The sequence below is a fragment of the Microchirus variegatus genome, assembly GCF_963457635.1.
Source record: "Microchirus variegatus genome assembly, chromosome: 1".
NCBI lineage: Eukaryota > Metazoa > Chordata > Actinopteri > Pleuronectiformes > Soleidae > Microchirus > Microchirus variegatus.
Genome location: NC_139802.1, coordinates 37887932 through 38032110, shown reverse-complemented (window position 1 = coordinate 38032110; position 144179 = coordinate 37887932). Strand labels below are relative to the sequence as shown.

The 144179-nt window shown below is 41.3% G+C and overlaps 4 protein-coding genes across 13 annotated transcripts in view; 2 read left to right on the top strand and 2 right to left on the bottom strand.

The window, feature by feature from the left end:
- Positions 1-1713, bottom strand: part of dtwd2 (DTW domain containing 2) — a gene marked incomplete at both ends in the record, with an annotated part of 2923 nt that extends 1210 nt beyond the window's left edge. The window contains 4 exons of the mRNA XM_083904645.1: positions 1-133; positions 221-315; positions 1273-1363; positions 1541-1713. The exon at positions 1-133 is cut by the window's left edge and continues 66 nt beyond it. Of these exons, the coding sequence (XP_083760771.1) occupies positions 1-133; positions 221-315; positions 1273-1363; positions 1541-1713 (492 nt within the window). The remainder of the gene's footprint in view (positions 134-220; positions 316-1272; positions 1364-1540) is intronic.
- Positions 1714-29538: 27825 nt separating this feature from the next.
- Positions 29539-45893, top strand: egfl7 (EGF-like-domain, multiple 7). The gene is made up of 9 exons (XM_083898348.1): positions 29539-29717; positions 34704-34919; positions 35710-35832; positions 36699-36811; positions 38104-38199; positions 39300-39542; positions 41364-41440; positions 42733-42895; positions 45406-45893. Exons 2-9 carry the CDS (start codon positions 34837-34839, stop codon positions 45423-45425), a joined length of 918 nt encoding a protein of 305 aa, XP_083754474.1. The 5' UTR covers positions 29539-29717; positions 34704-34836; the 3' UTR covers positions 45426-45893.
- Positions 45894-50025: 4132 nt separating this feature from the next.
- agpat2 (1-acylglycerol-3-phosphate O-acyltransferase 2 (lysophosphatidic acid acyltransferase, beta)) lies at positions 50026-63407 on the bottom strand (the record flags this gene model as incomplete). Its single annotated transcript, XM_083886798.1, has 6 exons — positions 50026-50194; positions 51341-51413; positions 53723-53818; positions 53923-54098; positions 58199-58332; positions 63232-63407. The coding sequence occupies 6 exons, from the start codon at positions 63405-63407 to the stop codon at positions 50037-50039; spliced, it is 813 nt and encodes a 270-aa protein (XP_083742924.1). The 3' UTR covers positions 50026-50036.
- Positions 63408-68140: 4733 nt separating this feature from the next.
- Positions 68141-129471, top strand: fnbp1b (formin binding protein 1b). Of its 10 annotated transcripts, none has more exons than XR_014592795.1 (19): positions 68141-68418; positions 89615-89730; positions 93755-93811; positions 94926-95073; positions 102725-102787; positions 104293-104397; positions 108574-108702; positions 109924-110070; positions 112269-112460; positions 113991-114179; positions 119793-119807; positions 120090-120125; positions 121818-121927; positions 122010-122142; positions 122535-122659; positions 122815-122975; positions 124063-124221; positions 124965-125026; positions 126359-129471. XR_014592795.1 is itself a non-coding variant. In XM_083887062.1 (19 exons), the coding sequence occupies exons 1-18, from the start codon at positions 68395-68397 to the stop codon at positions 124973-124975; spliced, it is 1920 nt and encodes a 639-aa protein (XP_083743188.1). In that variant the 5' UTR covers positions 68141-68394; the 3' UTR covers positions 124976-125019; positions 126359-129471. The 10 variants fall into 10 exon arrangements, 9 of the variants coding, with proteins under 9 accessions (XP_083743188.1, XP_083743189.1, XP_083743192.1 ...); XM_083887062.1 differs by having other exon boundaries at positions 124965-125019; XM_083887063.1 differs by lacking the exon at positions 124965-125026.
- Positions 129472-144179: the final 14708 nt, after the last annotated feature.

Sequence of the window (144179 nt, the reverse complement as noted above, 5' to 3'; positions counted from 1 at the left end):
TATGATGATTACATTATGATTTACGGTGTCTGCTTCTTCTTGTTTCACGATCTCCTCCAGGTTCTGGGATTTAGGGCCTGGGAACAAGATCAGTGTCCTGCTGTCCCGGCACACTGAAGCCAGCTCTGGGTGCCTGAGAGGAGAAGAGATATATTTGAGGATTAAATGACTGTGATGTGATATAAGCAGAAAAGTATGTTAAGAATAAAGTACTCCTTACTTTCCCTCACTAAATCTCCTTCCAACTATGACATTGCATTTTCCTTGAGGCAAACAAGCAGTAAGTAAAGGAACAGTGCGGAGTACTCTGCTCTCCTGAAAGAACAAGAAGGGTTTGAAAAGTTATTTACAGCCATTAGCATCTCATAAAGATATTGTAATGATTATCATAAACTAGCATGGTTAAGTGTAAAAAGCCCATGAGACGATATTTTGTCGCATCTCCTCACTTTTTTGTGTAATGTCTTGCAAGCCTGGGCATCTTCCCCAGTCAGTACCACCTGTCTGAGGACACATTTGAGTCATCTGAAAGTCAAAGGTCCAATACAGACCTGGTATTAACATCCATACGACTAGTGGATAGGGTTAAGTGCACGTGCTCACATCTGGCAGTAACAAGCCGTCACTGTGATTCGAGTGACAGGTTGCTGCTCATACCTAAAGAATTAATCTCATCAGTGTCAGTGAGCCAATTATCATGCATTATGCTGTTTGACTCAGATCTGACGATGTCTTCACATGTGCAGGAAGTCAGTCACAAACGGAGATGGAGATAATTCCCCCAACGGTGAAGTGAATGAGAGTGTGAGTATGTGATGTCATGTGTTATGAAAGACTGCCACTTGTTAAATGAATTACGTTACAGTATGTCAGGAAGGTGGTACATTTATTTTGTTAAAACCAATGTAATAAAGTTGGTATCAAAAACAATCTGTTTAATCAACACCCTGTCATACCTCAAACAACCTTGCTTGAGATCCATTCACTACACTTAATGCATGTGCGTGTCCTTATCCATAACTATGGTCATACGTTCGATTTGATTTACATTTTTGGGAGTAAATGTGTCAACAATTAATGCATACACTATAAGACCAGAAGAACAAACGCCCATTAAATAAACAAAATCAGTTTCTTAAATACTGAGTGTAAACACAGATTTAACATGAATGTTATAACACTGTGCTTTTTCTACTTTTACGTTTGTAAAGGGTCTGAGATCTTCCTCCACAGGCATAACTCACTCAACATCATTAACCAATGATAACTCACCTCTGCTGGATGCTGCACTATGTACAAAGACGTGGAGACCTCCAGAGGTTGTGATGGAAGAAAGGGACACAGACACACCTTCTCTGGACGACTATAGTCAGGAGAGGAGGAGGAGAGTTAAATACGTTTGTGGTGTGTAACATAACAGCACCATATACATTTAAATAAAACATGTCAGTAACACGAGGAGAAGATATTGTAAAGACTTGGCCAACGCCATCACATTAGCTCGGCTAGCTATGTAGCATGAGCTTCATGTACAGCTCACCAGCATCGTAAACACGTCGGTCTTCTCCCTCTCTCGTCGTCCTCCTCAAACGGGAGAGCGGCCAGCTCTCCAAAAGCATCGATCAGTCCGCTTTCCGTCGTGGAGTCGTCGAATGTTTCACATTCACTTTCGTCGGAAGCGGCCGAGGAGCCGGGACTGGGCTCATTTTCCATTGCGAAGTGGCCAGAATACTAATTTATCCAACAACTCAAACACACCGGCTTTATTTTCCTTCCACCGAAGTCGGCGTAAACCCGCCCCTGTCCTGCCTCTGATTGGCTCAGGACGGGACCGAGGCTCCATGATAGGTTCAGGCGAGAAGAAATATGATTGGTTAAAGGGTCGGAGCAGGACGGAGCGAACTTCCGGTTCCGTTTACGAGGCTGCAGATGTAAATCATGGATGTATAATGTAAATGGACCATGGATGTATAAAAACTGACTGAAGAACCAGAATATAGTGGTGATTAAAATGTAAATTGATTTAACACACACACGCATACAGACATGCATATGGTATGTTAGCGTTGCCCTTAAACTGGCAAATAAAATGAAATAAAAAACGAAATATTTCAACAACATTTTAGTTATTTCCCTCTAAAGACTGGGGTTGAACCGTTTTGTGTTCACAGTCTTTATGGCATCATGTTGGGAGGATTTCTAATTTCCCCTGCAAAACCATGCGTTACTCGCCTTAGGGATGCAGGGCTGTCCTGCATAGTTTATTTCATAAATGGGATTGTAGGTTGCAGGATTAAGAGCGCATTTAATTTCCTTAGGAGGACCCAAGTGTTGAGACTGTTGTACCCTCTTGTAGCAGGAGTGAGCAGCTGCAGCTTCTAAATTATTATTTTTTATTATTATTTGATTTATTTCTACTTGGTGTCTGGAGCTTTGTTGTTAACCCTGAGACTATGGCTTGCCCAACATGGGTGTTTTGATAGAGCATAGGGTTAACTACTTAACAAGTGTCTATATAGTCCGTTATTATCCGACATATACCACAGTTCCTCCTGATGATGGCACTGCAGGATAAGGAACAGGAAAAGCAGCTCTCTACTCAGAATTTCTCTTGTGACCAAATATGTGCACCACAGCTCCCTCCACAGGATAGAGGCGCCTCTCCACCTGCAGACCATAATCCCAGAGGCCTTGACCTCCAGCACAAAGCTCCTACCAGCTTGGCCGAGCAGAGCTCACACATCACCATCGATCCTGCTGGATTTTGTGGAAAACATCTTTTATGTCTCCTATGGGAGTTTCCAAATATGTGCTGCCACATTTGCTACACTGGAAGATGGCTGACACGGACAGGGTCTGAGCCTGTTGTCCAGGGAATTCTGTGTGGACAGAGTGTCTTTCAGCTGGGACTGAGTAACGTGAAGCCATGCACTAAATATACCATAGGAAACAGCAGCTGAAGCTAACATATGTATTCCCTTAAAATCTCAAAATCATGCTCTAGTTTAATTTAGACAGTGCTAGATGCATTTGGGTTTCAAAAAATGCTTTTTTGTCTGTCCCTAGTAGAGACAGATTACTGAGATTATTAGATGGTGTAATACTTTATGAACAATTCATAATAAAATAATAAAACAAATGAAACAGGGATTAGATAAAAATAATGGATGAAATATTCCTCCTTCTACTGACAAATAAATTGCATTAACCTGAACCTGAAGAGTGCAAGAGTCAAAAGTCCACATATGCATGTTTTGTGGAGTCAGGGTTAATACACAATTTATATTGTATTTCAAGTCCCATTGTCAAAAAAGGATCTGTCATTTGAAATGGATGGAGGTCACAGAGAGGTGCCGTGTTGCTGCTCACCAATCTGAAATTAGAGACAAATCCCCCCCAAAAAACATGGGGGAAAATCCCTCATCACAGAGAGAATTCAAACCAAATGTATGGGTTTTGACCACAGTGTCACATAGATAAAACCTTTATGGACAGGAAAGCAAAGCAGGTTTATCAGGCCAAAAATACAGCCCAGAAAGGAAGGAAGTGTCCATTTGACTCAGATAACCTGGAACAACTCAATACAATACATGTCTAGAGAGTCACTTAAAAATGTAATATTCCTCTTTTATTTCTGCTGTTGTGACCTGTGTCAATAATCTTTTTTAATCCAGCCACAGATGTGACACAATGACAAATGCAATGTTCATGCACCAAATGGTTTCCTGCAGCACTTTGCTCAGAATAGGGCCGCAGATATCCCAGCATGCAGCACAGAAATACTGAGCAACAAAGGAGGGCTAACTGCAGCTCTGCTTTGAGACTACAAGAGAGAGAGAGAGAGAGAGAGAGAGAGAGAACAATTCGACAGCACAATGCTCGCTCTTATCCGACAAACATGCCTCGAGCTGTGCCTATTGTGTCAGGAGCCCCTGCAGACCAGCATGTAAACATCCCCTCGGTACCCCCATCACGACTATATTCAGAGCCTGAACAGGAAGTGATTTCATACCCAACATCCAGCCCCAGTCCTCTTCCTCTCTCAGGTGGAGCGCTGCATTCCTGGCAACAGACCTCCCAGATCAAGGAACAGGATGATGGAGAGCGAACAGGGGCTGAGTTTTTTCTCTAAAGCATCAATAACTCTGTCATACAATGACTAAAGATTCATGACAGATGTGATGAAAAAGAAAACAAACACAAATGCTGTGATATCATGCTTACGCTATGTGACAGTGAGTTTTTAAAATGTCATTTGAAGCAAAATCCTAATTTGACGTGACCTCCTCATTCCTCATGGGAGGAGGCCTAACAGCCCTGGACTTCTTCAAACTTAAAGCCACAGTTGCACAATGGTCTGGCCAGAAAAGAATCTAAAAAGTAATAATTAAATTAAAAAAAAACCTTAGAAATATGATCTTTGTCTAGGTTTTTTTGTTGGACGTTTAACAACTGTTGCATAGAAGTGAGGAAAGAAAGGCATTAATCACGACCGAAAACGGGGTTGTTTTAGTGAACTCCCTTTTCAAAAAGCTATTTTTCATTCCTTTTTTTTATTATAATAATAATAATTCATTTCACTTCAATGTCCATTTAAAGCATTTAATGGTACAACATTCAAGTTGCATAGATGTAGGCCTATGTAATCAGGCAGAAATATGTCTAACACAAAAATAATATATGTTTAATCGCTTTATTCATAAAAAAAAAAGCAAAGCATACAACACTTCAAATCACTTCAAATCAGAGCCAGACTAAAGCATAAGCGAACTAAGTGCCGCTAAGGGCCTCATGACCACCAGGGGGCCCCCTCATTAGTCTTTTTGCACATTTTACATAGTTTTCCAACAAAGGTTTTTAACATATCTTTGTTCTTAAAATAAATAACTAATAAAGGGATGGAACTTTAACAAGAAAAAATTATTTATTTCATTTAATACTGTCTTAAGTGCATTCACGTGCAACTTTTACTGACCTTTTTAAAATTCTTTACTTTAATATGTAATGCTAACATAGTTTTTTATTCTAACTTCTTTTGTAGCTCTGTATTTGTCGTTGCACTTCATTGTCATGGTGACAATAAATGCATTGTCTGTTGTTTTATTTTCTTACTTTTTAGTCATCTGACACCATAGACATTTGTAAATGCACTCAAGCTGAACGATAGTGTAACTTATCATTTTTTTAAATGAACATGACAAATCTGACTGAAAATCACTGAGCTGTGACCACAATGAAAAAAACCCCCAACATATGAGTATGCATAGCTATACAATGATTAAAGGTTTATGGTTCCATGTTTGACTTCTTTCAGTGACTCCGGTCTGCGAGGAGCGAGACAGAGCAAACCTAACAAACCAAACGAAGACCGCTGAGCGTTTCAAGGTGACAGTGGAAACAAACAAAAAAAAAGGGGCTGTTTTTCCAAGAATGCACGGAAACACCTGCAGTGACCTTCAAGGTAACTGGGCCCTTTCACTCATGTTTGCTTGGGTGTGTGTGTGTGTGTGTGTGAGTGAGTGTAAACACACGCTGACCTGGGGTCAGACATTCTATAAACAGGTGGCATCTTGAGTCGAGGTTAACAGAATTTTACGTTGCAGTTCAATCAGATTACAGATTATACAATCATTGGGAAAAGTGAATATCAGAATCAGTGCTGGGACACATCCTCCATGGGTGAATCCCTGCTAAAGGGGGAAGGTACTTGAGAGCTACATCCTCTGTCAGAGGAGTGAAGGATGAAATGAGGAAACCCAAAATAAATAAAAGGAGGAAAATAAAACAGGAGGTGGGGCTGAAAAACAAATAAACACATGACTAGTTTTACAGCCACCTGCTCCACCGGCTGTCATTTAGCAGCTTCTGACAGAACCTCCGACTGCCACATGTGGTCCGACACACATCCTCCTCTTTGTTTGAGTATGAAAAGCAGTGTTTGAAACTATCATCCATACCATTGCATTTCTACAGATAGACTTTACTGCAGACTTAGCTCCATAATATACAAAAATAAATATACATGTTATATACCAGTGTTTCCAAACCTGTGACATGCTTAAAATAACTCAAATACATTTGTACAACCATCTGTAATGTGTTGACTCGAGCAGTAACAGTTCACTGGCACTAGTCCAAGAGTCTGAGAGCAATAACGTAAATTAATGCAATTATAATAATAAAACAAACTGAAGGATTGAATGTCAGAAAGAACAACAAGTAGAGCCCAAAACGGTAAAAGAGTAAAATGCTAATATCTGCTTCAGGTGTCAGGAGGCAGCTGGTTCCATAATTAAACCTGAAATATTATATCAGTGTTGTTTTAACAGCTTGGTAAATCAGTTAAATGCAGGTTTAAAGCTCCACTGTGGAACAACTATCGCCCCCCTGTGGACTTGTGAGTAATTACCCAAACACTGCTGTCTCTATGACCAAGTTTTTTTTCTCCACACACACACACACACACACACACACACACACACACACACACACACACACACACACACACACACACACACACACACACACACACACACACACACACACACACACTTAGCATCTTAGCATCTAAGAATGGTTTCAAAGTAACATATATTTTCTCATATTCAGAAGTTACATACTACAGCTTTAAACATAACTAGCAGTACTAAAAAAAAAAACTATTTGTTTTGCCCTAAATCAATAGACAGAGAATTTAAAATAGCCTTGGCCAAGTTTGGGCCGCCCCTGGCCATGTGGAAAGGGCTTGTAACCCATGGGTTGCCAGTTTGAGTCCCCATCAGATCAAAACAGGGCTGGTGTACCCTGGAGCAGGGTACCCAACCCCCATTTCTTCCCGGATGCAGGTCAGTGCTCCTAATTTAGAAGGTTTCCAGTAGAGGATGGGTTGAATGTGGGACTGATAAAGGACTAATTTAAATTAATAATTAAAAAAGAAGAAGTGTATTTTCCCCCCTGGAAGGTGGTTAAAAAAAACATATAATAGCATAATAATATTATATGAACATAAGTGTGCTGTTTGCAATTATTGTTAAACAACTGTTACTGTTACTGTTATCTTTAGAAATTAGTTAAATTATTAAAAGATTAGTCACATTGAGTTGCACATAATTGATAAATGGTGCCATTGTTGATAAGAATTTATTTTAAGAATGGATCTTGTAAAGAATACATTAAAGAGAAATTGTGCTCAGTTAAAAATAAAATATAAAGACAAAGAGGTTGTTTTTTTTCTGTCTTAAACAGATAAGTCGACTACTCCTACACACACTCACACACACACACTGTGCATTACTCTTCCACTTAAGACCAGTCAAGTGACACAGAATGATTCAGCGACGCTAACAAAAGGCTCAGCTGTGAGATAAGAATTAATTGCCGTACGTTTCCTGACGGAGATGAAGAGGGCGCGAGGTCGCTCGAGGAACCTTTATACCTCGGAACTCCACCAAAGAATCCTTCTAATTTACTCTCCCACCGTCATTCTTTGACCCCACGCCGTCACACTCTCACACACACTCTCTCTCTCACACACACACACACACACACACAAGCAGAGATAATAAGTGGAGAGGAGTAACAGGTTCAGTCTGTGAAAGTGCAAAGAGCCAAAAGACCGAGACACTGATAAGAGCTCAGAGTGAAGCTGGAGATCAATGGTTACAAACACCATCTCTGTAAGTGTGTGACATGATGTTTGTGCTCCTGTTTTAACTCACCGCACTGATTCACTGCCACACACACACACACACACACACACACAGTGTCCACATACACATCATATACCGTATATATATGTTGTCTGCATTGTTAGGAAATCATGTCACAGATCCACTGTCATTTGGCAAAAATGGAAGACAAATTAAATTGTACTTGATATTTTATTAGTGTACATCCACATGATTGTATTGTGGTTTTTACCCCCAAAATGAGCCTTTTGTATTAATATCAGGAGACAGAGGACTCCACGTTTGACCGCCATAGTCCACACTGGACGAATTACACATCCTTTTAGTTTTGAGGGCTTCATATCTTCTCTATCATACACTCTTAGAAATAAGGATCCTTCTCCAAAAGGCTGAGGTTCTACCTGGAACCATTTGCTTCTGAAAAACCCTTACTCCAAGGGTTTTTGGAAACACAAATGGTTCCAGTAAGAACCATTTTGATCCAGAGACCCCTTTAAAACCCTTTTCTTGGTGGAACCCTCCAAAAGGATTCCAGGTAGAACCTTTATAAAAAGGAGCCAAAAAGGGTTCTCCTATGAGGACAAGCCAAAATAACCTTATATGGTTCTACTTAGCACTTATCACGGTGCTGGATCTTTGAAGATCCTTAGCAGTTCCTGTTTGGACACCGTCATGAAGGCAAAATAGCAAGACACTAGGTAAGAACACAGGTCCTGTTCCTCACATATTCTCTGTCGTGATTTTATAACGTGGTTTCTTTGTGACCTAAATCTCTGAAAGTGTTCCAGTGGCAAAGAGAAAAACATACAGAACAAGGTTTATATAGGGAACCGATATCAACATTGTCATTTTTCTATCTCCATTACACTGTGTAATCGGGTTTGACATCATAATGATAAGGTTACGCCACAAACGTTTCTCGCCCTTAATGGATTTCACAGCGGTGTTATGATTCAGTAACTGTGTGATGACCCCGTTTTGAATTTACAGCGTGTTTTATGATGCATTACATTTTTTTTTAACAGCACATAAATCACAGTTAGAATGTCACGATGACATCGAAAAAACCAGCACTTAATACAGGAGACATCCACTGTGGGGTGTGATGTGTGACCGCAGGACTTGATAAGGCATGTTGAAAAAAAATAAAAAACATGATTTATGGTAAATGCTGCGTTGTGTTGTGGTTACTTAAGAAATGACTAAAAACAATCAGGCTAGATTTGCAGGAGTGGAAATAGTGGGGGGAAAAAAAGACAAATTAATCAATGTACTTTGTGCAGGAGTGTTTCAAGAGAATCATGGGGCCCCAAGCAAAAGGGGACCAGGGGGCCAATATCAAATTAAAAATAAGCAAACGATAGTGGCAATTGGCTACAAGTCAGAAAGTGTTCCAACCACGGTGTCTCCTAAACACTGCTAATCATGGCATTTAAAGAGACACCAGCTGATGTCATCAAGTGTTATCAAGGCCCCCCCTCAGCTTAGGGCCCCAGGCAGTTGCCTGCTTTGCCTAACCTGTTGCAACACCAGTCAGAACATTCACATGCACAGTTTAAACGAGCTAAGGTCATCAGACAATTTACAGAATCCAAGTATACATATACTGTATACTGACTCCACCTCCATAGGTGGCGCTGTATCTCTCTATAAGCTAGTACAGTGAACGGCAAGATGGACGGTGAGCTTGATATTGCTGTGGTTCCGTATGCTTCGTACCTGCTGTCCAGTCCAACTAAGCATAAAACGGAAAAAGGAGTAATCGGACTATGAATCGTATTATCCAGGTATATTAGTCGGACTAAGACTAGCTTGATTTTTGTCAGACGTGCATCTGTCTGCTCTGCATATATTTCACAATAAACCTTTGTTGGAATCTAAAAATATGAATGGATTCAAAGAGTGCTTTTACTTTGAAACGGAAACAGGACATGTTGAGATTGTAACTTATGCGAGAGATATACACTACAGTTCAAAAGTTTGGGGTCACCTATACAATTTTTTGTGTTTTCCATTAAAAGTCACTAATAATAATTATAATTTTGCCGTTCAAACCTTGCTTTCGTCAAAGCGATTTGTGATTAGCAAACACAATGTACCATTAGAACACTGGAAATGGGCCCCTATGTGCATATTCCATTAAAAACCAGGCGTTTGCAGCTAGAATAGTCGTTTACCACATTAACAATGTATAGAGTGTATTTCTGATTCATTTATTGTTATATTCACTGAAGAAAGTGTTTTTCCTTGAAAAATAAGGACTTTTCTAAGTGACCCCAAACTTTTGAATGGTAGACATAAAAATGGCCACAAGACACACAAATCCAGTGAGTAGTGTATTTAATTTACGCCTATAAATCAGACTAAATGTTACATATTGGGCCTTTAAGATGCTCATATAAATGACTGATGGCTTGTACCTCGATTTGTTTCCACATTAGTGGCACCAGGTTGTGGTTTACCTCCGAATTATCCAACAGCTGAGCACCGGCTCTGCGACCGCGACTTTCAAAAATCACGTTGGCCTCGCTCGTGCCCGGCAGCCTCTGATGGGCGCCTTTTCATGTGAGACCTGGTGTCATTTTTCAGCCTGATAAATCCCTGAGCACAGACTGACAGGCTCTCTGGGAAAGACGGATGGGCCTGCAGAGACTTGTTAAAAGGGAGCGAGGGGGGGTGCGGGGGGTGCAAACCTCACCGCACTCATCTGGACAGGAGCAGGAGGAGGCACAATCACACCGGGGGGGTCATCATCGCAGCCATTAAATGTAACCGCCGCAACATGTATTCATACATTGCGGCTTCTTGGAGGAAATACCTGAACTCATATTAGCTCGTGCGATTTGGGGGGCGGGGGAGGGGGGGGGGGGGTTTCAACTGCACGAGATGTCAGCACTTCATTACGTTCCTCAGCGGGACGTTTCGCGTCTTGAGAGATGTGTTTTTCAAAGTATACATTACATTTTTGCGGGAAACGGCGCAGATGGTGCACAGTGACGGAGACCCGAGAGCATGATTAAGAGGTGGAGAGACAAGAGACGTGAATGTCTGCGTTCACGGACCCAGTTTTGTGTCCCTGAATGCAACCCCGGGTATAGGGAACCCATACAGGGAGCTTTTTTACTTGTACTTCTTTTTCTTTTCTATACAGTGGCGGCTGCATTGAGCGGCACTCCTACAGTGGAGAATAGATGTCTGTCTTTCACTCAGCACGAGGCCTTTATGCTACGTTAGATTCACAAATCTGTGCGAAATTGAGCTCATGCCGCATACAAAAGGTGTCTATTTCACACCTTTCCGCTGTTATTCGCGCAGCTAGGGAACTGCAGTCCAAACAGACCACCGTCTTTTTGCGAATACATTGTGCTATATTATTTTTTTTTTTTTAAATTCCACTCCCGCTGCACGGTGGGGATTCGTACGTCTTTTATCCTCGTCTCAGTCGGCCGTCCCCTCCTGTTCATCTCCTCATCTATCAGCCCGTGTGTTGTGACTCATGTATTATTGTAGCGTTAACGCAGGGAAGCACCCGTTGACCGGAAGATCTGCTTCTGGAGATTGAGCCAGTAACTAAATGACGCTTCCTGTCTCCCACCCACCATCTATCCCCCCCCCCCTTCCTAATGTTACCTACAGAACCATTACATCAACATTAAAAAGTCACATGCCATCGCTTCGCTAAATGATTTCAGTCCAGAGATTAGAGCGCCGTGCTTTTACAGGCAAAACAATATTTCCATTCATGCTGTCGCAAATACATCACAGAGTCAACCAAGTGTACCTGCACACGGGGTTAGTACAACAGACACGGTGACATTTTCCGTTACGAGACCAGCGGAGGTTTGAATATTTTGCAAAAATTTGTCACATTTCAGTGAATCGTGAGAAAAATAAACATTTGGGGGTGGGAAAAGTATGGGAGTTGTGAGCAGCAAGGCCAATGTGAGACACCCTCATTCAGCTCTGTCATGAGACTTTTTTTTTGTTTTGCCCTCCGCGGTCCCTGCAGCAGAATGGCATATGAATCAGAGGTCGCAGGTCACAGCAGGTTTGCATTGAATCAAGCGCCAAATACACCCTGACACATGTTGCAGATGTATCCTCCACTTTTCACCACCGAACGCGTCTACGTTCAACGTCAAGAGGTCGGGGAGAAAATGGACGGACGTTTGAGCGGCGGATAATCACAACCAGGGCTGGTTTAGGCCGAGAGAACGAGGATGACGATCAAAATGAGGAGGAGGAGGGGTGGAGGGGGATTGGAAAGATCGTTGCTCGGCTTGATGTGAAATGGCGGGGGTTAACTTCGGCGATGTGTGTGTGTGGATAAAAAGGTCCGGGGGGGGGGGGGGGGGGTTTGGCGTTCGTCTGGGTGCGGCCGAAACAAGCGGGAGGCGCGGGAGAGTCTGCAGGATTGAGATAAATCCAGGAGGGGAGTCGATAGGAAGTGCTCTCGCATCACTTCCTCTCTTTGTTTTAGCCGCTATTTTCAAGGCTTGGAATGTAGTTCCTGCAAGAGGTGAAGGAATTCAAAACAAGTTCATTAACCTCCGCGGGGAGGGGAGTGACGAGGGGAGAGAGGACCGAATGAACGAGTCTATGAAAGTGCAACGATTTCACTATTTATTTTGCACTTTTTTTTCCTTGAACGGTTTTCTGTTGTCGGTGTGAAAAAAAAAACCCTGATCGTTAACGATAGTTTACGTTGCACTTAGTATGTCCTGTATGTGTCTCAGGGTCTGTGGGAGAATAAAAGACCTCGGGCACCACACCCTCATCACATCCTGTGGTGGTCCTGTCCATGTGTGTGTGTGTGTGTGTGTGTGTGTGTGTGTGTGTGTGTGTGTCAGCCTGGGGTCCAGAGACACACCACAATCCCACAGTCCCACAGCACACACTACTGTGACATAAACACTTGAAAGGAAGCCAGTGTGTACAGATAGATAGATGTATAGCATGTACATGTGTGTTTACACGACTATCAAGCACAGGGCTGAGCGTACGTATTGTTTTCAAGTCGCAAAAAAAAACTTCAAACAACGGAATCAGCCAATCAAAGTTTAGACTTCACTGTATGCGTTGGAGTCAATCCGTATATCTTTATACTACAATCTTTAAAAAAAAGCAACTAAAATGGAGTTAGAAGCAAATTGCAAAGGTATCATAAAAACCATGCTTCATATCTTGCAAGAAAAACCGCAATTTCATATTCTACCAAAATCACCCATTTGTCCACTTTGTTCCCATGGAACGGCTTCCAACACCTGACTCGTCCCCCTCTCTGCTGCATTGTTACAGACAGAATGTCAGTCGGTCAGTCATGTCTCACCATCCACCACCGCCAACGTCTACAGGCTTTTATTAGTAAGTGGGTTTGTCTCTCTTGGGGACTCCCATCGTCAGTGCCCACTTCTCTGCTCACAGACGAGCCCGGAAATCCACCACTTTTCTTCCCAGAAAAAGAAAAATCGGACAGAGGAGCTGTGATGACTCTCTAGGAAACTTTGGGAACAAAATCTAGTCAAGACCACGTGTCCTAGAAATTAGTTTCGAGCCCATTTTCTTTGAAAAAAATTATTTTATGTGAATAATTTTATACCCTGAGGAAATAAAACTGCCCAGTATTTACCACAAAAAACAATTGAGATTATCCAGAAATGCTTTGACGGATGTTGTGTGACCAATAGATGGGATATTTTTCTGCAAATTTCACTTCTGTCTTTCAGCTTGAATTATTATATTTTTGTGCTTTACACATTCATTTGTGTGTGTTTTTATGTATGTTTTACATCAGCTCCATTTTCTTTCATAGTTTTGTGTTACTCTATAACTCAATTGGTTCAGAAGTAAGGTTGAGAATTAAGAATTCAGAACCAAATTTGAATTTCCTTTCCTAGAAAAATTGTATATTGACATATAACAAGATCATATGTGGTATTAGGAAAGGCTGATATGCTGAACTGTTGAGTTATTGGTAAATTGGTAAATCTATAACATGGAATTACATTTTTACATTCGTTAAAGGTGCCATATGTAAGAATGTGGCCCAAAACGGTTACTACATTCAAATTCAAAATACAGAGGTTTTTTAGGTTTCGTTTTCTGCTGTAACTGGCAACCCGTGGTTGCGCGGCAGCTGAGACTCTACTGACAGCAATGATTGGTAGACGGCGGTAGGTGGCGCCACATGCCAAAACATGATTTCAAAACATAAACATGATTTGCAGTCTGCAAAATATTTTTTTTTTTAATTCAAATATTTTGGCTGTACTGTTGTTGTTGGTGAGTTCAGTTTGTTATATGAACATTATTCCTGAGTCTCTATGACATATTAGGAGGATTTTATGGCCAGTTGCTTTAGATTTATTACATAATGCACCTTTAACACATGCAGTATTTCCTTTATCTCTGCTCTGGTGGAATTTTAAAGAAAATCTTGACACAACACTAGAAGAATAGGATTTTTTTATTTGCTAAAATTTGACTCTTACTCATACTAGCGCCAAAAATCTGAATCAATAACAAGTGGAATTGATAACATTCAAAAAATGGCCAACCCATGATAGCACTTTTCTATGTTCGGTGAACATGCAGCTAATATTATCTTATATTTGTTATGGTTAGGATACATTTTGTTAGTTGTGTTCTTTTGTTATTGTCAAAAAAAGTGGTTTGTCCATATTTATGTACTGCAGATCAAGTTTGTAACATGGTAAAATGGTTTTATGAAACAATACACTTTTGTTGCATAGAAACTTCATTTTGCCCAAGAAAACAAAGACTTTAAAACATGTTTTAACTGATCTTTATGCCCGCCACACCTTATCTGATTTCCTTTGCTCCTCGTTATTCTGCTGCAAATGTCAGAAAGAGGCGTGAAGGTATCTCGAGCGTCCAAGTTTTCTCTTTATTCCAATTTCCAATGCGCGTGCGTGCACACAATGTCTTAGTAACTCTGGAAAACACGGGCCCGTCCAAGTTGCATGTGAATGCACCATTACACCCATGCATTTAAACACATCATTAAAGGAAAGTTTTCACATCTTGGCACGTTTGCTTCCACGCCAAGAGTTAGATGAGGAGATGGGATGTAGCATTTCATGAATGGCTGAAAATGAAATGCTGCTCAGGCAACATTTTGTTAACCTTTAAAACTTGTTCATAAATGGGCTTAAGATAAAAGAGCCAGGTTAGTGCTTGTGTGGTAAGTACAATACAGAAAAGATTTTGGAACCAATGTAGGGGGAAATGTTAAAAGCATCTCATTCGTACGGCTAATGCATAGCAGTGAAGTTTTGTGTATAGATTGATCAATGTACGGTGGCTAAATTCAAAATGGCTGACTTCCTGTTGGGTAAAGTTCATGCTTGTAGACGTGTTCGGGGTCGGTCACTTGCGTCACGTAGGAAGTTTCGAGCCGATCGGTCAATGTATGGCAAAGTTACAGGGCACTTCCTGTTTCGTAGCGAATGGTCAACATTTGTCAGAATTCCAATAGTTAGCCGTGGCCACGCCCTTTTGAGTCTGCGATAACTTTTGATAACTTTTCATCGTTGATGTGTTTAGTACAAATTTAGGTGTTTTTTTTTATGTTGGTACGGTTAACATGCTCAGAGTTGGTACATTTATCAAACCTGTAAGATGGATGCCAAATTCAAAATGGCCGACTTCCTGTTGATTTAAAGCCATGGTCCATATAGAATTTTTTTTTGTTCGTCTTGAGCTGTGACGTGCCTCTACCAAGTTTGGTTAAATTTGGTGCAACTTTTTCATTTCATCTTTGTCCTACAAGGTTTCACCTTTGGGGGGCTCCACTGAGCCATTTTACACCACTTTTACATATTTCCCTTTCATAAAAAGTTTTGATTTGCATGCTAACTTTTTCACCAACGTTTAGCAGATTAACAGGCAGACAGAACACTCTCAGCTTAAAATAAAACATATATTTCCCTCTTTATGTTTCCTGCTCCTTTAATAGAAATGATAAACCCAGCTCACCTCACCCTGTAGATGTTTTCAGTCTGGCATCGTTATCTACATTCAGTGTTTTTGCTGAGATGTTTTTATTACAGAGGAACCCTTTTTTAAAGAAGGACAAAAAACAAAAAAACCCTAACAATTGTTTTGCTGACGGCCCGTTTATCCAGAATGTGAGCTCAGCCTCCCTTCCCCTGTTTTATCACTTTCCTTTGTCCACAGTTATTTCTTTACACCGAGTCGTTCTTACTTTTCCCCTCCACGCAGTCTCCTTTACGACTTATTTTGATGATGGGGCAATGCCTCTCACACTTTGTGTGTGCACGTTAGGGCCCCGTTGCTAATGTATTTGACACAGTTATGAGAGCGCCTTGCCTCATAAAGCCTGTGTGCAGCAGCAGCATTAAGCTGTGTTTCCATCATTGGACAGTTCAGTTTGGTACAGCATGGCATGGAACGGTGGAGAGTAGCGTGTCGTTGTCATATTGGTGCGCGGACAACGAACGGCAACATTGAACGCGACACACCAGACAACAGCGAGGGAGTGACACCTTTCTGTCACCCAATCAACTGTCGTAGGTCTAGCTCCACCCAAACTGTACCATACCATTACCCTGGCACCTCAAGGAAAGGGAACCAAAAATACGTACCATACTGAACCAACTCACGTCTTTAGAGGCCTCACATTTCAGCATTTTGCTGCTGGGCTTCAAGGCCTTCATTTATATTGTGTATGTTTATATATATATATATATATATATATATATATATGTATATAAACATACACACACAAATATACATATATACACACACACACATATATATATATATACACATAAATATATATACATATATACACATATATACATACACATATATACACACATACATATACATACACACATATATACATACACATAAATATATATACATATATACACATATATACATACACATATATACACACATACATATACATACACACATATATACATACACATAAATATATATACATATATACACATATATACATACACACATATATGAATACATACAAGACCTTCATTTATGTTATGTTTATATATATACACACACAAATATATATATACACACATATATACATACAAACAAGACCTTCAATTATGTTGTGTATATATATATATACACACACATACACAAATATACATATATACACACACATATACATATATATATATATACACACATAAATAAATATATACATACATATATACACACATACATACACACACTTATATATACATACAAACATACATACATACATATATACATATACATACACACACACACACACATACATATATATTTATACACATATACATATATATATATACATATATGATTGATCTAATTTGATTGATACAATTAAGCAAGCAGAACAAAATCTCCATGTGCCGGTGTTGTTTTGATTGTTTCCCCTCTGTGGAGGTCCAGGATCCGATGCCCCGTGTGTGTGCGTTACCTCTCAGTTCACGAGGGGCTCTGACAAAAACACTGCACAAACTGTCACCGTCGATTTGCCTCGATTTGCTCCCATCGCAACGGTGAATAATCACATTTACACTAAACGGACGTCAAGGACAGTGCAACGTTTGGATCTCCTGTCCGACTGGAGACAGACAGGAGATCAAATAACTGTAACACTGAGACCGTTGCACTGTTGCTGAGGTTCAGCTGCGGTCGCCTCCAGACTCCGTCTGATATACCATGACTGCCTCTCGGCCATCTGCGCCTAGTTAGAGAGCAAGATACGTTTTTAATGAACCCATCATTACAATGTTAGGGGAAAGTGACGGCTTTGGGCTGGTATTGCTTCTCTGTGGTCCACTTATGGTTCTCCTATATACAACAATTCAAACAGAACTGTACTTCGTTACAGCGTTGCATTTCAGAAGTGGGATTCCCACACAAGCTCTGCTACTCCACACTCAAAAGAAATATAAATCTATTCACCACATCAATGAGACTGAAGTTATAACCTGACCGAACGAGCGGAGAAGGATTCTCATAAACATCATGTTGCTGGCAAACCTACTGTTTCTACATCATCATCCATCAAGTGTTACTTATAACACTGACCTTCCTACATGATACATCATGAACATGAACAAGAGGAAATGGAACAACAGCTGCTATCGGGTGAAGCCCGACTTTGGAATTAAACCTCATTTTGTGCAACCAAATCTTGTATTTCGATTATGAAATTTGTAGAAATAAGTGATGGAGGTTGTGATAATTAAACAAACAGAATGTCATTTCTGCCACAACTGAGCATTTGGCTGCAAATTGCACAGCAAACAGCAAAGAGTAGTTGTGATCCTTTAGTGACAAATAACCACAATATAATGAAAGTACTATTGGTTAGCCACTATTAGGCTACTATTATGAAATATGAATTTATGTGGATTTAAACAGTGCTGGAAAACACTTTGGATATCATAAGTATGCTGCTGAACAAAATATATAACTTAAATTTAAAAGGAAAAATGTTGCATAGTATATCTTTAAATGACTCAGAAGCTGTTTTGACGTTGCTTAGTGTCTCTTTGGTGTCATTTTGTGTCTGTGGTATTGTTGTATCTCATTATGTCTTTTCCTTAAGTCTCCATCACATCAAAAGCAAAATTTTTAGTCCTTTTATCACATATTTGTTACTTGAAATGTCACCTACACACGCTCGTATACGACCTAATGATATCAAAACAGCTGTTTTTCAAAGCCCTTTAAGATTTTTGATGCCTTATTTTCCATTTAAGGGTGCAAATTCTATTCCATTATGATCATGTTTGATAGTTTTAATGCCCTGCCTCAACTTAACATACCATCCTTCTTCAGCAACTTCACGTATCCATTCAAACATAATTTGCCTCACTCCAGAAATGACCATTAATAGAGAGTAGGCTGTTCATCCATGTTTGAACCAGAAATACATATGAATACAAACATTGCTACGTCATGAGGACATTAAAGGTCTGTTTTTTATCACTTGTTCTTCTTTGGTGGTTAACAACAATTAGCATCTGTAATTGTGCATTTACCGACACCTTCCTCTTTCCTTTGCGCACCTCATTTTTCATCTCTGTCCGCTCGTTTAATTTCATGTCTTTTAACTGAGCCTTAGGCTCTGACCTCCTGACCTCGTGCCCTGTAGGTCCAATCAATAATCCACTGCTGCCCCCCAGTAAAGATCAAAACAACTATTTATACGCTGGAGGAGGTCGTCTTTGGCTGCTGTCCACTACCTACAGACACAACTATCTGTGTAATGAAGACACGTGTGTATTTAAGGTTTTAATGTAGACAAACAAATAATAAATCTGTAGGGAGTGAACAGGGAGTGAACATTTACTACTCGGTTTTTGCTCCAGATTTGCCTGTCTCCCACACTACTCCAGTATTTTAGAGATTATTGTTTGGCCCCGTTTTTGTTTGTTCTGGGGTTTCATTTTCATATAGACGGGCAAAAATGAAAAAAAATATCAGCTGTGATCTCCTTTAAAACACTGACTCTCAGTATCAATTTCACTTCATCGTTGGTCTAAATTTCCATCGCTGTTTCTCATTTGTAAAGGAGGGAATCAACTTCCTGTTTGCATTGGCATGCATAATAATCCAGATGCAGATTATTTCTGAAACCGAGCTGGACACTTCGTTTTTTATGTTTTCAAATAAAAACCTAGTAGTATGGATGTAGCTATAGAGATGCATTTTCGCTGCTATACATTTGCGTTGGGTGGTCTTGGTCTTAATGAACCAGTACTTTCTCCCTTTCTCTCCCTCTCTCAGTCCCCGAGGACGGTTTAGAAACAGATGGCGTCCCGGGCTCCACAGAAACTTCCTTACGGCGCTCGGCTCCGCCCTGGTGTCACTCAGCCTCCTCTGATGTAGTGTGCGTGGGTCCCTCCATTCAGGAGTGTGGACGTGATATTTGTGACTGTCATCATGCCTCGTCTATAAAGTAAGTTGCGCCTGTGTGTCTGTAAGACTTTGGATATGGGTCGAGCATGGCCCAATGGTGTGCATCCTTGATTTTCAAATTTTTTGGAGTAATTTTAATTTTCGCTGATTCAGCAGAGAGCGGCTCATCAGCAGTAGTTGTGCTGTCTGGGCCGGGGGGGGGGGTGTCCATTCACTAGTACGTGAGCACATATTTTTTTTTGCATTAGCATGCTACTACTTTGCCGCGAACTTGGCAAACCTGTTTCCAAAGGTAAGCTAGCGAAGCTACTATTAGCATTAGCGTAGGGCTAACATAATACAAACACTGTGCAACCTCATTAGGCAATCTTCTTCAGCTCCCACTATAGGAATACATACTTCCTCTGTGCACTGCACTAGTTAAAGTGAATTTACAATAACATGTTTGTCGTCTATCATGTTTCATAAGCACTGATTGTATTTTTCAGAGGGATTTGCCTGGGGCCCCTAAGAGTCTAGGACCGCCTCTGCATACAGGCATCTATGTTCAGTGAAGAGTCCTTGTACTGACAAATGTGAGGAAAGGAAAACAGGATTGAGGGCATGTTATTATAATTAATGAGTGATTAAACATGAATGATTCCTATATGTTGACCTTGTTTTTAGAAAGAACGACCATTAAGCGGGCAGATCACAGTTGCTGGACAGATTTACTGTCTGATAAAAACAGTGTTTCCAGTGGAGCTTTGATAAACTGCTGAATGTAATTTGTATTTCTTCAAGGTTCTGGACTCTTTAATGGGAACAATAATAAAACACACTGTGCTTTTTTTTAAACCTACAGCGCACAGAATTTATTAAAACATACATGTTTTCACGTGATTGCAGCCCAGGACATCAACAAGAAGCCCAGGACATCAACAAGAATCTATGCCCGTGGTTGCTCGGCAGCTGAGACTCTACTGACTGCAATGATTGGTAGACGGCGGTAGGTGGCGCCACATGCCAAAACATGATTTGCAGTCTGCAAAATATTTTTTTTAATGCAAATATTATATTTTGGCTGTACTGTTGTTGTTAGTGAGTTCTGTATGTTATGTGAACATTATTCCCGAGTCTCTGTGACATATTAGGAGTATTTTTGGCCAGTTGCTTATTTATTACATATTGCACCTTTAAGTACTTGTAGTCGTGCAGAATCAATGTATGCCGTAAACTTAAAATTAATAATTATTGCACATTATTGCACACGGGGGAAGTAATAAATGAAATAAAAGTTATTGCACATGATTGATTTCATAGCAGTATTCTGTGTGTGTGGTCATGGCTTTCGGGTAAAAACTGTTCTGTTCTGTTGCTCCCTGTAGTCCAATTGGTGGCACACTCTTGTTGAGGTCAAAAGAGATAACAAAGAAGATGGTAACCATGAAAACTTCAGGGTGGTTTTAAGATTCACATGGACTGTAGTTTAAGTATAAACATCATGAGCATATTACCTTACGAGAAGCCAAAACTTGTAGTCAAGCTTGTGAGAGACTCCAAAAGTTTCTCCATGGTCACTGATTTCTCTCTTAAATGTAAGTGTTTCACTTACCACAGCTTTAAATATTACCCACTGATCGACAATATACTGTATATTAGCATGAGGCCTCAGCATTCATGGTTTCGAGATTACGTATTATGACTTTACGCCGATCCCTGTGATGTTTCCTCAGATTGAACCCTTCTAAAAACATTTACGAGCGCAGCTCTTTTATTTCAACCGCATTTAATTAGATCTCCGCAGATAGAATTTATTAAAACATACATGTTTCACGTCTCTTTAGCCTTGCTCAGAATTATTAATGTTTTCTGATATCTGGTATCGCTTTCCTGTTTAGTCTATACCTCTGCAAACGACGGATAATTATCCACAGAGGAAATCATCCAGGATAATCCAACATGCCAGAGATTTCACGTAGAAAAAGAGGGTAGAATGCTTGGTACTGACGCTGACAAGCCATAATAAAAACGTTTGGCAAATTTACAGGCTAGAAATATTATATTTGATCTTGTAAAAAAAAAAAAAGTGCTAAAAGAACATTTGATTATTCTGGAACCGACCGGAGAGTATATTTCTGGGTAATTGTGGCAGAGTTTTGACAGCGTCCACACTTTCACACTCTCGCCGCCTCAAAGAGGAAATCTTGGGAGACCGAGAACCGCAGATGACACGGCCACTATTTCAAACATTCTCCTCGGAGCGGGAGAGTTTAATTAGTGCGCTAAATCAGACACACAGACCGATGGAATGTGTTTTACGCCGTAATCTGTCCGCACGGTTGATGACAGACTGACAAGGAGCGCTGGCAGCAGGAGGGCGGAAATACTGCATGACGGGGTGGGGGTGGGGGGCCATTAAAGGGGGCATTACAACATGGATTTGCAAAGAAAACGTGCACATGAGACCTGAGAATAATACATTAGCTTTTGAATGATGTATTTTAAAACTACAAGTGACTGCTGAAGTAAAGCAGAGGAAGTTCTGAGGCCACCAGCGCAAAAAAAGAAAAGAAGTGCAGTGCGTGGTGGTTCAGCTTTGTGTAACGTTGAGGGTGACGGCACGATGGCAGGCCTTGGACAACAGGATGTCCTGTTTGGCCGCTCAGCGTGGAAATCCAACAGAGCATGGCCGCACGCTGCTCGTCTTGGTCCCTGCTCCCTTGAGAAGCAGCAAAGTCCATCAAATCAAAGTTCTGACTGAACTGGAGATGTTTTGTAAAGAAGAATGGCCCAAAAATACTTTCCGCCAGAATCCAGACTCTAATTGGAAGCTATAGGAAGTGTTTAGAGGCTGTTATTTCTGCAAAAGGAGGATGCACAGTTTTTTTTCTTTTTATGCACATGCCTAATTTTGTTTAAATGATTCTTGCACACTTTCCGTAAATCATATAAACTTTATTTCACTTCTCAAATATCACTGCGTTTGTCTCCTATATGATATATTTATCTGAAATTTCTTATCCAAACAACCAATGATTTATAAAGTAAAATCATGAACATTTACAGGGGGGCCCAAACTTTTGCATACCACTGTATATGTATATATATAGTTTTGCCTTTCACACATCTTTTTCAAGTGTCTTGCTCATAGGATGCATATAGACTAGCAGGGCCAGGAATTGAACCCACAGCTTTCCAGTTGGAAGACAACTCGCCACTGAGCCACCATGGCTCAAAAATCGCTCCTCACTTTTTTTTATACACATTTTATATCAGAATCTTACTTTTGATACTTAAGTACAGTAAATGTCTTATGCTTTAACACTGTTACTTAAAGGTGAAGTAAGTAGTTTATAGTGCCATCTAGAGGAGAGGCTGAAATTTACAACAAAGAACTGCTCCTCTGCTCACCCCCTCCCTTCCCTGAGCGATACGGTGTCCGCAGCCGGTCAAATGTCGTCATCGTCATCTACCTCCGTGTCAGCAGATGAGGTTCGTGAGGCGAGGGAGAGGGCGAGCTACCGCGGCCGAAGCAGACGAAGCGGAGAGAGAGGAGGCGGGACTTCCGCTACAAGTAAAGCGACGCTTGATTTGTTCTCTCGCGTTTGTCCTTACAGGCTCCGGTAGAAACATGGCGTCTCAGTGGCAATGCAACCACAGCCCGCGACCATGTTATTTTACATGACTTTTTGAAACACTACGAAAATGAAACAAAAACTATTATACAGCAACTAGACAATGCAGGAGCACATAATATGTATAAAAAAGTGGATTTTGGGTTATATAAACCCATATATACTACACATTGTCCCTTTAAGTAATATTATTTAAATAAAGTGACTTCAACTTCTACCAAAGTCATTTTCTAGTAACATACTTTAGCACAGGCAGGCGAGGAGACGTTTATTCAAAAGGGCTCAACAAATGTGAGGGAAGTTCTTGAAGTACACACAGGGATTAGCAAAAAACAACAAGCAGCGAGCATAAGCAGCACTATAGAGAGAACCAGAGTTTTTCAGGAGAGCCGTGACGTTACCACAGATCTGTTGGACCTGCAGCACCAGGAAGTATGTAGGCGAGGAGTTGATGAGTGAATTGGGAGCAGGCGTGCCCCTGATGCAGGTGAACTTGATTGCATGCTGGGAGAGAAAGGAGAAGGAGGCAAGGCAGGGCATGACATGTTAGGTAGTTTATACAAGACTGTTTAAAAGTGTGAGGAAAGGAAAGACTGTTATGGTCAACCACAAACACAATCACATAGCAGTAAAGCCGTGTTTCCATCTTGGGAAAGTACAGTATGGTTTGGAACGGTAAAGCCCTGGGTCGGGCTTGCATTTTCGACTGAAAACTGTACCTTTACTTGGTGGGCGAGGCGTGGGCTATCATGACGACGAACAAAGGATTTTAGTTCAAAGCTAAAAGATCGTAAAAAATGAAGTTCTACGATGGACAGAGGGATTCTTCTATTGGGTCAATCAGTAAAGTTTGTTACGTTGGTTCAGTCAGATGGGAACTTACGCGTGAACTCGTTTCAGGATTTTTTTTTGTCTTTGACCTAAAAATCACTTTTACAAGAACAGAGATTTACGTCAATGCACAACGACATTAAACGCAACACAACAGACAATAAAGGAGGACATCCAGCAGCTCTTATTTTTTTCCCCGCTCTTGGTTTGTGGCTGTTTCTCTCAACAAAACGTCGTCAAGCTTTGTATGAGAATAGACAAAGGCCGCGTTTACATGAAGGGAAAACTCTCATTTACACGAAAACCCCATTTTTCATTATCACAGAAAACGATTATTTCTTAAAAACTCCGGCCAAAGGGGTTATGTGTTGCCGTGTCAACTGGGAGAAACGGGTGTTTTAGGTTCTCAAGCTTCACTCGTGTTATTCGTTGTTGTTGATTCTGAGGATTCTGATTGGCTTGCATGGGTTTATCCTTCTCCCGACACTGCCGCACATAGGTTTGGCGCCGCTCGATGGTGTATTTATGCGGGCACAATGTTATTTTTGAAAACGGAGGGGGGTAAATATTCAATTCTCTAAATACCCTGCTATGTTTAAACGTGGCCTAAGGGCTAGCTCCTCCCGGACTGGACCGTACCATTTTACCCTGATACCCCAATGGAAAGGTAATAAAGCTAAAGTTGTATATATATAAAGGTAATAATAATGCAATTTAGCTGTTGCAATGATTATTTTGGTACTGTTCCTCATGGAAATGCAAAAAAATATGTACCATGGAAGCACGGCCTGTAAGTAATGCATGTTATAGGTATTACGTCTCTAAAAGCTGCCGTTATATAAAGCACTATTCCTTTTTCAAAAGAAACCCTTCAAAGTGTTTAAGATATCGATTGAGCGGCGTACAAACTCGGCAGCGCGACAGCTTAAGTCGACGGCGTTGTCAGAGAAAATCGTTTCATTTGTTCCTTGGGGGGGCGTAGCGACGCGACATGTTTGTTCTCCGTGTTTTAACAAGCGGCGACAAATTAGTTGTCAGCGGAAACCCCCCGAAATTGGGCAACGTTTCGCTCGGGGACGATGGATCCTCGTTAGCGTCGCCCTCCAAACGTTATGGATTTTTCACCGAGAGCAGCTTTGCGTGGTATCATCGCTGCACCTCTGCACACGCCGTGACCACCGTGCGTTTACACAGAAGGACGAGGCCGAGGCGTAACGCTGACACGAGCTGTCTCTGTGCGTCTGCCGGAATTACAGATGGGGCTAATCAATGGTTTAACCGCCTGTCCGCTATTATATTGATGGATTAAACTTCGATTTCTCCTCCACACAGATGTTGCACCTATCAAGTTTCCCTCACACTGTCAGTCGATAAGTGCAGCTGTTGGTAATTGTGCTATTATTATCTTTAGAAATAAAAGACTGTTGTTGTTTCTGTCTTGACATTTCTTGATACATTTAAAGAGGAAATGTGGATGTGGAATAACGAAGTTTCCTTTGAGTCATCGTTTCTTCCGCGAAACGTTCGCCAAGAGAATTACGTGTAGTGAAAGTTAGCGTTTGCCACGAGATCTAAATATATATATATATATATAAAGTGTCTTTTATAAAACCGACCAATGAAAATACCTGAAAGGGGGAAAACATGTAAAACAACATGCAAATGCCTCCTCCCTCCTGTGGTTTTTTATCATCCCTGGATCTCTGCGACTGGTTTGAATATCAGATCCGACCGTCGTCAGATTACCAAAGTCACAAAATGTGGAAAAATTAACACAACAGTCTGTTAAACATTGTTATTTCTATTGAGGATGCAGATAATACTGACATCATTTGTTGGGACTGAAGAGCAGCAATTTAAATTGTTGCTGTTTTTAACCCTTTACTTTTCAAGAATGTCCATTATCTCGACAGATATTATCCGTCTCGTCATAAAACAAGTGTTTGCTTTCAGGTTCGGTCATTACTTCCTTTAGTTACACAGGTGCATCCTTCACACACCTACCATATATATATGCACAGCCCTGACTGAAATCTGTGTGATAAAAAAAACAAAAAAAACAGTATTGTATGATCTTAAAGTGTTGTACTTTTTCAGCTTTATTGTTGTGTGCAGCTGCCCCCTTGTTCATGCCCCGTCCAGGGTCATTGCTACTGCCCTTTAGCAGAATCTGTCAGGCCCTCTTTGACGCAGATCCGCTTCCTGCCAAAGTGAGATTTTTATTGTTCCAAGGGTGCACGATCCGCAATCTCATTCCGGCAGCCTTTTCCCGTTTCCTCCCGGAGAGGAAGTGCTGCTGTGCCCCACTCCTACTCCTCCTCCTCCTCCTCCTCCTCCACCTCTTCCTCCTCCTCCTCCCCACATCTTCACTGGGACAAATCTGGAACAACGGCTGCAAATCTTTGCTTGTGTCAGCCAAGTCTTGATTTCAAAGAATGAGGGGTTCCTTAAAAAGACAAACATGCAAACCACTGATTTTGCATCCTATGGTCTAATGCAGCCCCTGGAGAAATTACCCTGTGTGTGTGTGTGTGTGTGTGTGTGTGTGTGTGTGTGTGTGTGTGTGTGTGTGTGTGTGTGTGTGTGTGTGTGTGTGTGTGTGTGTGTGTGTGTGTGTGTGGCCTTGTATTCACCTGCATCCTGAGATGAGAGTGTTCCCATGGTTGCTCAGCACGTAATGAGCGGCTCGTACAATATCTCTCTCTAGATGTGCAGGAAGGCTTGGATTGTTAAAAAAGGAGGATATATTTATATATAGCAAATAAAACCACATTTTAGTAAGTCTATCGCCGCATAACACGCAGTAATAAAGTCAAACTAAAAAAACATACAAGGAAGTAGCTCCAGCTGCTTTAAATAACTGACACATAGATGCCTGATTAGTGCTGCCTTGTGCTTTGTTCATCATCCATTCTATTCTTCAACGGCAAATAACTTGCTTGTTATGAATACATCCGTCCTGTTGCATGTACCGTATGAGTTATTCCAGTGTGACTTCCTAGTAAGAATAAAGGTAAATAAAACAAATACTACAAGTTGTTTCTTTGGTTTAACGTAGATTTAAAACCCCTAGTGCATATATTTTTTTAAATTGAAACATGTGATATGACCTTCTCTGTGTTTCTCTCTGGCAACAAACCCCGCGCCGCGAACAGGAAGTGCTTTGTTTGACGTCAAGACAGGACACGGAGGCAATAGAAAAATTGTGCGAGAATGACTGTAAACACAGAAAGAAACACCAGTGAAAAGTTTTAGAAGTTAATGCTACTGTTCCAAAAACATGGACGGGATAAACCCTTCTTGTTCACGCACACAAGCGCTCCCTCAATCAGGCCTTATGGCGCTTGAAGCACAGTTTGTCTCGGCACGTTTTTTCTTTTTCATTAGCGATAGCTAATATTAGTGCTGGGCACTATGTAAACGCAAGTCAATGCATGTTAGCGCATGGCACGTTTCCATGACGACTGACCGGAAAAAGACGCGCGTGACGCCATGTTTACACGCTGCGAAACCGGAATCCAGGCACCATTTACCAGTTAGCGCCGTTAGCTGCATTAGCTCCTTTACCGCCGGTTAGCGCGCCTACAGCCGAACTGGAGTACCTGTGCACTGCGTATGTGTGACTCTGTTTTTAAAGTTTAGTGTTACTTTAGAGACTCATTTTAACAATCCGGAGTCAACGCTGGCGCCGTTAACCGCCGCTATCTCGTTAGCACGCCCAGCGCTATTAAAAAGACTTACAAATCTGAAAAAAGGTGCATTAATCTCCAACATTTTGCAAAGGAAATGTAATCTATAATCTCATTATTTAACAGAGGAGTCTGGTGTATTTAGCGAAAGCACTGCATCACGACCGCTTGTGTGTGAAGTACTGAACAAATCTTTTTCATTAACTGATTCTAATGATTCAGTTACACCGAAAACAGCTGCTTTACAAGTCACTAGTTACTAGTTTGCGTGTCACGTATCAAAGTCACGGCAGTTTCATGCAGCCGTGAGGATGTATTCATCGTAATAGAAAACAATACCAAACTGTGGAAAAGTCGTGGAAATGCGTCACTGTAGTTATACTTGACGGAGCCCATTTTCGGATGAAGGACGGAGCACACGAGTACAAATGATTTTTGTGACAACAACAACAACAACAACAACAAACATCACCAAAAGTTACGCAGTGAAGCTTTAAATTGTCAAAAAAAATCTCTGAAGTGAAGAAGTCCATATCTCGGTTCACGCTCTCCGATTCCCAGCCACTGATCCCTGACCACACACTAACACACAAAAAACTTTCTGTGAGTTATGTGTGCACGCATTTCACACTGTGTGTGTGTGTGTGTGTGTGTGTGTGTGTGTGTGTGTGTGTGTGTGTGTGTGTGTGTGTGTGTGTGTGTGTGTGTGTGTGTGTGTGTGTGTGCGTTGCTTCTGCACACACTTAGAATGACAAATGAGTCCTGGTTGTCAGACTAATCTCAGTCAAGCTTGGCTTCAAGGCAGAGGAGGAGCAGCCTGTCTGACTTTGATACACATCAGCTCACTACTGAAAGCTTTTTAGGCTCACATTAGCAACCCGGTGGCATGACCTCATCAGCGCAAACTACACAACTCTTAACCAAACTGGGGTGGAAAGAAAGAAATAAAGAAAGAAAAGAAAGAAAAAATCACCTTGAGACTCAGTGACCCTGCTCCCCTGCAAAGGTTCTGACAAAAGCATCATAAATAAAGTTCAAATCATGAGTGCGGAGGATATTTTTGCGGTTAAATCACTGAACTGTTGAACGTCTCTAACATCGATACCGTGCCAAAGAATTCAGTCCGTTGAGCAGAGAAAACAATCGCAGCGCACGGTTCTTTCAGCAGCTGAAACTGCTGCTGAAACACACGTCACTGAGACTGTTGAAACTATCAAAGCTGACTTATTATTGTGTTTTTTACGGAGACGGAGGAAGAGTTTGAGCCGCAGCAGAAAAGAGACGCACGAGGAGGGAAGAGAAGACTCCTTATCTGCAACGGTTTGGTCTTTAACAAGCTGGCAATTTCACAGATTTTGATCTTAACCACTGTAAACATGAGCCTATGTGAGCAGCCAACGGTGCCACCAGCTCCAGGACCGGTGGCGTCCCATAAAGATGAGTTTAATGCTCAGTGAATACATGATTCACACGTGCAGAGCGCGAAGGCCCAGAGGTGAGAAGCCTGTCGGCCATCACTGCCCCCCTCCGGGCACGTCTGCTCTGCTCTGCTCCGCCACGACGAGGCCAGAAAAATGCTTCAAAATCAGATTTTCGCGAAGCGGTTTCGAGGCAGGATGGAGAGTGTTTGTGCAGGAGAGGGGGGGTTTTTATCAGCGGCGAACACTCACAGGAAGTCCTGTTTGGGATTGTCCGTCCAATTCCTGCGTTCCACAGGAAGCCGCTGCATAAAAAGCAACTGAAAAACGCCCAAAGACATTTCATTTGTCGCCAGTCGACTCTCGGGGAGCAACGAGCGGATCGACCATGAAGGGCTTTCGGTTCAAACCAGCGGCTCGAGCTTTAAAAGAAACTGGCGCCGTGGAAGAACCCTCTTATCCGCCGGTGCGGCCGCTGGTGCCTCTGGCGGCCGCTCAGCCTGTGCACGCACATGCACCTGATGACCTCATACTGCGAGGGTAAGACTTTTTATTTATTTATTTTGACTTTTTATTGAATTGTTTCATTCTCCACCTTTTTTTTTTTTTTTTTTTTTTAAATCAGGCACCTATAATTTGGGTTTTTCTTTAAAAAAAAACAAGTGAAAATTGTATTTATATCAAATAATCTTAACAAAGTCAAAGCGTTACAGGTTGTGCAAAAGAGTTTATGTATAGTATAGGTTAATGTAAGACATAGACGGGATCATTATGTGCCTTTTGCGCAACACTGTGTGTTACACTAACATACATAGCAGTACATTTACTCCCATACTTTTAATTTTTACAATAAAAGTCATGTCAGGTTGACTCTATTTGACATTTCTGTGTCTCTAAAAGTGTGTAAATGGACTCTAAAAGCAGCCTCGGTGAAGAATAATGAGTCACTAATGTCACTAAAGGGCATTAGTGAGTAATAGCTTGGACTTGTGAACTAAGGAAATCAATTAAATTCAAAATAATTGGTGTTGAGCATAAATTAGTGATGCACCATATATACAAAAAAAAAAAAAAAGGCTCTTATTTCAATTTGACATCACTAAATCAGCATTAACTTAACCTCTGCATTTACTCCATCTATCAGTAGTGAACACACACAAAAGCAGGGGTTTTTGATGCCTTGCTCAAGGGCACCACAGCCCTTCCCAGGACTGAACTGGCAACCCTCCAGTTGCAAGTCCAATTCCTTTTCCTCTTTGGTCATGTGCCGCCTTTGCACATTTCCCACTTTTATTTGGTTTTGCGATTTAAAGGAGAAGTTCACACAATTGTTTTTATTTTATTTTTGGAGAGATCTGGTGCACATGTGAGCCAAACAACCAGTGCCTTTGATCTGTCCGAACTGTTTATGAGCTTCGAGCAAATCCACAATTATTATGCCGTTCAACAAAAAAAAAGTTTATTTACAGTTAGCTTAGTCAGAAAGAGCAGCAGCAGTTGTTTTATTTCACGGTCCCCTCCGGCGAGAACGACTGTTGGAAGATTTGGACTTGATAGAAGTGACATAATGGAGAACAGTGATATCAATATCCTCAGTGTGTGTCACACAGCTTACAGTATGTGAGTCATTTAAACACACAAACGTCTCCTTTAATCACACCAGTCGCTCTGTCACAACATAAACCCAGATAAAGAAATGGAATTAGACTCTTTTTTTGTCTTTATTGACAATTTACACAGAAAGTAGGTCAAATAAAATGTAAAAAAAAAAAAATACCTGTAGAACAAACATAATTTTCTTTATCATAATATTAAATAAAAAATAAAAATAACAATAACAATAAAAATAAAAATAAAAAACAAATTCAGCCTCTAAATAAAAATAGAAACTATTAAAAGTGAGGTGATGACGTCACGGACGCCAGTGTGAGGTGCAGGACACCCAGCTGGAGGAGCAGCAGCAGCAGCAGGAGGAGGAGGAGGAGGTGCTTCTCTCCATCACCCCCCATGTTCTCTGACACTGTGAGTTCCAGGAGAAACCTGACTGTAGAAGCGGACTTTGTTTTCTGTCTTTTTCCTTCCATCACTGGACTCACTGGGTTCACTCCTGCAGCGCGCGGACATTTCTCCTCCTCCTCCTCCTCCTCCTCCTCTTCCTCCTCCTCCTGCTGCTGCTGCTGCTGCTGCTCCTCCACAACTGTCTGTGATCTGTCTGTGGAGGCTGATTGATCCATTTGCACGGTTTGTGATTCATCCTGTATCCATTGCATGCGTCCTTTCCTCGGTACTGGCCCGCTTTGGTCTGGTCTGTGTGTGTGCGCGCGCGTGTGTGTCCATCACATGATCATCTTAGATTCATTTTAGGAAAATTAGTTGTTTTTTTCTTCTTATTATTCCTTTTACAAAAAAAAGACATGTTCACTTCATGTGTGAAACTTTTTGCCTGCGCGTACGCACGGGGGACGTGAGAGAAGCATGTTGCTCTTCTCAATCACTGGAGCTGTGCTGTGAAACAGCGCCCTCTGGTGGCGAGTGTGAGACATACTCTGCAGAACTTCCACTGTATGTGTGTAGTACCATATATATATATATACATAATATGTGTATATATATATATATATACACATATATATATATAAAAAAAATTATGTTTGTAACATGGCATTTATAAATGAATTCCCATGATTGATATCATGTTTGATTTATAACATAATAATAATAATAATAATAATAATAAATATAATCCAATCACATTCATTTGCCATTTATTACATCATAAGATGACTTCATTAAAAAAGCAGCAGAGACACTTTAATGTGCACCTGCACCAGGTCACATGATGGTGGGATAAAGTTGGTTGCAATATACCGTTTTACCCCTAGATGTCACTAAATCCCACACACGGGTGCTTTGAGGTTCTGATTGTGTTGTGTAGTATTATTTCAGTGTTGTCATGTAACAAAGTACAAATACTTTGGTTACTGTATTTGAGTACAAAATGTATGTATGTGTACTTTACTATTTATACTTCGAGCGGCTTTTACTTTACAACCACTACATTGTCGTACAGTTTCTACTACTTCTTATGAAAGTACATTTCATATCAGAAAATGACTTTTGACACTCAAGTACAGTAAATGTCTTAAACTTTAAGACTTTTACTGAAGTAATATATATATATTTTTTTTTAAAGTGACTTCAACTTCTACTAAAGTCATTTTCTGGTAAGATATTTGTACTTTTTACTCAAGTATTTCTTACCCTTTTGTTTTCAGTCAGTGCCAGTTGTTAAAAAATGTGCTCACACATGTTTCCAAACAGGCCCCGCCCACTCCTCAGAGTCTCACACACACACACACAAACACACACACACACACTCAGTGCTGCAGTGACTGGTGAATGAACACTCAGTCTTCAGATGTGGGCGTCCTTTTTTCTTTTTTTTTTTAACCACCACAAAGAGCGTGGTTTTACATGTCAGCTGTCCTCGGATGCTTTTAGCATCTCTTCTAGGACGAGTGAGGCCACATTATCCATGACCTGCAATCACACCCAGCTGCATTTAACACACTTTCCCCAGGGTTTAGTGTCTGCTGCCTGCTGTAATAATGTAATAGTATAATGTGGTGTGAAGAAATCAGAGTTTTTTTCCTTGTTTTTTTCTTGTCTTTAGTCTCAGAGTTTGTGCAGGTGCAGCTACTCTTAACTCTTGGGATATCTGGGATGCATCCAAACAAGTTGCCTAGCAACACATACCCATAAGGATGTGAATATTCTTTCTGATTCAAGATTCAAGAGTTGTTTATTCGCCGCAGGTGCGTTGTCGAGGAAATTAAAATTGCGGCACACGCCTACTGTGCTAAAAACAAGATGAAAATTTAAATTTGAATTTAAATAAAGAGAGAAATAAAGGTAAATATAAATTTTTAAAAAAGTGAAGTAGATTAGAATATAAAGAAGGTGTCCACTCACATTAAACAGAAACATTATTGACAAAATTGGGTCACCCCCTAGTGGCTGTTCAGTATATTGTTATGTCCACAACAGCTTCATCCAGTAAACCAGAAGGCTATGTCCAACTTTATATATATATATATATATATACTTTACTGAAATATTCTACTCAAGTAAAAGTACTGGTCTAAAAATGTACTCGGAAAACTGTACCCAAAAATAAAATGAATAAATAAGAATAAAAGAGTAAAACTTTACACAAGAATGTAAACTTATCCAGCTACCGGTTTGTCTATTCAGGCTTCTGTAGAAACCTATGCCTCCATAAAGCAAGGCCCTTGTCCCTGAAGTACCTATAAAAGGCTAAATGAGTTTTTATTTTAAACATTACATACATATACAAACATACGTATTAGTAGTACGTTTAATGTCTGCCTGTAAACGCGCCTAAATGTCACACACCGGACTTTTAAAACACAGGTCAGATATTCGGCGTGTACAGGTCAGATATATTTTACTGCTCCAGACTTGAGGATGTAGTGCATCTAAAAATATGCACACTCGTATTTATGGCCTTTAAAATCGCTCGCAGAGGTAAGGGGGGGGAAAACAGATTGGAAAAAGGTGTAGTGGTGAGGAAAAAGAGTTACATACACGTGTACGACTGTGGTGTTAAAAATGACAATGTAGAGGTGGAACTAGTGCAAACCAAAGCAGGAAATGCTTTTGACTGAAGAAACGAGTCACAACATGGGATCACATCCTTTCTGTACAGATAATATGACCCTCAAAACGACTCAGTCCTACTGTTTTGGATATTTTAGATGGTAGATGGTGGAAATGGTTAAAAAAAATGTAGGGATGAGATGTGAATTGTGTGTTAAGGTTAGTGATAACGCTTTGTTTTCGGCTGGAAGTCAAAGTGTCCTCAGAAGAATAGCTGCACAAACTCTAACCCTGAGTGTGTGTGATCTTGTACTTGCGGCATACTGAGGACCCCGGTTCTTAACCAACAAAGTGAGGTCATTTTTTACGAATTTTTTTTAGGTTTTAAACATGCTATACACAGTGAGGTCCTCAATTTGATACAAAAACACGTTTTCCAGCTCTGGTGTTTCACACACATTTTGCTCTGGGGCTCCACCTGCAGACATGTTATGGTACCGCACCCAGTAGTTCTATATGGATGTCATTCATGAAGTAGATATTTGTAATTGTGTTGATTTATAAAGTGGAATTGTTGGTCCTCACTTTGCCAGAATTTTTTACCCGGTCCTTAGTATGCAGCAAGTACAAGAATGTGTGTGTGTGTGAGTCCCTCTCGTGGTCTGCCTCTTCAAAGGGAGAGAGAGAGAGAGAGAGAGAGAGAGAGAGAGAGAGATTTTGAACTGTGGCTACAGAGGAATGAACTTGACTCCATTCTCCTCTGTCGAAACTCTTGGAGTTTGTCCACGTTTCGCTCCGCTCCTCTGCTCGGGCGCCTCGAGATTCCTGACGGGAAAAAACGGTGCCAAAATAATAATAACAATAATAAGAAGAATAACCACACATTTCCTCCTCTGCTGCTCACAGGTAGCTGGAGCCATCGTCCTCCCGGAGGAGAACGTGTACGCATTCAACGTGAGGAGACTTTAAGACCTCCTCCTCCTCTTCATCATCATCAGTGTGAGAGCCTGAACGAGGGAACGTGGGAAACTGGGAGACGATGTACCAAACGCTTCTTCTCTCCTCCTCCCTCTTCATCCTGCACGTGATGGGCACTCCCCACTTCCTCGCTCATCACCACGGGTAACGCAGCTCCCTCCTGTACTCTTCCTGTGTTTATTATGGCCTGTCATTTAGTGAGCGAGGCCCCTATAGGTCCACTATATACAGAGTGGTCAGATGACATGTGACCCTGAAGATTTGCACTCTCTCAGGAACCAACAACTGTGACCCTCCTCTGTCCTGGATCATTATTAGACACACAGACACACAGCAGCTTAATGACAAGGTCAAGTGGAGCCAAAGAGGTCAGAGGTCAGCTTTTAAATATGACACGTTTACGTGTGATTACGAGGATCTGTCACAAGCAACTAGGCTCCGAGAAATGGCCGTTTTCAAGCTAAATCAGAAAAAGAAGATGCTATTTCTCGCTGAAAGTCAATTTTTTTTTTTTTTTGATTTGTTGACCGCATAAAAAAAAGGATGTAGTCTATTTTTCATGATTTGACCGGTGCCATGTTGTTTTTTGGCTACTTAAAATTCTCAGACGTCAGGCTCCTATTGGACAATCTCAGCTGTCAGTGACACTGGTGTCCACTCGCATTGAACGGAAACATACTTAAGTAATGTTACAAATGACTAAGTACAAGTACACAAAAACCTACTCCATTACAGTAACACTACAGTGTAATTTAATACTTTTCATTCTCTGTGTATATATAATATATATACACAGAGAAGGAAATATTATATATTATATATATATATATATATATATATATATATATATATATATATATATATATATATATATATATATATATATATATATGTATGGTCTGTAATTTGTTCCCATGTGTCTACCTTTTCGCAGGAGAAGGGTGTGTGGCCGAGAGCTCCGGCACAGCGTTGTCATGGCGACGGAGTCCTACGTACAACCGGTGCACAAGCCCTACATCACCCTGTGTCAGGGGCATCGCCTCTGCAGCACATACAAGTGAGTTTCTCCCTCTCTCTCTCTCTTTATACACCAGCGTGTAACAACAACACAACACACCGCTGAACAACAAATCACAACACTCACAATGACCGAAGGACACACATTCAAGCACTTACTGTACACTGGTGTTTGTTTAATTTAGATGATAAACAGTGTTGGGGCATGTTTAGGAAGGGGATGAATGAGAGCTACAGTCATACACGGAACACACAAATATGTGTGGGTCATGATGGCACATATTTGGTCCAAATCTAAATATCAAGTACTTTGTGTAACTACGGGAAATGAACCGCTATCCTGCAGAGATGGCGGGGATGTTTGTTTTGGAGCGTGTGTCTCCCGTCCATAACTTACACACTCCCACTTTAACATTCTCTCCTCTCTCTTTTACAAACCACAGTCCACTTTCACGATCTCGTCTAAAGTCGCTTTGATTTAAACGATTTCACCCTTTTCCGTTTTTTTCGGGGTCACTTTGACCTTGTTTTTTTTTTTTTTTGCCTTTTCTGTCCCACGGCGTCTCCCTGCGTGAACTAAACATACCAGAGTCTCAGCAGGTTTTTTAAAGATCTGAGTGAACATCATCTTCTCCCCTCCCTCCATCAATGTCTCATCTCTGACACACTCTTAGAACTCAGTGGTGCTTGTCTTCCACCATATTCACATTCACTCAGCAGCAGCAGCAGCAGCAGCAGCACTGCTCTGGCAGTCTGACAGAACCTGGAGAGAAGAGAAGAAAAAAAACAAAGACAAAAAAAAAAACATTTGGACCAGTTCCACCGCCGCACACATGAAGGCGATGACAACATGAATACCCAGAAACCTCTAACTGCCGCGCGGGCGTCTGTGTTTTGTCTCCGCAGGACTGTGTACTCGGTGGCGTACCGGCAGGTGAGCAGAGTGACGTCGCCTTCGCATTTTTACCCAGAATGCTGCCCGGGCTGGAGGAGGTTTCACTCTCACAACTGCAACCAAGGTAACGGGTTGGAGATGCTTTTTAAAGGCCTTGGTTGTGGGTCCACTATGTTTTTAGTTGAGATAACTTATTGAAATAAGTTAAAGATCCAGTGTGTAAGCATTAGTGACATCTAGTGGTGAGACGGCAGATTGTAAGAAATGAAGGACTCCTCTCATCACGCATGAGGTTTCCATAGCTATAGATGTTTTAAAGCCCCCAGCACCTCTATATATAGTAAAAGATTTATTCTAAGGCCATGAAAACCCAACTATTTTTTATTTTTATTTTATTTTGAAGCGATTATTCCGCCAATAAACTCTCGCAAATGTTACACAGTGGACTTTTAAGGTGGTTTCCTTCAGCGTAGGGAGCATAAGCAGAGGGACACAGCTCCATCCTACAGTAAACTTTATGACAAGTTGCGATTTTTATGGTTGACGATGAGCTGGGTAATTCCTTAGCCAGACACAAACAGGCAACTCGTAAAAAAAAACCAAGAAATATTTTAGCTTCTAACAACCTGAAAGAACCAGAGTTTGACGTTTTTATTATTTAACTTAAATCTCCAGTTCATAATTGGTATCTAAAATACTTTTTCTGTTGTCTGTACACTCTTGTGCTAAGTTGAACCATATAAGGTTCTTCGGCTTGTCCTCATAGGAGAACCCTTTTTTGACTTCAGGTAGAACCTTTTTTTTATAAAGGTTCCACCTGGGACCCTTTTGGAGGGTTCCACCAAGAACCCTTTTAAAACCCTTTATTCAGGAAAGGGGTTTTAAAGGGTTCTCTGGATCAAAATGGTTCTTACTGGAACCATTAGTGTTACCAAGAACCCTTTTCAGAAGCAAATGGTTTCAGGTAGAACCTCGGCCCTTGTAGAAGGACCCTTTTGGAACCCTTATTTCTAGAGAGTGTACAATAAGCACGTGTTCATGTTTAATGTTTTCTTCCATGCGATTCAAGCGTGATGCAGTCACAGCGCTCTCTCCTCCGCTTGCCTTCAGGCAGTGCATGCTTAAGTTTTGAGGATGGAGCTTTAACAGAGACAATGTTTTAGTTGCATTGGTTGAACTTAAGCCAGCAATCGGAACCTTTTCCAGCCTGTTTACACTGTATGTTTTGTCCCTTACAACTTTGATATCTATCTGGAGGCTATAAGCTAAAGAAGAAGAGGCCACGTCTGCCGTTTGTCCTAAGCTACGGGGGCTGTAGCTTCATATTTAAAGAATCAAAAATGTGCATCCATCCAAGGAATAATCAAGCACATACAATAAAAGTATTTAACTCTTCCCTTTAAATGTGTCTTACAGCTGTGTGTCGACAGTCCTGCATAAATGGAGGCACCTGCTTTAAACCCAACCAATGTGCTTGTCCGCTGGGATGGACGGGCCATCAGTGTCAATCAGGTAATAACACACAAACACCAGTGCTACAACACTTACATGTTACAAATTATATAATTATTCATTTAAGTTACTTTACTCTTTATGTTACTTTTGTAAATATAATTTAAAAAGTGATGAAAAATAACATTCTTTTGGAACTGAATCCACACAAATGATCGGTCAAACTACAGAATTACACAAATTTGCAGCCTCTCAAATCAAAATATTATTCTCTCCCAACGTTTATGTTGCAACTGGTTGTGACTTAACCCTCATATAAGAATCTGAACTCCTGTTTTGAAGCCTCCAAACTTGCGTTTTAGCCGCTCCGTGCTGATGTTTCGCAGACTGAAGTTCTTAGGAGTCGATGGAACCAGGCTCCTAACAGCTGTCAACCAGAGCGGTTGTTTTGTGTCATCTTTTTTTCCTTAAAAATCATTAAAAGTGACATTACGTGCTATTGAAAAAGACCAGAAACGAGAGATTGAGACGACTCATGTCCTCAGGAAAATGCTGTAAATCAAGTGTGACCTCATTTCCCATAGACTGTTTTTTGCCCCCCTGGTGGCTATTCAGTATATTGTTATTTCCAGGTTGGATTCAGTGAAGAAACAATGGAACTTATCATCATAAGACAGCATCTAAAATACAAAAAAACATGATGTAGTAATGCAGTAACTTATCAGTACATTGCTTAGTCATTACACTCTTAGAAATAAAAGTGCTAAGTAGAACCATATAAGGTTCTTGGGCTTGTCCTCATAGGAGAACTCTTTTTGGCTCCAGGTAGAACCTTTTTGGAGGGTTCCACCAAGAACCCTTTTAAAATGCTTTATTCAGGAAAGGGGTTTTAAAGGGTTCTCTGGATCAAAATGGTTTTTACTGGAACCATTAGTGTTACCAAGAACAGGTAGAACCTCAGCCTTTGTAGAAGGACCCTTATTTCTAAGAGTGTATAAACCGATGGCTGTTATCTAATCCTCATTACTGGGTAAAGTGATAATATTAAAGTAACATATTACAGAGTATTGCATTTCCATCCAACACTGACAAACACACATTTTCTTGCACAACTGAGTGCATATTCACTCCCCCCCCCCTCTGTCTCTCCTCTCTGTCAGACATGGATGAGTGCAGCGAACAGAGGCCGTGCGCGCAGGAGTGCGTGAACACAGCTGGCAGCTATCGGTGCGCGTGCAGACACGGCTTCAGGCTAGCCTCAGACGGCCACTCCTGTCAAGGCCTTCCTCCCTCTCCTCCTCCACCTCCACCACCTCCTCCTCCTCCTGCTGCTGCTGCTGCTGCTACACCTTCCTCTCCCGCTCAAACCAATCAGGGAACAGTGGGTGGTCACACTGACGCAGGTAAATGAGCGTGTGTGTGTGTGTGTGTGTGCGTTCACGTCGTGAAACTTTATGTCTTGCAGCAGCAGCAAAGTGAAGAAGGAAAGGATCATAGCCAGCCTCGCGGTCCATTATTACTTTTGGTACGCGCTATGCCGCTCTCAACTCGTACCGTGAGTAATAATGCACTGCGACTGGTGCCGACTTCAGACAGATGTGCTGCGGTTTGGCCCCCATGCAGTGGGACTGGAACCATTTGGACTTTGATAATGACTCAGTTGACTCCTGTGAGTCCTGTGAGTAAAGCAAACATCTGACTTTAATAGAGACCCCCATGCTGATATAGAAATATTTCTATCCCCCATACACACTCCATTAGTTTCACCTAAAAAATTTTTTTGCAATGTTGTTTCTGACCCCGTATCTTAGCAACACCATAATACAACTTCTGTCTACAGACGTGGTCGTTGACCCCAGGATAAATCCCAGTCCTGTTTCTGCTTTATTGCTCTTTTGGGGGATTTATGCAGCATGAACCTTTAAAGATGATGACTTCTCTTGATTTTTGTGATTTACTGTAAATAATGCGAAGGCTATACTACTGTCAAGCATTCCAAAAAAAGAAAATGAATCTCCATGTTAACGTCCGACTCTGCCAAACTGTTCTCGGGCTCTGCTCCAAACTCCACGACGGCGTCGTTCACGCGAATATTCACGACGCTTAATTCACACAGAGACGATGAGACAACTCTCCTCCCCATCACTCCACGTGATATGAATATGAATATTGTCGAGTCATGAAAAACACACAAAGAGTGAAAGAGTGTGGAGGGGAGGTAGGAAAAAAAAAAACATGATGGATCTTTGTACTTGGTGAAAGCGATAGAGCTTATTTGTGGGAGTGTGTGTTCAGTTTCAACGCTCGACTCTCACATGTAAAAAATGCAGGGAGGTTTTTTTTTTTTCTTCACTTTTTTAAAACTTGTAAATTAGCACTGTTTTTGCTCCGGGGGCTGTGCATCCTTAATCTCATTTCACATGGCAGGATGTGTCAGGACATCACCGACGTAAACGCGGGTTTGAACCCTTTAAAAGGTGCACCGTCGCTCCCCTGACCTCCTGCCAAGCAAGCTGCTGCCGTGGAGGAGTCTTGGCCTCTCCATCTTCCTCTCCTCTCCCCCGCTTCCTCCAACATCGTCGTCTCCTTCTTTTTTCACTCTTGGCCCGCACTTGTGTTCTCATTCCAGCTCCATCAACCCTGTCTGCTGGGGGGGCCATTGCCACCCCTCCCTCCCTCCCTCCCTCGGTCTTTCTTCCCCTCCCCTCCTCACCCTGTTTCTCAACTCCCTCTTGTCTCATTAATGGACAACATCTGGGAGAGATTGAGTGGTTATCGGCCTGTGTGCAGCCAGAAAGCAGGGGTTGGTTTCCGAAATCCTGCGTTGCGATCTGTGTCCCGCTCGCCCCGGGGACATTCCCCATGACATTCCCCATGACCAGAGGCGAGCAGACACCTCTGCATAACTGAGGAATGAATGACTGCCCGTCTATTTCTAGTGGCATCTCTTTCAGCATGGGTATCAGCGACTTTAGCTGTTCCCATATCAATGATTTACCCCCCACGTGACCTGGAAATTCCCTCGACACGTCCTCTTCCTGGTTTTGGGACGTTACAGTGGCCATGAATCTTGAGAAGAAAGAAGAACCAAGACGTTCTTTAGACCTTGGATGTAGAAAAGAGGATTGAACATACACACAGTCTCCTTCTTTTAGATCTACAGCCACACCATAAACACAGCAAGTCAACATCCTGTGACGTGTATGTTTGTATGGTTTCTGCAGGTGGACAATTAAACCTGGTGGAGAATGTGACAGAGGAGGTGCAGAGCCTGAGGAGCAGAGTGGAGCTTCTGGAGAAGGTATGAGAATCTAGTCTGGTCAAAATGGGGTCATTATTGATTAAGAATATAACACAATGTTCCATCGCGATATCACAAATAAAGACATTTGTGATGATATTTCACAGAATTTCAAAGTAAGAACACATTTATGATTCAAAACAAATCTATTAATGTAAAAAAAAAAGTTTCTTGAATCCATCTAAAGCTACCACCAATTACACTTTAATAGCTTTGAGAAACAAAAACTTTATTTTTTGGTATATTTTAACCCAAACTCAGGAAAGAAAATCTCTTTATCAAAGTTCAAAATGCCATAGTTTACATATTTGTGTGTAAATGGGGGGAAAAACACAGCAGGGTTTGTGCAGAGCCTGTTCACCACCAGTTTGGTTCACGCCCAACAACAGAACGCTCATAGATCACAGATTTTTTTTGTTTGTTAACAAAATAACCAACAGGAAAACATAAAACAGAATCTAAAATTAGGTCAATAATAACATGTGGGCAACTGGGAAACACCAAACAAGCTTATATATAATTCAGTGTTGAATGGAATACATTTATTATAAAAGTATGGCTCACAAACATATTTAGTATTTTGTTTGATCATGTTGCTGGCAGCTGTGCTTTCATAATAACATGATATTAAGTGGTGGGCTTAAGCCGCGAGTTTGGCACCTGTGTCCTAACCCAAACTTAAACCCAATCTATCTATCTATCTATCTATCTATCTATCTATCTATCTATCTATCTATCTATCTATCTATCTATCTATCTATCTATCTATCTATCTATCACAAAAGAAGCCAACTATTACAAACATATGCTAGATATATATCTAATTATGCTAGTTAGCATCACAAAATAAGCTAGTAAATCTATACATTTTAGCTAGCATCGTAAGTACTAGCACCTATGTATCCAATTTGAACCCTAAAACCAAGTCTTAAAACTCAAAAAGACCCTATAAAGTGTGACAGAATGTGAGGACAAGCAGAAATGTCCTCATTGCCTACGTTCACAAAGATACCGATACAAAAACACGCTAACAAAGCCACCTACCCTGATACCTCCCAGCCGGCCTCTCCATAAACACCTCTGCTCCTCCTATGATGTAAAAACCCTTATTTTTCATTCCTTTTGAAATGCCAGACATGTCCTTTTTAAAACTTTTTTACGAGGCTTTATTAAAATCCTAGCATTCATTTGGGAGCATACAGTAAATGTTAAATGAGAACTATTTGGTGCATTGTTTCTGTTTACGAGTTTCCTTCACCCCCCCTTCTTGTTTCCTCTAACTTCCTCTGCAGAAGTTACAGTTGGTCCTGGCCCCGTTCACCAGCGTCTTCCCGCTGTCGCTGGACGAGGGCATGTCCGACAAAACCACCCTACTCTCGCACTCCTTCCAGCAACTGGACCGCATCGACTCGCTCAGCGAGCAGATCGGCTTCCTCGAGGAGCGCCTTGGCACATGTGAGTGACCGTGAGATGACCGCGTTCAAGATTCTATATTTGAGGCTTTGCGTAAAAACGGGGGTCCAACTTTCTTGTAAAAAGAAATCCCAGCTGTGTACGACTGAATGAAAGCTAGTAAAGTCCACGTTAAACAAATCCAATTCTTTCAGTAACTCAATAAAGTCCTGTGTCTGTAATGTGATTAGTTGCTGGTACAATGAAAGGGAATATACAAGTGAAATTATACTTTTGTTCTTAAATTTAAACCAAACCTACACTTGATACCTTTGTGTGAGATTTGACAATTAACAGCATAGGAGGCTTTTGACTGCAACGTTATCAGACTTGAGCTGAATCATGTCCCATTTAATTGCATAACATCCAATTATTCAACTCTGGGACTTAATCCAGCTGTGGAAATCTAAAACCAGCAACCTTTGATTTCCTCTCGGTCACAGTGCAAACCTAAATATAGACCCTTATTGCTTTAGTAGTCCAAAAAAACATCCATGAAACTATTTACTCGAGGTGCACTAGCGTTTATTCTAGTGCTGTCATACGTTAGCGCGTCAACGGCGTTTAACGGCGCCAACGTTAGCGCAAAACGCATTTCCATAACGACTGACCGGAAAAAGACACGCTTGTTAAAATGAGTCTGTAAAGTAACGCTAAACTTTAAAAACAGAGGCACACACACGCAGTACACAGGTACGCTGGTTTTTTGTAGCGCTGCGCTTTTCCTTTAATAAACAGACCGCTCGAGTTCGACTGTAAACGGCGCTAAAAGGAGCTAATGCAGCTAACGGAGCTCACTGGTAAACGGTGCTTAAAGGAATATGTTACATTTAACGCCACAACTTTGACAGTGAGAAGTGGGGTTCATTTGCAGTTTTGTAATGTTACAAAGTACAAATACTTTGTTATTTAAGTCCAAAATTCTCATGTCTACTTTACTTTATTTATATTTCTAGTAACGTTAACTTTTACTCTGCTACATGGGCAAAATCAGCGAAAAATGGCTGTTCAGCCTAAGATGGCTGCCTTCCTGTAGGACTTACGGCAACGTTACATTGGACTTTTTGGACCGTCCTGACATGATTAACATGTGTGCCTAGTTTTGTTCATGTACGTGAAATGTATGTGAAATGTATGTTCAGGCCTTGAAATAACAATTTACTATGAGGAAAAATAATAATAAGAAGAAGAATAACTCCTAAAGTTTCAATAGGGTTCTTGCACAGTCGTGCTTGAACCCCAACTAGCACTGAGCTAATAAAGAACAAAAATGAGCAAGACAATCTCGGACACAATGTTTTCTTCAGATAGCATTAAAGACGCACTGGCACGTGACAGAGGGACTATATAGGGAAGAGGGAATCAAGGGCAGGTGCGAGTGATTACTGAAGGATCACCAGGTGAAGTGCATGAGGGAATTAGGGGAGGTGTGTCAAGGCAGATGAAGTGACAGGAAGCGACAGGAAGACATGAGTGTTTACCAAAATAAAAGGGGAAGTGAAAATCAAACCCAACACCAAAAGTGACATGAACTTAGCGTGACTTTAAACATAAAGTCACACAAGAACTGACTCATTATTACTCTTATAAAAACATTGCTAAATATTAAGTGGGGGGCCGCATGTAATCGATTGGGGGGCCACCAGTTTGAGACCCCTGATATAGAGCTTTTCTAGTCTTAATGAGCTACAGTTTCCCCCCATTCACAGGCTTCAACAAGGGGTTAAGTGTCTTGCTCAAGGACACATATAGACTATCGGAGCTAGGAATTTAACTCACAACCTTCCAGTTGAAAGACAACTCGCCCTACCACTGAGCCGCCATGACTCAATCCTAACTCTCTATATCAGAAAATGATTTTTGATACTTAAGTTCACTTAATGTCATATACTTTAAGGACTTTTACTGAAGTAATATTATAAAAAAAGTCACTATAACTTCAACCAAAGTAATTTTCTGGTAACTTTTACTCACGTATCCCCTCTTACATACTTTACACAAGACAGTTTCACTTGCAACCGTCTCAACATGCAGTAAAATGAAATACCCCGGTTATTCTCTTCCCGGTGATTTAAAGGGTGACAGATCATTATCGACAGTGTTGTTGTTGTGCCGTGATCTTCGACTCAGATACTGGGGAGGGGGGGGGAGGGGGGGAAGTCAGACTCGCCTTTCTGCCTCAGGTTCCCACATGCTGTCGATGACGGATGACAGTTTGTGTTGCTCTGATGTTGCCACATGTCCTAACCGACATGCGATCTCAGAGACTTTAACCCGGGGGCCGAGGAAGAGTTTCAAAACTTTAACTCGTCCTGGGCTCAGGGAAACACCACAGACAGACTTCCTTAAATTGATGATGAATCTGAGTGGATGTAACTCGTACACGTGTTTTTTTTTTCCCTTTTCGGTTGCGATGAACCCTTTTGTGCCTTTGCAATAAAGTTGAATTATTCAGGATTTTCAGTCGCGGTGAGGCATCGCAGTAACTTTTCAACTCTCGCTCTCCGCTGCAGGTTCTTGTCAGGAGAATTAACCACAGGACACGACCATCATCATCATCATCATCATTCCCCCCGAAAAACAACAACCTGACGGAGGTTACGAGCACCAGAGCGTGTGTGTGTGTGTGTGTGGGGGGGGGGGGGGTATGGCAGCGCGCCGACACAGCCTCGATCTGTGTTAACACTGTGATGCAACCGTGACATAAATCATCTGCCGTTTCCCAGGTTTCGTTCACCTTTCTCGTCGAATCATCGTCAAAACCAAGGGTAACCAGGGTCGCTCTCACCCTTACGTCATCCCCCCGCAACATCAAAATCAAACCGCACAAGGGTCAAAGGTTAAACTGGCCACTTTGTTTCTGTGTTTGTTTGTGTTTTTTCTTATCAGAGCAGCTGTGTCCTCAGTCTGAGCCCCACACTGTCCTGGGGGCAGATGTGGACTGTATCAGTATTTATCTATTTAAATTATGATAACTTTCCAGTTATTTCTCAGTGCTACATTACACCTTTTTTTTTTTTTTATACCTAGTTTTGTAACGTTTTGTAATAAAAAACCGTAATTGAAACATGTTGTGCGTTGACTTGTGTGTCTACAACACTGATATGAGGTTACACAGAAAAATGTTACACTTCATCCACTCCCACAGCTGCGGTTAAATCCTGCAAATTCTTCACTTAAAGGTCAAGAGTGTAACATTTACACTGGGTTTTTGGTCAAATGTAATATTCTCAGGGTATAATTACTTCAAAATAACACATATTAGTGTTTGTAGTTTTATAATACTAGTGCAGTGCCTGTAGGCAGTATGTAAGTATGCACTGGCGTGGCTGACAGTCACAACAGCAAGCTACGCTAATGCTAATCGAAAATGAAAACATTTGCGTTGTGCCTAATGAGGTTGCACAGTGTTTGTATTATGTTAGACCTACGCTAATGCTAATAGTAGCCTCGCTAGCTTACCTTTAGAAACAGGTTTGTTAAGTTAGCTGCAAAGTAGTAGCATGCTAATGCAAAATGTGCTCGCATATTGGTGAATGGACTAAATGTATTGAACGCTACATGAGCATAATGGAATATACTGTATTATAGAAATCAAGACGAATTGGGGAGCAAATGACGTCTCTGATTGAGTTACAAAAAAGCAAATTTGAAAGAATGTATGTAAAAAAATTTATTGTATAAGTATTATCAAGAAATGCAGTGTTAGCAAGTTATTTTGCATTGTTAAAGGTGCATTATGTAATAAATCTAAAGCAACTGGCCATAAAATCCTCCTAATGTCACAGTGACTCATGAATAATATTCATATAACATACTGAACTCACCAACAACAACAGTACAGCCAAAATATTCGCATTAAAAAAATCTTTTGCGAACCGCAAATCATGTTTATGTTTTGAAATCATATTTTGGCATGTGGCGCCACCTACCACCGTCTACCAATCATTGCAGTCGGTAGGGTCTCAGGTGATGAGCGACCACGGGTTGCCAGTTACGTCTGAGCTACAATGGCGGAGAAAACGAAACCTAAAAGACCTCGGTATTTTGAATTTGAGTGTATTGGCCACGTACTTACATATGGCGCCTTTAATCATTAATCGTCAACTATTTTCATAATCGATGAAGCTTCTTTCATTATTAAAACAAGATTTCCGATTGTTTCAGCTTCTTAAATGTGAATATATTGGTCATTTCTTTGCTCCACATAACAAATACATCTTTAAAAGTGAACCATTTTGGTTTGTGGACAAAACAAGACGTTCGAAAACATCCATCATTTCAAGGTTTGACGAGCACAAATTGACATTTTGACCAAACAATTACTCAATTGATTGTAAACAGTGGTGTCTAGCCTAATACACATATAAAAGGGTTATTCCAAGGCTTTATAAAACAAATAGTTTTTATTTTTTTAAGAGATTATACATTTATACAAACATACTTATGGGTAGTATATTGAATCTTTTTGTCACTTAACCCTCCTAAAATGTTACATACTGGACCTTTACAGTCACGGTTTTTTTTCTCACAGGATTCCAGTATAAAACCCAGCAGGAAGTAGTATTTCACTTCACCACACCATGAGAAAAGGCATTCACATGGACCCAGAAGAGCTGAAATCAAGAATATTATAATAATAACCCGATACTATAATGGGCGTCTATACCATGTGTGTGTGTGTGCGTTAATGCACATGTACAGTAGGGGACCACACACACACACACACACACACACACAATCAAGGCTCTGCAGAATGTCAGCTCTGTTTCTTGAATTCATCTAAAGCTACCAGCAATTACACTTCAATAATAGCTTTGGTGAAAACAAGAGAAAATTAGGAGACTTTTTACTTGTTTTTTTTTTTGTTTCGTTCGTATATTTCAACCCAAACTCAGGATGAAAAGTGCTTTATTAAAGTTCGGAAATGCTTTGAATCGTTTTCTCTCCACCTCTATAGTTTACATATTTGTGTGTAAATGGGGGACAATCACAGGTTTTTGCAGAGCCTGTTTGCCACCAGTTTGGTTCACGCCCCACAATAGAAAGCTCATATTGTTGGTTTTTTTCCCCAAGAAATGAACAATAAAATGAAAGGATAAAACACTTCATTAGGATAGATTTATAGATTTTTTTTGGGAATAAATTTGGTACTTTTTAAACATTCAAAACAAGAAAAAGTCAATAAATATATTCAAAACAAGAACAAATTAGATTTATCATTAGTTAGTTTGGGGGGAGGCCTACTGTATATATCCCAAATGAACCTGAAACACACATGTAATTAAGCGTCATCTAAATGAACAGCAGTGTACAGGCTTTGAATCAAACCCATTCACAAGATCAGTCAGAATTGATCATTCCAAATGCCCAAATAAATACATTTTCTGGACTCCGCCTCTTTCAAATAAAAACTTTTAAATTCAAATAATAAAAAAAAAAGGTGGCAGATATAAAACATCCTGAACGCTGAGATACATTCTCACGCGGTGTTTGATGGTCGCAAAACGTAAAAGTAAAAGGCAGCGAGTCGTGTGAAATGTAAGACTTTCCTGTTAATCGCAGATTACAAACATGAACAGATTATAAGCAAATGAACAGCTGAACAATCCAAAGTGCAACAAAACACAAAATTAAGGCCAAAATTGTCACAAAAATCATCTGAATCTTCTCTATGAGGTTAACCGATTCAGAAGCTCCCAACTAATACCATGTTATTTATCTCCCTATTAAGGATAATAAAAAAACATTTTGGAAAAAATAAGAAGCAGGCTAAACCATTCACATTTCCACGATTTACACTCCTCCGAGATGTAGACGTGAACCCAGGATGTTAATCTTCAAGTTAATCACAACAAACGTAGACAAAGAGAACTGATTGTGGATCAAAAATCAAAAATAAATGACATATTATTTATTTCTTACTCACAGCAAGAACCACCATATATATATATATATTTAATTGGTAGAAGTAAATATAACCAGTTATTATCAGTTAATCAGTCGGGCTCACACTGGAAACCTCCCACAAATTACTTTGTCTTCATGGCACAGCAGGTGGCTTGCACTTTGGAAACAGGCATGTTGGACATTGCACTTTTTTTTTTTTTTTGACACATTTCTAACAGGTTCACTCGTTCGTTCCCCAGTTTATTCAACGTGGAAATAAATAAGAGAAACAAAGAGAAGACACTCGAACACTGCTGCGCTGGGGGGGGGGCTGTTTCTTATCTGTAGCAGAGACGGACTGAAAGAAAAGCACGATGGTACATTAACACAACGCACACAACACTGAAAGCCGATCGGTCCGTTAATCCAGCACAGATGGGTGCCATTGTTACACTGCGTCTTTTAACCTTGAATTCCTTGCTTTCTGACATCATTTAGGTTTGTCATGGAGCTATCGGCGGCGCGAGCTGAAGAGCCAACATGGATAAGGAGTTTAATTTATAGCGACAGAACTAAAGATGTCCGCGGTCGACCGGCGTCGACCTCTCACCTCTGCGCACTCCGCCGCTCGTGGAGACCCTGCTCCTTTTGTCTTTAGGCAAGAAAGTGGAATGCAACGAAAGTGGGGAGGGGGGAGGGGGGGGTACACTAAACAGAAAGGAGGGAAGGAAGGAAAGGGAGTACGTTCAAAGATGGCGGAGACAAAAAGGCGGCTTGAGAGAAACTCAAAATCTACCCACCCAAAAAAGGTAAGGCAGTAAAAAGTAATGACAAAACAACAAAAACAAACTGGCTTCCGAAGCCTAGAGAAACGTAGAAGCTGGGCCGAGCCACCCAAAAAAAAAAAGGCATGCATGAAGATCGACGCATATCTATACTGTCCGGCTTTGCCGTCCGTCACTCCGCTCACAGACGTGCAGAGCAGCACTGCTGCTGGGTGCTGCCGCAGACACAGTGAGGGTCAGGACTGACTGTGCTGTACGCTCAGGCCAGATATGGACTGGACCAGGTGTCAACTAGACAAGAAAATATTTCATGACAAGAGACCTGTGTCATGTTGTTTCCTGGCCAGGTAATGGAACAACCTGGGGGGGGGGGAGAGAGGGAAGGGGGGGGATGGGCTGGAAGGTCTGGTGGAAGGAGTGGGTCTCATACAGGAGCACAGGAGGACAAGAGGCTGGAGTATGATACATGTTCAGTGCCTCACGGGCCCGTTGCTCTGGGTTACGGAGGGGGAGATGTCCCGGAAGGCAGAGCGCATCACTTTGAAGGACTTGTCGGTGAGGTCGGCCACGTCGTCGGTCGTCATCCCCCTCGTCTCGATCTTTGGAAGGATGTTCAATCTGATGGTCCCTGTGGAGGCGCAACAACAACTCTGCTGTTAGCCAATAAGTCAACAGCTGGTTCCCCATTCATTCGCCAAGGGAAAAACATCAGAATCCATGCAATGATATTTCAAGAAAATTCAATGTTAAAGAAATTATACGTTTGGTTAAAATAGTGGTTCTCAAACTTTCAATACCAAATACACGCCAGAGAAAATATTGAGCACTCGAAGTAATACCATTATGACTTTTTCAATATTTTCACAGGAGGCAGATTTATTACCAATAAGACAATTTACTCTCTCATCATCCTGTTCCTCACATACTTCACACTGGTAAAGTGAAATTAGATTAAGATTATTTGTTTCATATTCTGGTCCTCAGCTCCACTCGGATCACATAACCTGGTAGATACAGTAGAACAGAATTTCTGCCACCAGTTTGAGAACCATTTATTTATTTGGACATCTATTACCACAAGGTGGCAGCAACAAGTGTTTGTCTAGTCAACTGCAGAAGTGATGAAATGCACAAGGTTCCTTGAACGCATCAGCAACAGGCATTCAGTTAAGTAATGAAGAAGTAATGACATTTACGAGGTTCATTGAATGCACTTCTAAGCTCCGGATGCTCATTACTCACACATGCCTGGTGTCATCTTTTAAACATCTCTCGTCAGGAGAAAATCACGTCAAACAAATGTCGCCCTTAAATGAGCAAACGGCCTTTGAGCTTGGCTCATAACCGGAGGTTTGCCAGTTTGAATCCCCATCAGGTCAAAGAACTGGGCTACCGCTGAGCAAGGTTATTTATTCTGGAAAAATGGCCAAAAGCACTTAGTCAAAGGACATTTTCTGGCCCTTATACAGTTTAAATAAGCAAAAAAAGTAAAAGAAATAAGTGTTAAATGGTTAAAAAGATTGGCAGAAAGCATTAGTTTATTAAAACAAAAGAAAAAAACACCCATAATTTGTGCTAGTCTTGCAAATAGCTAGTAGTAACCGTGGCTGTGGAGCTCTGCGACTCCACATGACGGACAGAGGCAGGTATTGGCTACCATTGGAGCCAGGGTCCACTGAAACCGATAGGTTGTAAAATATTCTATTGGAGCCAAAATATTGTGTGAGTGTTTGAGTGGGGGAGGGTTAAATCAAGGACAAGCAAGTGTTGTTACCTGATTTGAACTGCTTTTCTTTTCTCAGGTAGAAGTTGCTGTACGAGGAGAAAACAATGGGTATGATGGGCACCTGGAAAACAAGAACAACAAAACAAAAAAGTGCTTTAAAACACACCGTCCCAAAAATATGCAGCGTCACCTCTATTTGTCCGAGTTAAAAATAGAAGGAAAAGGGAGTAAATGAATCACAGTCCTGTACTTAACACTTGACCACTGTTTCTCTACAGAGCAACTGAAAAAGATGAGAAACAGGCAGAGAGGAGTCGCTGAGCCAACATCTCTCTCTCTTACACACACACACACACACACACAGATCAGCACGACATAAAGAATCTCCATCTCGTCCAAAGCTGCTAATAGAGGCCGAGTTGCTCTCTTGAGACCCAGAGTGGCCCTTCACTGGGACTGGCTGAGCCAAACATGTCCCCCCCCCATCCACCCCCGGGGGCTTGTCCTGCTTCCACTCAATCAGACTGACTGCATACAAATGGAAAAAGGCTCCACAATAACTCAGCAAAAGCAAACACGGACATTAAAATAGTCAATGTTGACACAAAAAGAGTCTTGAATGTAAAACAAAATCAACGGGGGGGGGGAAAGAAGAGAGATCAATTTCTCCAGATCTAAAATAGAGTTGAGAGATGGAGGGAGGGAGCGAGGAGGGGGCGGCTTGGCAAACCAATCTATCAGCTTTTCACCCAAATTAGATTGAACTGCTCTGAATAACTAAAAAGAACTATTGTATGGGAAACATTGCAAAGTGCAAACATATAACCAGCTTATTAAGAAGCTGTAGAGTACATTGGTTTATTCAGAATGTGGTCATCTGTGTCACAGAGACATCTCTCAAATGTTGTCCATTTTCATCTTGGTTACTTTAAGAGCTGCTGCTGCTGCTTATGTGTGATTAGATCATCAAAGATGGATTTTAATGCCAGGTCTGAACCAGGCATCAATGAGTTTACTAACGAGCAGCAGCAGCAGATATATTTTTGTAGTCGGTGCACGTCTGAACCAAAAATGATGTTTATCTTTAGCAGCAAGTTACAAAATAAATGGCCACGTGTTCAAATAAACACACTTTAACAAGTTGTTGTTTCTCGTTCTAATCTGGAGTTAGTCATAGGGCTGAGAGCGATAAGGGAACAAAACTCTTATCACAATAAACTTTTTATATAATTCAATATCAATATATGTGACATTATGAATCAAAATATTTATATCAAGCTTAAAGGCAAGACTGGCAACATGTTCAGTCTGTGCTTCTCAAAGGAGAGTGAAATAAACAGCTACTGTTTATGATCTGTCTAAAGTGCTTAAAAAACTTAAAATACTTTGGGCTTTTTAAAATTAAATGAAGGATATTTACATATATTAGTAACAATGAATTTGGCAATTAATATGGCAAAGTTTGCTATAACAGAAATCTGAATTGAAGAAATGTTAAGTGACTTTAAAAAAAAATATATATATATATATATATATATATTTGTCAATCCTATGTATTTGTTAAATCAATATATATATATATATATATATATAAAATATTTAGGGTATTACACAAATAATAATATAATAAATATGAAAAATGTCAATGCAACAGCATTTAAAACCTTATCAGGGTATGATAATATGCAAAAATCTTGTATTACATATGTATATATGTGTATATATATATACATACATATATACATACGTATACACATATACATACGCATACATATGTATACACATATACATACATATACATATATACACAAATATATATTACATATGCATATATACATATATATATATATATATATATATGTCAAAAATACCAAATTATTCTCTCTTAATAATGTGTTCGTCGTATGTAGCAAAGAAACCGGAAAATATTCACATTTTCAGAAGCTGAAAACTCAAAAGAATTGTTTTCTTTATTGAAAACAAACCACTCAAACCAATGAATTGATTATTAAAATAGTTGATGATTACTTTAGGACTACAGAGACACAATTCATAAACAAAACTATCAAGACAACTCCAACGCTAACCTTACTATTAAGTCTACATTTGGTCTTCTTCTACCATCATTTGTGTATTAGATGTGGTGAAATCATACTGTTGCTATTGCCTTCTGCTACAGGAGGTTACTAGCACCCCCATGTGTCTAACAGCTGCACATTGCTGGCATCATGACCCCTGAAATTGTCCTGAAATTAACTGCTGGATTACAGATGGTGTCCTCACAGACGCTCAGCCAGTAGGGTCACGTAAGACGGATGTGTACAATTACTACACATGCGCCTTGGGATTTAGACAGGACAGATTACACACACAACGTGTCATTTCTCAGTCGCTTTACATAAATAAATAAATCACACAAAAAACACTTACTTGTGCCTGCACTGCCAGGTGGAAAGCACCTTTTTTAAAGGGCAACAGGTCACCTTTCTGGTTTCGCGTGCCTTCTGGGAACACCCACAGACGAATCTGTGACAGGGTTTAAAACAAACAAACGTGGAATTATTCAGTATGTGATCAATTAGTAAACCTATTTTTAATTAGTCTCATAATCTCATTTCGAGGCAGATTACCTGGTCGTCCAACATGGTCTGCGCGGCGTCAGCCATGACGTGCTTGGCGTCGCTCGTCTTCTTGCGGTTGATGAAGACGATGCCACCCAGCCAGCAAATGAGGCCGACTGTACCGGCGTAGATCAGCTCCTTCTTGGCGATCATGGTGCACCGGTCGGGTAAGATCTCCATCAGGCCTGAGAGGAAAAAATTACGTTTTTAAGGGTCAGAAATTAAAACCATGTCCAATTGTGTACAAGTGAATGCAGTTTGTGACGACAAGGCACATAAATAAATTAAACAATAAAAAAGGAGCATATCTAATTTTGTTCATGCAAGTTCCATGTCATAAAAGCATTGTTTTTTTACACAATAGTTACAATTTTTTGTAATTTCTCTACAAAGAATTTAAGAATTATACACTTTAAAAGTCCCATATTATTTCTCCAAGTTAAACTAGTTCCCTGGTGTCTTAATGAACATGTCTGTGACATGCTTTGGTCAAAATACCATAAGGATGTTCAAGTAGTTCAATCACCCTGCCAAAACAGCCCTGTTCAGAACGCTCCGTTTAGTAGTATCTCTTTAAAAAAAAAAAAAAAAAGTAAAACGAAACTTAAGGGACAGGAAAAGACATCAGCCACAGAGGCTACTGGGAGCTAACAGCAGTTAGCATTTAGAAAAGTGATCATTTGCAGGCTTGAGCAGGCACATTGTCGTCATATATAACATGTATCCACTAGACAGATAAACCCTCTGAGGCCGGAAGTTTGTGTAGAACTCTGTGCTGCACTGTGAAGCCAGGAATAGAACTTTTCGCGGACTTTCGGTTTTCAGAAACCGTTGCCCTTGTCAGCACTCTCGCGTGTTTAACGGACAAAGTGGAGCTCCGCGAGACAACAATTCCAGGAATTTAACGTCTTGTGACGTCCCAGTGAGCGCGGAAGTCAACATCGCATGTTTTATCTTCTGTACTTAAGAGGACCACAAAAACATGAGTGAGTCATCTTTTTTCACACTTTGCTGACTGATAGGACCTCAAGAGTCCCAAATAAGGATTAAAAAGTTGATTTTGCATAATATGTCCCCTTTAAAGTTAAAATGCAGCCAATTTTAAGGGGAAAAACCTCAGTGGCATCATTATTCCTCAGCCTGTGACCCCTAAAGTGTGCTCCACACTTTCGTTTTAGTCGCATTAGTGATGTAAAGAATGAGTTTTATTCAAAGAAAGGTGTTGCAATCTTCTCCCTTGTTCTAATCTTGACAAATTACAACATGTTTCCTGTTTTATCCTTTAACCGTTCACCACTCGCTGTGGTGCAATGCACAACTTCAACTACATTGGTAGTTCAGTCGCGCTTGGGCCTATTTCAGAGAGAGATGCTGATTCAACTGTTTGCTTATTTTGGAGGCTGCAGTTTGTGGGACTGTTACTAAATCATGTTGCTCCATCCTGAGGCGTTTGGTGTTTTACTGCACACTAATGCTTACATTATATCCCACTCATTAATATCGATGAGGGTAAAATAAGAGAAACACCTCTCTCCACACTCTTGCATTTGATTTGTGACCTTTCAGGAAAAACCTTAATTGGTGGAAGATTTAAAGCAACTGTTTAACCTGTCAAGGACATTTGAAAACGAGGTGTGAGGGATTTTAGCTCCACTCTCATCACATCAGCTCGAGCAGCTATTAACGTAGCTGTTGGCATGGCAACTTGGACGCCGAATCAGACTCATGCCGAGTTTCCCCGGCACTAATTAGATGCCTCTTTCTCTCGCCCCGCTGTCACCACTTTGGCCTCACGCCGGGCCTCATCACTCACTGCCTCTGAAAACACACTCTCTCTCTCTCTCTCTCTCTCTGATGGAGAGAGAACACACCTCCACTGACATATTGTCCTCAACGATGAGATTCAACAGCGAGAAGGAGGACGCCATGTTGAAACGAAAGCAGAGACGAACGCGGGACGAAACGAGCTCCAGCGCGACTCTTTAACTCAATCGAGACCGGTGTTAAATGATATCCGGTAACTATATTAGCAGCCTTTATCAGACTGGGTCCTGAGAGGCCAGAGATGCATTAATCTTTTAGCGGCATATGAATTGAATCAAGTGCATACGAGGAGCGTCTGTGCCAATTCTAAACTACTAGATAGGATGGATGAGAACCATTTCTGCAGAAATATCAGCAGATATTTTGCATTTGTTGCAAAAGAGTTGTGGAAACGCTTTGCAATCGATGGCCGCAATCTGATTTAGCAACAAAACCAAGTAAGCTGGTTCTTAACATACTCTTGATATTCAACACAAATCCAGTGTGATGACCTGACAAAGTTTTTACCCGTTTCATATATTCAAAATACAGTTTAAAGATAATTTTTTATAGTGCAGATACAAAACGCAGAAATTCCGTGCACCATTTGGTATAATCATAATAGATTAAAAGCAAAACAAATCAACCATCAATCAATCAAACATGTTCTTTCATTTGAGATTTTCAAAATTTCCTTGCTCCCCCTTTGCTATAAACTTAATATCTTTCATTTGTGGACAAAACTAAATATTCGATGTTGATTTTCCACCTTTTTCCCTGACATTTTATGGACCAAACTGCTCATTATTTGGCTTTATGGTGTTGTCACCGTATCGGTGAGATCCTCCAGGTCAGCAGTGACAACCAAGCCCTGTCACTCTGGCTTTGCCACATTTGTCATTTGTCAGTGGTGGCCATGTTTATTTTTGTCTGCACTGTCTCACAAGGGAGCGCAGACTGCGTTGTCTGCGTCCAAGTCGCACAGGCTTGAGGAAGGATGCCGGCACAGAATGGTCATGGCAAAATCCACACACACGGATCTTCATTTTTTTCCTCCTCTTCTTTGACAGGTCAAAACTGTCCAGTGCAGATTCACCTAATCAGGTGTCCATGAAGCCTAGAGCAGCGGGTTGTGAATAATCCCCGTTAATAACAAGGTGCAGGAGCAGCTTGTCCGTTTTATTGACCATGGAGTGGAGATTTACTACGTGTCTACACGGGAGCATATTCACAAATCCACACAGTTGGAGCTTAGCCATAACTATTGAACATTTATTCTATGCATCTTCTTAAACGTGCAGCAAACTCTCAGTCTGTCAAATCTAGTGTCAAATTGCTGATCCGCAGGGGTTTAACTACAACTCACTTTTTTAAAACCTGGCAAACATGATCCCGTTTCAGTCACACTGAATAGGAGTTATAAACACAATCTATCAAGACAAACTAAAAACGACTGCAGAGGAGAAGCTGCCATCTGTGCGACCATCTTGCATCACTCGTCGTCAAGCCAGCGTTGAAAAATAGATGAGACAGGCTGCGTTTCCTAACCTCAGCTTGTCGCGATAACGAGTAGTGTTGGCAGTGCTACGTCTGCCTGTAAACGCCTGGGTTTACAGTGTTGACTTTCAGCTGCACGGATGTAAGAGACACAGCCCTGTCTGCACACAATCACGTACACGTCGACACCTTTGTAGACACCGTACCAAAAAAGTTTGATACTAAGGCTGTGTGATTTGTGGAAAATATGTAGCTGAGATCACTTTTTCTGACAGATATGATTTGACTTTTTTTGCAATATTGTGTAACCGATTTAAAGCAGAGGATAAAGCATTACCACACAACACCATTAAACATGAACTACTCTTTATTTTTTAGTTTCTAACATGTATGATAGGGCTGCACGATAAACTATTTTTCTCTCAGCGTTTCTCACCCCAAACGCCTTTAGCCTAAAACTAAATCCATGCTCTGTTAAATGAGGAGATTTTAGACATTTCCTTTGCTAAATGTTGGCGATGAACCCACGTTTTCAGTCTTTTTAAGTGATCTACATTTCAGCATCGTTCGGCTCGATTCTTGTGCTTCTTCTTGTGATGGCACTCTGACCAATCAGTGCACCGCAGTCTGACGATGTCATGCATTTTCCCTGGTTAAGACCTAGTGCAAACGCGCCATATGTCGCTTAGACCAAGGCCATGTTCAGTGGCTAAATAAATCACAATGTTGGCACTACCTTTTGTTCACGATTACAATAAACATTTTTGATTTGTGAAAAAAATCGTGCCAGAGAACGCCGATCTCAATTCTAAGCAAAAAAAAAATTGTGATTTACATTTTTTCCGGAATTGTGCAGCAGTAACGTATGAATGACATTGACATTTACAGAGAAGATAACACACAAGAGAAATTGTGTCGATTTTTAAATGGCCAATTTTGATTGGAAAACTACTAATTGTTTAGCTCTGCTTTACACAGTACGCACCCAGAACATCCAAGGAGCTCTGATGGTTGGAGATGATGACATAGGGGCCCTCTGTCTGCAGATGCTCCCAGCCGCTCACTTCAAACCGAAGACCCAGGAAATATTTCACATGACGGACCAGGGAGCGGATAATCCTGGGAGGGGGGAAAGGATAATTACAGTCCTGAATAAATATAGGTTACTGTCGACAGCCATCTGAGTGCAGTAGGCCACACTTTATTAACCAAAACCCTTGATGGAGAGGTTAACAGTAAGAGGGCAATATAAAAACCATGTTTTACCTTGCATTATATTACGAGTGAAAGCTCAGATCAGTCTGACCTCAGTCAGAAAATATAATCACAACAGTGTTCAGCTTGGTCAAATAAATGCCTGTAGTAAATTCAGTATGCTTTGAGAAAAAGTGTCTGCCACAGACGATAATAAAGAAATGAAACAACATGAAGGCACATTTTTATACCAGTGTCCAACAGTGTTAACAGTCATCACACAATGTGAGACTTTGACCAACTAACCTTAGCCACAGAGCAATAAAATGAATATGCCTTGAGCAGCTTAATGACAACTAAGTGCTGCTGCTGAAAGCTGACTTTATCCACAGCTGCTCTGTTAAGGACCGATAAGTCAACGTTCACTGTATCAGCAGAACCTTTTTCCTGTTTATAACATCTCTGTCTATGGTTTATCTTGTGGGACTTGTAGCACTCAACCTTTGTCGAGACACTGATAACATCTCAGAGTTCTGTTAGGAAATACTATACAAGGTGACCTATGCCCAGACTTGGGAAACTTTCAAGGTAATTAAAGTTTCATTGTGAACACCGAGTTACTAAGACACACACACACACGCGTTGCTTTTCAGCGCACAGCAATCAATCAGCTACTTAACTCTCCATTCCTGGCCGCTATCTGATCATCACTTGATTGTGGTTTCACGTCTTGTCTTTCTCGAAGCCAAAGGCAGTTGCGAAGACAGCGACAAATGTTAGGTTTCTTATAAACAGTGCTTTGAGGGGAAACCCTCAGAATCACACAAAATTAAGTTTTCTAACCACACATAATCAATATCTAAATCTCATAGGGCTGAAGCAAATCAAGCATTTCACAGATATTACCCAGTCTGCATGTGTAGAGATGCTCATAAGCTACACACATATAAATAGTCAATTGAAATAGGGCTGCAACAAAGGTTGTATCATTTGAAGTGGTGGGGATGCTACTGAGTGACAGTCACTGAATAAAGATAATCATAATCATCAACTGAATTAAGATCACCATTATGATACTGACCTGTTTTACTAAGTCAAGCTGGTAGAGCAACAATTTTTCCATATTTAAAACTGAACAGCGCTCATTTTCCATAACAAAACAGCTGATTTTCCTGTGCAACACACTTAAGGTGGCTTCTGTTACAACCATCCATTTGAATGACCTTCCATCAGAGTCACTCCCCATCTTCGGTCTCTGCCAGAAAAATCATTACTACAAAAATAATTACCGTCTCTTCCTCATCCGTGAATCATATACCCCTCTCAAATCTCTCTTCCTCCTCATGTTGTCCTGACATGACCTAGTTTTTGCCCCCTTCCCCCCCCCCCTGATACTTTCCCAGCAGTATTTTTTGCTAATAAACATAAAGATGTTTATTATCTTAGATCCAGGATGTGGACATTCTTTGAGCATTCTTTCCAACTTCAGTGTACAATGCATGCTGCTATCCCTTTACAATGTCCACACATTTCCAATATCCTCATCCAAATGACACAAAAGTGAAAGACAAAGGTTGTGGAGGTCTGTGTTTGCTTTGCTCACAATAACTACGAGATTAAATATTTTGATACACAAATAATCTGTTTGAGTGCATCTTTTTTTTTTTTTTTTTTAGCTTCTTAAATACAAATATAACAAAGAAATAATTCAAACAAAAATAATTCTGGTTTGTGGACAAAACAAGACATCATCATTTCGAGGTTTGGGAAACACCGGTTGACGTTTTCTGACGCAAACAACTAGTCGATTAATCGAGAGAAGGATTGACAGATTAATCCATTATGGAAGTAATCATTAGTTGCAGCTCCATCCTGATCCCAGACCACAGTCTTCAAGTACAGACAGACACCTACTGACAGCTAGCATCGCAGTAACTGGCTGAACAGCTGCACCTAAACACTCGAGCGAGTCCGAGCGCTTAGTTCAGCTAACCAGCTGCTTTTGGAAGTCCCAGAAACAAAGCTAAAGACTAGAGGTGATAGAGCCTTCACGGAGGCAGTTCCTTGGCTTTGGAACGCCCTGCCCTGGCACATCAATGTGCCCAGACTCTCGAGCTCCTTAAATCTTCTTTAAAAACCTACTTTTACTCCATGGCGTTTAACTCAGGTTGAGCTTTGACTCTGTATTGTCTGTATTTCCCCTCACCACGTCATCATCAGCAAAGTCATGCAGAACCTATTAAATTGTCCCTAGTTTGTTACATGTGACTCCGTCACTGGCAGCTCGGGCCCACGTGGATATGAACTGGTCTTGTAACTGAAGGGTCACTGGTTCGAAAACCAGGACAGGTCCAGGGCTGGGGTGCCCTCAAGCAGTACTACCTACTGCTCCTATTGATTATTGTCGACTACTGGTGTGTAAAAAGGATGGGTAAAATGCAGAGGTCAAAGTGTCACTAATTGGTGTGTATGCAAATAAAAACTAATTCTACATACATATACTGTATATACACACATGACTGTCTGACTATAGTGTAAAATAACTTAACCTTTAAACCAGAATTGTTTTTGGGTTATCTTGGACTGCATAGGTTCAGGTTGTGATAACACACTCAGTCCAGTGCAAAATCCATGGTTATGCAAGGACTCAAGTGTTGCAGCAATTCTAAGATTGTCCAAGGGGAATTAAATGGCCTCGGCCGGATTTGTTTTATGGCCAATCCACTAAGCTTTTCATCCCACTTCATTTCATTATCAGTCTCTAAATAAGTCCCTATTAAACCTTCAGACCATAGCGACATTTAGGTTCATCCGATAACTGCACGGGTCTCATGCAACCTGACTGCTCACAGATAAAAGGGCACATCTGACCCATTATGCACAATAATATTATACTGACATATAAAAACACCGGTGCCAGTGCTAAATCAAGTGATTAATGGTAGATAGCCGTTCAGGACAAGTGGGGCGGTTCACAGTATTAGAATGACACAGCAGAGGATAAATTCACTCAGAAAGCAAGGAATAATGGTGGAAAATGGGTTGTTTTTACAATGTAGGCTTTAAAGGGCACTCATCCAACATAAAAACAACATGACTCCCTTAACAAAGTGACACTTTCCTGATTTTAGAAGCCATTACACTGTATGGAATCCAAGCTCAAACAATTGTGAGTGGGACAAGCCTCTATCTGTTGTCATGAGATCCTACCTGATAAATGTTGCATGCCTTTGGTCAACTGAGTATGTAAATGCATGTCACTTGGCCACAATTAAGCCCTGTGAAGCAAGTAGCCAAGCCCAGAATGCATGCCTTTCTGTTTTCAGGAAATGTCTGCGACAAAACTGCCTTGTCAAAAATGAATCACATAAGCTCTTTATGCCAGAGCTGGCTCGTGTGAAGCATGTACAACCAAAACTCTATTCACTCCTTGTATGGGGTCTGACCCCACTTTGGTTACTTTAGTCCCAGTCAACAGGTCCCGATAACCTTTGAGCTGTCAGAATGGCACACTGGTGCAACATGACACCACAATGTTGTCACTGTGAAACAGTTATTCAAAGAGCAGCGAGGCAGTAAAAGGCCTACTCTGCGGACAGAGCTTTTGTCAGCAAATCAAGCCCAAATGAGGCAGCAATAAGGATGGATATCATCATAACTATCCATTAAGCCATCTCTAATAAGGGGAACTGGCTGCCTGGCATCCGTTTCCTCAAGGTAATTACTGAAATACATACAACTTGTGTTCAGAAATCTATCCGTAACATCTTGGTTTAACCACAACCACAAAAAACCTCCCCAGCAAAACTGAACCTAAAGCCGTACTACATTTCTAACCCAACAGGTATCAGTTGACTAATTCAGTGTGTGTCAAGTCTAAAATTACACATTTCTGCCAGTAGTATGACTGAAGGGAAGGCACTTTTGGAGCAACTTTGATTGGTTGAAAATTGTCACTTCCAGTTACAAATTACTTTGCAGCACAGCTTTAAAAATATGTTCTGCTTTCTGCCTCTGGTAAGGCAAATACAATCTGCTATGGCAAACTCTTACATAAAGAAATCAGCACACATGGCCATTTATTCTGTGCATGTGTTTTCTGAGCTCAAACACAGTATAGTATACATACCATCCATGCACCATACTGTGTTGCATGATGTGTACCTTGCACTGTACTTATAGCTACTCATTATCTGCTGTTTTATCAGAGTTCTGGAAGTGATTTTGGTCATGTGGTGTCTACCCTTTCATGCAGGAAAGCAGCTGAAAGGTGACATGTGATGGCCAGTGTTCTAATAAAGCTAATCAAGTGGTCCTCTCATAACTGGGCTAACGCTGCATGACATTTTACTGGAAGGGAAGTAGCAGGCAGACATGTGTAGCATAAACCAAAACCCACACTGTTACATTTTTCAATAAAATAGGTTTTTTATGAACATAAACATGTTAATGTTAGCTATCTTGTGTTCTGCTAACACGTCCCTGCTGTCAAAGAATCAATGGAGCTAATGTTAGCAAGTTTGTGATATCAAAAAGCATCAGGTATTATATCAGTTTTATTGTGACATATCTTCCAATATTAGGAACATATTTAGACTAGAAGTTCTCCGTGGGTGTGGTGGTGTTGTATTTTATGAAAAAGAGAAACAATGAAAAGGGTAGAGCAGCTAGTAAAGCTTTATTATGCGACTGTTTAAACACCAACCGTTGGTGCTGCTAGCCAGTCAGCTAGCTGGCTATCAGGCTAATGTTTGCTAGCTGGTGGACGGCGCTGTGGACGGCGCTGTGCACGCGAGCGACATTTGTTATGCAAAACAAACTCACCTCATGTTTTCAACGTCTCTGCCTCCGCTTTTCAGGAAACACAGAGGAATGCCGACCACGGCCAGCAACATCATCCAGGCCACGTAAAAGCACTTTTTGAAATAAAAAACAAACGTGCTGCTGGTCCACATCAGCAGCGGGACCAGCAGCAGCACTACCATCCATTGCACATCCATATCTCTGTGTAGCTCTCTCTGCCACAGGACCCGAGCCGTGACAGCGGTGACACACGCTGGGTTTTAGGGTGGATGGGGGAAGCCGCAAAAACGCTGGCTGTCTGGCGACCGAGCGACAGAGAAGGGGGGACGAACACACTGCTGTCAGTTTGTTGGCACCCCGACGGACGTGATTCCTTACAGAAAACTACTCTAGCGAGGGGGGACGCTCGTCTCCTGCTGCCTGAGGTGTTCATGAAATGCAGCTCATCTGTTGCTAAATGGCATCACGAGGAGGAGTCTCGTCGTCATCGGTTGTATTTTTTTTCTATTTCCGGTTGATGGACCACTGTACTATGAATGTACAGCCCCATGTGTGTTTGCATGCCAAATGTTCCCAAACTTTATTCATTGTCACCATTTAAGCACTTAGTGTGCTGTATTAGGATCCAAGAAATGTTCCTATATCCTATTTTAGCATTAACATGTTAACTGTATTATTTTGTAAAGTTCCTCAATAGCATTTAAAGTGCATGCAACTCAGTTTAAAAAATAAATAGATCTGGAATTACATGAGGATTCACTGCAGTGAATCGAAAAAAAAAAAATCTAATTCTATCACGTTTGCCTATTCATTTATCTAAGACTGCAAGTATGTCAACCAATGACACTTGAACCCAGAAAACTTAGTTTTACTTTGTGTAATTTTCATTCCCTGAGTCTCATGTCAATCCTGCCTTGGCCAAATATCCAACATTTTTGTGTTTTTCAATGAGCCAATGTGCAGTCACTTTCTCCCAAGGATTATTCATCATGACCAGGTAATTGGATTATCTGGGATAATCCAATCCTTGGCTGCAATGTGACACTCCTTGACTTTGTCACAGCCGTGTTAATGAGCTCTACTTGACATTATTCCCGGGGAGATTAGGATCGTTTGGTCATTAATCCTGTTTTAATATGTGTGGGTTGCCTTAATCATTGGCTGATCTTGTTGTTGGTGTATGTCCAATGTATGTTAAAAAAGAGAAAATAATCCAGAATTCATCTGCCTTTGGCACTCATATTCATATATTTTTGGAAAGTAGGCACCCAGTGATTTAATTTATGTCACCTTATGTTCATTATCAATAGTAATAGGACTCAATTCCACTTTTATGTCTGATGCCAATATAACCCAAGCTTAATGATCTACTCATTCAGTCTTTCTATCTCCTTTAAACAGCTGCTGTTAATTAATTACACATTGGTTCAATATAATACAGATTATCAAAGCGGATCATCCCAAAGTGTTAAGTGGTTACAGTGAGTCAAAGTCACACACTCTGTGTCATGTTTCCATTTGAGCAAAAGTAATAGAAATAAGTATAAAGGTTTGTGACACAGATATATAATGAGTGTGCAAACTTATTTTATTATGATTAATGCACATTTGTGACTTATATCGACATTTTGCATGGGAAATATGTGTATGTTAAAGTGTTTCACCTAGACACCAGTAATGGAATTGCCTATAACCTACTGCAATGAAAACAAATACCTGGATATATTCAAGTGTGCAATTGTAATACACCTTTAAAACAATGTCACTTAACTACTAGTACTGTCAAACAAAAGGATTTTCCATTCATAAAAACACCAATGAGATGTAATGGTGAGGATAGATAGATCTTTTGCTGAAACTATAGTGTCTCAAAATATCGAAATCTCGTGAGTGTGTGTCATCCTCTCGCCACAAATGGAATCTACTGTCGACCCATTTCACTTCTGCTTATTTAGCAAAAACAAACTACCCACTAAGATCGAAAGCCTTCGCCATTTAATGAAGTGTAAATGTGCATGAAACTGAAATTCCCGTCGATATCAACCAAACCTTCATTAAACCTTTACATTTCCTGACAATACAGTCTTGTATAAAGTACCTAAAAGGCATACTTGGGTAAAAGTATCTTACCAGAAAATGACTTTGGTAGTAAAAGTTAAGTAAAATTCCTATACCAGTATATTTACTATACTTAAGTATCAAAAGTTATTGTCTGATATAAAATGTACTCAAGTTTTAGAAGTATTGGGAAAAAGTGAGGATTGAGCCATAGCAGCTCAGTGGTAGGGTACGTTGCCTTTTAACTGCAGGGTTGTGTGTTCAATTCCTGGCCCTGCTATATGTATCCTTGAGCAAGACACTTGTGCACACCCCCCATGTTGCAGCATGTGAATGGGTGAAAACTGTAGTGTAAAGCAGCTCATCAAGGCTTGAAAACCCCCCTATATAAATACAGACCATTACAAACTCTTCTTCTTCTGCTGATTTTATTTGCTATTTTGCAGGCACTGAGCTGGCTTGGCGGAGGTCTGCGCTCTCCGAGTGCTTTTCTAGTTTAATTATGTAACATCTCAGAATACATGATCTTTATCCAGACTCATATTTGATGCTGACACGGTGACCTTGTGCACCCTCTGTTGGTGAATCTAAACTTAGATCCAATTATCTGACGCATCTTTTCTTTGTAGCAGTCATTTCAACTCTGTCAATTATGATTTGGTTTTATTTAAGACTTATTTCTGTGGGTAATATAATATAATAATAATTATATACCTGTATTTATAAGGCAATACATGTGTTTTTAACATTCTGGTTGTGGTTACATTACTTTCACTGAGAAATGCACACACTCAGAATCTCCTGTACATAAATGAACAGTTAAATAACATTTGGATATGTTATTAAAGGAAAATCACAGGTTTTCAAAAAAAAAGGGAGCTAAAAATAATCCAGTCATGATTTATTTCATTATTCACACCTGCAATGAAAAAAGTTAAATAGAACATAAAATTATGTGCGTAAATATGATTTCTTGTAAATGAGGAAAAACTTGCTCCTTTAGGGCATGTTTTTATTACAGGTCTCCTACCATGAAGTGCATATTTGTAATAGTTTCAGTGAACAGCCTTGAACCACATTTTTGTAATATCCACCTAAACTTGTGCGGGCTTTATTTCATTCACTGGCTGTACAAGGATGCTGAGCATAAAATCTACCAGCAGCCATTGATAAGTTATGAGAAACAATGCAACCAGATGGTTTATCTAAATGTATTTTTACCACCACATTTCTCACAGCAAACGCCTTTAGGGATGCAATTTATGCTTATTTCCATCATCCATTAATCTCTAAGATGCTTTTCTCAATTAACTGATTCATTGTTTGGGTCCATAAAATGTCAGATAATGTTGAAAAATGTCTTGTCTTGTCCATAAACCAAACATATTCAGTTTGAATTATTATTTCATGCGGCCCACCACCTAATATCATGTTAAATAAAATAAAAACAAACCATGGCCCAGGTGATAGAATATAGACACAATATATGTATTATTAAATGTATTATTACATTCAACATGAAATTAAATATAAGCTTGTTTGTCCACGTTGTTATCTATACTCTATTTATTTCTCTGTTTTTGATGTTAAGAGACTCATTTTGCATCATAAATGTGTTATTATTTGGACATATGACATAATATTCAATGAAATAGTATCATGAACATCTTTATTGCAATATCATGATGGACTATTGTGTGAAAAGTTTGAGCTCATATTGTCCACAGTTGTTTTTTTTTTGTTTTTTCTTACCAGATTAGACATTCATTGATTCAACACCACCTTTGAATTAAACAACTATCAAAATAGTTAGCAATTAATGTAGTAATGAATTAATGAATTAATTGTTGCTGCAATAGACACTGTCATTTGTTATAGGCACAACACAACAATAGCAATAAAGTATATTGTATCTCATCCTGCATGTATTAACAAAATAATGAATTTATCTCTGTTGTGTTAATGTGTAACCACTAGATGGCAGTGTTGTCTCATCAGTACTGATACACAGCAATGACCATAGATAGACTGGAGTGGATTTCAACTCGAGTGGATTTGGCAACTCTGGTGAAATATATTATTATAATAAGTGTATTTGTTTGGAAGTCTGCATACACGTCCTGAGGTCCATGCAATCCTGCAATAACTGTTATTATAACCAAATGGAACAGTATAGGAGAACATTTAAAAAAATAATAATGATAAAGTTTTGGTGCTCCTAGTGTAGCATTGATCAAGTTTCTTGAGAGAACTCAGTCTTGCATGAAGAGTTGCAGTGAACCTGTGGTCACAGCTCATATCCTGTCACAGTTATCTCTGCTGCCGTTTCACCAGCAGCTTATTTGAACAGATTTGACACGTGATCCACGTGCAGAGAAGTGTGTGTGTGTGTGTGTGTGTGTGTGTGTGTGTGTGTGTTGCTCCATGCATGTTTACAAAGACAGAGACAGAGACAGTGAGTGAGTAAGTGAGTGTGAGAGAGAATAAGCTGCTAACTAGCAAAAAGAGAAAGTAGGATTGGAGGTTGTTGGGAGTCAACGCCTGCAGGGGCGGCTGTTCAATGAAACATCTGCCATGGGTGGTGACCTTTATGAACCACCACCCTCCTCTTCCTCCTCCTCCTCCTCCTACTTTACCACCACCACCACTGCCCTATGTTCATCCAGCAGCAGTTAAACCACACTGACAAGCATCTAGAGAGTGTGGCATCTAGAGTAGAATAAAGTTGAGTAGAATTCAAACACCATCATACCCCCCCCCCCTTTTTTTTTTCATCCTGAACGTGGACGCGCATTTGCAGCTGTCACTGAGTTGAGGCGGGTGCCCGCGCGCAGCTCTCTCTCTCTCTCTCTCTCCTCCTGAGTGAAGATTATGCTGCAGCAGCAGCAGCTCCTGGCCATCTTGTTATCAGGCAGCAGGATGAGACTCTGAAGAGAAAGAACCAGACGAGCTCAGAAGCGGTGGGGGTGTGTGTGTGCATTCTATCTGACCACCGCCGACACCAGGCGAGCGACAAACACCGCAGGATCACCCTCCAAAAAAAAAAAAAAAATCTCGTCCGTTCAGTGGGCGCTGAAAACACCTCGTGCGAGTTGTGGATTATTCCGTGGACATCGTACTGAAACCATGAGCTGGGGGTCAGAGCTATGGGTGAGTCCCCCCCCCCCTCCGTGCACTTGTAACCGTCCGTGGTGTTGTTGTTGGTCGGACACGGAGCACGAACCGTGCGGCGCAGTGGGCTTTTTTATTTTGCCGCTAATATGACGTTGTTATCGATGTTAGCCAACAGGGGGCTAATTTGTAGCGGTCACAACGACCGTTTAGCGTATTATGTATTTATCTGTATGCGTGTTGACTTAATTCCACCGTGTTATCAGCGGTGTTTTAGCGTAAATTGGGAGTGTCTGTGAATATACGCAATTTTAGTGTACACTTCGAAGCACGCTTAGCACATAAACACGCAAACGCACACCCCCTCAGTATGTTATAACGTAACTGCTGCTGCTGCGTTGGTGCACTCACTGTTTTACATGTAATATTTATTACATTTTAATAAAACGTGTAACTACCTGGTACATTTATCGACTAATAAGTACTTGTTTGGTCCATAAAATGTTGAAAAATGTTGAATAGCGTTTCCCAAAAATGGAAACGATAACGTTCTCACATCGTCGTCATGTCCATAAACTACAGTTAATTCATTTTTTCAGGATTTCTTTCTCAAATGGAGCAAAGAAATGACACAATATTCACATTTACGAGGCTGAAACATTAAGAAACTTGCTTTAATTGTAACCTTTTATACCAAGTATAGCTCAAGTGAGCTATTCAAGTAACACCATTATCTCTAAAATAACGCCATGTTTAGCTATTTAAGCTATGTTTATGTGCAGGATTAAGTCTGAACAGTCATTTTCACATCGTCATTGAAATGACTGCAATATAATTGTTCTTTTAGTGGCTAACACATGTTTTATGCCAATTAATATTATCACACATGCAGTTTATCTTAAAGGTGCATTATGTAATAAATCTAAAGCAACTGGCCATAAAACCCTCCTAATATGTCACAGAGACTCAGGAATAATGTTCATATAACATACTGAACTCACCAACAACAACAGTACAGCCAAAATATTAGCATTAAAAAATTTTTTTTGCAGACTGCAATGCAAATCATGTTTACGTTTTGAAATCTCAGCTGCCGAGCAACCACGGGTTGCCAGTTACGTCAGAAAACGAAACCTAAAAGACCTCGGTATTTTGAATTTGAATGTAGTAACCGTCCACATTCTTACATACGGCACCTTTAAAGTTATCATACTTGTATTGTAAGAATAGAGTTTAATAGGTATTATTGTTGCTCCGTCATATTTCATTCTGTCATGCAGTAAATGTTGTTGTGATTCTTGATGTAAAACCAAACAAACCATTTTCTGACAATGAACAGCTCACTAATTTTAATTTAACTAACTAAACACTAGGCCTGTTAAACATCACAGTAAGAGAAATTTGATTCACAAGTTTTACGATTTTAATCTACTTTAATCTTCAAAAATAGGGATGAGCTGATATCAATCAATCAATCTCTGGCTCTGGTATATAACACTTGGTATCGGTCCAGTACTTGCAAAAATTCCTGGATTGTATATGAGAAAATCCAAAATTCTATGCATCACATGCTTCATTATACACAGCTGTGTACAAAAATGTAAACAACAATCAGCAAAAGCATTTTAGCTGAGTCACACTGTGGGCTGGGGTCCTTATTTATTCTCTATGGGAGTAGAAAGTTGGAAAATGATGATGATGAATGATCTAAAATTGGATGAGTGGTAAACGCATCAGCACAAATATGTCGTAAACAGATTGCAAAACTATTATTACAAAAGTTTTATTACAGTTATCTTGTACATATATTCCGTTAAATGTATTACGTAACCCTTACATCTTAAATATGGTCCTCTACAAATGCCTGAAAATATGACATATCTTATGTTTCATTGAATTCACCAGACATTATTCCTCTGTGTATAACACAAAGCAGGAGCCCAGTGACCTTACTTTACTGCAGTAAATTCCTGTGCCATGATATCACTTGCTTTTAATCCCGCTTACAGTAACTTTAAAGTCAACCTGAACTTGTAGTAACCCAATAAACCAGCCATTGTGCTGTAACAATGGTTAGTTCCTCCATATTCACACATTTAATTCTCCAAACTACATGTTAGGTGAAGATGAAGATCACAGGAGTGCGTCAAACTATCTTTACAACTTGATAATAAGCAGTTGAGTCGGGGGGAGTGGAATTCCTGCTGTCAGGGTTTTGTTTCAGCGGCTCGTGTTGTCATTTTGCTGTGGAAATGATGGACTGGGAAAACTTTCAGTCAGCTGTCAGTGTGATGAGAGACAGACGTCACGGGCAAGCAGAGGATTCACCGCACCGATTTGTAACAATAGAAACATACAGGATTTGTTTGTGTGTTGGCATTTGACTCTGCAGGAAGGGACATGTTTTATTTACTTAAGCTTGTGTTGCACCTATTTCATTACACTTGTATACAACAAGCAACCTGGGCTGGGCAATAATTCAATAACAATATATATATATATATATACCACAGTAAAATCCTCTTCAGTACATATCGATTTAATGTTGATGCACTGTCGGAACATACTTTAAGACACAACAGATTGCTACACTTAGAAATAAGGGTTCCAAAAGGGTCCTTCTACAAGGGCTGAGGTTCTACCTGGAACCATTTGCTTCTGAAAAACCCTTTTCCCCGAAGAAAGGGTTTTTCAAGGGTTCTTGGTTACACTAATGGTTCCAGTAAGAACCATTTTGATCCAGAAAACCCTTTAAAACCACTTTCCTGAATAAAAGGTTTTAAAAGGGTTCTTGGTTCCACCAAGGGTTCAAAAAGGGTTCTCCTATGAGGACAAGCCAAAGAACCTTATATAGTTCTACTTAGCACTTTAATTCTAAGAGTGTATGGAGGTTTTGCCTCAAAGTGTTTTTTTTATCTGTTTAGAACAGCAATTAACGACTTTCTTTAAATTTCCCTATGGAGTAAAATTCAGCCTTCCATCTGACATGATATCACACAAATTATTATGTGTTTTTATCGCCCAGCCCTACAAGGAATACAATTTTTTTTAACATGGGTTCAAATCTGTATGACCAAAATCACAAAAGCACTTTCGCTGCTGAGCACTTCTCTCTCTCTCTGATATCACTGTGCTCCAAAGTCAATATTATGAGTTACATTGGTTTCTCCTCTAAGAGGGGCCTGCCTGGAGATAGTTGAATCAGTGATGTGTTTTCCTTTCTGAGAAGAAAACAGGAGGGGGGAGGCTCTGCCCTGAATTCTCCACTAATTTACCTGCTCCAGAGTTCACAGAAAAAAAAAAAACCTACATTCTTTGCATTTTCCCCGTGTTGTCTGAGTAGTTTTACTTTACTACTGCAACACTCGACCGGGAAACACTGCTGCCCAGGTAGTCATGCAAAGCGAACTTAGCCTGAAGGTACTTTACAGGCTTTCATGTATACTTTAGGTCTGGAAAACGTTTGCAAGTTTTTTTTAAACAGATCCTGAGCTTTTGCAGGGAATCTTGTATTACAACCAGATGCTGGCTTTCCCTCTCTCTCTCTACCCTTGAATGGAATCCAGGCACTTGCTCCTTTAATCCGAGTCCCTTCTCTAGACAGAGCTGTTCAGCTGCACGACACTACAGGTGGCTGTTGCTACTGCAGAAGGCACGTAGTGCTTTTTTTTTCCTTGACCCACATCAAATAGAGAGTCATACATTATAGGGCTCATATTGTACCCTATTTCTAACTAAGTTAGCCTAGTTCCCTGGTGTCCTAATGAACATGTCTGTGACATGCTTTGGTCAAAATACCATAAGGATGAAGCACCACAGCAGTTTAATCAAACTGCCTAAACAGCCCTTTTCAGAAAGTAAAACAAAACTTAAGGGACAGGCAATGACATCAGGCACAGAGGCTACTGGGAGCTAACAGCAGTTAGCATTTGGAAAAGTGGCTGGAAGTTTGTGTAGGACTCTGTGCTGCACTGTGGAGCCAAGAATAGAACTTGTTCACTGACCTACGGTTTTCAGATACCGTTGCCCTCGCCAGTGTGTTTTACGGACAAAGCGGAGCTCCGCGAGACAACAATTCCAAGAATTTAGCGCAGTGTGACGTCCCAGTGAGTGCGGAAGTCAACATCGTGTGTTTTATCTCCTGTACTTAGACTGCGGAGGACCACAAAAACATGAGTGAGTCGTCTTTTTTTCACACTTTGCCTCCAGAGTCCCAAAAATAAAGATTTGAATGATAAAAAGTTGATTTTGCATAATATGAGACCTGCACACCAGCACTGTTTGTAGCACCGCGGCAGTGCCTATACTGAAATTCAGAGAAAAAGCAGGATGTTTTTAGGCACGGCTGTATTCCTCTTATACCGCCAAAGTCTGTCACATCTTTTGTTTTTTTTCCCTGATTAGTCGCACTTGACGTCATGTAAGTGGCAGAAGCGCAAAACACAAAGAAACAACAGAAGAAAGCACCATGGAGACCAGTGGCAATGTTATGCGGGTTACACACATCTATATCTTCCTCTTCAGTCCCCCGCTTTGAAAGTCAGCTTTGGTGCAGCGTCAGTGCCAAAACTGAGCAGCAGAAGAAGAAAGTAAAGCGTTCACCTGCACACGGGCCTCATGTTATCCTCACTGCTGATCGGAACCAGAGCTGATGAAAATGTGAGTCCATTACAGTCATTGACCCACGTTTGAATGTCTGTTGTATAAAAATCCAGACAAAAGCCAGATGTTGGTGGGAGTTTGTGGAGTTTTTGAGCAGTGGAAAAAAAGATTTTCAATGCTAGTATTTTTTTAGAGATGCAACAATTGTTGCCCTTCCTCATGCAATATGGCAGGGCAAATATCAATATTTTAGTTAATAAATTGAGGTGCCCTAAAGCAAACAGTCCCTGACAGTTTCATTCACCGGTCATCGCTAGTTGATGTCATATCGCGGCGGTGCTGCTCAAATGAATGAGGGGCTGAAGAAGAGGGAGTTCTCAGCCGAGAAAGTTAACGAAAGCTACGTGTAAGAGATGCTCCAAAACTGGAAGTCTGCAAAAAGTTCTATTCTTGGTTCCACAGTGCAGCACAGAGTCCTGCACAAACTTCCAGCTTTAGAGGATTTAACTAAACCGAGCATTCTGAACAGGGCTGTTTTCGCAGGGTGATTGAACTGCTGTGGTGCTTCATCCTTATGGTATTTTTTACAAAAACATGTCACAGACATGTTCATTTGGACACCAGGGAACTAGTTTAACTTGGAGATATAGGGTATAATATGACCCCTTTAACATTTTGTTTTCTTCAGCATTGTCTCCAGATGCTGCTTAGATAAGTCCAAACCCCAATTTACATTTATATAAAGCAAAAACAAGCTGCAAACACTTACAACTGAAGAGTTTTGACTGATAAAATTCAAATCAACACTGTTCTGGATTCCGCTCATGTGACTTTCAGCAGTAGGATCTTTTTTATTGACTTTCTACAGTGTTTAAGATCACTTTCTTTAATGTTAGGTTCCAGTATATCACGACAGATACTACTAAGAATGAGGCAGCAAACACTACATAGTCATCACGCTCTTCCTGTTGTTCTTCCTGTTGCCAACAGGAAAGTAAATGATGTTACTTCAAGACACATTTGACCAATGTTTCTCAACCTCACACACACACACACACACACACACTCACACACGATGGCTGTGGTGAGTCGGTGCAAAGATGAGGTTGATGAGTTTGAGCTGAGCTCCGAATCGTACCGATTAAGGCTCATTCGATTGCACGAATAAGGGGCGAAAGGCTATGAATGGAAAAGATTGTTCATATTCAGACAAACTAACAGAGTAAATAAATAATCAGAAATGAGTGTGGTGGTGGACCTCTGTTGTTCAGGCTTTGTGTTGTGAGTCATCGTGAGTAAAAAGGCCACATTCTGTTGAGCAGACTCCAAAATGTTGAATGCCTTTGGTGCATCATCATAGCACTGATTACAGTGCTCACTGTGTTCTTAAAGAAAGACCCCCCCCCCCAGGGGATGTTTGCTACCATGAAAATGATGACAGTCACTGTCTCATCCTTGTGACTTGACCAACAACAACAGAATTCTTAGAAAACATCTTGTCTCTTTAACGCGACTGTGTTTGCAGAGCACATTTGATTTAATTTTTTTAATGCAAGCAGAAGACAAAGCGGCACACCGCTAACGAAAGAGACATTTATGCACAAATGTAACCAAGAGGGAGGAAGTTGCGGGGAAACATGTGACTGTTCCTCTGTGGAACAGTCACACTCTGAAATTATAAATGAGTGTTTGTGTTTTTGTCGTTAACCATAGAGGCATTTCATTCAGAATAGTCATTCTCAGTCATGTTGAATTGTCTGAAGTGTGAAGAATGATGGACTGCAAGATATCAGAAATATTTCCTCTCAGACCTCAAACAGAGAAGTGACAAACTAACAGACACACTCATGGATTCAATATATGCACCGATAGAACTGAAAAGAACGGTTAAATTCCAGTATTGGGTCTTTACTTGAAACGGCGCGACTGCTCCACCTTTGCACTGTGACACACCTTGAAAGTTTCACTTCATTTGTGCGAAAAATTTGGGAAGTGGATGCAAACAATGCTTGAACCGTTGGCCACGCTAGTTCACCAACACTCTCCGTGTGAAGTTACAATTGCACAACTGTCATTTTCTCTTCCACACGTTATCGATGAGGCAGCATGGAGACTCTTCTCAAAGTCCAGCAGCTGAAGGTGAGACGAACCGCAGAGTGTGGTCGGGACATGGGTGGTCCGCTTGTTTGACGGCGCGTTACTTTGTTTATTCAGTGTCCGCTCAGGCGTAAGTGTCTGTTTTGTCACCAGGGACAACTTTTCGAGGCATTCTTGTAGACACGTGTCACTCTGGTGCCCATGGACCCTGATGTAATTGAGAAGGGAAAGCGATATTGTCTGGAGATGCCTTGCCAGTCTAGACTTTGCCAGAGGGGCTCAGACAGAAAGGTTTAGTCAAAATCTTGTGCTCGTATTTGTGTGGAAGCATGGTAGCACTAGTCTCCTGGTAGTGATATTTTAAGTTTGAATCATCCTGGTGTTTGACTGAGGTCCCCCCCCTCCTCCTTTTTTTGTCTGTTGTTGTTATGTGTCTCATCTTGACTCAGACTCCCCCAGGGTTTGGCCTCATCATCCTCTGCTGCTTACTTGACATTAAGGCCACTTCCAGGCCTGAAACCTGAGCCACTTTGTTTCATTTTGGTCTGGGTCAGTGAAGAGCTAAGACACTGACTGAACCCCTCCTTTACTCACCCACCCATCCACCCACCTGCTGACTCAAAGCACCCAAAGCCCACTTTCACTTTACCTCTTTCTTGGGGCCCCTTGTGATGATAAATAGAGATGAATTGTCCCCTGACGACACCCTAGGGAGTAAGGGGCAGAAAGAAAGAAGTGATTGAAGTCGAAAAAGTTTGCATATACATGTGTTGGATATGCAGATTAGTTGGTTAAATCAATAGCATTAAATAGTTCCAGGTTTTCAGATTTGAGCTTTTATTTTCTTAATAGTTAATTAACTGATTTATAAGACAGTGGTCTCAAACTTGCGGCCCTTCCATTGATTTCATGTGGCCCGTCACTTAAATGTTTGTTTTGGATATTTACATATAAATTACTTGCATGTTTTGCATCATCAATGTTTTATTTATTGTGAATACTATGCATTTGCGTATCAAAACAAACACCTTTTACTTGGAAATGATGTAAAATATTGTCACAAATGCTGTTGTTGTTGTTATATCACGATGGAATAATGTGATATCATTTTAAGCTAACATCCCCCACCCCCCCGACTCAACAGTTGTGATTCCTCACACAGTTGTGCTTTTCTTCACATGACTGCCCCCTACTGACCAGACTTGAACCTCCTGTGGCTCCCAGGTCATTTGAGTTTGAGACCCCTGAACTATGAGATTTCCAGTGTGTAAGAATTAATGGTCTAATGGTGAGACTACAGATTTTAACACAGCACTCTTGCTTTAACTACATATAAGGGGCTCATTCTAAGGCTACAAAAACCAAATCATTTATTTTAGGCTGTATGAATTGTGACAAGCATTTATTTTCATATGATTTATTCAGCGAGTGATTAGATACATATTTTGACCCACTATAGTTTGCCCACTTCCTCTGAACTTAATAGTTGTCAGCCATTTTTGTTATCTGTGCAAAGGTGACTCAGTTCTTCCAAACACAAACTGCTGCAGTAATTGTTACTGTAGCCATCGCTTTTTGTGTTATTTGTTAATTCAGCCTCTAATCATTGCTGACAGTGGAAATGTTATCACTGATGGGCCTCACATGTCACATGAGCTCTGACATACTGTCACTGCACTGAACTGCATACTGTTGTGTCATATGCTGTGTTGTCGTTTGTTTCCCCTAATTGTTGTTAACACTAGTATGGAAGTAGACATAGGTTGTTTTATTGGTTGTTTGATTTATATCAAAGTGGAACATCTTTTTGTGCAGCATCTTTTTTTTAAACTACTCCTGCCGTGTTCCTCATTCTGAGCAGAACTGTGTAGACTATTAAGTCAGTAAGTAGCTCAATGTGCACAACATGATGTATACATTTTGCACAAGTATTAATAACTGGTTTGGTTATTGGAAAAAGTAAATAAAATCCAATACTATCCATATGTCACCATATATTTCACATACATGCTTCATTAAGTATGTTCTGTAAGAATGTGGGCTATTGATTTCTTCTTTATAAACTTTTAAAAAAGAGCTGCTGGGTGTCCTCCATTGTTGTCCTTTGTGTCACGTTCAATGGCGTCGTTCATTGCTACGTGGCCCAGCCCACACCTGCCTACAAAGTAAAGTTAGACTTTTCAAAACACAAGACTGACACAGGACTTAACCATTACAGACCGCACTGTACCAAACCAAACCAAACTATTCCAATGGCCGGAAACACAAGATTTGTTAGCCAGTTAGAACATGTGTTTTTAAAATGGGTGGTTATGGCTAGGTGGTTGTTAATAGATAAAAACGCTAGAAGTATCATTCTGATACAAAGTTGTAGTACAAGTTTCAAGGTTTTGAAATGTGGTTGTGACATTAGTATCAACTATGTATTCCTGCACAATAGTTTTGCTATCACTGTGCCCCAAAGAGTAAAAAGGATGCAAGGAGCGCACCATTGTCTACTGTGGCTAGTTATCAAGCACATAAATATAAATAAAGTGTGTGTGTGTGTGTGTGTGTCAAAGTGCTAAAGATGCTAGTGTAAGTTTTATTGTCTCTTTTATTTCACTTCCCCATCTGGCATCTTTTGTGATCATAAAGAGAGGGGGGTGATTCTGAGGCCAGGAAACAGTGAATTTGTTGTCTTTGTGACAGCAGTGGTCTGTTACTTTAGCTCCCTAAAATATACCAGATGTGGCCAATAGACGTGGTCAGTACTGTTTTAGGATATTTGTTGTGCTTTCCCACGATATATCAGGTCAGCTCGGCTGTACTTGTATTTTTTTTTTATTAGTTAGTACCTGGTACTTCTTAGTACCTGCTCTGGTGAGGTACACTCTTAGAAATAAGGCTTCCAAAAGGGTCTTTCTACAAGGGCTGAGGTTCTACCTGCAACTATTTGCTTCTGAAATACCCTTTCCTGAAGAAATAGTTTTTCAACGGTTCTTGGTAACACTAATGGTTCCAGTAAGAACCATATTGATCCAGAGAACCCATTAAAACCCCATTTCCCGAATAAAGGGTTTTAAAAAGGTTCTTGGTGGAACCCTCCAAAAGTGTTCCAGGTGTAACTTTTATAAAAAGGTTCTATCTGGATCCAAAAATGGTTCTCCTATGAGGACAAGCCGAAGAACCTTATTTGGTTCTAGTTGGCACTTTAATTTCTAAGAGTGTAGAGTCGAGCAGCGCCACAACTGTATAGTGGAATAGCGCCATTAGTTGTTTCTCAATGGCTGCTTAATGTGAAACAAGTGTTAATTTATGCTAGACAGAAAGGGTGGAGGGCGATTGTATGAGAAAATAGTCTTGGCAGTAAATGATGATCCACAACTCCCTTTAGTGAGGCCTGGCTGCAAATGTAATATGTTTTCATGTCTTCTCTGAGTCACTGCCACTGATGGAATCAACAAACAAAGGCCCACAATCTTGTATTGTGATACAAGATGATCGATTGATACCCCCGACCAGCTGCTACTTCTGCAGCCTGTTGTTTTGCCGTGACTTTATTAATGTAACACAAGTAACACTACAAAGGAGTTGATTGATGAAATTATTATTATTGTAAGTATCAGATGATCTATACCTTCGTCTGACTTTGTGCGTCATATGACTGGTCCATGGTAAAAGTTAGGCCAGTTGAATTAACTCAAGATAACAATTACAATGGAAATGCAAACTATGAAGTCAACAGTGTGGGGACATTTTGTCATTTACTCATAAAGGCAACTCAGACATTTTTGCCTGAAAATTGCCATTTATTGTTTGGAATGGAGAATCAAGTCCTTAGTGAGCTGTTAAAATGTTTGCTTTTCACCCAGTGTAAAAAAAAAACCTAACGAAAAGCAGCCAAGTAACAGAAATAGCAAACTATGTGTGGCGTAAGAGATCTGACATTGTCTCTAGAGCCTTATTCCTAGGAATTAAACATGTTTATTTTATTATAGAAAATCTTTTGTTTAGAGTTAAGGCTGCTGTTAGTGGAAAAAGTTGAGTGAAAATAAGTGTTTCATGACTCTATATCAGGACAGCTGTCACTGATGTGTGATTAGTCTGTGTTTGGTCAGTGACGTGGGTCTCTCATTCTCAGTGGTTTGACACTGAATCTATAAGAAACATATTAGGACCTCAAGTACACTCGCCACAATGAAAGGACAGTTAGGTACTCTTGGTGATAAATGAAACCCCCATCAGCAAACGTGTTCATGAGGGGTTTGCTAAAAAACCGACAGGAAGTCATAGACAAAGGTTATCAAAAAGTAGACATGGCCGTTTCATCTCCCACAGAAGGCAGCGATACAACATTTCAGATGCCGGCTGCTCGAAAACACCAAATAAGAAGAAGGCAAAATTCAATCCCATGGTTAAAGCAGTAACCCTGTACTTTCTTGACTTCCATAACTGTCATTTGACAAGTTTCAGCAGTATCTGTACAAACTAATTGAGCTAAATTAGGTGTATGAATGCAACAGGCAGGCAAACATGTGGAGTACGGCACTCAAAAAAGAAATTGAACCTGCAACGGTAGGCAGATGAGCCCTGCTGTGGTCTGACTTGATCTTCAAGGGATTGATGGACTGATGTTATTTGAAGCCAAGTTATTACACTATACCCGTAGTGAGTAGAGAGCCATTGCAGGAAGAGTTGGCTTACATGACAGTGACGAAAAGGTCCTCAGACAGATCTATTTATGAACTGAAACTGTAAGCGAGTCATAGAGCTCGGTGCTAGTGCAAAACACAAATATCTAGTCTCTCATTTACAACCATCATGTGTGCCAACACACTTAATTATAAACTGTGCTGTGTGAATATTTTTTTGGGGAATTCCAGTAGATCCAAGTCGGCTATGATTACATTTGATGACTGACACCTATTGGCAAGGAAGTATAGTAATTATAAACATACCATCTTGACCAACTACAGAGGAATATGTACTTACTGTGGTCTTTAGTGGGAAATGTGTACATGAGACACATAACATGGCAGCACATAGCACGAGTGCCTTTGCAAGAGAGTCACTGGAAACTTTTATAGTAGGCAGCTGAGCTGCGGTGTCATTTACAGTAAGACTCGAGTCAATGGTAACTAGGGCCCTATGAAATCCGTTTTATTTTTTTCCAAATTCCGTTTTATTTTTTTCCAAATTCCGTTTTTTCCGTTTTAATGTTTTAGAATTCCGTTTTTTCCGTTTTATTTTTTTTTATTCTGTTTTTTTATCCTTTTATACTTACTTTACCACCATAGAATGTGTGCTTTTTGTGTCAGTGAATAAAATGTCCACTGAAATGCAACTTTCTTCTTGAATCCACTGACTTCTCAATTGTTCAATTGTTTTGACTTAAGTTAAATCCTAATTAAGTAAATGCCAGTGAATCTTAAAACAAGCCATGCAATGCTGGTCACATTTAAAAGTAAAATAATTAACATAAATAAAAAAGTGGTAGTGCCCCCTCATCTGGTGTAGACGGATTTCTGCGCACCGCCCCTGCGCTGTACTGTTCTCCCTCTCCTGCGCCGTGCGCTTCTCCGTATCCGACTGGATCGTTTCTCTACACGCAATATTACCCCTACAACTCTGCAATTAAGGGAATAACAGATGCATCAGATGAGCCGATGTCTTTAGTTAACTGTTCAAAGAGAGAGAATGTTCTCTGGTGTGAAGTGAAAGTCGCGGGGAGTTCATAAGTTTCACTTTTGCGCAGAGACTTTCCAGCATTTAATAGGCGATGTTCCACAGTTTACTCGCCGTGTTTAGGCCGCCGAATTATCGGTGCATTCCTAAATATAACATCTTTATTGACAATAACAATATAACCGTAATAATGGCGTATTTGATGGTGTGACTTGGGTTTCAATCGGCACCTGGACAAGGGGACGCTCGCCGGTTACATGCGGGCGCATCGCGCTTGTTCCGCGGTTTAGAAAAAAAAAGTGTATATAAAGTAAATAAACAAGCAACACGCACTGGGGGAAACCCTGGCCGGGTGAGTGTTTGTGAGGAGATGCACGGGTGGTGCCACGAATGAGCGTTCCCCGGAACATTTCTCCAGACAAACGTTCCTTCTCCTCACGATGACAGCATTTCAGTCACATTATGTCAATTTCCGCGATATTCCGCGTTTAACATTAGATTCCGTTTTTATTGGCCAATTCCGCGATTCCGTCCGCGATTCCGTTAACACGGAAATCATAGGGCCCTAGGTAACTCACCTTTTGCCCCTCAACACATTATCATGCCAAGTTTTTCATGTTTACTGAAAGACGTGTTTTTGCCTGACTGAAACTGGACACAGGTAACCATAACCGATACGTCAGTTTAAATCCGATCTCATGACTGTACTGATTATGTGTTTTACATGCACTCTGGAAATGCCGAGACAATTACAGTAGATGTTGCTGTTTGGATAGGCAGAATGAGATGATCTGGGTCACATGCTTTCTCAGCAGCACCTGGGTCGAGTGTGCTAGAGGCAAAACACTCGCCCACCCACTTGCTGTGAATTTCACAGAGATTACCGTCTTATCACATGGGCTCACATTGACATTTTCTGGAAATTTGATTCGGTCGACTGGCAGGGGAACTTCATCACTCGTATGGGTTGGGGTTAGTTAACTGGAGACCAAAGATATTTTAAGTCGAATAACACTTGCCATGGCAGCCTCCAGGATTCACTTCTCCACCAGTGTCCCACTTACGTTGTACCTATGTCCAGATATAGGTATCTATCAACCTTGGGGGCTCAGAAATGGCTTAGTTATCATAGGTAAATCCGGATTGCTTCCAAGTGGTTTACTGAATGAATCCTTGATGACATTCAGTAGATAGTTGCAGTACAGAAACAGTCACTCTAGGTGTTTCTCATTGGGAAAGGTTTTCCTTAATTTGTAAAAAATGTGTTATATAAGAATTAAAGAGCCTTATCCATTCCAAAAGAACAAAAACAGCTCAATGGGAACAATGGCGGCTGTGTGTTTGCTGGCCTAGCAGGATTAATCCACACAACAGCCTATTGGGTGGTGTAGTAATCAGATTATTAACAGCGTCATTTAAATAGGTTCTGTGCTGGTCTAAGTATTTCTGTTCTCTCTCATTACACCTTGTGGATTCCTGGATTCTGTGTGCTTCAACATCTTCCTGGATTTGGCATAACCACGATATATGCTCTTCTTCTGAGATGGATTAATTTAATTCAAGTTTTTTTTTTCCCCTACATTGAATAACGTAACCATGTTGCGCAGGAAAAGTGAGTTTTTTGTTTTCCTGGACAGCGTTTGTTCTGTGAAAACAGAAAAGGATGAGCAAAAAGAGACCCCGCTGAGCCCCTGTGAAGAGTATCTGCAGCTACTACTGCAGATGAAAATGACCAGTGATGTAAGTGAACAAAGAACAACCGTCGTTCTTATCGCTATTTGTTTTTGCACACACTATCATCAGTGAAACAACGAAGGCTGTGTGCACACAACATGTGCCATTTGGAGGCTACAAATAAGACACGGAGAGAGTTCCCGCTGTGCAAATTATGACGTCATTACATACCAGCTCGTTCATTTAACATAGACACAGTCAGAGTAAAAGTGAGCGTTTGATCTGAATCAATGAGTTGACCACTTTTCCAGTTATTGTGACTCACAACTGAGAGACTGCAATTTCCTGTTGCCTAACTGCCATGAGGAGGGTTTGTACTGGTGACTAACACAGTCAAGTGCCACGGACAGAGCAGGAAGGGTTGCATAGCGACCCGGGGAGGGGGGGGGGGGGCTATCACAGACAGAGGAGAAACATTTAAAGAAGACATGAGTGTTATACACGCATGCACAACACACAATCTTAAATGTCAGTTAGGCAGAGCGGAGGCCTTGTTTCTATAAATATCTATATGGCATGCAGACGAGAGCTCCTACACCTAAGGTCACACAGTGTCCCACACAGCTGTTCATGTTCTGCAGAGTATGTACGTGAGTCTGTTCATGACGACAATTTTAATTTGAAATTATTTCATTTTGATACATAAGTATTGTAAATAGCAGAACTGGAGTAAACATTTAAATTACCCATTCACATTTTGCATATTGCTATCGATTTCAATATTAATTTGTCTTCGATAAGCCAATATAAGATTTGGTCTACTTGAACTTGAATAACCTGAAGTACAAAATGTGTAGGCAGCTCATGAGCGCATCTTCATCATCAGTCTTTGTTTATGTGTGTGCACACGTGTTTTAATGTGTGTGAGTCCACTTTCTCTTTTCCTGGGACTGGTCTATGACACAAAGGTTACACCAGGCAATGGCGTCCTTGTTCCGCCCCTGACTTCTTGGACAAAGCCCGTTGTGTGTCTCAGAGAGGGCTTGGCATCTCCCCCCCAAATATTTGTTCTCGCTGCCTAACACCCACTGTTGCAAGATACAGTGAAGCAGCGCCTTTGAACGAGTCAAGCGCGACAGTAGTTCTGCTTTACTGAACACAGAGTTTAGAGCCTCAGATAACTGAACTTACAAAAAGGGCAAATCCTAAATATAGATGTTTGCAGTGACCTGTAATTTGTTTGAATAAATTCGAACAACACCCTCCTTGTGCTGCTATCACTGCTCACCCAATACTACTCATATTTCAAATTGTGACTCTATTAAGTGCTGATAGCGTTAGAGTATACATAACATACAACACTCGGTAGAGTAGGATGGGATAAACACTCCCTGAATGGGAAATAACTGACAACAGGAGGAAGCTCCTACAGCTTTTGACGAAAGTCTGTCAACCTGATCAGATGATGATTTCTTTATTTACAATATTACCCACAGATGAGAACATGCACTCAGAGCACACAGATATCCCTGTGCACACATAGATATTTCTGGGCCAGCTTACAGAGAATTGCAGTCAGTTCATGCGCTCCAAGAGGAGGCTGCCTCATGCTTGCATCTCCAAGGTGCTGTCGCTGCTGCGGCTGCCTTTGCCAAAGTCACTCAGTTTGTACAGGTCCCTCTTTTGCCGTCACTATAATATGATATGATAGGAAATGTTCCCTCTGCTGGATCCTAAGGGGTTAGCATGCATTTTCCAAACAGGTCATTACAGCTCAACTTAACACCCCCACATATTATACAGTTTCTGTTCTTGAAAAACATTTATCGGCGCTCTCTTATCTCAAACAGTCAGATATGTGCTCCATGTGGCGTTTCTGTGCTTTGAAAACCAACTCATGGAAACAAAGTGTGCTCGTCCACTGAGCTGTTTGCCAGGGTTTAGATGTTTTCAGATGTTTTCAGCAAAAACACATTCTGTATACCCCTCTCCCAACAGAGCCAAGTGCCCTTGCCTCTTGCTCAACACATTGAAGACAGAAAAAAAAAAACAAGGGCATCTTTAGTCCTGTTGCCTCATCGTCAGATTTGCGTGTTTTATACTGGAACAGTGCATACAGGTGCATAGATGTGATGCCTAACTCACATCTGCATTTACATCTTATCTTAAAACACACACAAGTCAGTGATTTCCTTTGCTGTTTCCTCTGCTCTTTCCCTGTGGTCAACCAAAGAAACAGCTCACTTCTTTCTCATCTCTTTTAAATGTTGTATTGATTTTTTTCTGGGATCATCAAAGCAGAGGTAGTGAAGCTGTAATAAAACATGAAACATCCTCTGGAATATTTGTTTAGAGGGTCTAAAACAAATGCTCTCTTTGGAACAACTTTTGTTTTTCAGTGTCATTATCTTGCTTTATAGTTTCAAATTAGTACTTCAATGTTTTGCTGCTCTCTGTCTTTTTGGGGTTAAATAAAATTTGTAGTACTATGGAGCTGCTCAATACACTAGGGATGAGTTTCCCTCACTGGATCAATTTCATCATCCTTAGGTATTTGCTGAAAGATCATTCTCCGTAATCATTTCCTTACTGCTGCAGCTCCTGTTGACATCGAAGGCGTGTTGGTACTCTCTACTGCTCCCTGTGGTAGAAAGGAGAACAGGAACCCAGAAAACCATTGCCCTGCTTTAACTGTGGATGCTGTATGATGACACATATTTTTAAGGGTGTGTTTTTTTTGTCCCCATTATTTCATATGAGGAAATAAACATGCCTTGACAGTTACCCAAAGGGGTATGCAACAAGAATTGAATGTAATGAAGCTTCATTATGTTGGAAAATGGGATAAACAGAAAATTGGGATTACACTGGATTACTTGATGCACACTTTTCCTATGATTCCCTCATGTTTTGGAAGGAAATCTGAATCCATCAGGGGATGGCAGACCCCATCTCTGCCAATGAAGAGCTTCTTTTTTGAATATGATTGGATAAACTGTGATCTCATGTTTCCTTTTGCTAACGATTATAGTTAATTTGTTGTTCTCTTTAGCTTTCTTTTGGCCAGTTTTCAGGATTTGATTACTATCGGGAATGTGCTTAATTAAATAGAAGTGCATGATCTGTTGTTTAGGTTCAGGAAAAGCCAGATGGATAGAAAAGAACCTGTCTGCGTTGTCGGATGCAGGTTACTGGGCTGTATAGTATGTGTAAAATCAGAAGTCGTAGCTAAATAATGTGCATTTGTTCAGATTAACTGGCAGTGGAATAAGTTAAAGCGTACCATAATCCCCATCAGCAGTTCATAAGGGTCGGAGGTCAGGAGGCTGAGCCTCAAACAAGCATGTATTTGTTGTTCTTCTGCACACGAACATGCTCAGTAACCGTTCGCGGCTCCTTTGGTCTCAGTGCTTCCCGTTTCCCGGATAACAAAAAATATTTAGCCCGACTAGACGTATTTATTTTTCTACATGTGCTACGACAGCAGTACACATGTTACAGTGAGTGGGGGGCGGTGTCCTGTAATAACAAGCAGAGTGGGGCGGGTTCGTCTTCCACTCATCCCCTCCTGCAGGAACAAGGTCAAGTGTCAGAGGCCCCAGATGACAGAATGGAAGTCAAAGCGGGGAGCAGGAATTATTACTTTTTTGTACAAGAGGAAGAGGTTTTTACGATAAATCGTGAGGATGTTTGACTTCAAATGTTGCAACTTTTCAGTCTGCATAACTGGTACTGTACTGTATGTTAACATGTGGAATAGTTTTTAAATCAATCTTTTGGCACTGAAACCTTGCAAACTGGTACCTCATAAGCAAGGTTAGTGGTTCAAATCTTGACTTGGGCCAGTTTTCATGTTCTCTTGTTGTTTTGTCTTGGTTCCTCTCACAGACCAAAGACATGCAGATTGGTATTACAATGTCAGTTGTGGAGGTGTTTCACTAGCGACAGTGTCTTCTGACTCTGGGTCCGACTCCGGGTCAAAGGCGTAAAAGGGACTGTGGCGGGGAGTCGGGTTAGGGTTAGGGACGAAGCCCTTTTTAAACATTGTTAAAACAATGTTTTGATAATGAGTAGCAGTACATCCACCGTTCCAGAGGGGGAGCTGCGATTCTGAGAGCTGGTGTGCTAATTACGTCACTTCCAGGCATTGGCCAATCACAAGACAGTTGGGAAAGCTCTCGTTGGCTCCAATCACAACACAGTCTGTCTATTGGGGGAGAGATTTCAGTCTGAAAGAGCTCGGCTGACGAGAGCTTCAGTGAGGAGAGATTTCTATCTGCTCGTTTACAGCAACTAGGAGGTTTTTGACCATAAAAACAAGTTCATAACTACATATATGTGCGATAGGACCACTCTATGGGAGCTTTAAGTGTGAATGAGACTATGAATAGTTGTTTTGTCTCTGTATGTTGACCCTGTGATGGACTAGTGACTTGTCCCAGGCGTACCCTCCCCTCTTGCTTAACATCAGCTGGGATTGGTTGCAGCCAATGACCCCTTAAGGACAAGTGGTTTCGGTCATGGATGAGTGGATGAAGATGACATCTGCCCTTGACATCCTGCTGCTTTATAGATACCACTGGAGGAACAACAGGGAAAAAAACAGGGAAATAAAATTTTGTTTAAATGTGTTTTTTTCAGGAACAAATGCTAGTAGAGCTGCATCATTGCATTTGAATGAAATGCTTACATTTGAACACCTTTAAACCTGGAACGGCTCAGACGACAGGAGTGTCTGACACACTTTTGAGATAATGTCTTGTTTTCTTTGGTCTCTCCCTCCTTCTGCTTCATAATTTATTAATCTTGTTGCTGGGGAAATGCCATGGATTTTCCATTTCACTCGAGCAGCTGCATCCTCTGTCCTGTGATGTGACTCGTCACATTTCTGGTCATAGCCTTTAAGCTTACGTTGTATTTGTCTATACATTTATCACATTTTAGAATATGGTAGAGTGAGACCCCTGCAGCACATGCTAGCCCCCACCTCCTCCCATGTAATCCCGCCTAGTCCTTTCAACCCCCCCCTCGCTCTGTTTTTCCACTCCCCCTCTCCCTCTCTCTCTCTCACTATCCACCCATCCTACTTATTCCACCTTACGCCTGATGGAGCATTAAGCTGTGGGCAGCGGTGGCCCTCGGATTCAGAGTGGTGTGTTTGTGCACCAACGCTGCATCGCTTCCTCCTCCTCTGCTCTCTGGAATTCTGACTTCTTTCAGACATTTGGGAATTACTTGCGACTACTGTAACAGTTTCTTTGTCAGCGCGTGGGAGTGGGATCAGCGGACAATTGTTCTCGCTCTCGCTAAACTGCACTTGCTGCACTTTGGACACCTGGGAAATGGTCCCGCGGACGACCTAACCACAGCCTTCTTTTTGGTGTGTGTGTGCGGCTTTGGACGGGACGGATTATATGGACTTTTATTGGAGTTGAGACACTGGATAAGATGGTGCCCCTGCAGAAAAGGGTAATCTGAGTTATGTGTGTGTGGATGTGAGGGGAGGGTTTCATGTGTGTGATGTGGCTGCAGTGCCGCCCAGAGCGGCCACATAGTCTATTGACTATGACGTAAATTCTGTCGGGGTGACTTTAATTGGCACGTGGGTCTGAGAGGAAGCTTGTCGAAAAAACAAAGAAAAGGTGTCTGTCGGCAGAGACAGAAAAATGTGACGATGAGACTGAGGAGGGCGACCTTGTTATTTCCGTAAAGTGTCTTAATTGTTGAGTATTATCTCGTCATTCTTCTGTTGAGTTGCATCATCGATGAGTGATTGCTCATTGAAACTGACGAACAATGCAGTCTGGAAGCACCCCTCCCCACTCAAAGCACTCTCTATTGTTTTTCTTGAGTGCTTCAATCGGGGAGTTGTTTAATTTGTAAATGCGATTTCAAGAGTGTGTCCACTAGACAAAAGTATACTTTTGCTTCATTTTAGCTTGATCTTATTTTAACAGAAGAAAAAAAACAAAACTGAAACCTTTCATCGTCACTCACAACCACTTCCTGTGGCTTTGATATGAAGTTGCCTTTGATGACAAAGGCAGGTATACAAGTGCAACGTTTGCAATAGACACTCAGTCAGTTGTTTCACAGGCCTAGTGTCGTATCAAATCAAATGATCTGTTTGCTCATGAAGAGTCCTGACATGGTAGAAGAGACGATGGGGAAGTGCTGGAGCTCCACGAAGGTGAGCTTGTTTAGAAGTAACCACATGATTGTCAGTAAATCTTAGCATGTGTGTGTGCGTGTGCGTTTCTAGCAAGTGATATTCCAGGTGATGAAATTCAAAACATGACCTCAGCCGACTAGTGGCTCACTTTTTCCTCACGTGTCGTGAAGAAATCATAAATAACGAGTTCAGCTTCAACAGCTGTATTTGGTTATCAGAGATGTAGGCTGTGTCGGGCCCCTTGCTGTTTCCCACAGAATGGGATTCTACTTGTTCTGATACATGTAGGACAAATGATGGGGGGGGGGGGTATTTTTAACATAATAGCAGACAATACTACTTTTTCCTTCTGTTTGTTACCATATATAACATAATATGTGTTGAATGTTGCAGTAGGTCATGATATATGGCATCCTCTCAGCTTTAAAACATGTTTGGCTTGGCAATAATGTGATCGTATCAGTATAACTAAGGTTCAGTTTGTGCAAACAGTCTTTCTGTCTCTTTTAATCGAAGGAATGTCCGTCTGTCCTTTAGACGATAAAGCCCAACAATTTGCTTGACAGGCTTTGAACTCGGCAGGTGAATTTACTAAGAGCACCAGTGCATTTCTCACAGAGAGACATCAGTAGAATTGTGTGGCTAAACTAGCTGATTCCACCCTTGTGTCTTTAATCTCAGTTGATCAAACTCTCGCATATCAAAGGCAGAGTCATTTGGTGACTTTGTGAAAGAGATAAACGGTAGAAATGCAACAGATTAATTCCCCAAGTCTATGATTTTACAACATCTCGTGTTTGTCAGGCTCACCATCTTTGACGGTGAAGCTCTTATGTTTGATCAGTGACCGTGAATAAACACACCGACATGCATGTCTACGTGCCTGATTGCTTTTGCTGACGGGAGCCAGACGAACATCATCTCCACATCTAATGATGGCATTTAACATTTAATCTATTGACATTGAATGTAAAAGATACTTTGATTGATTCAATCGTTCTGTCTTTTTTTTCTTCTGTGCAGGATCAGTTTGACAACTTGGAGAAGCATACACAGTGGGGGATCGAATTTGTGGAGAAGTACACCAAATTTGTCAAGGAGAGATCGGAGATCGAAACCAACTATGCAAAACAAATTAGGTAAGTGCTCACCGTGATTTGTGTTTGGGTTTTGCATTGCTTGTTATTAGGGTGTCTGTTTCCCATCCATGTGGCCTAGATAAAGAACCCCCCCCCCACACACACACACACACCAAACTCTCAACAGCAGGATTTGACCTACTCAAGTGTCCTTGAAACAAGACAGAGAGGATCCTCACCAGCTCATTATGTAGCCGACTGTGACCTCTGACCTCCCACTGGAGAGGAAACCAGAGCGGAAATTCCCTCATGGGATGTAGTACGTTGAGAGTTAAAATAAATCATAGGAGCACTACTGTTGTTCTGATTTAATCCCAGGTTTAAACATGTTTTTCACCTGTGGGAAAGACACTAGCATAGCCGTTAGCATTAATGTTGGATCAATGGGATAGGAACGGAATGGAAGTGCTTGAATTTGACTGAAGAAAAAACAATCATGAACCCTAGAAATAGATTTGATGAATGTACTTTAAAAGGGAAGACAAACAAGCAGAAGAGGAAGACATCTTTTTTTTTTTGTGTCTTCCTCTCTCGTGCATGTGTGCTGTCTGGATTTGGCCACAGACAAGAGGAAGTCAGGTTGTGGGGGGTGGAGCTTGTGTTTCCATGGCGACTGGAAGGTATCAGAATTGACCCAGATTTCTTTTTTTCCCCTCCAACCACAACTGTTGGCTCCACCCCCTCCAGTTCTCTGTGCACATGCTCTGTTTTGACACAGTCACAGATTATTATTTTATTTTTAAGGGCAGAGATGTGAGCAGGAGCAGTCAAGCACAGAGAGGATCCACTCCCTCAGGCCTCTCCTGCACCCGAACACAGCAGGGTATAGCAGCAAATCCACAGTCCTTATCTTTAAAGAGGCCACTGCAATATGGCTAATGCTCTAAGTATTGACCCCAACCCCCCACGTTTCATAGCAACCAGCCAATACCGATCAAGCACTCATACAGTAAACCCCCCGTAACAGACCACACCACTCCTCTTTTTGAGATTTAAGTCTGCTTGAGATAATAGGACTAGTAATCTTTGTTTACATGCATCCATTAGTCTTATACAGCTGCACCCACGAACCTTTAACTGCATATCAGACAGAAATACATGTACTCTACTGGGGTGGGGATCAACAGAGACACCACAATAAGATATATTTACCATTTATTTAATTGTAATCCACAACAAGTTTAATGTTTAATCGTAACATCAGTTAAAAAAATCGATACTTGGTGTTCCAAAAGTGATATTTTGGACTGTTTTCAAAGTTTAGCGTTACTTTAGGGACTAATCTGGAGTCACGTAAACATGACGTCACACACATCTTTTTCCGTCAGTCGTCATGGAAACGCATGAGAACCATGGTTTAAGATAATGCCGACCATGATTACGTTATTTAAAAGTAACGCCATTTGCTGCCATTTTGATTCTTGTATTTGAACTCGTGATTGAATTAGTCGGCGTGTTTAACAAAAGGACAAGAACAGAGTCGTCTTGTCATGAGAGCTTGGATTTTATTGAACTTGAGGCCCCGCAGATGGTGCGGATGTTTTCAGTCATTCTGCACACACATGTTGTCCACTGTCTCTGTTATCTGGTTGACTCACCCACACACACACACACACACACATGTCCACATTAGTACACTTGTCAGAAGAGGCGAAAATGAGGAAATCGGGAGGTGCAGGCAGGATAGTGTGAGTCATGAGGTTTTCCTGTGTCTTTTACCACACTATACACTTCTTTGTTGTTGTGCAATGTTGCAGCGCCTCAGGACTAATTATCCCTCGTAATCAACTTAGTTCATGGAATCGGGATTAATCCAACAAGACACACGAGAACCTTCAGAAATCCAGGGCAGAATGGACTCATGGAAGTGGTCCTTTGATGTAGTCATTTTAGGATTGTTCCGTCTTTTCTTTCCTTCCCTCACAGTGACAATAGTCTTTTTATAGTCACTGTCCCAAAAATCATGTTTTTACAAAAGTTACTCGCCAAGCTATTCATTTAGATTTTAAGTTTCAGATAGTGGATAAAACAATGACTGCCATAAAGTACATTTGAATTGTGATGTGGTTAATGATATAATTGCTGAGGTGCTTTTTGATAACCAATTGGCTCTTTAGGTCATTGTGGTTGTGGAGTAGCTGCCTTTCATGGTCGTACATGAAAGTCAATTAAATATATTTTGTACAATTGATTGGACATAAAAAAACATTTTCATTTGACAATTCTACACTCTTAGAAATAAGGTTTCCAAAAAAGTCCTTCTACAATGGCTGAGATTCTTCCTGCAACCATTTGCTTTCCCCTTTCCTGAATAAAGGGGTTTTAAAGGGTTCTTGGTGGAACCCTCCAACAGAGTTAGGTTCCACCTGGAGCCAAAAAGGGTTCACCTATGAGGACAGGCCAAAGAACCTTATATGGTTCTACTGAGCACTTTTATTTCTAAGAGTGTACCATGTCCATCACCATACCATTCACATCATGCACTAATCCTCTTCTGTTCTTTATAAATATGCAGGATTCCTCAGTCTAGTTATTGGAGGGCGATGCATTAATGTCTCCTCCTCCTCCTTCACCTCCTCCCCCAAATTCCAGTCCAGCCTAAGCCGTAACACAGTGAGGATACGTCATCGCTAACAAAAGAAATCGGTCGAGAGTGGAAAAAAGGAGTGTTTTGATATATTATCAATGATGTTTCCTCCATTAAGTCAGTGAATGTGTGTGATCGTTTTTCCACAAACACACACAGACAACGCTCCTTTAAACGGAGTCAAATGCAACAGTGATATTCGATATGAACGATGATAAAACTGACATTTCACATCCGACCGTGAGCGAACGGGCGAGTGAGTGAGTGAGTGGGTCCTGGGACTATAATTAGAGATGGACTGAGAAGGACAGGGAGTGAGATCTAGACAAATATATCTGCCTAGCAACAGCGCAAACACCACCAGGGAGAAGATAAGTGTGTGTGTGTGTGAGGGGGAGACGTGGGCACAGAGAGCTGGATGAAATGCAGACACACATTACATGAAGAGGGTTTTTTTTTTTTTTTTTCTTTAAACCTGTGCATGCATTATTTAATTCAACCAGAATTATTTGATTTTCAAATATTAGACACTATATCAAAAATCCAACCATCTTTGGTTTATGCAATGCTTCATTGTTTTGTGACAAAAGTAACAAAAAGGTACCACAGGTAAGTGAATAAATGAAAAGCAATCGCTGGGAGAGAAAACATGCTGATATGATGGATTGGACAGGAATGATGTGCTTGCTTATTTTTTTATTAAGATGAACTTTTGACAGAATTGAATGGAATAGGTCTGATAAATTAAATTATATTATTCTTGGTGTATTCACAGTTTGTCTTGTCTGTGCCATTTGACAAAGGTGCTTTTTCATTAAGCCTAAGTACACACTGTGCACCCAAATCCGTCACAGCTTTGTGTGTATTATTATGTTTTGCTGACAGAGTTACACTGTAACGGTGAAACTAAAGTGTCAGGATGAACTGTAGCCCGTCAAACACACAAATACACCAGTTGCCCAGCTGAGGGAAGGGCATTGACAGACCGCTGTGGTCGTAATACGGCTTGTTATCGTCATTCAGTTCCAGGACACATCCCCTCAGCCTCAGCACCATGAACTCTTCCCATCGTACATGTCATCTTCCCTCCTCCTCCTTCTCTTTGGACATGAAGCGAGTGTCATAACGAGGTCAATCGCTGCATAAATAAAGCACACCTGTTTCTGGTGATTGCTCCTGCATACAGAATCCCGGGGGTGTGTTGATTTATGACCATGAAAAGAGAGGAGAGAGAGGGGGGGATGTAGTAGCATGAGCAGAAAGCACTCTGTTGGATTGAACGGTGTACTGGTGGATGATCCTTTGGCAGGTCCATAAAGGCAACGTCAGGGAAAGATAATGGTAATGGTGCATTAGCAGACAGACCCGGGGCTCCCCAGGAACGACGATACAGTGAGAAATATCTGACGACGCTAACTGTTCCTCTTGTCCTCGCAGGAATTTATCAAAGAAGTATCAACCGAAGAAGAACTCACGAGAAGATGAGGAGAGCAAGTGAGTCAAAGTACCATTTTATCTACACTGTGCACGCACAGCCAGGGTGTTCTCATCCCCCTCTATGTATGACAATAATTGTCAGATGTTTGATGACAAAAAGGTCACGACTTCATCACAGTGGTTGTGCCTCAGGCGATTAGCACCTTAGGGTTTTTGTTTTCATGTCAAATACTTGACATGAATGAAAAAGGAACACAATTGCAATCGATTAAATAATATGTAAATTGAGCCACCGAGCATTTAGCATTTTGACAGTCTAGTCCTGGTACATTCAGGATTAATAATCTGAAGAATACATTTTATTTTTAGTGCCTTTAAGACACTGAAGGAATAAGTATTCAACACCAGTCAAAACTGGTAATACATAAACTAATGGACACAAAATAAAGAAAAAAGTACAACACATACAACAGTACACTCTTAGAAATAAAGCTTCCAAAGGGGTCCTTCTACAAGGGCTGAGGTTCTACCTGGAACCATTTGCTACTGAAAAATGGTTTCAAGGGTTCTTGGTAACACTAATGGTTCCAGTAAGAACCATTTTGATCCAGAGAATCCTTTAAAACCCCTTTCCCGAATAAAGGGTTTTAAAAGGGTTCTTGGTAACACTAATGGTTCCAAGTGGAACCTTTAAAAATGTCTACATGGAACCAAAAAGGGTTCTCCTATGAGGACAGGCCGAAGAACCTTATATGGTTCTACTTGGCACTTTTATTTCTAAGAGTGTAAAAGCAATGACACCACTGTTCTTTATCATGTCAGGCAAGGCTATTTTAAAATGGTGTGTTTTTAAAAGCATATTAAACATAGTCAAATGTACAATAGGTGATAGACATTTATGAATGAAAACATACCCAATAAAGCAAAATCACTGTATTTAAATGTTTGCTCATTTCAGGGAAGACACCAGTTCAAAACACATATCAAGGGAGGAGATATGGTGACCGTTTATTTGTTGCATCGACCATATCATTGTACTCCAGAGAGCTAGTTATTAAAAATAATAACAGTTTCTTTTTTGTCTTTTTTTTTGCACAAATCTGCACAAACCCTGCTACACTACTATTATTACCACTGTTGCTTTACCCCCTCTTTCCCTGTGTCTCGCCAGGTATTCCTTCTGTCGAGCCTTCCTGACAACACTCAATGAGTTAAATGACTATGCAGGGCAGCATGAGGTCATCGCGGAGAACCTCACGTCGCAAATCATCGCCGAGCTTTCGCGCTACCTGCAGGAAGTCAAAACAGAGAGGAAAATGGTGAGTTTAGACTACATGATTTTTTGTCATTCTCCTCTTTCAAACGCTTTAAATGTAATATTTAGTGAAGACAGCTGTCCCTAAAGGCCATTAGATACACTGGCATATGAGAGATTAAGTCGCCCACTCCCTATACTCCATCTATTCTCTCTCAATGGAGGTCATCGCTGAGTAAATATAGATGCACCCAAAGGGTTGCCAGAGGTGCAGAGCGTGACTGAGTCATTTTTTATAGAGCGGTCTCTATCATTTACAGCCGTACTTCCTTTTAAGCCGACTTAAAAAGATAGTTGACACCGCTCACGATTGTTAATCATTTCCACTGTGCCATTATAACCTGATTTGTGATGTAGTGAAGTTTAGTGAAGGAGTTAGTGAAGGAGCAGATTAGTACAAAGCCAGCCAGCTGGAAGAAAAAAAGCACTTTCTGACAAATCTGTCATAGACTCCGGTGTCAACAGAGGGCCAGCTGAGGGAACTGGGGCGGAAAACCAAAACTAGAGGGCACAGAAGCACACGTTTCATGTTTCATGTTATTTTCTATGCGTGAATATATGTTCATGTTAACAGCTGGTGACAGTATCCCCTATCACAATGAATCACATTGGCAAAAATATTCAACAATTTGATTATTTTAATGGACTTGGGAAAAACCAATGCAAAATGGCTCAGCAGCACCCCCCACAGGTCAAATGCCTATGGAGCGGTCCGAAATGTAGTTGCGCCGAATTCCGCAAAATTCGGTGGGAACATTGTCCAGCCCAAGACCGACAAATAAAATCCTCTTGACACCATGACCTCAATCAACAGGAAGTCGGCCATCTTGGATTTGGCGTATATATTGGCGTTTCGCAAGTTTCGCTTGCTAGTCGCGAAACACAAAATGGGCTATAACTTTGCCATACATTGACCGATCGGCATGAAACTTCACAGGTGACACGAGACCCCACCCCTAAACATGTCTACGAACGCGAATTTGACCCAAACGCGATGTCAGTCATCTTGGATTTGTTCCTCTCCCACCCAAAACTTTGACATGTATCTCCTCCCACAGTTTTGAAAAATTCCAAGACATACTATATCAAAAACGTGTGGTTTGATCGGGAATAGCAGGCTATGACTTTTCTAAGTGTTTTGAGTAACCATGGTGACAAAAATTACGAAAAACTTTAGTTTCACATACACACAAATGGGAAAAGGAGAAAAACCAAACCCATTTCGGAGCCTCACAGTGTTGTCATACTTTAACGTAGAAATGTGATTGGAACTTTAAACGGGTCACAATACTTGGGACTTTTCTCACCTAAGTCAAGGTTTTGATACACATTACGGGTTTTCAACAATCTGGTGTACTAAGTACAGTAGTGTGTACTAACTGAGATCCAGAAAATTCAATCACAAAAATCTCTGAACAATCGCTTTATCCACCATGTCACATGGTTTAGCTTTGAGTTCTCGGTCTGAGTGCTCCAGGATGTTTAGAGTCACTGTAGGTTAACGTTTCCTCTGGCAGCACAGACAGACACGTACATGTACACTACTGTACGCCCCCACAACAGCAGTAATTTCATATGCTGATATTATAATACCGAACAATTATTAACCAGCATGTACAGCATTCAAAATCCCCATTACTAGTTTTTAGTTGTAGCAAACGCAGAGGGAAAGGTAATTTCCAACATTTCTGAAGTGTCCTCGTCTCACTTTGTCAAGGCACGTTTTGCTTATTTGGCTTTGGTTGAGCTTGGCTTTGCACAGCAGCAGTCTTTTGTCTACTGTCCAGATTTGGCTCCTGTCACAGAGGGTCATCAGAGAGGCCACTGGAGCTCGGAGGCTGCAGGATGTCACTCTGACACCCCTCTTCCTCTTCGTTTTCCCAGCATGTTTCCCATCTTTTTCCTTTTCCATTTACCCAGATTTGTATTTTCTCATATGTCCCAATAGATTGTGCAGCATCGTTTTTGTTGCGGCTGACAATGTGAATAGCTTGTCACATGTCTTGACCAAAAAAAGCCCACAACAGAGTTTTCTTCAGTTTGACGTATGGGGAGGAGTTGTGGTGATGCCGTGTGAACAGATGAGTCTTTCATTAGATTGCACTGTGCAAACTGTTAATCAGACTTTAGCACCAAGCATCGTTGACATGTTGAAGGCCACTGAGAATACCAGTGTGTATGGAGAGACGATTGGTCAGTTAATGACATATAAAGTGAGTTCACTTAAATTCACAAAATAGTCATAAATGGCATTATAAATGTTAATCTCCAAAGTATCTGCACCCTATAGACCTAAACATTACACTATACTAATTTGTATATAGAGCTATAAGAGAACGTGTGAGTAAGTGATGTACTTCCCAAGCTTCCTGTCATTATTTTCTCTGCTTTTTCATTCACATGAATTTTTAAAGCACCACTCAGTGTTACGTTTCTGTTTGCGGCTGTACTGTGTGATTTGTGCCCGTGTCAGACACAGCTATGCGGACAAAGCCAAACCAGACAGTAGGATTAGAGGAGGGCCTGGGCTTATAGAGAGAGCTTACTGGACAGGTAGGGTCCACACTACGAATCAAGAGGGAGAAGAAGAAGAAAAAAATATATAATAATAATACCACCTCATTAGTTTCTCATGCAGGGCTTTGCTGTCTCCCTGAGTGAACCTCTTCTTAAGCTTAGCTAGAGGTGGCACAGGAGGTGAAGCCAGGAATGTTATTTGGAAGGATTTCATTTTTTCAAAAGTTGGTCCTAATAGTTTAATAGGTAAGCATTCAGAGCAGGCAGGGTTAATATGGGATACAGAGCCAAAGTCTTATTGGTGTGCGATTGTGCAGAGGAGTCATATTAAGGTCATATTACGACTGATCGAGACCATTTGGCCACATCCACACTATGTTTTCATCGGTAGACACATCATATCTGTCTGTCCCAACTACTTCAGCTGTGTTTTTAGTGAAGACAGACTGAGAATGAGACCTTTAATGAATTTGATTTTCCCTGATAACAACACACTCTTAATAGATAGCTGTCTTACATTCACATCTCAATGATTAGCTGTGAATAAAAGCAAATAAAATGTACTCTCTCCACCCTGCACCCTATAACTACTACTATTACTTCTGATTCAGTTGATTCAAATTGTTTTAATTCACAGAAAATGCTAATCTGGACGAGATTGTTGTAATTTAAACACACGTTTGAAACAAAATGTAGTGGAGCTGTGGACTTTACCTCTGATTTATATAACTCTGTATCTTCAGGTGTCCACGTTAATGCTTTCACCCAGATAAAACCTGTCTCTCTTAATCATGTTGTGATGTGTGACATGTTCTAAGCATGAACCAGGTCAGCCTCTTCCCTTCCCCCTAAGGGCCCAAAAGAGAAGAAAAAAGCAGAGCTTTTTATCCAAACGTCAGCTGAAAACCATAATGTGCTGCAAAACTACTTTAGGTGGGTTTGGCGGAGGTTAGTGTCCTCGTTTATCTCTGAGAGGCCGAGAAGAAAGATGGAGCGCAGTTTAAGAACAATGCGTCTCCACTGGAGTGACCTCACACGCCTTCTTGTGAGGAGTGGAAAGACACACACACACACACACAAAAAAAGAAGCCAAGTGGGAGATTTGATGGTTAGAGCCTCCCACATTTGCAAATGCAAATCCAAAAAAAGAACTTCTGTAATATCGCTCTGCTCGAACCATCACCTAATGCCGTGGGCGCGAGGAGAAAACATGTCAGTGAAGCTCTCAGGAGGATCAGTCAATCCTCGCTTTAGTCTCTGGACCTCTCTGTATGACTTGTGGCTGTTTCACGTACCTGGTTATTATGTGTGCTGTTGACAGCTGTTGAGAACTTCAGGTGCACATTCCTATGAAGCAAATCCTGTCAGTGAACGATGAACTGATTAGTCCGAGTAGCTGGTGTCACACAAGAGCAAACGTGTTTGCTACTCCGTTATCAGCCTAACCAGAGCATTTACTGTATGTCAGTATGTTAACACGACGTTTATCGTGTCCGTCCAACTAAAAACAGAGTTGGACAAGGACAGTTATCCAATTAAACGGTGAAGTCAAGCTACAACTATAGCTTGAATTAACTGTCCATGACAGAAAATAGAAGATGTAAGTCATAGCACAGTTAACAGACCTGCTTGTCACGATGAAGTAAATATAATATCTGCTCTCTCCCGTCAAATGAGTTCAGATGGATAATGATTGGCTCACGTCTCACACACGACTACAGTACACACTAATGGGAGGCGAGATAACGAGGAGCAGGTGGAAGCAATTAGGAGCAGATGTGGCTAATCAGGGGAGATCGCTGAAGGATACAGGAAGTAAAACTCAATACCAGAGGTGGAAAGTAACTAAATACATTTACTCAAGTTACTGTATTGAATACTCTTTTTATGTATTTTTTATTTTTTAAGCACAATTTAAAATCAGGATTTTGTATTTTACTTGAGTACTTATTGACTCAAGTATTGTTACAAGTACTTAGTTACTTTATAAATCCTATCCGTTACTGAATAAACATAATATATATATATATGTATATATATATATATATACATATATATATATATAATACTTTTACTTGAGTACAATATTTTAGTACTTTTTCCACCTCTGCTCAACACACACACACACACACACTACAAAGTAAAACAGGAAGTAAACAAGACGAGATGGACCAGGAAAAGTGAAGCTACCATGGCCCATCCAAGGTGTAGTACAACTATACATCTTGATTTCAATGAAATAGAACATACATTTAGACCAAAACAGAAGCAGTTTGGCCATAAAATGCAGTTTTTCGAGCCCCAAAATGTGGTTGTCCTCAAATGTCTCATTTGAAGCCATAGATATTCAGTTTGCTGCCATAAAGGAGAAAAAAAAAGAAGCCACACAATATTCACATTTAAGATGCTGAAAGAAGAACACTTGTTTTTGCCATAGCTCAGAATAATTGATTCAATGGCGCATCCAATTATATTACTGATAATTTATTGATTTCGCTTGTTTGGAGTCTGGGATGAAAGTATGGATTGTGCGTTAAGAGGGATTATTTTGTTTTCTGTCGTCTTTTTAAACGCCTGGTTGAGTGAGAGTGGGAGCTCCAGACCTGTTGAGGAGGAGACCCATGATGTCCCTGACAGTGTCAGCAGTGAGTGGAGTGGACTATAGTATAGTACCTGGTACTTTTTTAGTACCTGCTCTGGCGAGGTTGACCCATGTCGTGGGTCAACTGTTGCCCATGTTGACGATACCAAACCAAGTTGAGTTGATCCGCACCGAGCCGAGTCGTGCTGGATCTCATAGACTTTGACTGTGTTTGGTTTGGTCAAAAAACTAAAATGATGGTCACGCTTGACCTCCTTTGCTGCAGGATCGTCTGACTCTAATGGAGGAGCTATGTCGTTCGTTGATGGAAGATTTGTTGATGCAGACAGGCCGAGACATTGAGAAAAAATGTTGTTATGGAGACAAATATTTGGTCGAAAAAATGCCTTACAGTAACAATGATGTTATCCCGTCTAGTCCGTGTGCGTGTGGTGGAAAAGGCTTTTATGGCATCTTCAACCACATCTTATCACAGCTTTAGTGAGACATTGTTCATCATTGGAAAGATTGCTGCTATCAAGCAGGAATTTGAAGGCCAGGCTCTTTACAGCAGTCCAACATGAAAAAAAAAAAAAGAAACGCTATACCTTGGTTTGACAGGACGTCATCCAATCCACAATGTCCTGTTTTCTCTTTGAGCTCAAATACTTCCTCTGAAACACTGGATCACTTCCTTATTTCACTCAGCTTCCCTTGAAATGAGAAGCACGACTACCTGAGGTAAACCAGCCTTGCTAACTGCCCTCATGTGTCCATTGTTCTGCCTTTATTTCACATCTCCTCTAACTGTCTTTGTGTTTGAGTTAACGCACGGAATACTGAGGACTTCCTTGTGCCGGCCCAGAGAAGCACAAGCAACCGCTTTTCTGTTCTTGACAATGTCCCCGGGTCTGTTATTGAATGGCATCATCGTTATTCAGCTCAGCTACTGACTGTTATTTCAGCAGGCTGTGTAACCAGGGGATACCCAATTGATATCCAGATCTTTATTTAATTTTCTTCTGATTCTTTTGAACATTTTACCAGTTCATGGAAGATTTGTTTCTATTTTTAAGCAGCCATGGTGTGATTTTTTTTTTTTTTTTTAACCAACAAAGGTTTAGAATTAGTAGTCTTGTGTTTGAACATCCTGGCCATCTGGCTGTGGTCCACACACACACAGAGCTGTAGAGAGATGTACTCTCTCTCCAGGCCAAGTCCTCTTCTCTCTTGGAGTGAGTAGACCAAGAGGAGTCTGTCTAAAATAAAAAAAACAGCGAGTGTGTGCGTGATTTCAGATCAGCAGCTGCCACCCAGCCTTGACCACCGCGCCACAGTTTCCATGGACCACAGACGACTGTCTTTCGCCCACGAGATTGCATTATCTGGTGCCTCGCACACTTCCATGTTCTATCTCTCGGCATGTTTGCTTTAAGGGTCTCGTTTCATGTCCACCCGCTCATTTCGTTTTCTACCCTACCTCTTCATAGTCTCTCAGTTATCAGTTAGAACTGTCAGGCTTGTCTATCCCTCTGGGCCTCAAGCACACATTGTATGTTTATAGAGAAGCTGTTGCTTGGACATAACTATTTCATGCATGCGTTCCATCCGAGTTTGGCATTTTAAAGTTATCATTTGCTAATGACGGCAATAAATGAAGTGCATCAATGTTTTTACTAGTGCAGTGCCCGTAGGAAGTATATATTCCTATAGTGGGCGCTGAAGAAGATTTTTCAGTTATGGTAATGCATAATAGGGAACGTAAAGGCTAACAATACAAACACTGTGCAACCTCATTGCCACTTGTGTGGCAGCTATTTTCGCTAATGCTAATCGAAAATTTCAAAAATTGTGTTGTGCCTAATGAGGTTGCACAGTTTTTGTATTATGTTAGCCCTATGCTAATGCTAATTTAGCCTCGCTAGCTTACCTTTGGAAACAGGTTCGCCAAGTAAGCTGCAAAGTAGTAGCACGCTTGTATTATGTTAGCCCTACGCTAATGCTAATTGTGGCCTCGCTAGCTTACCTTTGGAAACAGGTTCGCCAAGTTAACTGCAAAGTAGTAGCACGCTTGCATTATGTTAGCCCTACGCTAATGCTAATCGTAGCCTCGCTAGCTTATCTTTGTAAACAGGTTTGTCAAGTTAGCAAGTAGTAGCATGCTAATGTAAATTATACTCTGGGGGTTTTAAAACCACACAGTGCTCGTCCACCTGTGTAGTCCTGATGGGTTATAATCTGGTTGCTCTTTGATAGACTAAATGGACTTATATCCATCTGCTGGTGTAAATCTCTGGGCGTTAAGCCTGGCGGGTTGCATAGACATAATTTCATAATGTATAGTATCTATTTAAATATGCCCTACTTTCTCAATTCACATTAATACTCTCCTGTCCCAGTGTCTGTAATATTCATACTCTCATCCTCCCCCTTGCTTTTTAATTTATTAGTCTGGCTGTGCCAAGGTCAGGTTCACCTGCTTTCAAATCCCTTAAGCTTGTGAAGAGTGTGATGATATTTCTAATCAATTCTTTCTCTTCTCCACCTCTGCTTACAGCACTTCCATGATGGGCGTAAGGCACAGCAGCACATCGAGAGTTCGTGGAAACAGCTGGAATCGGTGAGTGGGTTTTCCTGCGCTGTGCAGGTTCACGTATTGGAATAGATCCCTATTTTCCTGGAGAAAATATAGCATTTGACACATGTTTATGTGATATGTCTTAGTCAGTGCAAGCAGCAGACACATTGAAGGCTTAAAACTTGTTGTTAAAGACTCCAGACAGAAATCCTTCATACACTCTTAGAAATAAGGGTTCCAAAAGGGTCCTTCTACAAGGACTGAGGTTCTACCTGGAACCATTTGCTTATGGAAAACCCTTCCCCGAAGAAGGGGTTTTCAATAACTAATGGTTCCAGTAAGAACCATTTTGATCCAGAGAACCCTTTAAAACCCCTTTCCTGAATAAGGGGTTTAAAAAGGGTTCTGGAATCCTTTAAAGGTTCCACCTGGAGCCAAAAAGGGTTCTACCTATGAGGACAAGCCAAAGAACCTTATATGGTTCTACTTAGCACTTAAGAGTGTACCCCAATTGTGGTCAGGACAGGTAGTGTGTTATAAAGAGAACGCTACCTTTAGTAGCTATAAGTTTTGCTTTTAAAACTCAAGGCCTCAACAATATCAACAACATATAATACAAATCCACATGCTACAGATGCTTAGGGAACAGCAGTGTCCCATACAAAGCATGTTATCATCACATGCTGAGGTTCAACTGCATGTAAATTAATGTCACAACAGGAAATGGGAAAGTGCAGTATTGTGCAGAACCCTGGGGGACCTGATATTATATCTTCTACCACAATAACAGTTCTCAAATGATATTTATGATGAAGCAGCAGCAAACTTTCATGCAGTATTTTATTGCACCGTGCAGGTTATCCGTTGCCAAGACGAGAGACGAAACAAACTAATTAACGACTGTCTCAGGTTCATCTAGATTTGAAGATTATTTCCTGTGTTTAACTCATCTGTTGCAGACTGCAGTAAGTTGTGTTGAAAAGCTAAATCAAGAGCACGTCCCAGAGTGTGACTTTTAAACATTTTTATTGAGAGATTGTACACAGAACGACCACCTCTTATCTCTTCCCTGGCGCCTTCAATCGGGAGAGAAAGAGTGTGAAAGAGACGCATAAACCGCCTTGTCCTGCAAATTCTCTGCGCGTTCAATGATTCCATTGTGTTGGTGAGGCAGATAGGCATAGTTCAGAGTGCACGCTGACCCAACAAACACTGATTGTGCGGTTAGAAGGGGTCGAAAGAGGGTTGGATGAATGCTTGTTTTTCTCTACACAAATGGCCACTATGAACATTTGTTTAATCTGCAAGCTGCAGACCCTGACAGACACCCGCGTCTGTGTCAGTGTGGCATAAACCGACCTCTTGTCGCACACACAATGCCGGGCCTGGAAATGTACATGACGCATGTGTATAATATACACATGCGTCTGTTATGTTATGTTATGACGTCTATTACTGTGCTTATTAAACGGTCGACTCACTATGTTGTTCCCCTGCTACAGCTCAGTTATTGATACCGTGTGTCTCCTCTTTTTTTTTTATTTTAGTGTAAAAGACGGTTTGAGAGAGACTGCAAAGAGGCCGACAGAGCACAGCAATACTTTGAGAAGATGGATGCTGACATTAACGTGACCAAGGCTGATGTGGAGAAGGTATGTGTCATCTCACCCCCCGTGCAGCAGCCACCAATCACACAAGCATGTCTCATATAAAGCTTCCCTTTTTATTTGCCTCTTTTCTCACTCACAACCCCGATTAGCACCGTCCAGTCCACAGTTTTCTAATTTCATTTGCCCTCGTCCATGCCCCCCCACTCCCCTGAGCTATGACAGACAGTCAAAGACTTGAGTGAGCGTGCGTTTGATGCCTGCTTCTGTGTGTGAAAGCAGGCATTGTCTCAGCTTCGCAGTGATCTGCAGCAAAGCATCCTGATTATCACTGTGCTGCAGCCACCAAAACACTGCTGTGCTGTATGGGCCTTAGCAACAAGGAGGAAAAGAGGACCATGTGGTGCTTGTGTGTGTTTATGTGGGTAGGGAGTGTGTACTTTTTTGAAATGATACACGAATAAATCATCACATGCGGTCGAACATCCAGTGCTTAGAACTTGTAGACCAGAGCCCCCCGAGGGGATGCAGATGATGTCATTTCCCGTTGTTATAACCAATTTCAGGAGCCCCTCACAATCTTTAGCCTTTATCCTACACAGCTCTCACTATAAATATAAATAATAAAGAATTGCGTTATGCCTAATGAGGTTGCACAGAGTTTCTATTATGTTAGCCCATTGCTAATGCTAATCGTAGCCTCGCTAGCTTACCTTTGGAAACAGGTTCGCCAAGTAAGCCGCAAAGTAGTAGCATGCTTGTATTATGTTAGTCTGACGATAATGCTAATCGTAGCCTCGCTAGCTTACCTTTGGAAACAGGTTTGCCAAGTTAGCCGCAAAGTAGTAGCATGCTAATGCAAAATAGATATGTGCTCGCATATTGGTGAATGGACACCTCGTCGTATTCAGTATAACATGTTCTTAGATGGGTAACAGCATGTTCTTAGACATGTTCTTGTCCTTAGAACTTGTAGACCAGAGCCCCCGAGGGGATGCAGCTGATGTCATTTCCCGTTGTTCTAACCAATTTCAGGAGCCCCTCACGATCTTTAGCCTTTAACCCACACAGCTCTCACGCCCGCAAGGCATCATGGGTGAGCAGCGCGTGGTCCTGCTGCTTCATCAGCTGTTGGGAGCAGAGCTGAGGCTCAGGAATCGACACAGTTCAGACCCGATTATTATGCAAATACAGGCTGGAATAAAGAGCCTTTCTGCACTTCTGGACGTGCAGCCAGAGAGCGACAATAGGTTTAGGCTAACACTGAACTCAACTGCAAGAACTGAAACAAGAGTAGTGTTGTTTCTGATTACAGTTCTTCCATTTATTGATGCATGAAAGACTCGTACATTACTAAGAATTATGCAAAAATTTAGATAAATCAGGTTGGTTTTTTTTTTGTTTTACTCTTATTTACTTTGTCTTCGTAAATTAATATGCCAGACGCATCACTAAACTCCACACAACCATAGAAGCTGAAATGCGCATTAATTGCATTCCTGCAAAGCTTTCCATTCTTAAGCAGGAGCATTGTGCTTCATTTCAACCCAGGTCTTATCCCCATCATTGTTGCCAGGTTGGAGAAACTTGACATGACCTTTCAGGAAGACTTCAGCTTGTTTGGAAAAAGTTAGTTTTCAAAGTTTCTGTAATGGATTTGACTCATACTGAGAATCTATGGTTGACATAATTTCCTTTTAAGATTTAAAAGAAATTAATAAATAATCCAGTGTTAGTGGTAAATGTGATACATTCATATCTCGCTTTCAAATAAATCTGAATTAAGCTTCCTAAAAAAGGGTTAGCTATCTTCCGTTTGTGATTTCTTTCCGTGTTGGCGTTTCGACAGAGCTCAGGCTCTCGTTTCCGCCTTCTTACATTTCCATTGTTCAGAAATTAAGAATTTGCAGTCACTGGATTATTGTCTCCATTCACTGTGTGAATGTGCAGATGTTTGGAAAAGAGTGACTGTGTTTTATTTGTGTTTTTAACAGTGTTGTTGTGCAACTTTTCTAAGTTCCCCTTTTCAGAAGAGTATATAGCGAGGATGTACACACAATAAATAGATTTATTTTCTATTTATGCACCTCAGACTCCCGGAAAGGAGAAACAGAGTTTGTACATGTTAGTGGACGTAGATGTGTGTGGTGTTGCGCAACATGAAGGCCACATTGGAATTTAATGCATTTTTAATGAAGAAATTATACCATTTAAGTTCCTCAACTAATTCACTTGTCTCTGGCAATAAGAAAGAAGCCGTCAGCTCAGTTGATTTGGCTTGTAGCGTCTCATCTCGTCCTCTCTTTAATGCAGAGGAGCTGCTGCTGCTGTTTGTGGAGCTGAGGTATCGCGGTTTTTCCCTCCACAGCTGGAGCAAACCTCTAACTATTCCCCTCGTTCTCGTCTGGCAAACAATATCCCTCAATTTGGGGTTTGCGTTCACGGGCCACATATCCACAACGTTCTGTTCCAGGACTTTGCAGGACCCCCTGTCTCTCTCTCGCTCTCACACACACAGACACACACACAGACTTCCATCATGCAGAGATCCTCAAAAATGAGCATAAGATACCAGCTTCCTCTTTTGTCACATTACATGCCTGTTGGAACAGGAAGTGCTGCTATGGCAACTTCTTGTTTGTATGGAAACAGCTAACAAACTTTTTTGTTTGTTTGTGTGTGTGTGTGTGTGTGTGTACACGTGTGTTTTGATATGTATTTTATGCCATGCCTTGAAGCGAAGTTCTCTCAAGGTAGGTCCAGCGGACAGAGAGTCTGTTCTACCTGTGGGATCGCACTCTTATCCCCACACAACACGCCCTGTCCTGTCTACCCGTGACCAGTGGCTTGCCTCGCTGTCGTCCTCCCAAAACTCCTCTCTCGTCACCGTGAGGTTTATATGTGTGGGTTTTGGTCGCACAAGGTGTCAACGTGCAGTGTTGGTATTATTATCAAATCTTTGTTCTTCACTCTCAACTGTCTTTTCATAAATCCCAAGAATTATTAGACGGAGACGCGCACACACTGTTTAACTAGAACAAGCAGAGGCAAATCAGGTGGTTTCCAGGAAATGAAAACAGGACGTGATGCACTGCAGCTCAGTTTGTGGTTTCGTCGTTATCCGACAGGTTACCATAGCGACGATCGCTTTGCATGCACCCTACGCCAGTGCAGCGCAGAAATGCATACGTGCATGCTCACAGAGCTGCACCACACGTAGATTTCAAACAGCTGGGCTTTGTCCACATGTGCTTTTTCGCTTTCCTCTGGATTCCTTTTTCTTTTCTTTTCTTTTTTTTTGTCGGAGGCTGTGACTATCATTTTCCACTGAGGTATTATCTGTCAGTCCTCATGTGCCAGACATAATGTACCTTTGTGTCAGACAATCTTGGCTCTCGTGTCCTCCTTTTCATCTACTAAATCATCTATTACTTAGCCATATGCGAGTGTGAGAGTGTGAGAGACTCTTGCTGCAGATGTCCTTTAAATGTTTCCCCCAGGACTACAACTGATCAGAGTTTGGTTCCATCCACTGCCTCTGCAGTTATTTCGCTCTGCTTTATTTATACACAAATGCTGATTGCAATCACAGGTTCGTAAGGTCACTTTTTGTTATAGATGAACCAATGAACCCACTTTTTTGTTATGTGGGAACAGGCCTCAGATCTAATGGAAGAGGAAACAGATATGAATACTTAGCTGCGTGAGCACACACGAACCCTGCACAAACACATACTGTCTAGCTGAGATAATCTCATCTCCATCTGCTTGCAGTGGATCTGTAATAGGCTGCTCCTGCTGCGTTTCTGCCCGCCCGCGTTCATTTCCTTAGACGAAACTGGCTTAAAATAATCGACGTTATCAGCGGTGAGACACTGAGCAGGCAATCCAAATCCAAATCCCTCCGTTCTGCAGCCTGCTCAGGCTGTTACCTGCCATTTTAATGTGTGGTTTCTGGCCTACATATGGTCGTCGCTGCTGCCCGACGAGGGTTTGCACCTGTGTTTGTGTGTGTGTGTGTCCATGAGCTCTGTGTTTATATGTGTACACGAGCATGCACAAACACGTAAATGCACAAATGTGTCAGCCAATGTTAAGTTTTTATGCCCTATATCTGTGTGTGTGTGTAACCTATATGACTGTGTTAATCACCTAGGACACACTGTGAGGAAAGCATGTGTGTGTGATTTGCTTTGTTTGTGTGCTGTGTTTTTCCTCCAGGCGCGACAGCAAGCTCAGATGAGACACCAGATGGCCTCTGACAGTAAGGGCGATTACTCCTCCTACCTTCAGAAGTTCAACCAGGAGCAGAATGACCATTACTACACAATTATCCCCAACATATTCCAGGTAAACAGCGATTACATGTCTGGGGGAACATATTATGCAAAATCAACATTTTAATCATTTAAATCCTTATATTTGGGACTCTGGAGGCCCGATCAGTTGCCAAAGTGTGAAAAAAGATGACTCACTCATGTTTTTGTGGTCCTCCTCAGTCTAAGTACAGGAGATAAAACACGCAATGTTGACTTCCGCGCTCACTGGGACGTCACAATGCGCTAAATACCTGGAATTGTTGTCCCGCGGCACTCAGCTTTGACGGTAAAACACGCGAGAGTGCTGCCGAGGGCAACGGTATCCAAAAAAACGTGAAAAGTTCTATTCTTGGCTCCACAGTGCAGCACAGAGTTCTACATAAACTTCCAGCCTCAGAGGATTTATCCGTCCAGTGGATACATGTTATATATGACGGCAATGTGCCTGCTAGAGCCTGCAAATGATCACTTTTACAAATGCTAACTGCTGTTAGCTCCCAGTAGCCTCTGTGGCTGATATAATTTCCTGTCCCTTAAGTTTTACTTTTTTTTAAGGTGGACCTAAAGAGATACTATTAAACAGAGCATTCTGAACAGGGCTGTTTTGGCAGGGTGATCGAACTGCTGTGGTGCTTCATCCTTATGGTATTTTGACCAAAGCATGTCACAGACATGTTCATTAGGACACCAGGGAACTAGATTAACTTGGAGAAATAGGGTATAACATCTCTCCTTTAAGATGGCAATGGCACAGTGTCCACTGCTTAAAAAGTTGGCCAGGAAGGGGCGATAATGTGCAATCATTAGTTAGCGTGTGAATTCAGTGCTGTTTTCTGGCTTCTGTCTCCTGCCTCCACTCCCCTGTGGGCCAACGACCAAAAATAAATTCTCAACATGAGGGCAAGAAGCCGTTATTATAAAGAGTAACGGCACATTACTGTTTGACAGATTGTGAATTTAGGACACAAAAAAGAGGTTTTTCTTGAGTTTTATTGCTGTTGTTTGAAAGTGAAATCACGTAAATTACATTTCAAAAAAAAAAAAAAAAAAGCACAGAAAGGGCTTTAACAGATGGCATGTTCGATCTTCAGTTCTCATTATCAAAAGAGCTCTGTTTCAGCCCATTGTATCAGTTTCAAAGCGAGCTGCGCCCACGCTGCTCTGATTCTCCAACACGTGCTGATAAAACATGTGTTTAACGTTTGAATGTTGTACTTTCCCCCCCTTTTTTTTTCATTTTTTTGTTACGTAGAAACTTCAAGACATGGAGGAGAAACGAATCGAGCGGGTAGGAGTGTGCATGAAGACGTTCGCAGACGTGGACCGCCAAGTGCTGCCCATCGTGGGGAAATGTTTAGACGGCATGACGAAAGCCGCCGAATCCATTGAGCCCAAGGATGTGAGTAAACCGACGAAAGATTTACACACACACACACACACACACACACACACACGCTTCCATATGGGACATATTACTCACTCAGGCTAAGGCTGTCAGTCACAACCCACTCAGGACAGCTTAGGCTTTCACTTAAGCAACAAGTGTGCTGGAGGGTTTCGTCTTTACTTTATACTCGGGGCAGGTTTTGGAAAATAAAAACAAAGCACCTGTAAACAACAAAGTGCAGTTGAGAGAATCATCATCTCTTTATAGGGAGAAAATCAATGAGCAGCGAGCAAATGCTGCATTTCTTCCATGAACCACACCAGGACACAGCATAGTCATGCCCCCACGAAGGGAAATTCCACCGATCTTTACAAAGAAAGTTCAGTTATCGCCGTCTTGTTTACGACTCTGGTGGTAACAGTCGCATGATGTCTTCTGTGTGTTCTCGCAGGCAAAGACCAGAAAAATACTAATTAATGATGTAATCAGGGTTAGACGCGGAGATTGTGGGAAGTGAAGGACGCGGAGAAACCCGAGAAGACATTTTCACAGCGTTTTAATCAGTGTCTTGTGAAGTAGAATTTATAACACACAGAGTCTCGTGTATGAGTTGATGACTCAGTTCGCACATATCCAGCTCCCTCGGCGGTGATTCCTCTTCAGTGCTTGACGACAGGCTCGTAGCAGCAACAGCCAATTTTCACCCTTGGATGATGCTGAAGTTGCTGATGCTTTTCTTACAGAGGGCTTGATGCGAGCGCGCCGCACAGTTCATCACGAACTGTACTGGCTGCATAGGCCCTTTTTTGCTGAGGACATTTTGCTCTGGACGTGCGCCGCGGTTCACTGCAGTCCATTAAACCTGAGGGGATAGTTTGCTATTTTGGGAAATCCGTGTCAATTGAGAGAATTGGATTGAAACAGTAAAGCTGCCGTCAGCAGGTCTCGGGGGGTTTTCGGGATCGCTGCTCTTTGTCCAGAGAGACACAAATGACTCGAGGTTGTTTTACAGATGATAGAAGACGTTCGAAAGTCTCGATTGATTGTTTTACATTGTGCTGAATGTTCTTTTAATACCGCTCTACAGAATTGTACGCAGTTGCTTCATATAGTCACGTCAGCATCGAGAAACAGTGGGGAAAAAAAATGGTGTGTCTGTTTCTCTTCAGCGGCTTCACTGTGCTACCGTATTTGTGAAAAACCACAAATGTAACAACCACAGTTTGTCATTCATCGTGGGGTTATGAAGATTAAGTGAGACATCAGAGCCGGAGCCAAGTTCTTTTCAGCTGTTTTTAGGCTTTATTTGCAGTTAAACTAATAGAATGTTGACTGTAGTAGATATGGGACTGCTGACACAGCAAAAAAGGTACCTCCTCGCGTCCTATACATACAACCTATTGATCAGAGCTCCGAGAGTCATTTCTGTTTTCAATTATAAACCTTCTTAGAAGTTAATACGCGGTTGTTTTGCTTAAGGTCTGTCACATGGCTCGTTTTGTATTGTTTGCCTAACGGGAGAAAAAAAAAAAAGAGTTTACGATTATGATAAAGAGAGAAAATAAAGACATGAAACGGCGTGATTTATTGAGATGTCACATGTTGGCTGTGTGCCGTATGACATAAAAGATTAGCTCCAGGCATCACGTGGTACACGCATGTGTGTGTGTGTGTGTGGCCCGGCTCCAGGGAGACGGCTACAGCCTGTGACTGTGCGTCTGCCGCAGTAAACAACAGCAGCAGAATAACATATCACATGCTCCTTTATGTATACAGTGTACAGCAGCTGAACTCTGAACTCTGGTCCTAACTCTAAACCAGGCCCCCTGACTTTTATCAGCGCAGACATATCCATCCATGTGCCACACCGTGATGAATGCGCGTCTTCCTGTGTCTGACGAGCAAAACGCTCGTGTGTCCCTGACCCGAGCGCTTTGTCATAACTCCTCCCTGACAGATTTAGGTCTTTTCCTCTTAACTAAATAACGGCAGCCCCCCCACTTCCTTTCATGGTACAGTCATGCACCGTTATCAGGCAGAAACTGCTCAACAGCAGGATCACCAGGCCACTATTGTGTTGAGTCTTATCTCCAAAGCTGCTGATTAGCAGCACAATCCCCCCCAAACAAACACATCAGCACATCTAACATTGCTTACAATTAAAAGTTACATTCTAAAATTAGAGTTTTACGTTTACATTTTTCTCCCAGGACTCAAAGCAGGTGGTGGAGTCCTACAAGTCTGGGTTCGAGCCCCCCGGCGAAGTGGAGTTCGAGGACTACGGCCAGGCCATGAAGAGGGCGGCGTCGGACACCAGCCTGACCAACTCCAAAGAGGGGAAAGAGAAGCCCGTGAGCAAGAGCAAGGGCAAACTGTGGCCTTTTATTAAGAACAAGAACAAGGTAAACGCGTGAATGCACACTCGACAGAGAGTTACGTTTACACCCGAACGAAGCGTTCGGCAACACCTCACTGGTTGTAGATCATTTCACTCTGTACATTACACTTTGGGGGACGTTTTTAACGGGGCGGGATGAAGATTAAATGTTACATTACTTTATGTTTATGTTATGTCTTGTGAGACAGTTGCTATAGAAAGATGTGCGTACTCAGCGTAGTCACATTTCTATTATCCTTTGACTTTCGTTGAGTTTAAGAAGTTTTTTTTTTTGCCAAGTCTGTGTTAGTATTGCCATTTTTGTTGTTATTATTATTATTATTATTTGCCACCCTTTTCCTCCTCCCTGGCAAAATCACCCTCGCCTATTATTATGGAGCCACCCTTCTGTAACACACACTAATGCATTTCTTCCTTCAACCCGTGGACGGACTCGTCTGGTAGATATTAACCAGGTCTAAAGTAACAGTCTGCCTTTGCTGTTTTTTTTCCAACTGACTTGGTGATCGGCCCGAGAGTCGACTTCTTCAGTTTCCTGCTTTCTGAACAGCAAAAACTGGTCTTTGATTGCCTCGTGGGCTGGTGTGGTACTGTTGGTACTGAGCTAGGTTAAAGCATGAGCAGGAAACTCAGTATGTGTGTGTGTAGAGGAGGAGAAAGGATGAAAGCAAGTGTCTGAGAAACCTCAGTGTGCTGACTGTATAGAGCTTAAACTCACATACATTAAGTTGTACACGTACTCACAACATTATCTTTCAGTTATCTGCCCTAGAGAAAGTGTTGTGTGACACGTTAGCAGCCATACACAGATCAGATAAAAGAAAATATTATACTTTTATAACTCATTTTCGCACAAAGCACCATTACTGTCCTGAATGATGCAGGGTCTATTGGGTTTTTCCTCGAGCGGTGTTGTTAAATGTAAATCACTTGGCCTTGCATGCGCCTCATCACTCGCTTTACTCTAACTGCTAAACCGGGTTCATGAATTATGCAGTTAGCTGTTTTGATTCCTCTCGTGATTTTGCTGACCTCAAATTCAGCAGCTGATATTCTCTCTCTGAGAATGTGGTGGATTGCTTGTCCTTGCTGGCATGATACAAAAAGTCAGGAAAGAGGAAAATAAGGGAGAAGGATTTTCTGACGTGAGGAGCCTGCATGCGCTTTGACTGAAAACTCTCTTTGCCGTTTGCTCTGTTGCAGTCGCTTGCTTTAACACATTTGACACTGCCGACTCACTTCTTGGTTGTTTCTCTATCTTTTAACTTTTTGTTTTTATGTTTTATGTGTTTGACATTTTACTGATACACTAGGATCGGTGTTTCTTCAGTTGTCTTTTACATTCTGTTTGGGTTTTATGTTGTGTGTTTGTTTATTTTTTTTAAATATTTGTAGGCTTATTTATTTCGTTTTTGTGTTTCCTCCTCTTCCTCCTTTTGTCTTTGGTTTCTCGTTCCCCGTTTTTTCTACTTTCTTTTTCCACGTTTTTCCTCCTCCTCCTCTTCTCCGTCACGGCTCCCTATCTTACTGGTAGCTTATGTCCCTGTTAACGTCCCCCCACCAGCCCCCACCTGCCCCCCCAGCCTCATCCCCGCCCTCACCCTCTGCTGTTCCCAACGACCCCCAGTCTCCCAATCAGCACAAGGAGCCCCTCTCCCACCGCCTCAACGACTTCATGGCCTCCAAACCCAAAATGCACTGCCTCCGGAGCCTGAGGCGAGGGGTAAGTGTGTTTGTGTGTCCGGCAAGCTTTGTGCATGTGTGTCTGTACACCTGTATGAGCTCAGAGATGTGTACCTGCTACACTGTATGGGTGAAGTAAGGAGGTCAACTCCGAGCCGCAACTCTACCCTGCAAATCGTACGTCTGTATCCAGAAATTTAAGCGTTTATATTAGTGCATGACACGTTTCCATGACGACTGACTGGAAAAAGACGTGTGACGTGTGTACGTGACTCCGGATTGTTAAAACTAGTCTCTAAAGTAACGTTAACTTTAAAAACAGAGGCAAACATACGCAGTACACAGGTACGCTGGTTATTTGTAGCACTGCTCTTTTCGTTTAATAAATAGACTGCTACAGTTCGACTGTAGCCGCGCTAACCGGCGCCAAAAGGAGCTAATGCAGCTAACGGTTAACTGGACTCAGGTGTCGCTTTTTCCGGTCAGTCGTCATGGAAACGCGTCGTGCGTTAACCTAGTAACTCGTAACCACTAGTTTATATTTAAAAATGTAGTGCGTAACCTTTAAATGTAAACAAATGTGCGTTGCAGTCAAGCAATCGTGCTCTTTTATATTGAGACAGACGGACATCAACAGAAACACTGCTTTAGTAAAGCGAGACGGATGCAAACAGGTCATGGTTTAACCGAAAACACAGGTGTATACACCCAGCTGCTCCCTCCGTCACTTCTGGTAGTTTTGCTTGACATCAAGTGGCAAAATAATACCTTACTGAGAAGAAATCACGTCCGGTGTGCAGCACGGGAATGTCGCCAGGCGACACAAGATCTAAACACTGCTAAACTGGAAACCAGAGTTGTGTGGAGCTTATAGGCTTCATCAGCAATGTGTCAACTAATTTGGCAACTGTTGAAATGTAAAAGTTGCGCACTATAGCTTTAAATATGACCTCATTAAGAGAATAGCCCGCACGTCAAATTTCATGCAATTAAAACCACCAAAAATGAATATATGTGAAACCCCATTTTCACTGTGCGACGTTTGCGAATAATGACAATAAAGGAATCTGATGCACTACAGCTTTAAATATGAGCTCAGTTAGAAAATAGCCCCCACGTCAATTTTGATGCAATTAACGCCACAAAAAAATTATATAATATGTGAAAACCCAATTTCACTGTATGATGCTTGCGTGTAGTGACAATAAAGGAATCTTAAAATATAGACAATATCAACTGCCCCCCCCCCCCCCCCCCCCCCCCCCCCCGACCTTCACTCATACAGTGCTCAGGCTTTTCGTTCCTCTAGCATGCTTCTGTAACGCATAACTGTGAGTCCATCGTGCTCGTTTGACTCACCAGCAGCATCTCCATCTTGTCCCTTCATTCTTCATATTAACAAAAAAAAATCACCCTCCTGTCATACCTTCCCCTCCTCCACCACACTCCCCGCCCCCCTCTTCTTGAAAGAAATGAGCGAAACCCCCCCCCTGGCGCAGTCATGGCAGTAGCATGGAGACTCTGCAGTCTGTGCTGGAGGGCAGATTCTTTTTGCTTCTTTATTTTTTTTTCGTTTTGCGTATAAAGGGAAATAACTGAAAGAGGAGGATTAAATATCTCAGTGTGAATTCATCTGAGGAGTTTCAGATGTGGCAGTCGGCTGACAGATTTTCTCCTGCGTGGAGTCAGGAGAGTAATTTTAGAAGGCTTCCTGGGAGGGTGGCTGTGTCAGCACCAGCCCGGGGTCCTGGCGGGTGTCATGACCTGTTCCAGCGCTGGAGTCCAGTGTATGCGTTGTAACAGTCCACTGGAGCAGGTCACAGCGCGTCTTTTCCCGTTACATGCCTCACCCTACAGCTCTCCCTGAACTCAGGAATGGGCGTTGACTCACGTGTTCCTTCCGGGCCCCCTCACTCAAATATAGTTCTGGTTTACCCTCGTATTTTTAAAAAGGGTAACAGGTGCCCAAAGTAAATACACGGGCATGAATTGGTGCTAACACGACGGGGCTTAAGAACAATATAGCGCTCCAGTTCAGTGTGTGAGCGTATCGTAGAGGAAATGATTGAAGGTCAGCAGAAAAAGGGGAAGCGTGTATTTTTTTTTTCTTTCAGTCCCACACAAATCAAGCAGGAAGTGACCATTTCTCAAAGCGGAAGTGCTGCAACAACTCTCGAGAAGAGTGAATGATCAAAGTTACCTCAGATGCATTGTTTTCAGCTGAACAGAGATGAAAAAGATTGAAGCCTGACCTTATACTACTGTTACTTTTCATAGCACAGAGGCTTGTAAGGTTGAGTGACGTTTTTTTAAGGCCACGGTCGGTTAGCGCTCCCATAATTCATACCGATGCATTTAAACTTGTGCTCCTTTGTATGATTCACAGTCTCCTGTTTGCTTTTCCATGTATATAAATGTTACAGTATGCCGTAGATTATGGGTAAAGGAACAGAAGGGGATCGAGTTAATCCAGTGTAATTAGAAGAGGTGGTAGAGGTTACTCATTAATTGGCACAAACAAACAGTTTGCCTGTAGTACTACAGTACCTTGTGTAGCTCGTGTTACAAGCTTTGTAAATGTCTTAATTAAAATTCACATGGGTCTCTTTATTATGTTTTTTTCTTAAACAATAATGTCTGAGATTAAAAAGAAAAACATTGAGATGCAAGATCGTCCTTTATTAATCCCACTATGGTGTAACCTGCCGTGTCACAGCAGCACAGACGGTAAAGAATTAATTAGGCCGGCGTTATAAACACCACTAACATATAAACATAAACTTTAATTATTCATATTAAAGATATGTAAATGTTCCTGTGTGGTAATGTTATGTATTAATACATTAAACGCTTATTGACTCATAATGGGCTAGTATGGATTTAAGTAATGGCGTAAGCTAACTTAAAATATTGATCATCTTTAACTGGATATATAATGTATATGTTTATGCCACATTATTACACCTCAGACTGAAGGCTACTGGTTTTCTGTCCTCCTTTTTACTTAAATTAAGAAAATACAAATGTTTCCCCACCTGTTAGAGCCTCACATAAGGGATTAGAGGAGATTTGCCAGTGGAGGTATCATGTCTCTGTACAGTGGAACTATATCTACCTCTGCAGGAGGGCCTTTGTGTGTGCGCGCGTGTGTGTGTGTGTGTCATATAAGCTGTGTAATCCATCCACAGTCACTTTGTGTGCACGTGCGTGTGTGTGTGTGTGTGTATTTTTTCGCGAAGACAAACAAAAATCTGTGGGGTCCTGTTGTGTATAGAGTATAAGAGCATTTTTTTTTTTTTAAAAGAGCGTCAGTGCTGTTTGTGTACGCTCTCACTGACGAAAAGCTGTGTGTGTTCTCTCTGACGACCACCGCAGCAGCAATCCCCGCACTCGCTCGTTTGTCACAAAGACCTAATGAAGAGGACACTGGGCCGGCCCACATATGCTTTCGAAGCCAGGCAATATGTTGTAAGTGTGTGTGAGAGATGGATGGATGCCAGTGAGTACTACTTTTGTGCGTTTCTGCGAGTGGGTGGTGGGTGAGCAGGAAGTATGAATGATTATGAAGTGTGATTAGTAAAAGCCATGTACAACACGGGGACAGTAGCTTCATTTTGTGATCCAGTCTTTGTGAGGAGACTGTAAAAACGAGGAAACCTGTCCCCCGTGTCTGTGCCTGGCTCCTTATTGATCACACGGGTGCCGTGACGCGTGTAGAGTTCTGAAGAGCGAATGATGGACAAAGGAGCCGACGACGACTTCATCACCCGCATCACATGAATCAGCTTGAGGTTTATTCTCGCCCCCTCGCTGTGTCCCGCAGCTGGCATCGACAAAAGGGGTCAATTCACAAAGTGTCACGAGCACCTGTGGATGTGCGGAGCGATGATGATGATGATGATGATGATGCCATTCATCCTCTCTCGGCCATCATCCCGCCCACGCCAATTAAATCTCACTGTCAGGTGGTTTTACATTAGCCGAGGTGTTGGTCACACTTTGGGTCTGGGTTCAGCCCCACAGTACCCAGAATTCACCCCTCCAGGGCTTTTTTTTTTGTCTGTGCTGGTCTTCCTCCCATGAGCAGCAGTGTTATTCGTCTGTGAGTAACTTACTGTGATATATACCTGTATATCTGTGTGTGTCTGGGTGGTTTGGGGAATGAGCTCAGGTAGATTTTATATCAAAACTTCTAAAAAAAATTGGCAAAATAGGAGAGAAGATTGATTTAGAATACAAAATAGCATGGTGGTACTTTTCTGTGATTGCCTGATTTATCACATATACAGTATGAATAGAGCAGGAATAGCCAATCAGACACAATCTTATGTCCTTTATTTTAAAAGAAAAACCCTTACTTTTCACTCAGCAATGACATATATGATTTTAATTCATAATTTGTGTTGAAATCCTAGTATATAATGTGCAAGAATCGACCAATATGTTGTTTAAGACATATTTATAGGTCTGATTGGCTGATACAGAAACTAATGCAATTATATATGAGACAATTTAAGTGCTAACTTCAAGCTTATTATTGTTTACACAGTGCACAAATGCTCAAATTGTCTTTTAAGATGGTAAAGCTTCATATCAGATGTTAAAATGTTGGCTAAATCCAACCCAATCCTGTTTTTACACCAAATATTGCATTTATCAATCAGTATTTAGAGTCCAAATTTGACCCACTATAGTTTGTTCCACACATAATTTGTTTTCACCTATAAAGGAGTTACTCACAGGAAATCACTCGCAGGAAATGTGAGATGTATTAGAAGGGAGAGGGTGCGTTTGGAGAATCACAGCATGCCATAGTGACGATCGCACCAGGCCTTTCCAGGTGGATGATTCGATTAGCGGCGCTAAAGTGAGTGGAGCTACCTCCGTGCACCAGCCTGTGAGCCTCTAACAGGATTATAAATCATCTGCTCCAGCATCAACCGTTAACCTGCCCTCCAGTCTCTGTTTCTCTTTATTTCGAAAAACAAACTCAGCGAATGATCACAATTTCCATTTTTTTTCATCCCCAGTATATTTGACAGTGGATTTTGCTCTTGTTTTCTGGATTTTTAATTTCATAGTTTGGGATTTTTAAAGTTGCCTCTCCAGCTTTGTGTCTGTGCACATTATCTGCCTCCATGTCAACATATGGATCCGCTTATGTGATACATGCTTACGGCGCCCTCTGCTGTCACCTGTGTGTCATTGTAGTAGGGGCAGCGTGGTGGTAGTCGAGAAGTAAAAGGGAACACCCGCCTGCCCATGCCCCATCACACGTCACCGTCCCTCTACATTTTACCCTCATCTGTCTTCCCCACTTAATCATCCTCTGTACTCCACGCTTGTGCATTAGGTTGGTCCTCTGTGCCAACTTATTCCTCATGTTTCATTAATCCAGAAATGTTAAACTTCATCACGTTAACAAAAGAGCGGTGGCACGAGCTTCCTTATAAGAGCAACGCCCGTCCTCTTTCGGCTAAATGATGAAGTTTGGCAAAGCAAAGCAATGTCATGAAAGTCCATGTTTAAGTATTCTGTTGAAGGAAAATGAACACGATGGTCTATGGAGAGTCCCCTGTTGTTGACTTTTGTCTGTTGTTTCTCTCTCTCCTGCTCCCCCTCGCCATTTCTATCTCCTCTTCCTCCCATGAAGCTTTCTCTCAAGCTGGTAAGCATGACCGTATAACCACACGTCCATAGCGGCATGACCATAAGCACGCATGTCACGTCCTCCCAGTAACACATTGCTAATAACGTTGTACCGTTATGTTTTTTTTTCTGAGTGTGTGCTCTCTCTCTTATGATTATTTTTTTTGTGGGATTTTGAGATAACAATGTCATTGTTGCTGCGACTCAAACCCCAGACTCACGTCGCTGTCATGTGTTATTTTTTGTTTCTTGTGTTGTGGTCGTTTGTTCTCGTCCTGTGTCTGTGATCTCCGTGGTGCAGATCACACTCAATTCCCACGTCCGGAATCTCATTGAGGTGATCACATTTACTCTGTCTCCATAGCCTGTCTGGTAGTCCCTTACTGTCTTTTTTTCTTTCTTTCCTCCTCCCCCCCGACAAATTTGTGTAACACGTACTAATCCGATCTCACTGGAGTCGTCGTTCACTCATGTGCTCACCCTGCATGCCAGTTGTCACCTGTCCAGTAGAATGCTGTGATGTTTATTTTCTGACAAAGATGCAACGTGTTTAATTATCTTGACATTTTGAGAAAAAGGTAAACATGAATCAGTTCTTTTTAAGTCTATGCTACATAACTTATGGAGTATACACGTACCAAACAGTAGATTTCTTAATGCCTGTCCATAGTTTGATCATGTAGAGCTGGACTCAGTCCTCATCATTAGTCCTGTTTTTACATAAACTATATAAAACACTAACTTCATCACTTCTGTAGCGTAACCTTGTAAACAGAGAAACCAGCATGTCACCGCATGACGACTGACGCGTCTACTGTTCTTGTGTTGCATGCCCGGTAAAGTGTTTACGTGCTGATACGGGGGAGAGAAGGGTAAGGTTGCCGTGGTAACCGAGCTAATGTGTGCAGTCAATCCTGAAGTCAAGCAGTGGTGCGGCCTCAACGAGATCCTATCGCAGGGAGATTTTACTCTCCTCTTTTATATTAAATTAAGAACATATATAGCGAGAATGGTCCTATTGGGATCAATAATATTAAAACGAATACATATCCTCACATAAATCAAGACACAAATTTGGGATGAACTGACGCATAATGTAATAATTTGAAAGTATGAAAAAGTACCAGGCTGAAAATAGTATTAGAGTTCATGTTGAGGTCACTATTGAGGCTTTTATTTTGAAGACGCAAGCTTTACATTATTATTTATAACGAACACAGATTCCCACGAGTGGTGGATGCAACGTTGTTGAATCATTTAACGAGGCTGCGGTTTGGAAAAAAATGGCCCGTATCGCTACGCTGTGCAAGTCCCAAGAAACTGATGCAGATAAACCGTGTAGAGGAAATCGATCGGGTTATCTTTATGAACCAGAGAACGCAGATGAGGAACTTTAGATTCAGCCTAAGTTGAATGGTAGTTTAACCATTTGTGTGATTATATATTTTGCAACTCTTGCTATCAGCCTCAAGAGTATGTTGCCGAGCAGCAATGACTCACCAGTTCACTGCTGGAGCCTGGAAACCTTCTCATCAGGAAATATGACCCGTCTCTTACACACACACACACACTTGTGTCAGACAGCTTCACATGCATTAGGCGACTCACACTGAAACTTTATGAGCAAGTAGGATGCAGCCAGTGTGCAGCCTTGCATTTCCGATGCATTTGCAGACAGCAGTGAGTCGGTAAAGTGAGGCGGCTGAAAAGGTGCAAGGCTTCAAAGTCGATAGACAAGACAATTATCCCCAACTCTCAGTGAGAGTCTTCGTGTGTGTGTGTGTTAGAGAAAGTGACTGCAGTATCTCTTTCAGGTCGAATTACGTGCTTAAGAACAAAACAAGAGCTCCGTTTGTGGAGCGGTTATCCACTTATCCCAGAGTGTTGGTTCACAGGGTTCACAGCAAACAGAGGCGCCGCACCTTCCTCGATCAAAAACCGGCAACACAACAAATATAAAATTCTTTATCTTACAATTTCTTTCCACTTCTTTCTCCAATTTTGACTCTCCTCCCTCCTCCCCTCTCAGGGTTCTGGACCAGAAGATTTCAGCCACCTGCCGCCAGAGCAGAGGAGGAAGAAGCTCCAGGGAAAGATCGATGAATTAAATAAAGACATTCAGAAAGAGATGGACCAGAGGTATCAATACTCCTTGTATATGATAAGCAATATTTGTGTTTACCTTTATGCAACAAACCCTGACTGTCATTTGTTCTCATAGGGACGCTCTAACTAAGATGAAAGACGTGTACGTGAAGAACCCTCAGATGGGAGACCCCGCCAGCGTCGACCCCCGGTTATTAGAGATAAGCCAGAACGTCGAGAAGCTCCAGTTAGAAGTGCAGAAATTCGAGGTTTGTCCGGTGCCAGTCGCCAAGCTCTCGTTTCTGTGTGAACGTTAGCGTCGGCAAAGTTTATCTTATTTAGTTTACGGGAGACGGTAAATAATGAGGAGTTTATCAAAACGCACGCCTCCACGCTGGTGTAGTTCCAGAGAAGACAGCTGCTTGTCCATATTAGGAGAAGATGTGTTGCAGCTGGACTCGCTGACTCACCGCATTTTTTCCACCTTTTTTCGAAAGGAGAGTTGTGCTTCATCTCTGTAAATAAATGTGAAAGCAGAGGTGTTCCTCCCTTTGAAGTCTCTCGCTGAACTATAAAAGCCATCAGATTAACGGAATTCCGTCATAAACTTCGATCGGCTGCAGCCGCAAAGACATTAATTGTCGTGTTTTTTTGTTCTCAGGGTTGGTTAGCAGAAGTGGAGGAGAGAATGCCAAGCAAGAGCGACACGCAGCGACGAAGCGGCATCTTTGAGACCCAGAACAACACGACGACAGTGAGCAACAACTGTGCGCAGGACAGAGAGAGGTATGGTATACTCCAAATAATCCTAATCCTATAATCCACACTATAAACTCAGCCCCTGCACAGCCCAGGAGCCGGGCCACACATATTTATATTTGCAAAAGAAAACTATGTTTTCACAGTCTATTTACTGTGTGTGTGTGTTGGCCCTTGAGCAGCCCGGACGGCAGCTACACAGAGGAGCAGAATACAGAGACTCAGGTCAAGGTCAACACCCATCCTCTCCCCACTTCCTCCACGCCCGAGTTTGACGACGAGTTCGACGACGATGAGACGCTGCCCACCATCGGCACCTGCAAGGCCTTGTACCCCTTTGAAGGTAACTCTACTTACACGTGTTCAAATAAAAACACACACACACAAAACTAACAGACTCAGCTGTGAAGCTTCAATTCAAGTGTTGCTAGTTAGATGGATGTCACACACCTGCCCTCTAGTGGTCAACCATAATATAGATAGTAGGCCCCAAGAATAAGCACAATGACTTTACTGAATTTGTAAATTTCTTTGCCAGGGAGACTCTGTAGCACCACCCTTAGGGTTGGAAGCCTTTCTTTATACACATCATCTATTTGTTATTATTAATGGCATATTAACTTTCTCTCTATCTGTGAATTAAAGTTGAGTGTCCATAACAAACTGAGGGGTTAAATACACGGACAAACTACTGCACAAAACCCCTTACGTTTCTGACTTAAACAGTCTCTGACTTAATTCCTCATCTATGTACAGATTATTATTAATGATGCAAATTAAATAAAAGGCAGCTCAGTGAATCACTAACAGAGACGACATGTATTTGTCCCGTAGAGCCTAGAAAGTTTCAACCATCTCTGATCATAGTTACGTCAAGGATTTTTAAAATCCTTAAGTTGTTAAGGCATCAGACTTGGCCTTTTAGAAGCCAAGTGAAGACAATATTGTATGTTGTTTTGTGTTTTTTTTCGACCCCTTTGGATGGACCTGACCGTCCAACAGGTTGGGATTAAGTGGTAGTGCCAGTAGAAGGATCAAAATTCCTGTTTGGAAACCTCTGGATGTGCCATGTTGAGGTTTTGCAAATTTACAGATGGCACCTGCAGCTATAGGACAATACCAGCTGTCAGTGACACCAGTGTTCGCTCATGTGCCGTCTTTTAGCGAGTTGCCTTCTGGTGGCTATTCATTATTATTACCCATGTTGTCCTCAATCAGAAAACTGGAGGACAATGTCTTTGTTTATGTCAAAGTCCTAGACTTGCTTATTCCATATCCTGTTTTATTTGAAAGTCAAATGAGGAAGCTACAGTCACACTCTGTCACACATATTTTTTTTTTTTTTTATTATGAAATCACCAAGTTTGGTTGGAGTCACTTCCTTTTTCCCTCTAATCCCTCTCTCTCTCTTCATTTGTCCATTCGTACAGGTCATAACGAGGGCACAATCGCGGTGGCCGAGGGCGAGCTGTTGTACGTCATAGAGGAAGACAAAGGCGACGGTTGGACACGAGTGCGCCGCAACGAGGAGGAGGAAGGCTACGTCCCCTCGTCCTATGTCGAGGTCTTTTTGGAAACAAATGCCAAAGGTGCTATGACGTACATTTAACCTGACGGGTCTTTTTTTTTTTATATGTTTCCGTGAGTCGGCAAGTTTTCTGTTCACTTGCTTAATGAATGTTGATGACAGATTGTTGACTGGCAGGGTCAGATAAGCAAACTCACACCCACACACACACACACACACACATTTCGATCTGTCCCCTGAGGGAAGGACCAATCAGATTGGTCCATTATGCCTCAGTTGTGGAGGACACTGCGGTGCCACCAAGTGGCAGAAAGAAATACAACACCCTTTTTGTCAAAGCTCAGAACGACGTGATGTGTAAACTCTCTTGAAAGTGATCACGCGCGCATTTCAAAAACACTGTTGTTGATTTTTATATCTTTTTGTTACTCTGTAAAATGTCCCGCTCAGATTAATCTGCTTTTAGTCGTATCCAATGACGCGCTGTAAACTCACGCGACAGGTCGTTGGTCGCAAAGCATGCTCGATGTGCAATCGTTATTTAAATCAGCTGTACATTTTGAAAACAGATATTTTTGTAGGCTAAGTACATAATACAAAGAAGTTGCATGCTGTAGATTGATCCTAGCCCCGTTACATTTGGGAAAGCAAATACTCCTCTAATACTGGTCGTAATTTTATATCTATATAAAAAAATATGTGATTTAATTAGTAACTAATTGTCCCCTCAAAGATGTTTTTATTCCTTTTTGAATCCACATTTTCATAATGAGAGTGTCGGGCTGTTCTGGTCCTTTCTTCCAGGCCAGTGGTAAAGAAAGGAATGAAGGACTGAGAATTAACTGTAGAAAAGAAAAAGGTATACGGTGAGACTGGACTGAGCTGTGGAGTTTTACATGTAAAGATGTTTGGTTTTATTTGCATGAGTCTCTGACTCAGTGATAACAGCATGGTGTTTGCGTGTGGCCTCATTTCACCTGACTGTGAATAAGGCTGTGACACTTTTACAACAGAAACCATCTCTTTGTAGCTCAGTCAGTACACAGGCTTCAGCTTTGATCACTTGTTATTAGCGCAGCATGAGGTTGGTATTTTACGTTTGTTGCAGCCTGTATGGTTTTTTTATTGGAGAGCATTTGCTGCATGTTGCAGTATCTGTGTTCTTCGTGGTGTTGTGAATTCAGCACGTCCAGGCGAACATGCATTCAAGCCAGGTGAATGTTTAAAAGGTCCAGTGTGTAACATTTGGCAGGATTTATTGGTAGAAATATACGACCATGAGTGCAGAAACCTCATTTTGCCATGGGGTGCTGTATAGTATATAACAGTAGTGTCAAACTCTTTATTGCGCTGTTTGATCTCAAGTGAGCCGTACCAGTAAAATAATGGCATAATAACCTATAAACGACAAGAACTCCCAAGTTTTTTCCATTGTTTTACATTGAAGTATTTTTTTTTCTTGAAAAAATACACACTTAAACGTTAGAAGGTGAGCAACATTACCCTGTTTATCAACATATTTAATGTAGTGTCGGCTGGTATTTGGTATCTAGACGCTGACAACATTGTTACTGTGTTTTGGTGGCTTTTTGGTTTTTAGAAATAAAAAAAAAATCCAGGATACGTTACCGACGTTTTTAACAAACAAAACCAAAACAAAAACAACCACACTGTTTAACAATCATTGTGTTCCACCCCTGGTCAGTAGGGGGTGCTGCAGCACCCCACTTCCCACAGCCCTTGTATAAGTGTATAAATGCTTTAAAATGGTTTTGTTTTTTTCGCCTTACGATCAGTCTTTTATGTTTTTTTAGGCAAGAGCCTTGCTTTATAGAGGCACCATGCACCATCTTTCTAAAGCAGCCAGATTGTGAGTTTTCACATTTTGAAAATCAACATCCTCTCCGTTAGTGAAGGCCACCATAGTTCCCTGAAGCATGAGGGGAAAAAGGAGAGATGACTCCTTTGTTCTGCAATCTGCAATCTCACCATTATATGTCACCAATTCTTACACACTGGACTTTTAAAGAGGAATAAAATAATTTGAAGCGTCCGACTTCCTCCTTCCCATGTCTGAATCACAGGGTTGTTACATCTTTGACATCATGTCCCTTTAAAAAGAAATCTAATATTTCTTTTTGTCGTATCGTTTTGTTTGTATTTTATTTCTTTTCTTTTTTTGTTTTGTTAAATTACAGATTCCTAAAAGTGTGAGGCTGCTGGCTGAGGATTGGCAGGGCAAGCAGCACCGGAGAGAAACCACCACGTTCCTCACACGCTCAGAGAGTCAGAGAGAGAAAGAAAGTGAACGATGACGAGTCTAAAAGGGGCCGATAATAACACATCTCAATTTTTTTTTTTTTAAACGTTACAGTACAAGTAAAAAAAACAACAACGACGTATCAGCTGTGTTGTGCGTTCACATTCATAACCTTTTGCCCATTCTTAACACCCCATGCAGCAGCAGCAGCAGCCCTCCTTTTTTGCGGCCTTTCCTTTTTTGTGTGTTCAGTAAAGCTTCGCTTCCTAATGTAACTCAGTGTGAACGCCTTTCCCCCCCGGCTCTGCCACTTTTCCTTTACCCCCCCGCTACACACACACACACACTCTGAAGAGGGTGTGGTCAGAGAGAGGACGGAGACCAGCAACGAAAGAAGAAAAAAATCACGGCCTCTGTCATCCACAGTTTGTGCGTCATGAAATCCTCACTCCACTCATTGACTCTTCTGACTCTGTGTTCATCTACGAAGCTGTGAAAACCTCACGCTCTACTGAAGTCGGTTCCATATTTGTACAATTTGTTTCAGAAAGTGAAGCGGTTTTAACGCGAACCCAAAAAAAAAACGTAGCTCACCTGTGCGTTCACGTGCCGTCGTAAACAGGAAGTCGACCGAGTCTCTCGTCTGCGGCCGTTTGCCGAGGCTTCGGAGAGAATTTCTAATGAGAGAAGAAAGTAATATATTTATTTACACTTTCACTGAGGTGTTATGTCATGGCTGATTTTCTTAAATGCCGGGGGTGGATAGAGTGTGGACGTGACGGACGAATCGGGAGTCAAACAAAAACCACTGTAACTTAAACACATGTTAAGTTAGTTTGTACATTAAATGTTTGTTTTTATATCCTTATTTTAAAAGGTTCCGTGTGTCGTCATGTCCCCCACTCTCACATCACGGTCACAGAAACTATTCACTAATCACTGTCACATCCCTGTGTCCTGTCACTGGTGCCCTGTTCTCTCTCTCTGACCACATCACTTCCTCCATCCTCAAGCAGCTTTATTAAGACTATCCTTTTGGCTGCTTTGAGGTCCCCTCCTTCCCTCTTGTCCCCCACCCTTTTTTATTGTTATTATTATTATTATTATTTTTGCAACAGCTCAGGGGCGGGGCCTCTCTGCTCTGCGTTGTGCTGCATGCTTGCCCTGTCTTCCTCCGCGCTCCCTCTGCTGGCAGCCTCTCTCTTCAGTTTAACCCTCATTGCCTGGATTTTACTGTTCAAATTAACCTGAATGCTACTGTTTAGGTTCAGTGCCTGTGTTTTTATTTTTATTTTCTCTTTTAATGTCTCTTTTCTGTTGTTGGTTCAGAAAAGCAAGTGTTCCCTTATTTTCAGAAGCGAGTGAGCGGTCACTTCCTCTTAAAGCGGCCATAGACCGGAAGTTCCAATTAACGCTGTTTTCTTTGTTGGTGTGTATCTGCGCCATTACCTCGTTTATGAAGCCCTGAAGTTTCGAAACAGTTCAGCCACTGCTGAGAACACTGGGTTGTATTGTATTATCGAGCTCAGCAAGCAGTTATGGAACGAGATTCTCCTCAGGGCACTAGTCTGGGCACATCCGGTTGCGTACATTGACCCGCAGAAGAAGAACGCCCGTTGTGGAGTTGTTTCGCGTGCGAAAGTGTCTTCTGACTCTGGGTCCAACTCCGGGTCAAAGTCGTTAAAGGGACTGCGGCGAGGAGTCGTGACGAAGCCATTTTTTAAAAACAATGTTAAAACAATGTTTTGATAATGAGTAGCAGTGCATCCGCCGCGCCAGAGGTGGCGCTGCGCTTCTGAGAGCTGGTGTGCTGAATGATTACGTCACTTCCAGGTACTTGGCCAATCACGAGATTTCAGTCTGAAACAGCGCGACAAGTGAGATGAGGCTCGTTTGCAACAACTAGGAGGTTTTTGACCATAATAACAAGTTAATGTACGTAAGTAGACCTCCGTAGGACCCCTCTATGGCCGCTTTAAATTGTGTTAGTGGTGTACGTTTTGACCTGAATGTTTGACGTAAGTTGTTGTTAGTTTACAGTGAATGACCGAGCAGCAGCAGCGCCCCCAAAAAACAAAGTAATCCTGTTACAACCTGATGGTTTTTTTTATATATGTGTTTTATTTACAAAGGCTGTCTACTGTACATGAAAACATACTGTGATTCGCCATTTTCCTGTGAATTTGTGACAGAATCACCAGGTTTGTGTTCAATCACTGGGGAGAAAGGAATAATATGTGATTATCTCAACAACAACAAAAAAGTTTGGGTTTTAGTCGTCGTGCTCCTCCTCCTCCCTCCTGCTCAACGGCACATAATGTGATTTGTTTTTATATTTGATTTTTAATTGAGTTTCTGCTTCTATGTTAAGCTGGAAATTAGCTTTTTTTTAATTATTATTTCAGCCTGAGTTGGACTAAAAAAACCTCTGCATAAAGTGCAAATAGAACAGAATAACAGTAACTTTGGATGTGTTTGGGTTGAAGCCATTGCTGAACAGAGTGTGAAACACTTGTGGATAAGTGATGGACGTCACGGCTGATTGGACTCTTGATGGAAGGAATGATCAAATCCCTGCTGAATCAACAGTGTTTTGTTGTTGTTTTTCCCTCTGCCCATCTCAACATGTCAACATTTTCTAACAAAGCCATTTGTGTTTGTTTATGTTTTAAGGTTTTCTGAGTGATACATGACAATGTGTAAACCACCGTCGTTTCTGCCCTGTGCTCTGCAACGAAACCAACACCAACAAACGTGAATAACCCCGCCTGTACAGTGGAAAATGGAATTAGAGAGAGAGAGAGAATATATATGAATATATAAAGTTTAAAAAGGAAAACATCTATTTTAACTATTCAGAGTCTTACCCTGACTTTATCTGCTTTGCAAAAGTAAGACTTTTTCCTTTGTGAGGTTTTACCAAATGGTGTGTTTTTTGCACTTTTTTTCTTTTCTTTTCTTTTGGTTTTTCGGTCCATTTGGTAGCCCATGCTTGTTGTTTTTTGGAGCACTGAATACTTTGTATTGTGTTTACTGTGCCAATTAAATATGCCTGGAAAGAAATGAACAAAGGGGACGTTTGATTATTTCTCTTCTTAACATCAGTCGGCGCGAACAGCGACTTTTTAATTATCCGCGCTTAATTGCTGATTTCTGAAAACACACAGCAGATGTTAATATGCAGATCAGAAGGAGAAGCTTTATGACTTAGAATTAGTTAATTTAATTAAACAGAGATTATGCACCACATAAAAAAAAAGGGGCCATGGTGTCATTACTCCTCCCTTACTCTTAATAAGTAGATGGATAGTCAAGTTAATTTCTATATTCCATCAAATAGAAATGTAAACCCTGATTCTACGCTCTCAAAACAGGCAAGAGCTTAAAGAAAATAGATATGGATCATAATAAAAAATAATACAATATAAAATGTATTAAAAAATAATAATACACATAATCATTTTTTCTTTGGTTTTTGTTGTTTTTAAATGACAGTGCAACAGGAAGTCATGAAATGCAGTTAGTGATTTTACCCTTAAAAGCATCATCCATCAGATGACGCTGGAGTTTTGCCTCTTTCACCACTAGAGAGCAGTCATGTTCCACCAAAAGCTGCTCACAACAGTGACAAAAGGCGTTTCCAACAATATCCCTCTTTCTCCTACTCTTTTCTGTCTTTCCCTTTTCTTTTTAATGAAATCATTTTCAGTGACAGCGCTCTGCATTTTTTGAACGTGACCAAACGTCCGCAGGTGTTTGTTGAGTAATGCGGACACTTCAAACGCTTTCACTGAACCCACCCAGCTCTGCTCCTTTTCAGCAGTTTGACTTTAAAACTCATTTAATTATCCCTTTAAAGTAAAGATTTTCTTCCACTGCTGTCCACCAGACCCTGCGGCACTGACATGTATACTTCATGTGGCCCACGGACGCATCAGTGGATCAGTCTATGATGGTTTGAATTGGCCGAAGAAACGACTGCAATCCAGTTTATATCATTTAAAAATAGAAAAGTCCAGATTAAGAGACATTTGTTTCAGCACAGATCAGGTAACACGAACCCTGGCGTGTGTAGACTAAATTTAAGCAGGCGAAAAAATAAAAATAGAAAAAAGGTTACGCAGCGTCACGTGACACGACAACTGACTCTCGTTAGTCCCTTCAGCCCCAGAGTGGTTTGGTAACTTCTACTCCTTGTGTTCGGTGAGAAGACGAGGGAAATCGTCCCCGAAAGCAACACCAAAACCTCCAAAAGAAGGGGAGGCCACTGCTTCAACAACACTAGCCACAGACAACGTTTCCATGTGTCCTGAGGCCCAAATAAATCAGGAAAAACATCCACAGATGCATGTGTGACCCAGACAGTCACTGCTGGAGCATCGTCATCATCGCATCTTTGTTCAAGGTGTTTTCTTTTTCTTACTTCTCCCCTTTTTTTTTTTGTAAAAATAGACCTGAAGTTTAGTAATTATTCTCATGTTTGAAGATTGTTACTTGAGGCAAAAGGAACAATGTTCTGCCAACAGATTCTGGCAGCACATTACAGCAACACTACATACAGTAACAGTAACTCCGGTCGATGAAAGTTATTCATCGACATTGGATCCTGATCGTCTCCTGGTCACCTTTGACTGATAGTTTAAAAAAAAAAAAATGCATCAATCTGAGACACCAAAATATGTAAGGATTTTGTTGGTTTTGAGTAGAATTAGCAATAATCTGGTGGTGACGTACAATATTTTTGGAATATAATTGAACACGATGTACTAGAGCAGTGTTTTTTATACCAAGTAGGGCTGTTTCACCCATTTTCTTACACTTGGTCAAATAAAGAATAGACTTAATATCATTATGACGCTTGCTGTGTTTGTTTAAATCACATTCTTTTCTATTAGAGTTGGATTAAATTTGACATGTTTCTTTTAGAATTGACAGAAAACAAGGTGAAGAGCAGTGTGGGGGGCTTTTATTTTCTTGGAAGGAAGTGATTTTGACGTCAATTTTAGTCAATTTTATTTACTTTGTGTCTCAGATCCACCGTCTGACGATCACATGACACATATCTCTGGACATTTGTAAAAAACTGTATACTTTTTTGGTGAAATGGCCCTTTAAGCTCTCTAAGTATCACCAACGTTAAAACACAGTGGTGTAAATAGGTCGAGCTTTTCACAGGAGGCAGATTTATTCCCAATTAGACCATTCGCTCTCATCATCCTGCTCTTCCTCACATGGTAAAGTGAACTTAGAGTCACCTCATCTCTCGCTCCATCGTAATCTAACTATTATCTTTTTTTTTTTTTTTTTTTTTTTTAAACATACAGTAGAACATTACATACGTCTGATTTTCCTCCCAGTACCACCAGAGGAAGCTCGCATACCGACCACAGTTTGAGAACCACGGTGCCAGACAACATATATATTGCAATCCCACCCCCACATAGAAGTCTATTTTAAGTAAAAAACACTCTTAACCACGTAATTTTCTGTGTCTGGTGAGAGGAGTGGGAGACGGAGGAGTGTTCAGAGTCTGGAATACAACACAAAAAAAAACCCACTCATGAATATTTCCATACCGATGCAGCGGTTAAAAAAAAGAAATGATACGGTATGACTTCATGAAATACGACATCCAGACTGTTTAAACGGTGACTGGATGCATTAGTGCGAAAACATTCCTGCTTCTAAGATGATGTATCCTCTACTAACTTCACTTTTGTTTGTCAGCAAATGTCCGGGTTAAGTCGCAGAAGATTTGGATTCTTGCGTACGAGACTGAAAATGTGATATTTCCGTCTGTCCCGGCTGTCAACGGGACTTCTTTTGCAAAGTTGCACATTTGAAGATTTCCTTCAGAAATCCACAACTTTGACACAACCGTCACTTTGAGGCAACTTCATTTAAAAGTTGGGCCGTGTGATATGAAAGATTGAAGAGACGCTCCAAGCCTGCGGCATCAGCACATTTAAGGAGTCACATTTATGGCTGTCTTGATTTCATTTTCACAGCTTAATACATAATAGAAAAAAAAAAATGGTGAGCAAAAGGTCAAATTTGCAATAGCTTTTACTTGGTGAAATCGTCTAAAGAAATAGATTTGATTCAGCGTTGAACGTATTTATTGAGTAAGCAGCAGCTGCTGCGTCAACTCTCTGACCCGTTTGTAGTATATAATAGGTTTTTCTGGCTGCACGGTCACTGCGGTGTGTTATATACCTGTGGGTTTCGGTCTGTTCCATTACTGCTATGTTCCCGTCTGGCCTCATGTGAAAGCACTGCGTCTGGTGATGGGAAAAGCACACCTCTGGAGCTCGGCCCGGTCTGTCCCGTCATTAAAGGAGCGGTAGGTCGGTTGCTGTCCTGTCCGTCTGTGAAACACATACACACACACACACACACACCATCACCTCATGCCCTGTGTGTTTTATTACTGACTTTATGCAACTTCCTTTGTTGTTCTGGACTAAATACTATATAATGAATTAGACCCTACAGTAATTCATATGCAGATACAGGCCTCTACCAAACGGTTGAGACGTCTGTTCATAATAAACCTGGTTTGCATAATTCATAAAGTACAGCATTCAGAAAAAAGTCAAGTTAAGTGTTAGTGAGTTCAGCTTGAATGAGATTTAGGGTGACTTCCAATTCCTTGCTTAACCCTCAATCTCAAAAATGCGCGCTCCCGCTAGTGCAAGTGCTGTCCCCATTCTCAGAATCAGACAGCAAGTTTAAGGGCTGTATCTCCGTCAATATTGAGATTTTCCGAGACCACCCTTGGGAGCAAGGGCTACCCAGAATGCATTGCGTGTTTTGACATAAAGATGGCGCCGAAAGCAGCGAACCGAGTACGCTACTAATTAAGTATTTTCTTTGTTAATAGAGATATAAAAATGATGAAAACCATTGTATTATCTTAGTTTAGGCCCATATTATGGATTACTGACGTCATTGTTGCGTAACGTTTATTTTTATTTTACGATCTTTTGTCAATAGCCGGCCGGTGCGGACAAGCGATCGTTTGCTATGGTTTACTTTTCAATAAGCCGTGGTGTGTGGTAACTGTCAGCTGAATATGTCCGTGGTTGTGGTATTTGTATGAGTATCATCTTATAACTAACTGACAACCTAATAATAACTTGACTGACAAATGGATCGTAATAAATAATCGTGACGTAAATGTGTTCTTCTTCTTCTTTTTTGGAGTCGACAGACTGGACGCTGCTTTCGCGTTATTCTGCCCCCCACAGTCTGAAGACGTATCTGCATTTAAGGGGTGTCCCATTTCTAAGTGACAAAATAACCCTCAACACTTGGTTTTGAGGGCCAGTTAAGATTAAGGGTTGAGCTTGAGGGTTAAGATAGGAATTGGTAGTACCTTAAAGGGTTAAGCCCATTTTTATGTGTATAATAGCATTATATATTTGGATTTCCCGAATTAAGTTGTTTTCTGATTGTGATTAATATGGCTGCCCTGTCAGCAGTGTTAGCCGGAGGACCCTGAGGGCCTCATGGACCTCTCTCTCTCCCGGTTTTTCCTAATCAAGTCCCAGCATGGACACAGTGCAGGTGTGCGGAATGACAAATGTATGGCGATGTCAAAAATCAAGCCTGGAATGAATAAACAGCTCTCAGCGCTGAGCAGCAGTCAGCTGTGCTCTCTCTCTCTCTCTCTCTCTCTCTCTCTTTCAGCTTCAGCGAATTTTGTCAAACCCCAAAATAAAAAAAAGTATAGGACAGAAACCGCCGCTTAACAAAAGACTCCGTCACTTGTCCACCCCAGACGGCCTGGACGGCTGTTAAGTTTCATGTCTCAGTCACAGACGTGACATTAATAGGTCATACTTTAATTTTAGAGACAAACGCAGTGGCAGTCACAGTAGCATTTCCCCTCGCCAGAAAAGAAACCACAGACTTTTTCATTTTGCCAGTGTAACAAAAAAAAAAAAAGGTCTCTGAAAACCAAGAAGACTGAAAAAAAAAGGAGGTCACAGAGAGAAGCTGGTTCCTCCATTTTGGGTCGAGCAACTGTGCATTTTCTGCTCATTATGAAAAACGCGGCACACTCTAGACGTCACGCCAACGCCATCTGGCGATCGCCGCTCTGTGATCAAATATCCATTTACAGAAAAGACGACAAATCTGGGGACAGACAATGAGGCTGGAGAGCTCGAGTCGATTCAGGGCACGTAACCAATTTCAGCAGCCGGAACTTTCTCCGAGCTGAAACAGCGGGAGTTTGAAGCACCGTTGATGCGTGCTATAAGTTTACACTGGGCCTGGGGGTGGGTGGGGGGTGGGGGCGTGTCAGCAGATACTTTTCACTTTCCCCACAGCAAGCCGCGACTGCTGCAGGCCGCACTCTGCTCTTTAATTAACTGCTGCTAATTAGAGACAAAGACGCACAACTGTGGGTCAAAGACCATAAAACACCTCACAGTCGACCAGAAAACCCGTCTCGCTCCACGTGCGCGTGCCCTCTCGCTTCTCTTTGTTCGTCCTCCTCCTCCTCGGGGCTACGCGACGATGGAATCGCCATTTGTTCTTTGGAGCAGTGGTGGAAAATATGCTGCCACTTAAGCGAGGGAAAAAGTTGAGCCAGCAGAAGTTGAGCCAGCAGAAGCTCCTGACCAGAGCGGGTAAGCTGAGCAATGCTGCATTAAAGCTCATAAGAAAGTTTAAATCCACCTCTAAAATGGGACTGAATTAACAAGACGCGTGTTCTTTGGAAGCAAAGACGTTTTTGAAAAACATCACGTAAACGAGGAGGAGGAGGAGGAGGAGGACGGGGACTGTGTCAACATGCCGTCATTCCTCTGGCTTTTGCTCGCTTTCAGAAAAGCATTAACCTGATGGTGTCCACATTTCCATTCTTAGCTCATAGCTCCGAGGATGAAAAGTCCTCTTCTTTGTGTGGTTTTGGAAACGTGTGCTTGGGAGTTCCTGTGAGAAAGAAGGAACATGGAGCTCACTGTCACTTTTAAAGAAACCCCCACTACTTGTACTACTTTTTTTTTTTAAAGAAAAAAGACTGGGCAACAATGGAATTCCTCCTCTGACCTTTCCACCTTGAGTTGTAATTTGTTTTTAACGGTGGCTCGGAGCCACACGGATAGAGTGTGACATTTTTACCCGAGGGACGGTTCATATGAAGCTTTCAGTGTCATCATGCTCTTTCAGATCCCACAGTAAATCATGAACACACACACGTGATGGAAAATGACATTTGGAAACAGACCTATTCCCAGTGAATACCGCAGCATATGAGTGTAAGGAATGCCTTCGCCGCAGCACAAAGGAGCGTCTGTTGCCCCAGCCGCACTTTGTAATCTTTGGACAGTTTCGTCAGGCCTTTCTCTAACCGGTGTGACTGCAGCCGTGGCCGACGTCCAGACCAATTCGACCACCTCCGACTCCCAGCGGCCGTGCCGCAGAAAACCCATCTCGCAACCAGAGATGGTCTGACCGCTCTCATGTGGAGCCAGCAGTGAGCGCTGGGTAATTAAAAGCACAGATCCTCCCCAAGTCTTTGAAACCATGGACATGGATAAATGCACGGACAGGAAAAACCCGAACGGATGAGGCTTGTAAACAATCCACTGTCTCCTCCGTGCCTCTTCTTCCATATCATTGATTTCAGATAAATCAACCTCAGTTCTAGTTCTTCTTCACGAATGGTGCCATTTCTTGAACAGAGAGTGAAGTCACACTCTTCAGGCAATCAACAGGGGAGACAGGACAGGAAGTCAAACTTAACAAGGTGCACGCATGAGGAAGAAGTATGAAATAAAACAGGAAACTAGAAACTTAAAGGTCCCATATTATGCAAAAATCTACTTTTTAATCATTTAGGCCCTTACATTTGGGACTCTGGAGGCCCTACCAGTCGCCAGTGTGAAAAAAGATGACTCAGTCATGTTTTTGTGGTCCTCCTCAGTCTAAGTACAGGAGATAAAACACGCTCACTGGGAGCTTCCGCGCTCACTGGGATGTCACAATGCGCTAAATTCCTGGAATTGTTGAAGCTCTGATTTGTCCGTAAAACACGCAAAAGTGCTGGCGAGGGCAACGGTATCTGAAAACCGGAAGTCTGCGTAAAGTTCCATTCTTGGCTCCACAGTGCAGCACAGAGTCCTACACAAAGGTACAGCCTCAGAGGATTTATCTGTCCAGTGGATACATGTTATATATGACGGCAATGTGCCTGCTAGAGAGTGCAAATGATCACTTTTCCAAACGCTAACTGCTGTTAGCTCCCAGTAGCCTCTGTGGCTGATGTCATTTCCTGTCCCTTAAGTTTCGCTTTAAGTTTTTTTAAGGTGGAACTTTAAGGTGGACCTAAGAGATACTACTAAACCGAGCGTTCTGAACAGGGCTGTTTTGGCAGGGTGATTGAACTGCTGTGGTGCTTCATCCTTATGGTATTTTTGACCAAAGCCTGTCACAGACATGTTCATTAGGACACCAGGGAACTAGTTTAACTTGGAGAAATAGGGTATAATATGGGACCTTTAATGGAGAAGAAAACAAGTGTCCACTCCTTGTAAATTAAAAGTTATATTAACCTTTCCTTTCAAATATGTTTGATAGTAGTAGTACTTTTATGCATCATAGACAGAATCACCAGTGACTGAATGACACACAAACAGACAGACGCAAACTGCTTGAAATGAAGTTTCCCTCCTGAAGAACGGCCTACGACCCAGAACTACTGTTCCGATGCACTGCATTAAAACTTTATGTCAGTCCGACATTCTGAGGGGCAAGTCTTCTTCTACTGAGAGATGTCACCGCAAAACAAGCTTTAATTAAGAGACCTTGAACCGGTGAAATCCCAGGGCGCCTGTAGGACAAAGATCTCATTTCTTCCACTTTATTCATGAGGTGAATTTCACCGCAGGCGTGTTTCCTCACTCAACTGACGATCAATCACGAGAAGGACTCCCCAAGCTCCGCTAATGAAAAATCTGCCTGAAGCCATGTTAGTACAAACAATTAAGTGAAGGGATTACTGCCTATTTTTTGTTAGTCTCCTTCTCTGGAGAGTCAAAAAGACAACTTCAAGCACGAGCTGCTCTTGATCCTCTGTACAAACACTATAACCCCACTGACGACGGTCAAAACTGAACTGAAAATAAATTCTCACAAAGAGCTAAACAAGTATACCCCTAAAAATAAGACAGTGGTTCCTGCTCCCTATAGGCTCAAGGTCATCCACTATTCATGTATATATTTACATTTAAACAGCCACTTTGGCCTTTACAGAGCAAACACCGGGTTCTTTGGCTGCCAAATGTGCTCCTATGTTCACAAGTTTGTTGTACACTTGAAAAACAGTCCATTACTGCTGCTTGAAATAGATAATAAAGCACTTTGTTGACAAAAAAAATAACTTTAAAAGGCCTAAAATATTGCATAGACCAGTGGGATACAACTTTTGAAATGTCTCATAGAGGATAATTGTTATGTGGAATAATTTACAAAGCTTAAACAGTCACATCTGATCACTTTAAATCAGTTTTAAAAGGATAGCGAAAAGGCACTCCTGAATAATGTAAATGTTCTTTAAAGTCGTGACTCCTTTTAATGCATATTGAGATCAATTTATTTTACAAAAGTGTGTGTAAGTCATTTTTAATATTATTATGCTGCTGTCTCGACCGGGCCTCTCTTGTAAAAGAGATTTAAACCTCAACAAGACTTCCCACATTCTTTATTTCACAAAGCAGAGAACAGCACTGTCTGTGAAGAATCATTAAAACATCAAGCTCATTGCCGCCTACAGCACACAGCTAAATATATTCATATCACATCTATAAAATTATACCTATAGGCTCTAAACAGACAAGTTAATCGTGGCAGTTACTGCCTATATTGGGATATGGAGGAGTGTCCACAGGTAGAAAAGCAGACATTATTTCACTGCTATTTAAATGGTTTTCATCATAAAACTCACTTGTGAGACACGTTTTTTTTTGCTCATGTTTTTCATATCCAACTCTGTCTTTGAGGCGATCAATGCCAATGGAATATAATGGGCCCTTCGCACAGCAGCCATTTTGACAGGACACAGTCGGGAAATCACAGGTGTAATTAATCAAAAGGGCCGAGGGCTGCGTTCCCTTTAGCCTTCTCCGTTTTCAAGGCGCGTGCACTTTCACTGTCACGTGAACGGAACGGTAACAGCACGTAACACCTGTGCTTTTCCTGCTAAAATACTTTTTAAAATGGCTGCTGTGCTGTCCATTAATGTAATAATGCTGCCTTCACATGCTAATCGGAGACATGATACTTCACATTTGTGAAACTGTTACATTACAGTGCTTTAGTCGGGACGAAATTAAAAATGGCTGACACGCTTCAACCTTACCTGCTTCTTGTTCAACAGTAAAAAGGAGGTATTTACCATTTGTGAAAAATCTACTTTCTGACATCTTGAAATGTCAAATGACCTCATTTATCACAATTATCTCCCAATTCCTCACTGGAAATCCTGACGTGAGGCATGTCAGGAACTCTCATTTACAATAATTCTGATAGCACATGAAGGCAGCATAAGCTCCATATTACTGCGAATACTTTCTCTCAAGGAGAGAAAAACAAAGAATTTGAAATAATCAGTAGTACCAGCTTTAATTTGACACTTTGTGTCACTATTTTACGTGTATTTATTTAAATTTGACATCTTATACTCTGTGTGTGTTCACCTGGGTACTACAAACTAGCTAAAGCTAGCTAATTAACAAAAAGCTAGCTGGTACAAAGATTCAAGATTCAAAGATTCAAAGTGTTTATTGTCATATGCACAGTAAAGAAACACGTTTCCCTGTACAATGAAATTCTTACTTTGCTGTCCACTCATCTTTGCTTTGCAACAAAAATAAACTAGTCCTGTGCAATAGGTTAACGTCATGCGCTAACGCGCGTTTCCCTGAAGACTGACCGGAAAAAGACACGCATGACGTCATGTTTACGTGGCACGACACCAGAGTCCAGGCACCGTTTACCAGTTAGCTCCGTTAGCTGCATTAGCTCCTTAGCGTGCCTACAGTCGAACTGGAGCGGTCTGTTTATTAAAGGAAAAGAGCAGCGCTACAAATAACCAGCGTACCTGTGTACGTGTGCCTTTGTTTTTAAAGTTTAGCGTTACTTTACAGACTCATTTTAACAATCTGGAGTCACAGTCTTTTTCCAGTCAGTCGTCATGGAAACGTGTCATGCGTTAACCTATTGCACAGCACTAGTTTATTTTTGTTGTGTTTCTATCAGGGACGAGAAAAGATGCTTTGTACCAGCTAGCTTTTTTGTTAATTAGCTAGCTTTAGCTAGCTTGTTTCTCTTTGTAGTACCCAGGTTATGCGTAAACTTTGACGCCGTTAAACGCCGTTGACGTGTTAGCGTTTGACAGCACTAAAATAAACTAAACCTTTGCCATGAAAGATGTCTATAACTATCAGTGACTTATACTACAAGTGTCAGAGTTACTATAGGTAGTTCACACAGAATCAGTCCAGCATTATGTTTTTAAAAAAAGTAGAGCAACAATACCTTTTGTTGGACTGCAGTGTCCCCCATCTGTCAGCAGGCATTTGTCTCAGCAGACGCATTAGCGTGTCTTAACAGGAAGAGCACAGGTGTAGTTAATCACCAGTAATTGCTTTCTGGGACGTGTAAATGGAGCAGAGTCATCGTTAATGTTAATTAGCTGCACCTGGGATCGTCCGTCCGTCTCCACAGACACGACTTCCTGAAAAGTCTAGAAGTTTATAGTAAACTCAAGTTCATTTTCTCGACCACCCTCCTTTATTTGGGACGAAACAGTGAATTTGAATGAGAACACTGTCACTTTCAATGCAGGTGAGCTTTCGCAGCCTCTGTTGACGTCTCTTCTCTGACAGCGAAACCCAAAAACATGCGCTTTTTCTTTTCTTCTTCACTGACCTAGAAACACATCATCATCATCATCATCATCCGGTGTTGTGTTTCTGGCCCGACTTTCCTCCGTGTGAGGAAATGTCAAATCCAGTCAAAACTTAATAACTTTGAGATGTTACGCAACGATTCAGGAACACAATGTCAGAACAAACGCCCTCTCCGTCTTCCAGCGCACATGGAAACAGAATCTGAATCCCTGCTGTCATCTCATCGCCGAAGCCTCGTTCTGTCGTCGGGGTGACTTCACAGCAACTCGGATGATTCTCAGGGACAAAGTCATAGCGACAAAACCCGGTTTGTCTGATTAATTCATGAACATTCGGCAATAAAGCCAATTAGCTTGGCACCTGCTAGCTAGCAAGAGTATAGCTTTAGTTCCCCTTTGCATTTTTTACCGATTAAATATTCTGAAAGAAACAAAAGAGCATCTGTTTTCTTTTAATAAAGTGAAGAAATGGTATTAATGTTGCCCTGTAGATATTTTATCATCACCGCAGGTCATTTTTATGCTCACTGTTATTTATTAAAATGTGATTTCTTGTCTGATGTTTTTAATGAATTTCATTGATCACAATGGATCTTTCGCAATTAATATCCTTGTTTATAAGCTATAGCAGTCATGGGAAAGTTATTTTGCCGAGGCGTTACTACAAACAACATACGAGCACGGAACTATAAAAATCTGCAAAAAGAACTTTTATTTTCAAAATAGCTGAAAAACACTGGTGTAGCTCGTTCTACAAAGAGCAACAACAGCAGATGGAAGAGATCAGTCTTTATAGGCAGAACCAGAAGCACATTATTGTGAAGGTTCTGGGTTTAAGGTAGGATGTTGCCGAGTGAACCAGGAGGCAGATAATCTGTAAAGTAGGCCTAATTAAGATTAAGAGAGAGTTGCAGGGGGATCCAGGTTTACGGAATCTGAAATGGATTCAGATGCCCGGACGGGATGCCAGACAGGCCTCAGGTGACAAGACAGGTATGAGGATCTTGTCGAGTCATGAAATATTTTTTTTTACACATCTGGAGGTTGTTTCACTGATGCCTGAGTTCAGCTCAGGTGTGCAGGTGAGCTGGAAGAAGCCTGACCATAACCATCACAACTAAGTGCCTAACCCTATTGCCTTTAATAATGTGAGGAAATCCCCCACGTGTCCATGCACTGGAAAAAGTAATTGGACTCCCCCTTTTCCCCAAACCTAGCCCACCACCGCCAAGGGTGTTGCTTCTTTAGAAAACAAAACCATCTGAGCACCTTCTACAAAAGGACTTTTATACCAGATGGAAACGATTGCCAATCCTGAGCAACCAGTGAGGATGCTGATTGGAGATCAGGATCAGGTGCTGTGGAGGCGTGTACTCTTCTCTGATTGGATGACTCAGATTTGGGGGCGTGTGTTTTTGACTATAATGTGGGCTCTCACTGACACACTTCCTCTTAAACCAACAGATTGGCAAGACATTAAGACCTCAACTTGCAACCTACACAGGTTGAATTCTTAGACAGTGGAGATTTTATCGTAAAAGAAGACCAAGCAAAGTGGAAATTGCGGACGAGAGCGTTCTTCAAAACCCACTGACAGACACAACCTAGCACACGTAAATAGCTTCCATCCAAAACATACCTTTTAAAAGGATTGTGAAATCACAATTTAGAAGGTTTCACGGGATTTGTACTCGGCGTGAAGCTGTTCCAAAAGGCAACAACAACACTTTTTACTGCTCTCAAGAAGAGCGGTTATGGTCGCACTTTTCTGAAGTCTATAAAATCAGAAGTGGGGAGCGAAATAGTCCTTTCATACAGGCACGGTACTGGCTCCGGTGCCGTTCTGGAGCCTCAGAACCTTGGCGCTTTCTTCCGAAACCACCCCGTGTTCGCACCAGTTTAAGAGGAACCAAAGTGGGAGGTTGTTAATCCGCATTACTCGGGCGGAAGTAAACGCAACACAGGCAAAATCTCAATACTTCCTCTACTTACCGCTCGTCTTCACAACCCAGAATATGACACGCCCACCGGTGATGTCACAGTTCGCAGGGAAGAACCATCATGAGAACCAACTTTTCCGGTTCCGAACCTGTTATTTTTTCAGTTTGAGTGCGCCGGCCTGTTCAAATTGAGTTCTGGAACCGGCACAGAGCCCTGCCTGTGTGAAAGCCCTAGGAGTGGATCACCAGAATGGAACAGAACTTGGTTCCTCTGGTGACCAACTTCTCCTTGGCGTCTCTCCAACTGAAATCATGTGTTAAGATCACTTTTAAAAGACTACAAGTGTCACAGAACCCCTCTCAGAAACCCCTCTTCCAATCAAACTATTTCATGCCTCGCTAGCACCTAATACACAACAGCACAAAAACACACACTTCAGGATTTGCTTCCAAGAAACACGCAGGATTGGATGCTCCAGTTTGGCAAAGGTTCCAGCTGGACTCTAAGAAGAAGAATCCTGTTTATTAGATTAAATGCAAAGTGTCGGAGGTTTGTACGTCGGACAAACACAAAACAAACGACTGCAACAACATCTGTATCGTGTCAGAGAATCGACTGAGTTGTCCGTATTATAACATAATTACCGTACACATGGGGCAAACAATTTGCTTGTTGCAAGGCATAGAATGTGGCTCTGCAGGCCAGAGAATAAGAGCGTAGAGGTTCTGGATCATCAAACTGAAAACAAGGATCCCAAGGGGCCTCAATTAATTCCTCTAAACTGGGGGAGGGGACCTGCAGACCGGAGATTTGGAGTCGTAGATGGTCAAAATGAGCTAGTCCAGTTCACCAATGATGGTATCCTGGCCCCCTTAAAAAAACACAAAGACACTAGTGTTTGCTGTGAATTCTTTTGTTGAACTTGAATGTCCATGCACTGGAAAAAGTCAGTTGACCCCTTCTTTCCCCAAACCTAACCCTAAAACCAGGTCTAAACACGGGAAAAAGCCCTTTAAAGTTGCAGGGCCTAGAGAAAATGTCCCCCCAAAGGTAGATTTGTAAATTTTTTGGACCTCACAAAGCTTTTAACACGCTCACAAAAGCTGGTTTTGCATTCTTTGTGTGGACACTAATGGACATAATGCATTTTATAGTCCCTTAACCTAAGCTTAACCAAAACTAATTGCCGAACTTAAACCAAATTTTAACCCTGAAACCAGGTCTTAACTCTACAAACGCCCTTTAAAGTTGCAGGGCAGAATGTCCCCACAAAGACAGGTTTGTAAGTTTTTGGACCTCACAAAGTACACTTCACACACACACACACACACACACACAGGTGAGGTAGGGGGAATAAGAATAATCTCATCAAATCTTCCAGACTTACTGCGTCTGGGTTTGTGAAATGAGTCAGGATTAGTTGGAAACTAGTTGGAAAAATGTACTGTAATTTACTTAAACTAACACTAAAAAAAAGAATAATTTCCAGTGTATAGGTGTAACATCTGAGAATACTGTAACACTATATTTTTAAAGGGTGTGGAGAATGTGATTCCAGTTGAAGTATCACAAATACTGAGTACAGTGCAACGTGGGTAAAACAAATGTTTGTGATTCAACTGTCTCTAATAGAGGAGTTCAGGTCTCAGCTCTTTTGGAAGAAGTTAATATTGTGAACTATTGATATTGGCCCAAAAACTCAAAATGGCTGGTGTCCTACTTTTTTTTTTTTTTTTTTTTTTACAAATAGTTTTTTCTTCCTTCTAAAAATACATGCAAGTGTTGTTCGGTGAAGCGAGTCTGGCAACCCAAGCTTGTTTGAAAAGATTTCAAACGGCCATAATCTATCACTGACAGTCAACGCCTGTTGGGATTGTGTTTGCTTTAGAGAAAAGCC

Bases quoted from the DNA above. Each gene is read 5' to 3' on its own strand.
- egfl7 (XM_083898348.1), top strand. From the start codon at position 34,837: ATGTACCAAACGCTTCTTCTCTCCTCCTCCCTCTTCATCCTGCACGTG. The intron at 38,200-39,299 runs GTAATAACACAC...CCTCTCTGTCAG, and splicing joins GGGCCATCAGTGTCAATCAG to ACATGGATGAGTGCAGCGAA. The intron at 41,441-42,732 runs GTATGAGAATCT...CTTCCTCTGCAG, and splicing joins GAGTGGAGCTTCTGGAGAAG to AAGTTACAGTTGGTCCTGGC.
- fnbp1b (XM_083887060.1), top strand. From the start codon at position 68,395: ATGAGCTGGGGGTCAGAGCTATGG. The intron at 93,812-94,925 runs GTGAGTCAAAGT...GTGTCTCGCCAG, and splicing joins CGAGAAGATGAGGAGAGCAA to GTATTCCTTCTGTCGAGCCT. The intron at 104,398-108,573 runs GTATGTGTCATC...TTTTTCCTCCAG, and splicing joins CCAAGGCTGATGTGGAGAAG to GCGCGACAGCAAGCTCAGAT.